The sequence below is a fragment of the Megalops cyprinoides genome, chromosome 1, assembly GCF_013368585.1.
Source record: "Megalops cyprinoides isolate fMegCyp1 chromosome 1, fMegCyp1.pri, whole genome shotgun sequence".
Lineage (NCBI taxonomy): Eukaryota > Metazoa > Chordata > Actinopteri > Elopiformes > Megalopidae > Megalops > Megalops cyprinoides.
In genome coordinates this window covers 56495999-56639285 of record NC_050583.1, presented here as the reverse complement: position 1 = coordinate 56639285, position 143287 = coordinate 56495999, and the positions used below count along the sequence as shown (strand labels likewise).

Sequence of the window (143287 nt, the reverse complement as noted above, 5' to 3'; positions counted from 1 at the left end):
TCAAAAACCTTGGAGACAAAAACAGTACTGTGCTTAAAATATGACCCAACTGTCTATTGTTTTTCATGTATAGCTTTTGATTCATGCTACTGTCAAGGTCATACGTACGTTTAGGGCGGGGGGGGAAAAGCAATCCCATTGCCTGACAAGCTCATGCATTTTCTATTCATGTTTTCTATTCATAGTGTCTCTCTCTTTGTAAAAAAAAGTGCTCTTGCTGAGAAGTTAAAAGGCTGTGGTAAGACTCCCCAGGGGAAGGTGCTGAAGAGCATCTGGGATCCTCCCTCCTCCGGCTTCGGCTGAGCGAGGGACGAGACGGACTCCTGACCCCCGGAGGGTCACTGGGTTCAGGGTCTACAGTGGGGCCCTCCGTCTCTCAGAGTCTCAGCTCGTGGGGCCCCTGGGGGCCCGCCCCGGCCGTCGTGTACATGAATAGAGGAGGGAGTTTGGGGGAATTTATACTCCGGGACAGATGGAACGATATTCAAGAGGGGGCTCAAAATCAGCGGGCCCCACTGCCCCACAGAGTTTTCCGAGAACCGAAGCGAACACCCCCTCAGCGGAGGTACAGGATCCAAGCGTGGAGCCGGTGTCTGGCTCTAGAGGGGAACAGCTGATCTGAGATCTGAGACAACGGAGAGGGAAGATGACCATTTAAAATAATCAGTATTTGAAGCCCTGGCATGATTCCTTTGGCTTAGAACCTTTAACTATAGAGGAAAGTGGCAAATTGTGGGCTTACCTGTGAAACGAATACGCTCCTCTTGCAGTGTTGCCACACATTGTGACATACGCTGTGTGCATGTAATGTCTCCAAATGAGCGCAGTCAGCGGTCAAAGTGGGGTTTTATTTACTACAGAAGCCAATCAATTCAAATCAATGACATTTTCAGTGTCCATTTAATGAAGTCCAGTGTGCAAGAGGAAGCAGCATTACACGTACAGTGTGGCCCTTTCACGGTGTGGGCTGGAACAACAGGAAAGTGAGACATTTGCCTTTGATAATGGTAGGGGATATTCTCGCGAGATGACATCAGCGATGTCCTCTCTAAAGGATGGAAGCTCAGGAAGTGCAGGGGTGTGTGTCACAAGCGTCCTTGCCTGTCACCTTTAATGAGCTCACTCCATGGAAACACAGTGTAACTGACAAGTGAGCCACACCCTTTATCAGCACAGCTCTGTACTATCACCATACCCTGCAGCATGCCATCACTACAGTCAATTAAATAATAATAGTAATAATGTAGATTCCTCTGTTTGTGTCTTCTCATATTTTCCTTAATATTACATGTACCAGCTGGCATGGCAAGTGGTAAGTATGATGCCATTGTGTGCAGTGATTACATAAGCCTACATATTTCTGCGCTCTGTGCAACAGAACGTGTGCCCTGCAGGGAAACTGGTTCCTCTTTTGTATGAAAAAGACGGCAGAATGCGTCACATGCATACCTCCCACTCGCACTCTCAGAAGTTGTTGGAACGCAGAGATGAGTGATCGTCATCGGTTCATCAAAAGGGTTCAGATCTAGTACAGACAAATTCAGCCTCCATCGCGCACCAGCACTGCTCTCTGTATAAAAATCAATGCACAGGACTTTAATAGCAGGCCCGTGTGCGTCATCAAAAAGGTTAGCAAATGGATGCAAGAATTGAACATTCAGGTGCATCCCACATGTGAAATGGCTGCCTAACACCACCACTACTGCAGCTGGTCATCGTAGCAGGTCAATGAGCACATTTCTCAGCCATCAATCTGTCGACGACTGCTGTGGTCTTGGAGCACAATGATTAGGCGAGTGGGGTCCTTAAACAGAACAAAGGGACAAGTGCGTCTATGTATCCGTCCAGCCCCCGTGTTTTGAACCTTCTCAATAAAATCGCCCCACCGCAGCTGAAACCACTGGAGGCGTCAGTAGCCAAAGTGAAATCAAAACAGTGAACCTACTCAATCCCCCCCCCCATTGTTCAGATTTCTCAGTTTCAATTTTCACTTTGCATACAGGGATTTTTTTTTTTTACAATGTGAGCGCAATGGTGGGCAGTTGTGTGCCATAGCGCAGAGGTTGCAGGTCTTGAAACCCACAGGTTGCCGGTTCAATTCCCTGGGCGGGCACTGCTGTTGTACCCTTTCATCTATCCATTGAAACGGATGCTATGTAAGTTGCCCCAGATAAGGGAGTCTGCTGAGCATATAACTAAAGACAGTAACAGCCTGTTGGTTCCCTGTGAGATCTCACAATGCTTCACTGTATGTAGGAGCAGCATATTGTTTGCGGGAGCCCTATCTGAGTGGCAGGGCAGGGCACCCGTGCGTGCACAGGGCAAGCGGCCCGGGCTCTGCTTTGTAAAGCGGGTACGCGGTGAGTGTTCCCTCCCCTCAGGCTGTTGGGGGCTGCGCCGCAAAGGCTGCCAGCCCTGCGGAGCAGGCCACTCTCCCGCGGAGAGCCCGCGCACCGCACAGCGCGGAGGACAGACTCCCGCTCTCGGGAGCGTCACAGCGCTGGCACCGGACCCGCTGATGACTCGGCAATGTCCCTGCCGTTCCGAGGGACCCGGGCCCGCCCGTCTGCGTCCTGGCCTCTTTGCCAGGACAGCGACACGCTGCGTTGTGCCTGCTCCTCGAACGACGCCGCTACGCGAGGACCGCGAGTGTGCTGCCCAAACACGCTCAGCTCACAGGTTAAAGAAAAAAATAATAAAAGATGTGTTTAAATGTGTTTATGATACTCAAAGCAGTTATTGCAAGGCTGGGGACATTAATTTCCTTTCTTTTTTTTCTCAACTGCAGAACACAGAAGCCACAGAAACAACCCTGTATGTGCAAATCTTGACAAGAAGAACGTCATACTAAATTAGACCATCCCCACTGGAATATTACAAGGCGAACGGGGTGTGTGCTTAATGTCAGCTGAGACAGAAAATAGTGGCTAAAACATCCAAGATGTTCATTCAAAATAACAACAAAACAATTCCCTCATTCTGCAGATTAAATAGTCTATAAATCTTTATTTTATATTTTATATTATTTTAAAAATCACTCCCCCTGTATTTTCAGCCAGCAATTCGGACTGAGAAATTCAGATTTATTTATAGCGACTGTGCCACACAACTGTGGCCAAGAATATGGAGCCGGTGCAGAACAAAATGTGGTGTACATTAGACACAGTCACCAGTTGCATAGAACGTTATCTGACATTATACTGAGGCATTACAAATTGAAAACAATGTATGCCTAAATGTGTTAAATCAGCAGGCACGTTTTAACTTTGACATTGAATAGGACTTACACAGCAAATCAGTAAAGGAGCATAAATAAAAAAAAGCTAAAGCCAGGGGTAGACAATGGGTAAGATGGTCAGCATAGGCACCAACCATGCTGGAGCATAGCTGTGTACCCTCCTGACACCAAACATTATAAACTGAGTACCTGACACTGCTTCATACAAGACGCACCCTTTCTATCTATTGTGAGACCCCCCTTCCTCTGGGTGTGATTTTAGGATACAGAGTTAAAATTCCAGTGAGAATCAATCACAAAAACGCTTCTTTACTGCTCTTACTGCATCTATTAGTTCAAACTATAAGGCAAAAATGGTTAATAGGGAGTGAGTTGAACTCACTGTATGAAAATAATTAGAACCTTGTCAATTGTATTCGTACACTACTGTACTGTGGTGTGAAGGCCCTTGCCCTGAATTGTGAAAATGCTGCAGGTCTGCAGTCCTTCTTAAGGAAGGATTCTGTTCTATTCTATTCTTATACTTTGGAGGTCACCTAGTGAGATGGGCACACACCTCCATAACCATTTGTTATCAGCCCACTTATCAATCTGAAATCATCACAGCTGAAGCAAAGGTTTTATAATGAATTACTCATTAGCTTCCCACTGCACATCAGTAACTCGTAACTTTTCATTCCCACTTTGCATGTATAGCTTGACCACTTAAGTCTTTTTACATTACAGTATTGCCATTTAGCAGATACTCTTATCCAGAGCAACTTACACAGGTTACAATTTTTTACATGTTACTCATTTATACAGCTGGATATTTACTCTAGATTAAGTACCTTGCCCAAGGGTACAACATCAGTGCCCCAGTGGGGAATCGAACTGGCAACCTTTCGGTTACGAGTCCTCCTCCTTACCACTATGCTATGGACACTTACAATGATTTCCAGTCAAATAACGCACCAAGCTTAGCTTTAAGAGGACTCACACCCGCTGTCTGTATCTGGGGGGCAACATTACAGGTGACTCTGCTGGACATTTGGAACCACCTCAGTGCACAGCGGACGGCTTTAACTAGACCAGAGTTTTCGGCTGTCCCATTACTAATGTGCTGACTTCAATACTTTCACATGGTCCCAGAAGCATTCTGCTTCCCCACATCAGTTACCCAGCACGAGGGAAGGGGAGGAGGGAGGGCTGCATGTGGGAGTCAGTTATGTCACATCCCTCTCTGGGAGTTTCCCTGGTTCTGCTGCATTAGGTAACACTGATGGAGCCTCAACGCAAGATCCTGTGCGAAAGCAAAGGGAACCCTGTTTCAACCCAACTAAATCTAATACCTATTGAAGTGCCGAGTCAACCTGTCAAGCGTGGACTCTCATTTTCCTCTTACGAGCTTAAATGTTCTTCTAACTTCATATTAGAGAAAATAAAGAAATCAAATCTATCCAAGGATGTTGACTGACTTTAAGCACGCCACATTTTTAGGGTGTGTTCCGCAGCTTTGAAGCCCATAGACTATGGTCTCAGCGGCTTCCTTCAGCAGATGAGATCAGACGGACAATAACGATATTCTCATCAGTCTGAGACAGATGGTTATCAAAGGACAACCAACTGGTGGTAGGCTTGTGTCATCAGACAGCAGTATGGGACACTTCACTGCTCACAAGGGGGGCTCAACTTGCATGATTTGGCCAGTGTAAGTGGCAAGGCGATTGGCTGACATCTTTGGCACGTTTTGAAGTTATAGTAAAAGGAAAGGACGGCTCATCTGAAAACTCGTGCAGATCTGCAAATACCAAACCTGCGTTGAGCTTCAGGGATCATGAAAGTAGCAGAAGAAATGACACAGCGTTGCAGCGACAGCCGATGAGATGAGTCTCCCCTGAGTTACAGAACAGCACCGCGCTGCGTAACTGCAAAGGTTTTGAAGGAAGCTTTTCTGGTCCACAAGGAGGCACGACGCCTTTGAAATAAGAGGAGGGAGAAATGACAAGCCTTCCCCTTAGTGGTTCCTTCATGAGTCATGATCCACAGCAGATATGCTGACAGAGGAAGATTACACCTTTGATGATGAGGACCACAGTTTTTGAATGGTTGTCACTGTTCCTGCTTTGCAGTTATTCCTTCCAAGTGGAGGTCTGCTGTCCCAGTGGCCTGCCACGGGCCTCTGCTCCTTTCCCATCATGCCCCTGAGCATCTGCCGCAAAGTATTTTTAATGCTAAATAGCTTGATCTAAATACTCTCGCATGCCGAATGATTTGCAGGAAATGTAACGATGCTTTGCAGAAGTCTCCTGTTTGATAATCACTCCCGTAATTGACAGATCTGTAAGGAAAAAACTCTTGGCGTTGGTAGCGAACAAGAGAGCTACAGATTTCTGTTTGACCTCAGAGGTTGCTCTCTGCGGCAAGATAAATAAAAATATTAAAACAGGTGACCTGGTGTGCCATTAATCAAGTCTTTCTGCTTTGCTTCCCATTCTTGTCACCATGCCACCAGATACAGGCGTGTCTACAGGTGTGTCGCAGATGCTGCTGGGAAGTGTGACCACGCACTCAGGATTTGCTGTTGGTGCCGGGCCAGACGGCGCTGGCAGACCACCCTCGGAGACTATTCAAATGCCAGGCTGCCAGCCAGATGAGAATGAGGCACCCAGTCTGACCTGGCCCCATCTCATCTGTCACGACATATATACCAGCAGGAAGAACCTACATATAGAAGCAAGGCAAAATAACAATCAATAAACAAAGAACACATTGAGGAAAAGGAGAAGAGGGTGAAGCCCTGATTCAGAGGCAGAGGCTGGGCCAGGGGGGACTCGTGATATTGCAGGCTGAGAGATGGTTTCACCTTGGTTAGCGAGGGGCAGACCGCAATGCTCGGTCTCACTTCCCCTTTTCGCTCTGCTCAAAAAAAACAAAAAAACAAAAGACCCAACTTCCAGTTTGGCGTGGCGTTTCACAATGGCAAACTGACTTGATTCTCAACAGTCGGCCCCAGGGCCTCCAACAGCATTCAAATAGAAATCGTTCGCTGTTAGCTGTTATTACTTCCCTTTTCATTTTCGCATCTTTATGGCTTTTCTGTGAGGAGAGCAAGCAGGGCGCAAGAAATTGTCAGCGCTAACGATTTATGCTGGTACTGTTACTTAGGCTGAGGGTAAACACACTTTCAGCCACCGGATCAGTGGAACAAGGATCTCTGGTGATACAAAAAAGACAATTCCCCATCCTTTAAACAGGCAAGACCAACAGGCATGATTGAGGGGAAAAAAGTACACCATCAAGCACTAAAACACTGAAGTGAACCAACTGTTTGTATATTTACACATACAGTATTTACAGCACGCACATATACACACATACAGGTGAGTCGAATACAGTTCTATTTGCGAACGCGTGTCATTTTTATTAGATTCCTGACTAAAATAGAACACCATCACTGTTTCACATGTAGTAGGAGGCTGATTCACCAAGGGGTGACAAATTTATCAAAGAACAAATGAGCTGGACTTTGGTAAGAAACGGAACTGGATTTCCATTAATAACCACCGTGCATGGGGGACCTTTCATCCCATGGCTATTTAAGGAAGCGCAACTCTAAACTACCAGCACCAGCTCTTATTTTACAGATCATTTATCATCTGATAAATTTATGCCGTCTTAGAGCGGCTACCCCCCCCCCCCCCCCCCCATTTTAAAAACGGATAAAACTCTTTTTTTTTTGGGATCTGACTTATTTCTCGCTGCTTGAATTCCTGTTAGGTGCAAGATTTTTCTAAGACACTCCCTTATTTCTGCTTCTGTTCATCTCTTTGCCATGACACCATTATTTACCGAAAGAGTAACACATGAACATTTCCAAAATGGGGGTGGTGGGTGGTCATCACGTTAACAGGGTTCACATGGGGCAGTGGGGTTTGCTGAGATCACTTCCTCAGGAGATAGCGGTTTAGAAGCTTCCTCGTTCTTTCAGCTGCACTAAAATGAGGCATCGACACACAAGTCCGCACGACCAACCATTTCTCTCAAGAGCGGGGAAAAAAAATAGTGTAAACCTTTTTCAAAAAATGCTCACCCAAAAGGAGGAAGGACATGCATCTTAAGAACAGTATATTTACACAATGATAAATATTTCCACATTTGAGGAAAAATGTAAATAGCAGAGGAATGTTTATGAGGAAAGCGACTCCGTGTCTGTTCTGTTGGTGGAGAGGCGAGCTCACTGCAGGCGTAGCTGAAGGAAGCCTGCCTGCCCGGTCTAGAGCAGGTAAACCCGGTCACTCAGGTGTGCACTCGCTAAAGCCATCCTCATCTGGCCAAAACGCCTGCTTGGATGGGCTTTTTTTTTTGGTTTTGGAAACTCCACATTAGAACCTGTACTATTTCACAAGATGTATGGTAAACTGCAGGTGGAGGAAAAAAAAATAAATAAAAAGACTCAATGAACCAAACCAAAAGCGTCATGTTGTGGCTTCTGAATGTAGTGGTAGTTTAATGACAATTTTTCCTTGATCTTCAAGCACCTTCATTCCAGCAAAACAGATTCATGGAATTCTTGTGAAAATTCAGAACAATTATTGAACATGAAGATTTGTGCAACTAGGCTTTTAAAAGAAAGAAAAAAAAAGATGCTTACGGAATGTCTTTGGGAACTGAAAACTGGATCCTGCCACATTTTAAGACAAAAACGTCATTTCCTCCAAATAAAAGAGCTTTTCAAGAGGTTTTCAATAACTCTCAGTCCGACAGCTTAGAGTGGTGAATGCTCTCATCTTCCAACCATCAGCTCATTGCCACACAGACCATGAGAACCCATACGTTATGTGGCTCCAACTCGGCAACCGCGACCCAACTCCACTGCCTAAATGGGTCAGCTTGAATCCTTCTGAAATTTAAGCAAGTACCCCATGCACAGAGGGGTGCTTACATCCTGAATAATACATACAAAAAGTCAAGTTCTGAATATGTAAGCATATGCTTCAGTATCATGACGAGGCTTTGGGACCTCATTTAATCTCCTCTCCTGGCAGAGTGCCTTCATTTGTGTCTACGAAATGGGAATGGCGTCCATATTTGCACGCAAAATGACACTTACAAAGAATCTTTTTTTTTTGCCTTCAGCCATCTAATGTTCTGAATTCATCTGTGTTAATTCTTGAACTGAAGGACTAAGGGCTGAATCGAAACAAATGAAAAAAATTCTCACGCACAGTGACAAGAATGAGACTTTAATTGGTTTTATGTGGAGTTTATAACACTAAGATAAAGGGTAGTTTACACATACAATAACAAACGGACATCTGATTTGTATGAGCATCATTATAACCTGTACAATTTTTCATACATTGTTGGTTGTGTATTCTCAGTGCATAGCATTACACACAGAGCAACTGTTGCACAGCACAATATCTGAACAGGCTGAAATGGAATAAGGCTATTTAAAAGACTGAAAATATACTGAGTTTACATACTCTACATAAAATTAAACCCAGAAACGGAGCAGGTGGGGCCAGGTGCAGCCCCACCCACATCTGCAGGTAAAGCCCCTTAGATTTAGTGCAGTTCCACCCCTTCCATCTGCATGCATGACATGATGTACTTTAACAGTATTTAACAAGCACTTCTTTTTTTTTTTTCAACAGTAAACAAGAGGCACTTTGTGGCAACCACAGGCATCGTTATAACATATTGCACAAATCTGCTAGAAACTAGTGACATGAAACTTGCACACTGGCACCTTTATGAAGATTTTTTTAAAGCTGAAACTTAATTTTGATGCTGCCTGTGAACTCCACACAAGTTTTAACCTGTGCCACATTAAGGACCTCAAAGGTTCCCCAAGGAGTTTTTTTTTCCCCCCCTAATATTTGTTTCTGCGTGTTAAGGTACTGTGGCAAATCTTCCAGAAGTGGGGCTACAGATGACTAGGGATGGCCTGGGGCCTAACAGTAAGCTCCTTAACAGTGATGCCCTTGAATAGATTCATACATTTAAGCTGCTGAACATCCAAAGTAGTAAGCATATGATCCAGAGAGTCAAGGGATAGAAGGAAAGAATACCTGCAGAACGTCTTTACCAGAATACTTATGAATACTGTCATAAATAGTTACTTTATTCATTTTTTCCATTTTTTTTGTTTTCTTAAAAAAAGTCAGGACATTTTCAGTCAAAGTAACACATCTGCTTCTATTGGGATGCACGGATACAAGATTAAGGTACACCAAGCCATTTTATTCCACCTCCACCTACCACATCTTTCATTGCTTGCAAGGCTTTTTTTTTTAACTGGAGGGAAAAAAAAACAATACTGTGGACCACTGAGTGAAACCCTGCAAAAATCTGTAACAGTGCAAAAGTCTAGTACAATATGCTGCTCTATTAAAAGTAGCTTTAAATAAGTACTTGAACTATCTAGTCAGTGCCTGGGCAGAAAGGTAGATTTTCAAAGAAGTAGCAGTGTAAGCATTGTCAACTTCAAGTAAGGCAAAGAATACCTCCCATAGGCCCCCCTCCCCCTCCAAAAAAATAAAAACAAAATAAAAAAAACAATTAAAAGAACAAGCTTACTTTTGGCAGGTTTTCAGTGATGTAATAAGATGTAAACAAAAAATATCCTAAAATAAGTGTTACTGGGTTGGCTAAAGTGTATTTGCTCCAATAAAACAAAAACAAAACAGAACAAAAATTACAGAACTCGATTCAACACCTAGGGAACATACTCTTTATGTAGAAAAGGCGAGCTGAACAGCATGCGTGTTGGGTTTATGAAAAGGGTGGAGCCTTAATGTCAACAGCACGATAAAGGCAGCTTACATCTCTACCCTCAGTGAAGATTCCTGCCCAAGAAACTGAGAAGGTTTTTTTTTTGGTCTGTCCTGTGCCACGTCACAGGCCAGTTGTTACAAAAAAAATTTGGCATGCTTAAAAGAAATTATATATATTTAAATATTCTCATATATAGGGCTTTTATATTTCTGAAGCAAGCATGAGACTTTCAGTAAAATCTGTAGCTGCACTATTCCCACTCCAAGTGGAATGAAACCGATTAAAAAATAAAATAAAATAAAAAAAATCCAGCCAGTCAGGGACACCTATTGCAGAGGACTACAGAAATGAGCACACTGCCGCGCATCTAACAGTTTTTTTTTTTTTTTAAACTTTACACACACAATAGTGCATGCCACTACTGCTACTTGCACCATATGTTAGGCACAGATTATTGGCTCCATGTTACTGTACATTTAAATATGCAGTTTGGCAGTTTGTAAGCACCTTTGTTGGATATACAAATGATCTAGATTTAGTTTAGACCTTGCACAATAAGGCTACAAACAAGAGCTGAGTTTGGGAGCCAAAGATCTGATGTCCCACAAAGCCTAAAGATCTTGAAGGTTAAACAGATATTTCACTTAAGTAGTCACCAATTCGTAATGTAAACCGTTTAAGAGCTTTTGTACAGTTATTCCCAAAAAAGATCTTTCCTCGAACACTGAAAACGGATCTGTTTACCATAAACTTAAGGGGGACTTCATGCCTGTCCTAGAATTAAAATTATACCTGCAGAAACCACGGAAATGATGAATGCTATCTGTGAATTATCTCCTGGCTAAATACAATCGGAGTTTAAATGACATTAGAAACCTCTTTTAGAAAAAACATTGTATACCATTTATTAAACAACATGGACACTAATTCCAATAACATGCACACTGGTTTGCCTTTTAAATGTATAGTGTTAACATTATTGCAACACTGGTTCCCTGCTGTTTTGTGTATTATATTTTTATTATCTTAACATAAAAAAAAAACATGACAAATACAGGGGATACCATTTTTCTGCATACCTTTAACAGAATACACAGTGGTAGAAGGAATGGACATTGCTTAGATGTCATATAGCCTATTCATAATAATAGTAATAATAGACTGCAGAATCCTAACATGCAGTTTCCACTGCACAAACGTCAACTGGTGTGAGACAGCCTGCAAACAGCACATGAAGCATTCACAGTAGGCAGAGAGGGCGGGGGGGGGGGGGGGGGGGGGGCGGAGAGCTGTGGAGGCAAGAGGGGGAAGGGGCGGGGGAAAGTGACTGAAGCACTGGCCTTGGTTTCAACAGGAGATGGAGCAGCAAAATTTAGATCTCAATCTAATTTCTCCCATACCTGATCTCCCATCTCCTGATTGTGGTACTTTTTTTTTCCATTGTCTTTTTTATTTTTGACACAAAAAGGTATATACATAACAGCTACTGAACCTTTTTCCACTGGGCAACAGTGTCAATACCTTGCGGATGTACGGGGCAAAAGAAAATTGGTCAGGAGTATTGTTCCGAAAACTGGTGGCATTTTACATGACACGAATGTCCTACTGCCGTCTGGAAAAAAGGTACTTGCTTTCAGTTCATATTCAAGTTTTCTCCTTTTTTTCTCTGGTTTATTTTTTTTTTCTTCCCATAAAAATATTTCAGACTTTTGTTATCTGTGTGTGTTGCTCTTCATCAAAGGGTTCGTTCTCTGGGTCAGAGTCAGTGGTGTCTGAGTATCTATAGTGATCGGGTTCATTGTCACTAACGTCCGGAGTCACCGATGTTGAAGTGCTGGCCTCCGAGTTTGACGGCTCCTCCACAGTTTTAGTAAAGTACAACTTCACCTGTGACAGAGGAGAGACTATGTTAGCAGTAAGCAGGGGTGTAGACGTCAGACCCTAAGAAGGATACTTAATACTGAACAAATGCAGTACTTTCACAGGGGGTAAAAAAAAACACCTCCTAATTCCACTAATTGTAGGTAAAAAGCAGAATCATTGCTCCTTCTAAGGAACAATCAGACATTCAAGCATGTCAAAATGTGACAAAACTGATGTTCTGATGTTAACAACACTTTCCCCCATTAAGAAGAACAGAGATTTAGTTTCTATTATTTTACATTAGTATTTCACACCTGTAATGTCAACAGTACTGAGACCTGTTACAGATGCCTTTAGCTGGGAAATCCTTCAACACTTCTGCATTTCCTTCTCTCTCAGATATTCACCAAAGCATGTCCCATCAAATACTTTCATTTTACCTCTCTGTTTTCAAAATAACCCACATGATTTTTCATCAAACACATCATCCTTTCTCCAGCACTTAACTTGCATCTCAATTTTATTTTACCACACAGTGATATGAACTCCCAGGAATTTAATTAAAGTCTAATTTTCTATTCTACATTTTGTTTAATGTTTTTACTTCTGCAGTTATCGTGGTCTGTACTACAAGTTGTCTTGACTGCTCTATTAGAACATCAAATGTCGCATTTTAAAAATAATAATCCCTTGAGCCAATGGTACCGATCAGTTTACTGGTAGATGGCACACTAGTGTGAGATTTTACTCTTCCTCCTGCATTTTTTCCACAACACTTAGCACTTACATCAAAGCCACTTGATCACGGCTTCCAAGAAAAGATTTATACTCCATTATCTGGAGTAAGTGCTCTCTGCTTCTCAAAAACCACACATCTGATTAAGGTCAGTTATTAAGTTCATCTAGTTATGAATACTTAATCCCGGAGGCCCTCAGTCACAGCACGGCAGAGCAGACCGCACACAGCACGGCCCCGCCGCACTACTGAGCCACCACGCCACGCAACCCCGCGTCCCAGTAGCCGACCCACCTTGAAGTTTGGAGAGAAGTATCTGTTGGCTTTGTCTTTATTCGCTTTGTCCAGATCGTTCTTCGTCAATGCCAGGATAAGGTAGTCCTTGTCGTTGTCTCCGCGCTCTGCGCTTTGAATCCCATCCAGCTCTTTCACCAAGCTCCCGTTTTCGACTTTCTCCGAGTTCTCCTCTGGTCCGGGTATGAAGAAGGTGTTCACCCAGAAGTGGAACATCTTGTCCTGAAAAAGGAAAACCATGCAGTTTCACAGTGTTGTAAAAACTACCACGTACAAGCTTCTCACCATATTGCTGCATCTACTTCTACAGGAAGATTACACCCATGACAGAGTGAACAGTTAAGTAATGTCCAGGTAATGTTCAATGCGTACACAAATTTTAGGTTGGAGAGCAGTGTAGCATAGTGTTAAGGAGCAGGGCTCGTAACCAAAACGTTGCTGGCTCGATTCCTCGCTAGGACACTGCTGTTGGGGCCTTAGGCAAGGTGCTTAACCCTCAACTGCCTCAGTAAATATCCATCTGTATATATGGAAAAACTTGTAACCTACTGTGTGTAAGTCACTCTGGATAAGAGTGTCTGCTAAATGACAAAAAATAATCTCCAGGTTTCACACTTCAAGTGCGCATCAGATCGCCGTTTTCAAACATCTAAAATTATGGGTTTTTTTTTCCTGTACACCTTTCATCAACAACCAAGCTCCCAAAAAAATGAACACTGAAGGAAGGGAACTAAAGTGTTTTAGTCACCGGTATCTGAGAACAGTTAAAGAGGACTTGTGTGGACAGCTGCATGACTAACCTTCTTCATCATCTTGTTCTGCTTGTGGAAGAACTCCACCTTGATGTCACCGCACACGGGCAGGGGCTGTGGGAACTCAAAGAACATGTACTTGTCTTCGCGCCTTGTGTGTGCCGGGTTGGAGGTGTGGATCTTCACCTTCAGCTGGTACACCACAAACTGCGGATCTGAGGAGTCACAAAAGACGACGCTCTCAATTCACAGGAGGAGGGCTTCTCTTTAACAACATCAACAAAAAAAAGCCTAGCATTTCCATCTGTGAGATTAACTGTAGAGAAGAGGGGAAGAGGACAGAATAAAGTACCACTGCCAGAAATATTAATATACAAAACAGTTGCATGCTAAGGGCCCTATTCTGAAGACATTTAAAGACCAAGCAAAAGTGTACGCTTGCATTGTAGCGTGTGGGGTGCATACGGCATATTTTACACACATGACTCTACACAGCAATGATTACCTCTTCTTAGAAAAACGTAAAATTAAAAATGTATGAAAAGCTGATTTTACCCCAGTGCCAATTCCCTTTTCTGAACCCATGTGGAATCTGCTCACTCTTGTTTTTAACAGCAGTATCCCCTTAGAGAAAAAGAAGGAGATTAACACACGCTCCTGCATCCTTGCTGGGGCTCTTACCGTGTTTAGGAATATGGATCTTTATGCTGATATAGATATTTATATACATTTATGACAGACACACACAGCATATTTTTGTATAAAGGAGATGTTTAGGTCCAACTACATCAACATGCAGGTTCCAACCTTTACGAAACCAATCTACCAAGCAAAGTTAAAGGACAAAGTGAACGGCAAGGGGATGGTACGACGAATCAGAGGGGTCAACTTTACATTTGGAAAAATACATTAAAAAAGGCACAAAAATGGCCACAATGCACTTCATGTGCTCCCAAATCTCTTCTGCTCCTGGGTCTATATGGAGAAACCCAACCTATTTATGTGGGTAGCCACATTGCATATACTGCTGGTAGCAAAAGCACTGGACTGGTGCACAGGCTAATTAAGAAATAAGGGCTTTCCTGGAAAAAGGGAAAGACCGCAATCCCCCCCCCCCCCCCCCCACACAATACATTGACCTTGGGGATGTGAAGGTTCTGTGGGGGAAAAAAATCAGGAGTGAATCCTTACAGTGTGGTTGTCATGTTTTCAACAGGTCAGAAATGAAACTGAAATACATGAGGACTACCGTGTGGTCCAGTGAGGTCACACTGAGGTTTAAAAAGGAAAAAAAAAAAAAAAAAAGGATGGGGGGTTGTGGAGAGCTTTAAAGAACGTCCCTAATACACTTAATTTGACCATACAGGAAGCTCGGTCTATTTATGAGAATGTGTCCCTAATTCAGAATAGGGCCCTCTGAGGGGACAGTTTGAGAACAAAAAAAAAAAAGTGTGTATAGAACACCAAAGAACTCTGAGGCCAGGCACAGACAGTGGAGACACAGAGTATTCAAATAAAAAGGCCTAGAAAACAAGGAGGTGAGCAGAATGGATCCACACACAATTCCTGGCAATCCTGACGAGCTTTTAACACTTTCAGACGACAGAGCCAATAAAACCACCAGAGAGCCAAGCAGAGAATAGGAGTACAAATTCACTCTTATGGTTAGACAGCCCAAAAAAAGGCAATACTAATTAAATACAAAAAAGTACTAGTCTTAACGTCAGCGTCACATGAAGGGGAAAAAAAAACATGCAATATTTTGCAAAGCTTTATAGAGCAGAGGAAGGGACAGAACCACCACCAGGCGAGGTTATTTCCACAGTTGAAAATGCATGTTGAAACTTCCACAAATGCAAAAAACAGTAATTAAACAGTAATTTAAAAAAAAAAAACCCTCCTGAACAGAACCCCAGCAGGACAAGGAAGAAAACACTTCATGCATCTGCTACCACCTTCCATTACCTTCTCAGGAAGTTTCATATACAAGAGTAAACCACTTACTGCACGTTCCTCCACTGAACATGGGAACCGTCTCAAACACCATCTTGTGAAACAGCAATGCCACTGGTTTGTACTCCAGCTGGTTTTTCAGCAGGTAGCTGTAGTAGTAGACATAGCGCCTCTGACTGGGAATCGTCACTCCCTATGAAGGCAAAAAAAAAATAAAAAATCTTGATTTGAACTCAAAAAATAAAATACACCCCCTAGCCTGGCAAACTTTGAAGTTAAAAGGCAACATACAACACATATGAAATTATGAAAGTATCACAATTATTCTTTGTTAACATTAAAATTCTCATAAATGTATACCCAATTATTACGGATGTGACCCTGTAATTCTAGTGACCGTTTACAAATAAAGTATCTGTTCAGCCGGGCACAAGATAATTTTGTTATATTTCTAGATGGAAGTAAAATTTCAGCACATACCACAAGCACACACCCATAAGCACACACTCACAGAAACGCGTAAGGTGACTCAACTTTGTATTACGCGAGCGGAAACGCTACGTCCCCATTTCAAGGGAGCGATTACTTAAGGTGAAGCAAGAGACAGCTTTCATGTGTGGTATTTGCAACAAAGTTCAGAGGGTGAGTGGAGGTATGGGATCAACACTAAGCCATTTCCAACCATTACAGGACTAGAGAGAAAGCCAGAGTGTGACAACTAGCTGCATCGCACAGTATAAACCATAAGTACCTTCAATGGCCAGCTAACTGCAAGCATTTAGAAAGAATGCATTCTTTTTGTTTTTGAACTTACAATGCTAAAACTGTGCAATGTTTGATTTATTGTGCAATTTTCTGAGGGGTGGGGGGGGGGGGGTGTGCAATAATGTGCATCTCCAGGAACTGCTTTACTGTGAAAATCTACCCAAGGAAAACTATGCATACAATACAGTGGAGGATGCCAAGTTCATGGCAGCAGTAAAAACAAGCCCCATCCACCTACGCACTGACCACCCACATCACTTGTGTATACGAACACTGGATAACTTTTAGTGAGAATCAAAGAGAGAGAAACTGACAAATACAAGCATGTTTCAACCAATTTCAGCTAGGAAGCAATCATGATGCCCTCTACTGAATTCTGATCAGGCTACCCCCATTTAATCAGGACAGTTTAAGCACCCCTTCTTATAACATTTGAATTCTAGACGACTGCCTTCTGATGCACCACTCTGAAAACAGGTGATGAAAAGTTGCTGGTTTCACATTGGTTAAGTACTAACCATCTGTGATGGCACACTTTTGCTACCTGCCTCACACACACACACACCCTTGCTGAAAAACGGTAATGTCAAAACCCAAACATACAGCCAAATCACGCTGTTTCTAGCTCTTCTTAATGTGTGTGGGCCAGCAGAATGCTGCTCAGTCATGTCCCAACCTCATCCAGCCAGTGCTTAACACAGGGAACTGTACGAAAGTTCAACAGGGTGCAATGAATGTCCTTGTACCTTATATAAATTACTCGGCAGCATGAAAAATCCACAATATATATGCTGGTTATAAAAATGCAAAACACTATTTTCTCTGTACCAAATCTGTACTGGGGAAAGCAGGAGTGGTTGAATATTCTGGAGCTATGGCTTATATTGTCAATGGACTTGGTGTACTTGAATTCTGATGGCAAAAAGCCCTCAAGAACCTCTGTTCCTATGAATCTATTCAACAGAATGAAATTACAAAATTCACTAATGAACTGCATTAAAAAAGGCTCCACATGTGACAAATTTATCTTGTGCTTGCTACTGCCTGGCAAACAAAACCAAAAATGTTTTCTATGGCAAAGGTCAAAAGTTCAGCTATCAGAATTATTAGTCAGCAAGAGATAAAGAGGTTACCCACCTTCTTGTCTCTGGTCCGGACTTCACCGTAAAAGTCTAGTGCTTCTTGTGCTTTTAGGAATTTACCTCGGTGTAGCAAGTAAGCACAAATCATGACACCCGTACGTCCCTTTCCAGCTTTACAGTGAATCGCCGCAACGTGATTGTCATCCTCACTCAGCCATTGGTCAAGGTCTTCACAGAAAGGTTTAATAAGTTCTAGCTGGGGGGGATTGTGGTCTTCAAAGGGGTACTGTGCAACTGCAAAACACAACTTAAAGTGAGCAACATTTCATGCAATGTAATATGTATGGTTTCTCAACTGTCTGAATGGAGGTAATGTGATTAGAATGACTTACCTCTGCAGTTAAATTTGGCAGCATCATAATGTCTTTCTGCGCATCTGGAAATGAAGTATTACACACATCTTTAAGATGGCAGAACACAGATCTGTACTGTTAAACAGATTTACACCCCCTGCTGCCTACTGTCACGGGTACTTCATGCATGACCACAGAATATGGAGGATTTTGGAAAATCATGCACTCTTTTGAACAGCTGATGTTTCTCTAATCTCAGAGCTAGCCAATGCACATTCTCAAACACATTTAATGATGCTGGATCAGGCCTAACTGCTTTGACGCTACAGTGCAAACTGAAGTGCTCCACTCTGCTTCCACAGAACTTGTTCTACAAAATCGGCTTCTACAAAACCTGCCTTTCAAACTCCTATGAAGGAAATGAAGTCAGGAAATTGTCGCTGTGGCACATTGTTGGGAGAGGCATCACTTCAACATGCCAGCATTATCGGCGATACACTGCAGAGGCAGCAGCACATTTAGGCAAAGTGGTCCCTTGTTAAGCAAGGGAAGAAGCCTTAGCTAAATGTTAGAAAGCTATCAAATTATTCATGGATATCATTACACTAGAAAGACACCAGCAAGTCAATATTTGCAGTCATACTAGCTGGGAGTTTGCTGGCTCCGTCTGGTGTAATTTCTCGTGGGGAAGGGGAGGAGCACATCTGCCACATATTAAAGGTTTGTCTTTATGACATGATGTCTGTGTGCCTGCCTTCTACAATCTATATCATTTTAAAACCAAGTAAATCACTTCAAAAGAGCAATGTAACATGTCATGAAAAGTCTGAGGTTTCATATGGGCTGTGTATAGGAATTCAATATTGAATAATGATGAGAGGGGAATCGGCACTCATGACTGTCTGCGCTTCAGAAATGGAGGGGATTTATTTTCCTGAAATTTTCTGCGCAAGGAATTCTGTACATTTTGTGACCACGGTTAACCATACATGCAGAGGAAACATTTACGATAACAGGGTTATACTCACAGATTATATATCTTGTAATGATTTTTATGTTTCGAGTCCAGAAACCTAGAGGGAGAAACAGAAATGACTTTTGCAGGAATGGCACAAAGCTGGCGCAGCGCGCGCGCTTCACACGCTGGCTTTCTGCATTTCCACGGACATTGCGTCATCGAGAAATTGGACAATACTCAAACCGACAATACATTGCAAGCTTTTTTCCCCCCAGCGTTTGCACCATTACAACATTCACGCTTGACTTACACAATAGACCCACCTCGATCACGCCTTATGGCAGAGGGTTTTCAACCACATGTAAGCGATATGCTGTACCGCAACCATACAGTCCATGAAATGCATGACAATCGGATTATAATTTGCGTTTGTTCACTCAGCGCAGACAATGTTGCTTCATGTTAATTCTAACAGCTAATTATAAATTATTTTCTGGACTGAAATCAACTGTACATGAATGGAGTGACATTTAGGCCTCAGACATTTTTTCTTGTTTGGGTCACCGTTCCTGACGTCTTATATGCAGGTCTGGTACAAAAATGGTCAACCCGTGCCATATGGCACTAAGCAATTTGATGCAACAAAAAATACCTTGAGATTTAATAGCACTGCAACACGCCTGCAATACACTAAACAGCATCTGTGTGTCACACAGATAAACCTGTACTCTTCCAGCGTGGGCATCTAAACCATTTCAATGGTTTCAATTGAAACAAGTATTCAAACTTCAGATCCTTGAGGATCCAACTGACGATAACCGAATGAAAGTTTTAGTTACACCCCTATGACTCTGTTAGAGATTAAAAACTTAAGTATTTCATCTAACAAGTTTTATCTAGCAAGCTTCAATATTTAATGCACTACTTTATGCTCGAGATTCATCAGTCCACAACTTCTAAAACACTGCGACACATGCCAGTACTATTGTGTGGGCACATCCTGTTTAAGAATTGAGGAAATTATCTGGACAATGCAGCCAAGAGTCAAGCTGAGTTATGTCACATTATTGGTCACCCATTAGCCTTACAATGTATAAAGTAACGAGAAATCATACTATTTTTACAGGTTGATCAAGGCAACAGATACAGTTATAAGGGAGACCAGAGCAAACTGATTAAGGGCAGAGCTAATTGTGCTAACGTGAACATCCCTAGCCAGCAGTGCATTTGAGATGTAGTTCCTGCAACCTCTTCCTCTTGCTGAAATGAATTCAGCCATTGCAACAGAGAAGAGAACTTACCGTACTACGTCATCTATGTTGTTTCTGTAGACACCCTCAAGTCTTTCAGCAGGAAAGCCCATAGCGATAATGTTGGGATAAATATCTGAATGCAGGAGTCAAGGAAAGTGGAGGTGGGAAGGGATCACTCGTGGAAGTTCAAACTATGTCACAGGAAAACAAACAATAATGCAAACTGTTTTACATTCAAGCAAATAAAATCCAAAGTAACACAGGCTTCTACACACAGGAGTCACCATTCCGGTACCGCCACTGGGGCCACTCATTTCCAACGAGCTGTACACTTCCCTGCTTTGTTTTATCGCCATACTCAAAAATAAGGCAACGCTTCACGCGTGTACAAGGTTCAGGTCATTACGCGGATACAAACACATGTGCATCAATAACCCGGAATACGCAGTGGCTCGGGCACAAACCTGTTTCATACATGGAACACTGTAACGTACAAAAGCGGTTTAACCTTTATGCTTGGCACAACAGAATGCGTCACTGGAACAAAAAAAAAAAATACACAGCACAGAGTCACAGAATCTTGACAGTGATAAGGCATTTCTGATCACTTACATGAAAACATCTTAAGAAAAGTCATCGCTATACACTTTAGTGCAAGGAATGCAGATATTTTACTGTAGTAAGAGCCTTTAATACCATAAATAGAAAAGGAGAACTCTAGTTCACCTCAGCCGCAGTATCTAACAGCTCTCCGTATCTAGTTTTCTATCAAGAGTCTTGCTGAATCGTGAGAAACAAAAAACACCTTTAAGAACATTACACACATTATGACAGCCTCATGTTTTAAGAGCATGGCAAAGTTTTCCGTTGCATGTTCTGAAACTACTATTTAGAGCTAAAAAATTTAATCAGCCCCTCTAATGTACCATAATTCCAACAGCGTTTTATTTCTGGAGGAAGGTGCACGTTACCCTTTCTAAAATGTGAACTGAACAAAGTACAAAAGTATCATTTATACATGCATTTTCACTGAACAGGAAGGACTAAGAAACACCCAACCCAAATATGAAAGAGCTCAGTTTCATTCGAACACTAACCATGAAACGGCTCAGTTTCATCAGAAATTGATAACAGCCTATATGCATCACTGGTCATCTAGATAGCTGTAGGTGTCTTTATACTTATCTGTAAACACACTGAACACAGACTGTAAACATAAAACCAAAATTTATATATTAGAAGAAAAAAAAACATAAAAGTGAGGCAAAAAGTCTTGATAAGGCCCTGCATATCTACAAAGGGAGAATCTGATGTACGATTAAAAAAAATAATAAAAACAATTAAAAAAAAAAAACACCAACTTTTAACAAAGCATGGTGTCAGAACAGCTACAAAGTGATGACGATCTCATTACATTAAACACATCCCTGCTTCAAACTGCAATGGGAGCATGGAGAACAGGAACCTTGTTAATGTGGAACAGATGGTCTTCTCCATAAGAGACACAGGAACAGAGCACTTCTGATCCGGCAGGCAATGCAAGGGCACAAAGTAAACCTCACAGCGCCACTACCGAACATGAAACCATTAAAATATAAAAAAAAAAAACCCGCCGTGGAAGATCAATGCACGTCTCTCCGTTTACCCTGTGAGGGTCACTCCATGCCCAGACGTACCAGTCCCGGAGCCCATTTGTTCCACATTTTGCTTAAATTCAAGCAGGGTTTGAGGGGCCTGCCAAGATCAGAAATGACAGAAACTTATTTTCTAAAAAATTTCCCCTTCAGCTGAGAACTGCCAAAGATCAATTTGAAATTGACCTTGACAAAAAAAAGGTATAGAGCTTTTAAAGTGATTCTAGTTGCTTTATGGTAATTCTGCCCTCAAAGCCATGTGAAACAAACAGGGTTTGGTCTTATCTTTGGTTTTTTTTTGCTTTCGAGTATTCAAATGTTTACTTGCTTAACGGACACCCCTTATCCCAGGTGACTTGCCAATGCTTATAGGTTTACAGATTACACATTCTGTAACCAATACAACTGGATTTCAGCTGGTGCAATTGAGGTAAAGTGCCTTGCTCAAGTGAACACAAACCCAACCCCGCCTGTAGGAGAGGACAAATCAGAATACCGCCACACTGCCCAATAACACCCAAAAGGCTAACATTAATGATACGTGAGGTTGAGTATATCACATCATACATGTTCTTACAATGTATATGGCCCCCCCAGCCTGAGTTTTCAGATTGTCCACATGCGATATCAAATTTCTCATCTCTTATACCTCCATATTGAGCACTGAGCACTACAACAATATTAAAAGTGCTGTTGCAGCTCACAATGGTATTTAAAAAAAAGGTTAAGAAACTGCTTCTAGTTTAAATTTACAAGTTATTGAGAGAAAAAATACTTAATGGAACTATAATTACACAGTGTCACAGTTCCTATTTGTGCATGACACCCAAATACACGCATGGCAAATAAAACTGTTAAAATGATTTTTTTTTTTCCTTTTATCAATTAGGACTTATATTACAATATTTCTTCTTTTTCTATGCCTCCAAGATTTACTGGAACCTTCCAAAACAAAATTTAACAGCTCATTTAAACAGATGTAAAAATTTTCATCCTTAAAATAAAGTAGTGGGAAATCCTTGAGTTCATTCAACAAAACTGGTGACAAATTTCACTTCACTGTCCCATTCATGACCAAAAATACACTGACCAGGCTGCGAGTCAGAAAGACAGGCAGGTATGATGTGGTTCCTAAGTTTTACTTGGTTGAACTAAAACAGGGTTAAAATAACGTATGCTAATGTACCAGGCCAGAGACATCTGGCTGAGCATCGCATCGCCCAAATGTTTTCAATAATGCCCTTCTTCATTCAGAGGACCTATATACATCATTATGCATATACAATCTGAGGTGTTCACCTACATTCATGATTGTTAGCAAGACAGTTTCCTCAGCCAATGACAATGAAAGAAAAGGAAGAATCAATACTGCCTAAAAGAGAGACAGAAAATGGCAATAAAAATATGAAATCCATATCATTAGGACTAAACTAATTTGGTTAAATTCATTTAAGCTCTTACTTTGACTACACCCAATGACCAGCGAAGGCCCCATACTTCATAATGACATGACTACACTCAACAAAATAACTGAGCAGTGCGTGAAAAATACATCTACCTCATCGCTAATGCATACATTTTGAGCAGAAAACATACAAAGACTTGGGACATATAGAAAAGCTCAGTGATGTTTAACTGTTGAGAGCTTTGGACATTTATCAGAAACGGCAATGTGAACCAAGTAATGTCCAAATAAAGGCCTTGATGTCTGACACTCTGCCCTGTGGCTGTTACTGCCAATCCTTAACATTTCTGTAAAGAGCCAAACACTGTCAAGGATGGTTTTTGCTTTTCACCATTTTGGCTTGATTGCAGTTTGAAAAATAGACGGTGAAAGCTGCCTGCACCACAGCTTCATGGCACCTTTCCAGAGCTGAGAAGGTTTTAACAACGATGACGAGAAACCTGTCCTGTACCAGTTAACCTTAGAAGAAGAAAAAATGACTGTATAAGCGTTTACAAAGGGCTCCAATGCTCTCTTCAGCATAAATTCTTTAATCAAGCTATCATGCTTTAGCAGACCTTGCTTAATGATCAACCAATTTATCTGGGGCTATTTATAAAAGGTGGCCACACAAGACTGCAGGGCAACAACCATGTAAACTCTTCTCAGAACACATTCTTAATAACTGGAGACCACCTTTAAGAGACACTTCCTGAAGCTCAGATTGAAAATAAAAAGGATTCCAGAGTTTCAAATGATAACAGGATACTGACCGGAACAGACTGAAGTCTCTTCCAAATTAAACATCTGATTGTAATCTATCACCCTCATGCTTCAGCCAATTCAAGGATATCACACATGAACTTATACTGAAAAAAAAAAACCCATTGTTTCAGACCAGCAGAGGTCAGTTCACCTGCAGTTACAATTACAAGCCTTCACAATTACCTGATTTTAAGGGGACTGAGACCCCCAACCCCACAACCTACAGCATCCTGGTATTTGTTAACATCAGTCTAAATCTTTGAAGCTGTATGTTGCTGGTGACAAGGGTGATCCATTTCAAAATCACATTTATGTACTCTGAAGTGACAGACTCTCAGTGACTGCAAAGCTCATGTCTTATACACCTATCAGAGTAACATCACTGTAACACCACCTTAAGAACCATAAAAGTGGCCGAGGCGATTTTAACACCCAACATACAGACCATTTAACACTCAGCTCTAGTTATCAGAGTTGCATCTTGGATGCTACTGAGTCCACTCTGCTCCACTGCTGCAAACAGATATATGAAAAGATCAACTAGCAAACCAAGCTGTTATTATTTCAGGGCTTTTATGGATTCCACAGCAGCACAGTGAGTCATTCGTCAATAGATGAAATTGATTAAGAGCCAATGCATTTTAGCGTTCACTTGCCTAGTTCTGGTAATTCTTACTGTGAATTGGTTTTTGTGTGTGTGTGTGTGTGCGTGCGCGCGAATAGGGTGGGGGTGGGGGGGTTCAAAAGTTGTGGGAGGAATTCCAGAAGTGAATACATGTAATACTGCAACTTGCAGGATGCAAAAGAAGCGCACTGAAATCATTTTCCAAGGTGCCATTGCTATCATAGTGCAAGACTATTTTAACGCCAAGGAAAGCTTGAGTGGTCTTCACGACTTTTTAAACTACAGCTCTTCAAAGTGCAGTATATTGAAGGGATGTCCTTCGTCAAAGTAATATTTCTGAATTCACATCTCATTGGTTTATGCCTTTCAAAGTATGGATGGTGGCAGTTTCACTATGATGGCAAGTTGCTGGATCTATCAAGATTAAGTAGGTTGTTCTGTGAGGATAGCTCAGTAATGACCAGCTAGTTAGCCATCTGACAAATGTCAAAAGCTATCAGCCAAGCGATAACCTTTTCATAATAAATCCATACCAGGACAAGCACAGTATGTAAACCGGCATAATTAAATATTCAGAAACAAAAAACTAAAACGAATATTTCCAATATTGGCACAGTTGCCCAAAATCCTGAAAACATGCTTTTGTTCTGAGCTGCTATGAATTACTTTGGTTTTATAAGCAACTTAGCAGCTGAATGAGCAAAAAAGCTTACAACATACTTTTTCACAACATTGCTTCTGTTCGCCACCCTGCTGCTTAAGAGAGATTTATTTCAATTTCACCCATTTCTGAAACATTAAAGGTTAAGCAAGTGAGGGAAAAAGGTACAACTGCTGAAAAGGCTCACAAAGAGCAGAGTATCTCTGAAAACTACAAAACTAAAGTAACATTAATTACTGCTAGCATGATGCGTGACGATCAAGTGACAAACTAACTGTACACTTCAATGTAGATATATTAAAATGGACCTTGCCATATTGTGTCACTATATTAATCAGCACACATACAAATACACAAAATCTGGTTTAGGTCTTAGTGAATGTCAAAGATGGATAGTCAAGCAAGATAAAAGCTTCTAACATCATAATGTATACTTTATACATAAATGTAAGATAGGGGGCCTTTATATGGTACAGGAGCGAGAGTGCTCTCCCTCCTGTCAATCTAAGTTATGTGTATTGCGATACAGTACTTTGAATTTTGGTATACTAGAAATTTAATCTGTTGATGTGTTATCAGTTTACCTTTGCCACACAAGTTTTTTTTTTTTTTTTTACAATAATCTGCTTTGAGCTGAAGCTTGAGCATGAAAAACTTTCCATGTTGCGTGTAAGGGCTTATGCACACAGCAACAAAGAGGAATTGCCGTTTCACCACACCAAATGAGAACAAATGTCTTCACAGAGAAACGTCCGTTGAAATATCACATTAACTGATTCAGTGAAGTCCCGCACAGCAGCAAGATGGGACAATTTGCTGAAAGGGGTTTCGAGCGCAGCTAATTTTTAAACTCATGCAGTTGCTTTGCCACTGCCGAGTACAGAGGCGCCATAGCTGATGCAAGATCACTACACTATTTTAAGCCGATTCCTAGAACTCAGAACATTACATAACTGGGAAAGCCATGTTGTTTTAAAACCCCAAGTGAAGGGGGCATTCACCTGCTGGTGAAATGCAACAATTAAAACAATATCTGCCAAGTCCATGTTCGCATCGTTTTGGGAGAGGGGGTTCGTTCTCATCACTCTTTCACTTCATCATCATCCTCCCCACCAGGATGATACTAAAACTGCTCTGCAGATCTAATCATAAAACACTGCCCATGGCATCAAAATAGCAGGAGTCTGCCACTTTACTTATACTGCTTGTTCAATGAATGGAATTTGTCTAATTTAACATTCACTAAACTCAGGCTACAAAGAATATGACACTGGTCAACATTAGTCCTGCCAATTGTGAACACCATGCATAATTCTGAATTCTTGAAATGCAATTACAAAACCTTTTAAGGGCTCAATGCAGCTTGTTCTGAGAGACATCATTCTTTGGATTTAGGCCTTTAAATCATATACATCATTAGACTAGAACCAGGTTAGAAGTTAATCAGTTTAAGACTGGTTAAAATAGTCAAGTCATGGAATTGCAATTGCCCTCAGGCTAAAGTACTCTAAAATCAGACAGCAGTAGGAAGTAACATCGAACATAATTAAACTTTATCTTCTGTGTTCATGTGCACATCTCTGGATAACACTTCACAGTACCTTATTAACAAAAAGGCAAATCCAGGGGGGAAATCAAATTTCTCAAAATCAAGCCAGCACAACTTTCTACTTTGTACTCTGTAAATACACTCACTGTCAAAACTAAAAGAACTTGCATCCAGTACAGCATGCTTACACTTTCACACGAGGTTGCGTTCAAAGCTAAAAATATTAATCACTAGGATTTTCACACCAGTAGAAATTACTAGTATCAAGGCCAAGATCTCACTTTAGGCACACATTGGGAGTGATCGCTGACATAAAACAATGGATGTGCAGCATGTTGTTTTAGTGACCAAATTAAGGGTTACATTATTACTTGAAAATGTCACGGCTCACGATATTACAATATCCTACTCACTAAACAGTTTCCAGATGTAACATAGTATCTGTAGTTATGTATGCATGCATTCAACGAACATATGAGGTTACATGACATCCCCCTAAAATGCTACCAACGCATTTACAGAATGGTGCACTGAGTTGGTGGTTATAGACATTTTTCCACAAATGTATTGGAAGTAAACTGACATGAACACATTTCTTCTCGGTGCAGGTGTCAAGTCCCGCAAGTCACCTGTACGCCAGAACAGCAATTGAAGCCAACAAATACTGACTGACAGCCCACTTGCAGCTTTCTTACAAACAAATATCATGTCCACAAATTTGACTGTGTGTTCAACCAGCTAGAGTTAAATAATCTGCAGTAGAGGGATCTACCTAACTAACCATCCAACTAGATCGCAGAGAGTTTAAAACTAACCGGAATGGGTAGCTAACTAACCGTGCCAGTGCCACCTACCACCCCATTTGAGCTGATCTTTTTTTCTTAGCCTAAATAGCCATACGTTTTCTAATAGTGGATACAGCCAACTAGCCAGCTACAATTTTTCAGACCTGGCTCTAGTTAGGTAGCTCACTACCTATGTGTCTAACATTAGATACATTATTAACGAACACAGCCAACTAATGAGACAAATTACCTAGCCAAATACGTAGTTGAAGACACAGAATACTGTTAATGTTAGCTTGCTAAGCATCACGAATGGCATCACAACCGCTTAATACAACATGAAAATGTCTTAGCTAATTTTCTGCAAGCTGCTGATGCAATGGTTCTTTGTGTAGTACTGATACTGAATTGAATCTAATCCACTGCTTTATCTAGGCCAAGAACATTTCACGCTGTTGGATAGTCCTTTTGTACTTCCCTCTACGATATTTCATGCGAAATAAGATATCTGTTATGAAATTACATTCTAGTTAACTACATATAGCCAACTAACGTTAGCTGACTAGATACAGTACAATAAATTTAGACTAGGGTGCTAGCCAGCTAGGAATACCCTAATAATTGGCGAATGTTAGCTACACGGATAGCTAGCCACCTACAGCTAGTTAGCATTATCCTTCTGGCAAGTCGAATGATTCCATTGCTGGCTGAATTAACCAGCTACTAGACTACTTAGCGATGGAAGCTGTGAGGCTAACAGGTATGGCCAATGTAGGATCAAACGCGTTATCGAGTGTTAAATCAGCCACCGAGATGGATAGTGTGGCTAGCAACTGTCAAATCCAGCTAACGTTACCTAGCTAGCAAGCAACCTGGCTAGTCAGCCCGGACGGAAAGCTAGACCTACCTAGCTCGCTAGCTAGCTTCTCATGGATGTCGACATAGCTAGCTAGCCATTTACAAAAAAACTTGTCTTAAGATGACGTTACCTCTCACCTGTCATAAAAAAATAGAAAATCGCAAATTACCTTATCAAGAACACCCAAGACAAGAGAAATGTTTGAATAAAGAGGATACAGGTCAAGTCCAAGTCAAACCCATCTTCCTGGTATCTCCTTTTGTTTCGGCTGACAATTTCCTTTATGATTGCAGCCATCGCTGTGACAGGAGTCTTTAGGGTTTTTAAATTAAAAGAAAGTATTGTTGCCTTGATTTGAAATGCCTTTGTCGGTCGATCTCCCTTTTGCTCTCTCGCTTTGCAGTCCCCTTGCCGTCACTAGTTGTCGTTGTGGACTATTAGAATGGCTTCTGCTGCTGGATCATAAAGGAGGGCCTCACTCGGCTCCTCCACAGGCCCGGCTTCCACGATCCTGCAATCCGTCCAGAAATGCCCCAAGTGAAAAGGTACACAATTCTCCAGCTTCCGAACTGTAACGGTTTAAAAACGGCCCAAGTCTCTGAATCTGCCGCAGCCGCCGTGGTTGAGTCGAAAAAGTGGAGAGAAACCCTCTCCAGCGATTCCTAACCCAGAATACTGTGACAGACACACACACTCTCTCTCAGCACACACACGTAGCTAGCTAGCTAGCTACATAGCTAGCTATATTTTTAAAATCCAAAGCCCTCCAACCGAGCAATCCTCGTCGTTCAAATGCCAGTCAGTACAGAAAAAATTGACAGCCTCCACCTTTAAAAATAAAATATGCTATATATGTAGGTTTAAAAGAATCTTAAAACGAATTTTCAGGGATTTTTCCTGACAAAATCCTTTTCCTTTTCTCGTTTCTCTCCTGCTAAACTCTCAAACTTCCATCATGGCTTCCGACAGCGAAAAAAAAGACTAGGTATACATCACATATCCTACCGCGTTGCAAATAGTTCTACAATAGCATCTTTTCAAGATGCCGCAGTCGAGATAATTTGTCGTGCAATACACACCCACACAACAAAATGTATCTAATGGATAAACAGATATCGTATTTAAGATAGGTACGCGTAAAATGCTTTGTTTGCGTGCGCTTTGCTCCTTCATTGAGAGCGGAAGGACACAGGCACACCACAGGGAACTCTTTTCTCTGCCAAAGGAAGGTCACGTGTTTCTGTAATTGGGGAAGTTTCCAATATTTTATGTGTCGTTTCGCGCTAATAACAGAGGTTTTTGTCTTGGGGGCTACGTATTAGGTTATCCACGATTTTACTATACATTTCTTAATGTTAAATCGTGCCACACAGCTAGTAACGATCTATCCTGTACTGTGAGCTGTAAAAAGAATAGCTAGGTAGTTAGCAAGAGGAAAATGAAGAAAAAAATCAGACAGCTAGCTGGCCAGCCAGCCAGCTAGCTAACCAGTCTAACAATGGAAGCCTGCAAACTTGTGAAGTGCTTACGCAAGCAGAAAAGTAAAAGTTGCCAGCTTGAGTACGGGCAAGTAAAACGTAACATGTAACAGCCCATAGGAGTATTTTCTTTTCATATAACTAGAATATCACATCGTGCTCTGCAAAATATATATCACTGATAAGATTTACCCCCAGAACTCGCTAGCTAGGTGTTAAAGAAACGGTTTCCTCGCGTTCCTTTTTTTTTTGGGGGGGGGGGGGGGGTGGAATGTTCTAGTCAACGACGTGGAATTAAATACTTATTCCATAGCGCCACCTGCCAGGTTTCTGGGGAACACCACAAAATATAAGCGTTTTAAGTGCGGCTGTGTAAAAATGACCGCTTCGATGTGCCCAAATTATATTTTAGTTGTAGAGTTTGGCCGTATCTATTTCAATATGATGGATAGATGATGGACAGTGAGCAGCTGTGTAGAGAATAATGAGCATATTCATATTTATTGACCGTTCGTGTTCATATTACTGACCTTACCGGAAAGGCTTTTAGCAATAGTGTGCATATTGATGTAATGTAATGTACTGCAACGTAGCAAGTTAATTCTGCGAGACTTTGGCCTTAGCAGTCAGTGCAAATGTAAGGGTTGCTGACCAATAAGCAGAGGGCAACGCCACACAGAAAACGCCAGGAAAATTGTTTGTAGATAAACTGGATAGCACTTGGGCTGAGGATTTATTTGAGGTCAGCAAACGTTTTCATGGGAAAGACTGTTTTCAGGATTTAATTTTTTAATGCACTTATGGGTCTGCTTCTGAACAGAGTGCTGTTCTAGACATGCAATCACTATTCCTTACACTGGCAGTTAAATTTGGTTTTTCTGTGAATATTTAAACAGTAGGTAAGACACAATTATATTCATAAGGTAATACGAAAATCAAGACGCAATTATGCAGTCCGTTAAAACTCACACTTTCTGAGATTCAGGTGTACAATAAAGAAATAAAAATTGGCTTCCAGAAGACATCTATTTCATAATAGAAATACAATTGCGTGTTGATAACGTCACCCATTTTTGTTCCAACCCATCTCATGCTGTGTTCATTACACTTCTCCCCAGCAGAACTAACTCTGCAGTAAATTAAGAATCTGATTCAGAATCACCTTTACAGTACATTAGATACACAAGGAATTTGCCTTGGTGGAGTGGTGCCAGCAGTCACAATATCACAAAATACCCAGTAATTCCTGACACACTGGTATGAGGACCCACATAGATGACGCATAGTGCAATAGACATTGACCAGGTTAAAAATTAAAACAAATGTTGTTCAATTGCATTTAACTTTATTATTGCATCACTGTGAGTAAAGTAAGGCAATACTTCTTTGTTACATTATTGGATTAAGCAGAAATTGTGAATCAAACATAACTGATGAAGTCTGTCATAATGTACATCCCTCAGTAATTTACAAGTACCCAACCTTGTTGCCCTTACAAAAAAGGTCTGTTAAAGACCCTATAGTAAACCGGCCAATCCTGCATTAAACTGAATTGTCCTTGAGGCTATTATTTTATGGATGTGATGAAATTAAACCACATTCAAATGATAACGCTGATGCATTTTTTGCATACCCAGTATAATGTCTGAGGCAGTCATGTGTGACTCAGATAATTCTACAGCTGACCTATTAAGATCTAGACATGTCTAGACCCCCCCCCCCCACCCCCACCCCACCCCACCCCTATTGTTTTCATAGCTACTGCAATCCAATCACTGTATGGCTACAGAATTATAATATGTAGGAGGTTGCCATTAAGGTACTAGTAGTTGTATGGAAGAGGCCTACAGAACCATGGTGTATAATTTAACTTAATTCATACTGACAGATTTAAGGTAGATTTACTGACTTTGCCAGTGCATGCAATACATGGTCTAATTCATATGTTAAATTAAAGAACACTAATATAAACTGAATCATAAAGAAAAAATCATAGAGAAAAAAAAAACTGAAAAACTGTGCATTTTTTTCAAAATGATACATCATGGTAATGAGTACAGGAGTCTTTAGTTTCATTTACATTTTTTTTATTTTGTTTTCAACTGTGTGTGTTTGTATGTGTGTATCTGCATGCATGCATACAAGTGGAGGAGAGGTGGGACCGACACTAATTTAATATTTAATTATTTAATATTTGTCGGTGAGAATGTAGAGAACATGCAGTATAATTTTTATTTTTGTAATTACGCTGAATATGTGTTTTTCAGCACCCAAGAGAGTGCATTTGGCATATTTGAGATGGGATTACCTGGAACATCGCAGGTCAAATAATTTGCTTCTCAAGAAAAATAACTAGAAAGCCTTCTATGACATGGGACCTTCTGCATGGATGAACAATGTTCATATTATTGTTTTGTCAGCCTCTTCATAAATGTACCTTTTCAGCTATTAGCAGTTTCCCTGAAATGCTGAATTGCTTTTCATAATTTATGCGCTAATATTAGCACAGCCACTTTCAGTATACGTGTACTTAGATGAATCATTCAGATAAGTGAAAGTGCACACTGTTGTGTACACTGAAGCAGTAGTTCTGTTTCTGTTTAGGTAACATTAGTTTTGATTGTTCTATTTCATTTTATTAATGCATGCGCTGGGAAAGGTAATATTAGTATTGCATGATGTCACTGATACAGACTGCGTTATTAAATAAAGAGGCGTGTGAAAGTAAGTGTTGCTGAAGACAAGAGAAGAGGCATATCACAATACCATAAGGCTTTTTGAGCAGACAGCACGGGGGACGAGTAAAATCTGTGCGTGTTGCCTACATATTTCTATTTTTGTGTTCTGTGTGAATCTCTGCAGCAACGTGGTGGTCACGCTTATTTGATGTATCTCAGCAAGTGATGTCACTGTACTGCTATTCTTCCTAAACATGGCATAACTGGAGCAGTTGATTAACCATTAACCAATTTGACTGATTGTTCAAAAACAAAGATTTATAAAAACGCGAAGATCGGAAGGGAATCTTGCCTAAATTCAGTATGTTAAATGACAGCATAACGTTCGCAAATAATAAGATCACGATGGAATAAGCTTTACACGCCAGAATTGCCCTGATATTCACATGCAAAATGCCGACCATCAAGAAGAAATTCAATCGGTAAAAATATGCACCACTCTTGTTCAGTACAAGATAAATGTGTGCCACACGCGAGGATCTTTTGTTCGCGAGCGTTTACGTCATCCTACTGCCACTCAGCGGCATTGGAGGGCGTTTGGTTTGTCCGAAGCACGCTGTTTGTTCGCGAGCATCAGCTTCACAACAGGCACAGCGCAGAACCACTAATCTTTATATTTCACGAACGTTGATCCAGTCATTCATATACATTAGCCTATTTACATGACATACAGATCTGTGGATTCACGCAGTGTTACCGTAAACTGATGTTTGTGATGGACAGCGTGCTAAGAAATCTTGTCTGCTGTCGTGCATTTGACGTTGGCAGAGGGGGGGATGTGGTCAAATGACTTTACTGTCATCATATTACTTTAATACTCTTGAGATTGGGCGCACTACTATACCTGCAACCTGCCTCCATGGTGGAACTATTTATGAATAATCGGTGTTTCCACCAGGGCAACTGAAGAAGTGAGACAACCTAGAATATTTTCTTTTAGCGACTTTCACTTCCTGGATCTTGGCTCGAATAGGCATTTAGCAAGCGTGGAGGTGAGTGTCACACATCTGAAGTTAATGTTGAATGCCATGTTTAATACTTAACATGTTTTGTTCATATGACTATAAAATAATGAATGTGTCTAATCTCTTTTCTAGATAGCTAGCTACTGTATTTATTTTCGAACGCTTGCTACCAAGGTAACGTTAGCCGACTACTTTGAAGAAGGCCAGCCAGCACCTAGCTAACAAACTAGCCAGAAGGTCACAGATACGCTTTCGGTTTTGTAACCGGAACACCTGCGGCATAACGCAGTGAAACAAAAGAGGCCATTCTCGTTGTCTTGCTGGTCCGATAATATTAGCTAACGAATGAACTGACCAACCGGGTCTATTATATGATTCCCAACAAATAGCTATATTAGCTTGGTTGCTACAACTTGCCTATGTGGTTAGCTAACTGGCTAGTTAACGCTGTCATCCTTCCGTTTGAATACAGTAGCTGGCGGATTAACTGACAGAGTCCTTGCTAGCTACTTTGACACTGTGGCACGACGTTCGCTTTAGATCACACTTCTCGTGTCGGTGCTAATAATGACTAATGTTTCAGGGTACCTTTCCAACTAGCTCACGTTAGCTAGTCCGGTAATGACATTCAAAATGTCCTTCTAACGTTGGCGAACCAGGTCGCAAACAGCCTGAGAGTGGTTGTCTGGTTAGGTCTGTATAGTTCTTAAAACAAGGCTTGCTAGGTAACTAGCTACGTTGGTTAGTTGAGGTAAGGATGATGATTCGTGTCAGTGCCTGCCACCTTCAAGAATATTGTATAGCTGGTTAGCCACTTTACTTAGGTACCAGCTAACAGTGAAAGCTGATGGCTGAAGTCGTTGACGTTTATAAACCTCCCAACTAAAACGAATTCGTAAACATATTAGGAATGTTAGTTTGATGCTTTGAAAATAAAACAGCGGGGAATAACTCCTTTTATCCTACCTGCCCCTGAATTAGCATTGGTCAGTTATGTAGATAAAGAAAGGGTATAGTTGTGTGTGCACGTGTAAGCACAATACTGAAACTGAAAACGTTGCAGAACTACAGGACTTGGCCGAAAGTTTCGGTTTTGCCTGTGGTCCATAAAAATGAATACACGTGACAGCACAGAGCATCTTAATTAAGTTATGGCAAATATACGAGCCTACGTGTTCAATTTGAATAGCGCGAGTTGTTGAAATTAAACCATTCTTTTCTTTTTATCTATCAGATCCCGGTGAAGACCATGGTGCTGAAAGAGATTCCTGCCGATAATTTTACTCGGCCCCTGGGGCGCAACGAAGTGATAGGCTTACTTTTCCGTCTCACAATATTTGGCGCAGTGACTTATTTTACCATTAGTTGGATGGTAGATGCTATCGATCCAACAAGGAAACAAAAAGTTGAGGCACAGAAACAGGTGAGATGCAAACTATGTCCAAGTTTGCCAGTCAGCAAGAGCAAAAACAATATTCAGGTTTTTCTCTTTAGTACTCATTCTCAGTATACTTTTTGTCCATCCATTATTTGAATTCTGAAACTTCTTAAAGTGTTGCCTGTAGTGACTTTTGCCTTGGTGTTGTGCGGCAGGCAGAGAAGCTCATGAGGCAGATTGGTGTGAAGAATGTCAAGCTGTCTGAGTATGAGATGAGCATCGCTGCTCATTTGGTTGACCCTTTAAGTATGCAGGTAAGTGAGTTTAATTCAAGTTGCGTTTGAATTCTCCTGTTCTGAGAGCTTGTCACTGTTAGTTCATAATATGCCCCACATAGAATTCAACATTTTTTCAAATAATTACTAATAAGCGTAACAAAGTTTTTGGAATTATGCTACATCTTAAGGTAGTTTGGGCAAGTGGTTTTACTAAAATTAATCCTTTGCCTAATCATTGCCTAATGTGCAATGTGCAGTTAAAGTAAAGTCACAAACAGCAAAATGAAATTACTTTCCACTAATACATTTTTTTTTCCTGGGAAAAAAAACAAACCTTCAAAAACTCACGCTGAGCTCTTTGTTATGAATAATACCCATAAATAATAACCAGAGATCCATCCATTTGAGTGCTAAGTGTATTCATGATGCCGATTGTACATGCTGAGAAGGTGAGCTAGTGTTTGCTATCTGCTCCTGAATAAAGATAACGAGACAATTCCCGAAGCAGAGGCTGACACAAATTGACACAAGCTTTACTGCTGAGGGACGGAAATGGTGACCTCAACAAGTTCACTCCAGTCCTGTTGTATCAAGTCACAACATACTTTCTGTTTTGCAAATAGTTATTGTTGATATACAAAATCAGAGATTAGTGTTCTTAAATGAAGCATAACACAACGTCTTGTAATATATTTGTCATGTTGTGACAAAAACTGATGTAAGTGTCTTGTAATGATTTGACAGTGTGTTGCAAGTGATCATTATACAGTTTGTTACTTAGTAGTATTTTAAAATGTTTTTTTTTAAATAAACCCAAAGGAACTAGACCTTTTTTGGGCTGTCCTCTCTAAGCCTGCATTACTAGTTCAGTTCTATAGATGTCATTGTGTTTAGGTTTATCTTTTGCTGTTAATGCCCACGGTCTACATGGAAGGTCATGGTAGACTGAAAAGAGGAGCCCTTTACTGCAGATTATGTAGAAGGTAATATGCTTAGTGCCTTCAAGGAGAGGATTCTTGATGTTTTGAGAGGGATGACCGCTGCACTGTTTGAACTCTATGTGAACACTGTGTGGCACTGCAGAGCACAGAAACATGAGGTGAAAGCATGGCTGAACTTGTGAAGGATGATCAAATTTTGCTTTTTCATTGCTGCTGTGCACACTATGCAATTATTTTTTAAAAAGAGGGGTCAGCTTTCAGTGTGGGTTTACCAGTAGTTTTCCTCCTAGAAATTGGGGAAAAAAAGAAAGGAATTAGTCCTTGTGTGACATTCTAATCCAGCTCATATGGTCATGTGCTTGCAGGTCGCGTGGAGTGACATTGCTGGCTTGGACGAAGTAATCACAGAGCTAAAAGACACGGTCATACTTCCCATTCAGAAGAGACACCTGTTTAAGGGATCCCGGCTACTCCAGCCTCCAAAAGGTGGGATTTCAGATCTCTTCCTCAGTGACTGGAAGTGTTTGGCAGGCATGCAGTATCTGAATCTTTTGAGAAGAGGCTTCTTTGTAGGTTAAGCTGCAAGATGTAGCTTTCTGAACTGTGTTCTTGCCTTACGCTTGATTTAACAGGTGTGCTGTTGTATGGGCCTCCTGGCTGCGGCAAGACCCTGATCGCCAAAGCCACTGCCAAAGAAGCCGGTTTTCGCTTCATCAACCTACAGCCCTCCACCCTCACAGACAAGTGGTACGGAGAGTCGCAGAAACTCGCGGCTGCCGTCTTCTCCCTGGCCGTCAAGCTGCAGCCCTCCATCATCTTCATTGACGAGATCGGTACCCGACCCTCTTTCCTTGCCACAACAAATTTAGGGCGTCAAGTGCAGTAGAACCCCTTTGGGTGTATAAACGTGTCAGGCTGACAGGAATACATTGAGAGCAGTACACCTTTTGTAATGAAGGGGATTTTTATATTTTTTTATATTTTTGAAAAAGTGGATTCACGGCTTGTAAGGACTTGATCAGATTTCAATGCAGGTTCGTCTTACTTGGCCTACAATGGTGTTCCACAATAGTGAAGAAAATGTAACTAGAAGGGACAGTTTGAGGATGAACTGTAAGTCACCTTGAAAAAGCCTAGTATGGTAGTGGCTAGCAGTTTCAAGCTTTGCTGGAGATAGGGATGAAACGGTTCCCGGTTTCACGGTAAACCATGATAAAATTCCCAATGGTTAGTATTACCGTTTCAAATTTTAATTATCATTAAAACATTTCCATGCTTTGGAAAAACTTTGAAAAAATACTGTTTTCTTATCTGCAACATGCAGAAAATGCAGTTTTCCATGGCCACATGGTGCCACTTTTAATGTTAATGCACAGCAATGTAATTTTACACTCGCTGAAGGTATTGACCAAGTTTCATAAGTGCATCTGAAAAGCTGTAGTAGGAGGTGCGTACAGAAAATTGGACAGAAGAAGAAGCATGAAGAACAGTATGTTAGCTTTTCAAACCAACTTGGGTTAAAACCGTCAACAGTTATGTCCTGTACAACACTCAGGCTAGAGAAGCAACATTTAAGCCCTAACATGAGATTACATCCAGGTGCCTCTTAGTGAAAAGTCAGAGTTAACTACAAGGGGCTTCAGTACTCATATGTTCTTAAGGCTACTTCTCCTTTTCAGACAAGATCCTCGGTGTAGCTAATTAAGCATGTGATAATGGTCCCTATTGTTGTGCCGCTAAAACTGTTCCTCTCCCCTGTGCTGCAGACTCTTTCCTGAGGAACCGTTCCAGCTCTGACCATGAGGCCACAGCTATGATGAAGGCCCAGTTCATGAGCTTGTGGGATGGCATGGACACGGACTTCAACTGCCAGGCAAGTCCCTCACACGCGAGCCTAGGAAGTAGAACATGCGCTACCACCGTTGTCATCAGAGCAACCCCCAAAGAGAGGGCCATTAAATTGCATAACAACTGAAATGAAGAAAGATGCTATAATTATCGCTGGATGTGACACAATTATGTAACGCTACTTCCTTGTCATCTTCTCTCATGTAGGTTATTATAATGGGCGCCACCAACCGTCCACAGGATCTGGACTCTGCTATTCTCAGGAGGATGCCCACCAGGTTTCACATCAACCAGCCTGTGAGTTCAAAGCTGCCACATGCTTACACTCTCCTCTGCTTCTTATCTCACAGTGCAGAGAATTACCCATGGGCAGCAACTGGAATTTGAATGATCTTAAAATGTCACCTTACATGTGGACTCCCAATAGTAATTATTATTTCCTTCAAATTTTCAAATCGATCAAGACTGCTAATATGCTGGTTAGTCCTAGCTGCATTAGTTAGTTTGCCCCTAACTGTGGCATGTTAGCATTGTTTTAGGCATTTTTATCCTGTTCAGACAACTTGCCAAAGTGTGTTTTCAGTGTCTGTTCCTAGCTAGGTATTGTTAGCATATCATTGGTAGTGAACACAGGAAACTATTACTTCCAATACACCGGATTTGTATATAACCCACATCATACACTATAGGTTTTCCAGTGCTAAATCCAGAATTCCTGAATGCTTTGTCTAACCAAATGCTTCTACCAGGGATTATTTGCTCATAGAACACATGGGGGTCAATTTGAAATAAAATCTGATTTAGAATTTGATTCGGAGACTTGTAGGTTCTGTATCCATGTTCATTATATTCTATGTTGTATCTTATTTTACATTTGAGTTAAGAACCATGCAAAATTGTACAGAGATGTCAATTATTTCCATACCATATTGACTAACCCAGCTAGTTTCCTTTTGATTAAATAGATTTTTAATTCACTTAAGTTAAAATGTATTTCTGTTCTTTGGTTATATTTTTACTGGCAGTAGTGTTACATTTGATTGGATTTTTTTTAATGCATACAAGAGTACACAGTAATATGTACCATTTTCCCCTTCCTTGTTGCAGAATCTGAAACAGAGGGAAGAAATCTTGAAACTAATACTGGAAAATGAAAATGTAAGTGTTTCTATCCAAGTCTAAAATCTAGTTATTTTAGTAATGCATTGATACATTATTACATGACATTATAGCAGACATTCTTATCCAGAGCGACTTAGAGCAGTTAGTTTTTTTTTGTTATCCAAACAGCTGGATATTTACTGAGGCAATTGCAGGTTAACTACCTTGCCCAAGGGTACAGCAGCAGTGCCCCAGCAGGGACTTGAACCGACAACCTTTCAGTTACGAGTCCTGCTCCTTAACCACTGTGCTACACAGCATAGCGGTTAAGGAGCTTTTACAAGCTCCTTAAGATATTTTCAAACAGTCACTTTTAAGATATTTTACAAGCTGTGTGTTGTTTAGGGACTTTTCTGAGTTCAAATAGGTTCTGTAATTCTGGTGTCTGCTGTGGAAGACCACCGCAAGCACCGAAATTCCATATAGCGGGAGCATGCGTTACTTGCTTTTGCATTCAGTGACACTTGAGTGCATTTGCCGCAGGTGGATTCCGCCATCGACCTGCGTGAAGTGGCGAGGGAGACGGAGGGCTTCTCTGGAAGCGACCTCAGGGAGATGTGCCGGGACGCCGCGCTGCTCTGTGTGCGGGACATCGTTCACAGCAGCCACCCTGACATCAGGTACTCCTCAGAGCAGGAGAAGCGCATTATTGGTTCGGTCTGGAAAAAGCGATGCTCCACACGGTTGTGGTGATGGAGAGTGAGTTTACCTGGCCAGATGAGCAACCAAGCAGCCATCTTCATGAAGGTTTTAAAAGATCTCTAAAGTCAGCCATGATTCTCGTCAGTAGAATGATACTTGGGGATGAACATACCAAGCATTTATAAATAAATTAATTTCGGTCAAACTTGATATACACGTTGAGAGGCAGTTGTAAGGTGAACAGCTAAGGACGTGGGTGGGGGGCGCTTTGATGCGTGTTTGGGGATCGTTAACATGGAGCCTTGTGTTGCACCTTTGTCTCCCCAGCCCAGAGGAGGACAACATCCGGCCAATCCAGCAGCAGGACCTGCAGCGGGCCATCCAGAAGATTAAGAAATCCAAGTGTGCTGGAGCACAGAACGTTCTGGTGCACGCTGCCTTGGACTGAGTCCTCCTCCAGGGAAGAGGGTTGAGGGATATCTGTTTTTTGTTCTTTCCTTTTTCTGTTTCGTTTACAATTTCATTTAAAAAAAAAAAAAACAAAGCAAAGCAAAACAAAAACTCGGTTTCGAGGTGTGCAGCAGGAACACAGACTTGCAGTTTCTGATCTGAAGAGGAGAAAAAGCAGGTGCTCCTTTTGAACTCACCAGATGCACGAGGATCATTGTGGTCCAGAGGTTCCACCATGCAGCTGCTGTGGTTGAGCCATTCATATGAAATTGTACAAGAATGCTGGATATCATGAAATATCTGTGCAAAAAAGGGGTACACATGGTGCCTCTCTCACTGTTGGAAGTAATCTCCTTGCAGAAGTAAAGAGCAATACAGTGGGGGGGCTCTTACCCATACTCTTTTTTTTTTTTTTTTGCAGGTTGTAAATTTAATGAGAAGTTCAAGGAGGCTGCTGAAAGCACTGAGTAGGCTTGTGTAGTGACTCTGGCACAAGATGAGGAAGTACAGTTGTAGTTAACACTGACACAATATGAATTAATTTTTTGCCAAGGGGGGAGGTGTGGAAAGGGGACTGATGCAAAAGTTGAAGGAGTATCAGGAAATTCTGCTCGGACATTGCCTTTTAGTTTATAATAATGCAGATAAGCAGAGCCATTATTTATTGATGCTGTTTAACCTAGCGATGCCATTAGCTGTTCTTTGCTGCCTGATTGTTCATGATGTTGTCTGTAAGAGAAAAAGCAGATGTTGTTACACGCAGGATACCCTCTGACTTGGTACCTCATTACCTCTGGTCTGAAAACTGGAGTCTATACCTCTCCATTCCCCTTGTGAACGACAGATCAACAGAAACAGTGCTTGGCTACAGGGCTGCTGTAAAATGCTTCTAGTGCTAATATTCATTGCTTTTATGGTTTCTGTTCCATTAACCTGCTACTCTACAAGCAGGGCATGCGAGGAGAACCAGTCTGCTTATAATCAATTTCTTCCTGTTTAAAACGATGGTATCAGAACATGTAAATAAATGTGTGGAAATGATGAAATTGCCAATTAAGAGTTAATGTTACAACTTTTCAGTGGGATATAGCTGGATGTCAGAATGGTTAATATTTTAGTTTTTGTCTGGATTGAACTGTTGTTCTAATAAAACATCAGTCAAAACATCCCTTTTTAAATCCCTTTTAATATAGAAGGAAAGGAGCATTCTGCTTAACCTGAAATGTTTTAATTACACTGACATCTCAATACTTTCTTAATGAATGGTGCTGTATAATGTGTTTTATGCACTTTGTGGTACTCCAGATAAGGGTGTCTTCTAAAATGTCTCAATGATAACACCAAGAAATCAAAGGTAAAGGTTTATTTGAAAGATTTAATATTTCTACTAAAATTACAGTTTAAAAAGTTAAGATAAATATAAAAAGAATCAGTTAAGGCACAAAGACTGAATTCAATAAATATGTTTTTTTCCTGTCACACATGGGGGGCTATCCCATTGGTACCTGCAAAACCAACATAAGGGTTTCTTATCCCTAATTGCCACCTAATTAGATTCAGATATGAAGATATGCTAATGCAAGATAACATCATTCATTTAGGCATCCAATCACAGCTTTAAAAATAGAAATGTTACATACTTGTACAGTAGTACATTCATATTGACATTCAACAGAAAAAGGCACTTGTGCTGTGTAGAGGAAAATGCATAGGTAGCCCTTTTCAATGTTAGGTGATACCAGGAAATGATGTTCCCCAATCCCGTATCAACAGTGGATGCTGCACGAAAGCATTCAAGAATAATAACTTAATACTTACAAAAATGCCACAAATTTCCATACATGAAATACATGATTGCTCATGAATGTAACTTCAGTAATCTCACTTGGCTCATAACTGAATGTGAAAGGTAATGATTAGTCTAAATTGTTACCATTTCAAACTCTGCACAGGGTCATTCAGAGTGTAAATGTAGGGTCAACCCTAAAATGGTGAGAAATAATTGTGTTGCACACCATTTCACCATGTCTTTTGTGGGGGTTTACCACATGCACTCACATTTACCAGTACTGTGTGCAATGTAACGACAGCTCTCTTCAGCTGTCAACTGGCAAGTGCTGAAATTTTGTGGTTTAACCAGCAGAGACTTGCTTTTATCAGCTTCTCTACATCTGTCTCAGACTGCTGGAGTAATCAGAGAATCAGATGGTAAAAATACAATCATACTGCTAATACAAGACAATTTTACAGTTATAAAATATGTGTGACTACAGACCTTCATATATGAAGATTAAACATGAAGAATTAAAGAAGAATATAAAATAGGAATGTTTCCGTTTCTGTGCTGAAGGGAGACCTCAGGTCTTTTTTTCCAGGGAGTGAGATGTGTGTTCACTGGTCCTTCTGCAGAGAGGTGTAGTACTCGGTGAGGACCTTCCAGGCTTTGGGGGCCATGAAGCCATCGGGTGGGTTCTCGCCGCTCCTTGCCAGCTTTCTCATTCGGGTGCCGGAGATGAACTCAAACTCACTGTGCCTGAAAAAGCAAGGCAGCATGGCAGTGAGCAGGGGACCCGGGATTCTGTGTCCTTGGAACAACCTGGACGTAAAGAACTGATGATGTAAGGGACTGTTGTGCGCCTCACCTCTCCTTGTCGTAGAAATCCATGGCTCTCTTGGTTTTGTTGTAAGCAGCGACTCGGAAGGGGATGATCTCCACAGAGGTGAGGCCGGGGGCCATGGTCAGCACCTTGCCCCCGTGTGTGGGCTCGTACAGGTCCTGCTTGGTCTCCGGGTGGGGCATGCCTGCAGGGTCTCGGCCGACGATGTAGAAGTTGGACCCGGCTATCATCCGTGCCCGGCAGTGCCACTGCACCTGAGGTAACGCAAACACAAACAGGAGTTCACCCTAGTGCAGGGTTCTGGGCCAAACACAAACATTAAGGGAACTATTTATTTTGAATGTCCTCAGAAACCCTATAGTAACGTCTGTGGCTGTAGCGGAGCGAGTAGGGGGGGGCAGAGGGTGTGGCTGCCCTGGGCCTACGGTTCTTCCAGTAACAAAGGGGTCCACCTTGGGCCCAATCTGCCTGACTGAACATGCATTTTTGTTTGTTGAGTATTTTGAATAAAGTTTGTTTGTGTGTTTTGATTGCAAGAGAAAAATTTAAAAGTCAGACTGAGGGCGTAATGGTTTCGACCGACCCCTAGCTAATTTTCTCGCCGCAATATTTATTTTGAATGAGCAGAGACACAATAGAGTTACAGAAAACTTTATTCGCTGTCCAGTATCCTTGTGTAAGTGTACAAACAGGAAAATTACGCCCTCTGTTCGAGTCCCTAAGTAGGAACTCGGCGATCACCGGCTGTCTTGTTTTATTTCCCATCGCCATCACTGCTGACAGACCCGCGGTATTTAAAAATGGTCTCACGCAATGAGGTGTGCTGAAATAGCACACCTCATTGTAATCTGCATTTTTCTCCGTTCCGCCCTACTGTCTCCGTAACTTTCCCCTTGGATCTGTCTTGCATCTCCATACAGCCTGTAATAGGCTGTGTAAGGGCCCACCACAGGTCCTCGCCCCCTCTGCAATGAGCCATCGGCTCCACCCCTGGTCTGTGGGGTAAAGTTTGTGGCATTGTAGTTCACTGTGTACTTTCAGCAGTAAATTACTTTTCCACAGCAGTTAATGAATGCCTGTTTGTCCTGTCCTGGGTGCAAGCTTTTACTGGAAGGGAAGCTACCAGTACTCATGTTTGCCCAACCTCTATTTCTCACCACAGGTTAGTCAAGTTAGTCAGCCGTTAACAAACTTAAACTGGAGGCCGTCTTTGCGTTTGCCTGTTCGAAAGGCACACTAACCACCTCAGTCCTGAGAGGGCTAGTGTGCAAAGCGGAGGAACAGTGCGAGTAGCCAGCGGTACCTCCGTCGGCCCGGCGTACATCATGGGAGAGGGGAATATGGCCACGATGGTGGAGTCCGGGTCCAGTACTCCCTCCTCCAGCACGGCGGCATGCTGCTTCATGCGCCAGTCCAGGGGCACGTCGTCGTCCTTGGTCCACCCGCCCAGCGGGTGGAGCAGCAGCACCGGGCGCTGGTAACCGCGCTCCAGCAGCCGCCGCTTGGTGTCCTGCATCAGCAGGGCGTGCCCGTTGTGGACAGGGTTGCGGAGCTGGAACGCGAAAACGGCGTCTGGTGGACACGTGCACACACACACACACACACACAACAGAGTTTCATGAGTCACAGAACTCCCAGGGCTCACACTGAGGTATGCAAGCACTTTTAAATGCCTTTTTCATGCTCAGAACATTGTTTACATAAATTTTCACATAAAATGAATTGGCCATATTTTTTCAGGAACATATTGTCATTTAGATGCTCTAATCCAGAGGGATTTACATAGGTTACAATTTTTACATGTTAGCCACATGGCTGGATATTTACTGAGGCAATTCTGGTTTAATTACCTTGCCCAAAGGTACAGCACCACTGCCCCAACAATCAATCAAACCAGCAACTTTCTGTTTACAAGCCCTCAGCCTAACCACTATGCTACACAACAATTTTGATGCAAAATTTAATAGGACGCCGTGTGGCAAATGGACCCTACATTTTAAAACCCTCAGGGTACCAGCTGATTTCTAAGTTGGATCAGGTGTATATTACTTGATGATTTTTCCTGTAGACATAGAAAATAGTGGAGACTGCTCCAGAGGGATGATACTCATCCTTCTCATATTTCCCATCACTCAAACACAGTAATGGCTTGTGATGCAGCTTTGTCCTTCTCCAGGAGGTTACAGGTAATGGAACTGCCAAGGGATGAGGAAGTGTGCTCTGTAACTACTGCTTTCTTTAGCCCTCCGCACCCTTGGCAAGTGCTGAAGCACAATGCACCATTTCCCTCAGCGGGTGAGGCAGTGATTTGTGACACATATCCTGATTGTGATCTTTTACCTGCTTTCATCCCCTTGAATTTCTGCTTCAGTTCCCGGGGAGTCAGACGGTACTGATCCAGGCCGTCATTCCACTTGATTCGTTCGAGGACTTCCAGGTCACCGCCGACCAGCCAATCGCCACTCTCCATTACCATCTATTAAAGACGACATATGGCAGGTGTTTACAGTCACTCAGGCGCACCCATCTTATTTACAGATGCAGCCAGTGCGATATTGATTCTGTCTCAGTGCCGTCCGTTAATATCTTAACAGAGACATCCCTTATTATCTCCGCAAATGTATTTCTAAAAAAAGAGCGCCCACATTATCGTCTGCAAACACATAAAGGGGGAGGGTGAAAACGGAAAATGATTTATGGCGGCGGTTGCCACGGTAATGTGAAAGGCGAGTCTGACCTTAATGTAAGGGTGCTGCGGGCAGGAGGTTCCCCACTGCCTGGAGCAGCGCTCCTCCTTGCGGTGTTCGTAAAACTCCGGGTTGCGGAGGATGGCCACTCTCCGGCCTTTGTACTCCAGGGCAAAGGCAGCGCAGCCGTCAAGGCTCTCCTTCTTCTCGGTTGAAACGGGCAGGACGATCGGCACAGACAGGTTGATGGTGCCGCCTGCCAACATCACAGCGAGCAGATCACTTAGTACGCTATTCAGAAGCTGCCATTTTCAGACAAGACACGTGAGCTCCATAATTACTAATTGGTTTTCCCTGAGACACCGGTGAACCTCTACAATCCCACCACCAAGGAAAACAAAATCTTGATCTATGTGTAGGTAATATCACAATAACCTACAATCAATGCCAAAAAAATCTAAATATGGAAGGGAAACATATTGGTCTTCTGACCTTTAAACAGGGGCTTTTCCCACCCTGAATAGTATCACAGATTATCAATACAGATCTCAATACAGTGTGTGTCAATTGATTTTTTCATTTTGTTCTGAATGTGGAAAACCCCTAACATCACTCAAGCATAACAAACAATATACTTTATACAGGAAAATGGGTTTGGGTGTTCAGAATTCAAGATGTCCAGCTACCATCCAGTAGTGTGCTGAAATGCAGGACTTGTAGAAACTCCCTCTCTCTCATGAAGCCCTTAAGAGGACTGGCCCAGCCTTCAGCTAGCACTTGTACCCACTGCAGATCCAGCTGGAGAAAAGCAAGGAAATATGACCATTAGGAGAGCAAGAACCAGCATCCACTCTGTTAGCAGGATGTTGAGCTGCAGTACAAATCCCTTGTGCACTGTTTAAGTAACACCATTACGTGCACGTTACACTAAATAGTGATGGAGCTGAAGGGAATATTTCACACAAGTCAATGTTTGTTATACATATAATTTGTTATATTACACAAAGAGCATCAAAACCTGTATATTGTAACATTTCGGCAATGTGCAATTGTTATGGTCACATTTTTAATTTTAATGTTTCAAGCCCCTGATTTAACTTGGTTTTTCAACAAAGTTCATATTGTGGCATTCCTGGACAGTTGAAACAAGTTAAAACGGATTACACTGAGATTTTTACCAAAAGACGGCTGCGAAATGGAGCCCTCATGCCTCTCCTTACCAGGGTTCTATTATTTTCCTCTACCTGAGCTCTGTTGTTTTGAACTCTCATACTGAGTCTTGCTTAATGACGAGGTAAACGTCCAAAAGATTGCTGTCCCTAAACGGACAAGCACGCTTCAGCACATGAATAATGATGCCAAAGTTGCCTGTTAATCTAAAAGCAAAGTAAACAACACAAAATAAATAATTACTCTCGAAAGTTATCTATTTGTACACTAGAACACACTGAAAAATTGTCCTTGCTGAGACAATTTCAAATGCCATGACAAAAAAAATGTGGAAAAACTTTTTTTTTAGTTTGTTATACAACGTTACCTTGGTGATGCTAAGGGTGGGTAGAGTGTTGGCATCGGCAATTGCAAGATTCAGCTTGTTCTCGGAAACGAAGAGCTCGTTCACCTCCTCCATGACGCCAGTGGGTACGATGTTCTGGAGAAATAGACCCACGGTGTTATCCGGCTCACTTCATGTTAACTCCAGAATCATTCCCTCCACTCTAGCACAGAACACCCCTCTGCTGTCTTCTCGTGTGTACGGTCACACTGGTGTAATCAGCACACTTGATTAGAAAAATTCTAGCTAACGTTAGCTTTGAGGAAACAGTGATTTAACATTACGAAGTATAGCAAATACGGTGGTGAAAACTATGAGAACCTTAATAACGCTAAACAAAATGTAACAAACCACGTACATAAACATACTGTAGCATAAAATAAGTCACATACGAAAGGGTTAAGCAGCTGCCAGAAAGGGGGGGGTGGGGGGTAATGGGGAAGGGGAGTTGGAGGGGACGAGCACAAATCTAAAGGCTGCAGGCTCACCTGCTCCTTCAGAAGCTCCACCACATGCTGGATGCACTCATTCACAGTGATCTCTCCGGTCTTCAGGACCAGCTCAGGGGCGTCAGGCTTCTCGTAGTCCGAGTCGATTCCAGTGAAGCCTGGGGCGACAGGGCCGAGTGTTCAGTCTACCAAAGGAGGCAAATTCTCTCTGCTAAGGTTTGCACTGCTGTAGATGGGTGGTACTGTCAGAAGAGAAGTGAGGTTAACTGACGCAACAAAAAAAGGTTCCTTTGAGCCAAGCCTGTCGTACAATCAAAGCCGCATCTCAGATTGCACCCAAGCTCTTTTGAACATTCTGAAATTCCTTGATGAAATCTGTAACTTGGACTGGCATGTCCAGGCAGCCCCAGCTTTCGAGAAACATTCCTGGGAAGCAGGTTGGATAACTGATAAGTTGACCATTCACTGAATCCCTTGTTTGGATAGAACACAGTGTTTTAAGTTGAGGTTACGCTCCTGATTACAGAACATTGGATGACTGCAGATTTGTTCCCTTAAAGATATTAACCTTAAAGATGTGTCGTGAATCAGGATTTTCTGTTGTAATGGCGCTAATTTGACAAATGTACATGTGGATTGTCATGAACCAGTTCCGCACAAAACCCAGACTGCCTGTATTTGTGAGGCTAATGCTGGGGTAGATGCTCCATCCCTCAAAAGCAAGTTTTTGCTATTTGTCCCACCTCACAAAGTATTAAATGCAATACTAAAAACCTCCAGAAACGTGCCCCTCAAGCAACTGCATGTACCTGCTTGATACAGATTATGATATACATGATTATGATGATTATGACTGATATATATATATGATTATCATTATCATAACACTTGCTAAGGCTACAGAGGTGTTTTGTTTCTGTAACTGAAACTGCCACTGCAGCAAGTAATTACATTTTTCACTGTCTCTACTACCATTCCTTATCCCTCACAATGAGTGTCTTGTATGTTCTATAGAATTAACAGCACTGTATCATCCAGATAATGACATCTGCTAAATTGAGAAGTGGATGAAAGGCACTTTGTGGTCTTTGTCTCATCCCGTCCTCAGCTCTTCGTTCGCACAGTCAGTGTGGTACCTTTAATCTCTCCGGCGCGGGCCCTCTTGTACAGTCCTTTGACGTCCCGTTGCTCACACACCTCCAGGGGCGCGTTGACGAACACCTCGAAGAAGGGCAGCCCGGCACTCTCGTGGATCTTCCTGGCCTCGGCTCGGTCCTGCGCACAGACCAAAAGTGTGTCACAGGTATTGGCATGGTGTAACGGTAAGGAACAGGCCTCATAATCCGCAGGTTTGCACTTGGCTTCCCAGGCGTGGCACTGTGCTTAGCCATAATTGCGAAACATCGTTTATAAGCTATATAAACTGATAACATGCGAGCATGGTAAGTCATCCTGAGTAAAGGCGTATCTTAGGCAAACATTTAATGTGATTTACTGGTGAATGAAGAGCAACGTAGCGTGACACAGTATCATAGACTTCACCTGGTCCTCAGACAGTTGCATCAACCTGTGTATTCAGTATTCAGTATGAATCCTTGGATTCATGCCATCACCCTTACAGTAAACCTTCCTGGTTAGCCTCTAATCATTGTAGCTTTATTGCAGTCATTTGTGTGTCCAATTTTGGTTTAATTACTGAAGTGGGGTGAAAATTCTCTTGTTTAGGGTGATGGAAACACGCAAAAGGGTGTAGCTCACCTTGGTGAAGGGGGAAATGAAGCTGGTGATGCACACGAGGCCGGCGTCAGCGAACAGCTTCGCCACCTCGGCGATGCGGCGGATGTTCTCCTCCCTGTCCGCGGAAGTGAAGCCCAGGTTTTTGTTGAGCCCATGCCGGATGTTGTCCCCGTCCAGCGAGTAGCAGGGGATGGCGTGAGACACCAGGTACTCCTCCAGAGCAAAGCCAACCGTGGTCTTCCCAGCACCAGACAGGCCTGCGTGATTGATGACAAAAAAAAAAGTTAAGCCATGACATGGGTGAATTCCAACCAAGGCATCGTTTGATGTGTGCAGTACAGCTGCTGTTTGGATCTGGGTAAATGTGGCAGCACGAAAGAGGAACCAAAGTGGAAACACACGGGCTGCACATGCCCGCATGGAATTCCACAGAGGGACACAGGAAGTTATGCGGCGGCAAAGGCCTGGAGGGCTGCACTGCAGCCTCGGTGCAAAGCATCATAATTTGTACGGTAGTATACTTGGCTTCCACTGCTTCGTCAGATTGTGCATGTTTACTTGTGGTAGGGCTTGAATGGTGTTATGTTCACACTCAATGGTCTGACACCATTGCTCATTTAACTTGAATGGATACACTTATGTTCTATTGTGCTGGAAGTTGCTCTGGATAAGAACGTCTGTTAAATGAATGTAATGTAATGTAATCTCGAGCGGAACTCTGATTTTACTGGTCTGCCCAGTACCGTGATGTCTCCTGCCCACCACGCCACTGGTGGCACTTGGCTTACCAGTCAGCCAGACAGTGCAGCCTCGGAAGCCTCCTCTGGTGCCCACCACTTGGCCTCTCTTGCTCCTGCTCACATGGTGAGCCTGGTACACCACGTTGGTCGATCTCTGGAGATCCTGAAAAACGCAGCAAGCTGTGCGTCAGACACCGGTGCTTCAGACACCGGCGAAGGCGGACAACACGTGAGAGCAAAAGGCACAACAGCAACCGAATATCGAACAGCATTATGGGTTTGCAGTCAACCATGAAATATTAATGTCAGCTGCAACTTCACATGACCCCCCCAAGGGTTTTTAGACCACTGCACATGAGGGGAGCAAAAAACTGAGCTTTGTAATTCATTTGTACCCCACAGGCCTAAAAAAACCACCTAAAGACAATATGTCAAAATATTTCCCCCATCCTGGCAGTATTTTTTCCTCATAAGTCAGATATAAAAACAATGTCTGTACACCAGCTGAAATAACAGGACGCTCAGAGGCCTGGACCCATGCGAAATTTATAAGGTTCTACAGAATTCTGGGGGAAAAACTGTTTAAGAATCCGTTGTTTCCAGAGTCACTGACATCATCCTACATACACCTTTACACACTGAGATAATATGAGCCTCAAATATTTCATATCTTTGGCACACACTGAAAACAATTATTTTATACAAAACAAAAGAAAGTCATTTCAATGTGACATTACTGTATTACTCAGTGACGTAGGTAAGGGCGAGCAAAACCAAATAAATGCATTTGTTCTTGAGAAAACAATGCTACAATATCAAAAAATGACGGCTAGAAATGAATGCCTTCATTATAGGAAAGTGAATTATGATACGAAACATGATATCATACGCACAGTAAACATACTATTAGTTTATTATTCTCTGAATGCCAAAACATAATGGCAGCTTCACTTCTCATAGACTTCCTCTCAAACAATAAAGTGTGCCTTTGGTAGTACATTCTTTGTGTTTTTTACAAGCAATCCACTCCCTGCTGATTTCCAGGTTTACACTCATGAACCTTGGTAGGACTTAGGCTGAGGTGGGGCAAAGGTACTCGATGGATATATAATATCAGACGACTGCGATGGCCAAATTATAACCTCAGTTTCCCTCATCTCAAACCAGACCTTCACACTGCATAGTAATAAATGCGATCATCTTGCTTCTCTGTGCAGCAAACTTTTCCTGTCAACGCTAATCTCAGGGAAGGCTTCAGACCAATTATGCAGTTCAGAAGCAAAGCACTGCTCAAAAAGCATTGCTCAGTACAGGTGTGCGTTTTATATGAGGTAAATAATTAAATTACAAAAACCACTGACAAGCTTTAATAAGCATGTCAGTATCAATCCAAGTAATTGATCCTAGTAATTGATGATCTAATGTAATGATCTAATATTTGGCCTCATCCATTATAGTTTTCCGTTTTGCCCAACGGAAAAACCTGTCCTGTGTTTCTTTGCAAGCTCAGGGGTACGCATGAGAGAGCTTTTTAAATAACTGACACAGCCAGCACTTCGTTAGCCATGTTAAATAATCTCAGGGGGAGAGCTGTGAGAGTGGCAAACTGAGAAGACAAAAGCTGGGCTGTGTAGTGTGCAGCCCCGCTGCGGGCCCCTGCCCTGTACTGTACGCTGCACTGCTGCTCGCAGAGGGAGCGTCACACAGCCACGCACTCACAACTTCCAGCTGAACTCCGGCATTGTCTTACATAAGCGGCGCACAGGAGGGCCAGGGCCAGCCCTCCACGGGGCCGTCCGGCCGGGGCGGCGAATGGACCAACTGGCGGTCGGCCCACCGCAGCACGCCCCAGCTTCCTGTCAGGGCCTCTGGGGTTTCGGCCGTAAAGCGCCCCTCGCTCAGCTGCCACACAGGTGGTGCCGGCACGTCAGTTAACCTATGCGCGTTGCCAGGCTGCCCCCACAGGCCTGCCCTTCACAGAGGCATTCATCCACGCAGGTCAGAGAGTCACTCAGCTTGGGTGGGTGAATATTTAAAAAGAGCCACTCAGCCAGAGAGGTGAATATTTAAAAAGCAGCTCTGTGCCTGATGAGGGCACACGGAATGAGGAAATGCGTCCGGCACCATTGTGCCGCTCACTGCAGGGTAACAGGAGGAGGGCTCACTGATGGGGACTGCTGGGCAAAATCAAAAGCTTTTCTTTCTCATACTTGTATGAGACAGTAATACTTGTGTAAAAATGCACAGTTTAAGGGAATCTCACAGAGCAACTGCCTACTACCTTCAGCAAGGGGCTGGATAACAGCGGAGCATGCTCCGCTCGCAGAGCGGGGGTAGCTCGGACAATGTAACCACTGTGCTGCAGTTAAATGGTGATGTGGCAAATTTTGTCCCACCCCCCTTCCTCCCTCACCCCTCTCCACTGCCTCGCTCTCACACATACGCGCACGCACACACCACCCTGGTGCCACTCTTCTGCCAGTAAAGAAACAAGCAATTATTCAGCACGGCCCCGGTGCCAGCTCTTCTCAGACAGTCGACTCACTCTCTCTCCCCAGCAGCCAAAACCTCTGCACTGCAAATAGGCCCTGCAAGTCAGGAGTATAAAAAAAGGATTCAGTGTAAAGACTGTGGTTCTGTTTTGGAGTACAGGGATCTCCGGCCAAACATGACGGCAACATAAAGTGCTGAAGTGTACTCCCAAAATGACACACCCGAACAGGCAGCAAGGATTTTAAATGAACAAACTGGAGTGAGAACACAGCTCACCAAAGTCTGTTTGTTTAAAGTGGGCCCTGACCTGAGCTTACCTCAAAATGAAGCTTCATTTCAGAATTGCCTTAACACCCAAGTCTCTATGCTACCAGTAATACTGACTTTTTAAACGGTGTGTGCCTTCTTTTAAAGGCAAAAACAGTTGACCAAAAACCACCAAGGCAAGTTAAAGTGAAATAACATAACCTGTGTCTAAAATAACCATTCCTCAGCCAAACAGCAACCCTGTAAGACTGAGTACAGTAAAAGTTCATTTAGAGGGTTGCATTCTTTCGGCTACTTAGGCAGAGAGAGGGTCTGTTTTGTTTGGCTGAACCTGATTTCCCTTGTTGCTTACACTGTTGCTTTAACTTCATTGTTTCCAGAGTGCAACTGGGAAAGGATCATTTATTGACATTTATTGCAATGCAAAAACAGCAATGATTATTGGCTGTCAAATATTAATCCTTAGATAACTAGACACAAATGAAAGTTACACACAGGAAAACCGTACGACAGAGAGGTTGGGACCGACAAAAGCCAAGGTGACAGCAACTGATAGCTATGTGGGGGTGTAAAAAAATGTTCCCTACGCCCTGTCAAAACAAATCATTCTTTGTTATTTTTATTCTTTGTTGCATATAAATGTAACTTCTCACTTTCCCCATTTTTCACACAATTTTTTTTTTTTTTGGAGTAGGCAATTGCACATCATTCTCATCCCATTGCAGCAACATCTAAATGCATGAAGAATAACAGGGTGAGGTGAATGCAATTCTCCAACACACACACACACACACACACATACTACCACAACTACTTTCCACAGCTAAGCCCCACAGCTCACAAAGAGGCAGGTGCCGAACAGAGGATAGGTGTATCCAACGAGTGCACCCAAATCAGTTGGAGGAGGTGGAGAGTGGTGTGACAGGGGGACCCTGGCTGACCTACTCACCCCTATCCCTGGCAAAATGAAGCCTATTTGTTTTCCTGATGTGGACTCCCAGCCATTATCAGCAGATGACACAGCCAAGCTCCTAGCTGGACAGTAAGACTCAAACTGAAAGGAAGCATTCTTACAGTACAGGCAATGTTTAAATTGGCAGTTTAATTAACCATGCATTGAAAGACAGTCAAATACTATATTGTCATACAAGTCATTATCCAATCGACTTAATATGACAATAGCAGGCAGATAATATTTAGTTCAGACAATTACAGTGGGGTTGTTTCCACCCAGAAACAATCTATCCCTTCTGACTATCTGTTCATTTGAAAACTGAATTTATGGGACTTATTTTAAACAGATGAGAACACTGTAAATAATACATAATGGTATGTTGGATACCCTAAACTTTCAGTGGAGCGCTCTCCCTCCAATATTAGAAGAAAGAACAAACCTGAGCTTTAAATTTACAGTTCAACATGCTACTTAAGAGAAACTACAAAAAGTATGGTGTCCCCACACAAGCGGTGTGCACAGTGGCCAGGAGAAGGGGACAAATTGGTTTTCCTCTCTCTCTCTCCTTCTCTCTCATCACTGGCTCTACAGTGGACCAGAGGAAACAAACAGAGCCATTCATTGAATCCCACAGCGTGGCCCACAGCCCCCATGGCCTGCTTATACCACTCACACCACCTCTCACCGAGCTGCCCTGTGCCACGTGATATCTGAGCTTCATTCATGCAGACCAATGGCTCAATAACTCATATACTGTAGGTGCACAGTGTCTCCACTGTCAGACAGAGCTGTTCAATGACTGCCTGTTCCTCTGGTGGGGTTCTCTAGTGTTACAACTAGCCTGACTGGTTCCTCTGTGTGCCAACACTCCTTGCTACCTCTAAGCCCTATCAAAAGAAATACAGAATCACTGTGCCTTTGATATGAAAAGTTCAGGCATCTTTTTTTTAATCATAAATCTGCCACTCTGAAAAAGTCATTTCTTAGTACCCTTTCGGCAAATGTTTTTATAGTGTACACCTCCAGCATAAACAAAAGAAAACAAGTCATATTCAAGAGAAAAGGGTATTTCATAGCCTTTAAAAATGGCACATTGACCTGGCATGTTAAACAATGAATGATGACATTGCTTAAATGTGTCACCTTTGTGCTAGTTATCTGGCAGTGAGAGCATTTAGCACACAGATTAACAAAAGGTTTGCTACACCTAACTGACAAAGCATTTGTTATTCAAATAGTTTAAGTTCCCTACCATATGACATAATCACAAAATAGTGCACTTTGGATTGCTTTTTTGATGTAATGACCTGTGCAGCTTAACCCGTTAAACTATGTAGGTCAAACTGAATGAGCTCAATGGTTCCATCTACAAAATGAATTTACAAGTGATGAGAATGCTGACTAGCAAGATTAGAAATGGAAGTGGCAGGATAGCCTGTCACGCTTCATGCATTGCTTATGTAAAATGTGACAAAACTGGCTGGCCTGACTTTCTACACACATCTTCTGTATCCTTCGACACACACCTACCAGGAAATAAAAAGCAGTAGTATATTTACTTTGGAGCCTGCAGTAAACTAGTAAAATTACAGAGTTGTTGAATTTGTGCATTTGTTTGTGAACAAATGTCATGTGCTCTTAAGCCTGCTGCATACAGAAATTGAGGATGCTTTACCTGGCAGTTAAAAATGTCCTGTTTACCAATCAAGTGGCAGCTCCTCCTTTTAACCAATCGACTGGCAGCATAACTGGACAGAAGAAGAATGTGAGATTCTATACTTGGCATGAGTCTTGGCTTGAGAACAAAATCAATAATAATAATAATGATAAAAATAAAAAGTACCATTACGGAAGTTACTGATACTCTCTCAAACTGCTGCACAGGGGAATTTAAAATTTTAAAAACCTGATCTTTCACTGTGTTTGGCTCAACAGTGGTTTAATATTTACCCACATAATCATACAGGGACAACCATCTGTGGTTAAGCTATTAAGTCATAGCTCTTAGGCATGCTTTCTGTACCTACACATCTTTGATTGTTACTTTTCTCCCTTTAAACTGAACTGAAAACAGAAAAAATAAGGATATTAAGGAAAAACAACCTCAAGGAATAAGGAGAGAAGAACAACGTTTCTTCAAATCTGTGGCAGTAATATGATACAGATGAAAGCAAATGATGCAAAATAATATGAAGAAGCAAATGCCATCTAAGATCGAAGTACCCAAGGGATACAATTCAGTGACGTCCTTAAACCACTACTGTACTACACAACCTAAATATGTGCACAAAGAGCACTAGGCTATTGTTAACAGAAAAAGCAGGTGTTTTAAGAGGCCCTGCTGCCAGTAAATGTCAAGACCTGCATGAAATGCTTTTTGAAGGCACGATTTATGATGAAGTTATTATTTTGTGACACTCTAAAAGTCATTCGAGAGGTGGCACAGGGTGAGCCCCACAGCTGGTCTGTGGGCTTTACAAGTTTTCTCTACTAAGCACATGGAACTGTGGAGAGAGCAAAAACGTTCATTTATTAAACCTGTAATATCATCATAGTTTCTCAAAATAATTTATTTATGGATTAAGTAACTACATTAAATACATAAGCACTTTAAAGATATTAGAATAAAACACACATAAAAATATTTATATTACAATGTAATAGACTTGTGTGTACATAACCATACAATATTAAGTATAGCCTACAACAATTAATCCTCAAGTGTACAATACCAGTAAATACTAATATTTCTTCTGTTTCATTAGGCCATACATGCAGCTTCCATCTTCACGTAAATAATGTCCTATAGCCGTTTAGATACGTTAGAAAACTGGAACATCGGGGAAAACGTATTACAAAAGTCATCCCTCCCACTCACAAATCATTTAACCCTTTACTAGCTCCTAATCTGACAATAATAGGGGAAATTAATGTCAAGACCATTTGAGAAGCACGCGCGTTATTTGCGAGTTTCACTTCCACCCTGGGGAAAAATACGATGTGCACTGTCACGTAATGTCATTCTGATTTTCAGCTGCAGATAGCTAAAATGGAATACTAACGCGGAGGAGACTGTTAGTGTAGACGTGTGCAGTAGAGGAGACTATTAGTAGATATGCATAGTGGGTAACATAGGGGTAGCTACACTGGGTATGTGTACTACCTAGGCTACCTGTGTGTCACCATAACACTTGAAATTCCTCGCGCTTTGGTTTGGTGTGTAGTGAACTACTGACAAAATATTTCTCGAAGTGAGAGGATACGCGGCGTGGCAGAGAAATTTAGAATATTAACCCCAAACTTCTACACATTTAGTTTATGTGGCATTGAGCTCGCCTGTTTCTGGGCAGCCCAAGGTACAGTCCCTACGATGCTAGCTCTGTCGCCGTCACTTAAGCACTATAAATGGGTATTGCAAGTCGGTATCTTCCCAGATATAAAACACAAATACTTCTAGATGCTTCTAGTAAAAGTGTTTTGACAGGTTGAGAGAAATACATCTGTGCTTACATACAGTCCATAGTCTGTTTCAGAATATCACGAACAATTAATCCTCTGAACGTTCTGAACGGTCAAGAATGTGAGCTTTAAACGGCAATGTAGAAGTGTAGTCTCATATCTGCGATGCAGCCAGCAATATAGCAAAGCAGACAGCACTCTGTGGTAGAGCTACATCACTGAGTGTAACTGACTATACACTAACTCAGTGTAACTTTGTTATTTGCGGTGGAAGGAACCGTAATCTCACCCGGTTGTCAATGGCAGCATGTATCAATTTCAACTAGTGTGACAAAAAACAGTAACATAGCAAGGACAACAAATCTGGACAGTTTATTGATACATGACCAACATAGCCTATAAAATGCGACTACCCACTACATACCACAGATTACAATCACATCCAAAATAATGTTACTATTTGTAACTGTTGCATATAGCTAACATCAATGTGTCATTCCAGAAACTTCACAGTTAGCTACCTTCTTATTAGCTAATGTACGTACAACTGTGCTAAGTAACGTTAGTCAGGATAGGTTAGAAAATGTTCTAAAGCTTGCCTCGTAGAATGACAATTTTCTTACCGTTCGTTGCTTTTTGTTTCCAGACATAGTACACACTAATGTTCTGATGGACTCTGAACTTATGGACTTCCGACGGCTGACCGGCCTGTGTTGCCTGTTTGAGGTGAACTAGCGAACTGGCTTGCTAGTTTATTCGCTGGCAATAATCGGGAAGAAGAGGAGTTTGAAACTGCAAGACACGTAGCATTTCAGTGAGCCTGCCTTCATCCCTCCTCCCAGATCTACAGATCTGCATAATGCCTACCAGCCAACACGTCAGCCTCACGACACTCTGCAATCCGAGAGCTTCTCAGAAGAAACGTACGATTGTCCGTGAAAAGTTGCGAAAGACAACACCGATCGTTAGAGTGAAAAAATCTGTAAGGCTGTAAATATTAGGAATTCACTTTTCCAAGTTATGGTATTTCAGAGGCTGAGTTGCTGAACACCCGATGCAACGACCGTTTCCTTCTCTAACCAGAGTAACTGAAACCCCCGCAGGATTGCTTCACACAAATTTGGGAATTTGCTTGGTTTACATCGTCGTACTATCGGTATTTAATCCGAGATGGTTCCACTGAAAAAATGCTCACGTTCAATCAGAAAGCAAATCATGGACTTAGAGTTTAAACTCGAGTCGAAATGTGTTTCACATTTTCATAGAACGATTGAGCTATTCACTTTCTATGGATTCTCTTATCAGATATTTTATCAGTCTTTGTGAGTTTGAATAAATCAGACACAGCCTGTAAGAGAGTAAAAAACTAAAGCAATTTGATGTTAAGTGGAAAGCCTCAGTAAAGTCTCATTGGGCATACTGTCAAATACATTTAGATTATACATTTCTGCTTTTCTGTGCTGGAAGTTGCTCTGGGTAAGAGTGTCTGCTAAATGAATGTAAAGTAATGTATGTAATTTTACCTATTATAAAGCACTGAGCCAACATATATTTTAATAGCCAATTTTATTGTTGGTGGAACAAAAAGCACAAAATCTATGGCACACTAGCAAAATAATGATAATAATAATAATAATAATAATAATAATAATTCATATGACTACAGCTAAACATTCCAACAACCAAATAAGGCATGAGGCTTTTTTCCAAGCAAAACCACACATTTTCATAAAAATTAAACAAATGAAAAGAAAGAAAGATGCAAACTGTTAACTGCCCTGTGCATCCTCAGAGGTACAATGCGAGTGTCAAAAATGGTTTACAGCCTACTGAGGCCTAGTTAAAGAGCACCAAGGGCTGGTCTCTATCTGAATCAGACCCCAGGAGTTTTTCTGGAGGTACTCAGTATCTGTCAAACTGCACTGTTAAGGGCCATAAAATTTTTTCAACCCAACATTTTCCCTGAGTTTACTTTTTGAATGTTTTTTTCCCCCCAGAGAACTCACATATTTGTTATCTCCATTAAGGTCAAGTATTGGTCATTTTGTCAAAGATTGACCCTTGGTCCCCCTTAAAATCATCGCTTGATTAAATCTATGATAGGCAAATAAACATGCAACCAAGGTAATTAATGATAGAATTCTTAACCACAGAGGTCTGACAAACATTTGTAGTGAAAAGTTGTTTGGTCCTTTTTACTACCTCAGGAGTAAAGGTGTCTCAGTAGAAGGTTCAAGTCTGCCAAATAATATCAAGGAGTGCAGTTTGTGAGTTTTAACATTTGTTGTGTCATGAAATGTGAAAGAGTGACTAAGGCTTTTTTAAAAGATACTTGCCGATAAAGCGTTGAATGTGTGTCTGAATTATAACAACATTTTTAACCTAACCAGAGTTTCATTTTACTTCATTTTCTTCCATGAATAATGGGTTGTATCAGTATATTGACTGAAATTTAACTGAAAATACTACTACTAATACATATTATTATGCAAGGCAATCTGGCAATGCCCATGGCCAACATTTTTTTCTAGATCTTCTGGATACTATGAAATCATGAAGTCATTTCTGAAGATTTTGAACTTATTGATGAAAAATGAACATTGGAATAGGTCCCTTTTCTGTATGCATGTATACTGAGATCCTTAAAAACACGTACAACTTTTTGGAGGTTTACATTTCTCAGCAGTTTTTTCCTAATGTACACCCAGTATGCGTACAAATTTAAAATAAAATAAATAAAAGTAACCTTTTTAGTCAGTTTAATTTCAGTGCATTAGGCAGATAAACCACTACAATTTTAAATAAGAGAATCTGAGAATCTTGTCAGAGAATCTGTGAATTACTTGCACAAAGTAGAATTGGCTGTGAACAGACAGCATTCTGAAATCAAATATGCATTTATATATACAGACACCTTGTTTATCAGCAGAAAGCAGAATTCTCCTCCTGAAGCCATATTAAAGCCTTCAAACTTTGGAAACTATTTGGTACTGTAAGGGTTAGAATGGAGAAGAGCAGAAGGGCAAAACTCATATCTGACCCCAGCTGCCTGCACTGTTTCCACCAGTGGGGAACAGTACTGAAATACAAACTCTGTAAACTGTCTTAAAGCTGTAACTTGAAGTCTGCACTGGAGATAAACCTATACGGTGAAGCACTTTTTTGTTGCTTCTTTGTGAATGTGATCTGCATGGCCGTGGGTTGTGGTATTGACTCTTGGCTGTGACGACACACCTCCAAACCCAGCTCTTCCACACACTCCATTCATCAAACTTTGGGCCCGGTGGATCACAGCTCTGAGCATTTACTGCAACTTGATCTGGGCACCTCGCACTCCTCGTCAAAGTTGCAACCCTCCAGCAAGTCTTTGTAACGCTCTCTAACAGTCTCGTACAGAGGGACGGGATGGCTAATGTTGGGAAAAGTCAGGGGCTTCTCATTGAGCCGGAACTGCAGTCTGAGGCCTTCTTTGCAGTCGTAAAGAACAAAGACCAGGTTGGCGGCGTAGGGCACGATGCGGCTGGTTCGGAAGGAGCGGTTCTGCTGCTCGGCGTAGTTCTCCGAGGTCAGGGGCGTCTCGTCCTTAAAGAAGCCCATGAGAGACAGCAGAGGCAGGATCGTCTCTGCATGGCCTACCTGGACCGCAACAGCCTCTGTCACATGACCAAATCTGAGCAGCAAACAAAGAGACATTCTTTTATACAGGTCACTTGAGAACACCTGCAGAACTACTGCATCATCATTGTGCTGAAAGAGGCATTTTAATTACCAATCTCATCTTTCTAACTTGTGAGTACTAATTTGTTCATATCAAAGAACACTGCTGGTTTTGACGATACTGCAAAACTGGACATTACACTGGTTATGAGTTCTAAATGAATATTCAAATGAAATTAAAAAAATGTCTTTTCATTATATATGTATTGTGTATCATGTTGATTACATCACCATGTACATATGTAAAAACCACACCTCAGATGTAGTCTTTATCCCAGCTAGATTTGAAACATGTCACTTTAATGTCCCTCGACTGTTGTAAATTTCATTCAAAACAAGATATTTTGTTTTTCTCTGACAGTAATCTATTACCAGTTAGGCCAAAACCCTAGGGTAAAAAATAAATTTTGACCCTTCCCCATACACAAATATTTCATAATATAACCCATATGTCACAGATATTACCAGTCTAACTTTTTCCCCCACTCAGAATCCAGGTTAACACAACATGTCTCACCGCATTTGTAATGTTACCCATTTCTGACGAGTACATTTCTCTACCTTACCCAGCATTACAACATTAATGTCTAGTAATAAGTCTCTACTCTACAAAACTGAACTAAAATAAAAAGTATGTCTTCCAGGCTCATTCACATAATAAAAATGCATCCATCATACAGCTTTTCTTACACATTGCCCTGAACATCTTCATGCACAAGTTCTGAAAATGTAATAATGCAATTCATATTCTTATGGTTATTTGCCTGAATTCATTTGTAAGGATCCATAAATATCATGTGGATAATTTGATGGCTGGAGTTTTCTTATAAAAACAATATTACAACATTACTTTCACATTGATCAGATGATTATGGGTACAAAGAAAAAATTACACAAAACTGCCTCAAGTGAACGCAGTCACAAAAACAACATTTCTGGAGTCCCTCCTTAGCTGTAGTGCTGCCAGTATGTTTTTGTGATAAAGTTCCGGAAGAGGGGCTCTTGCCAGAAACACCCTTTCCTCCCTTACCAATCACAACAGTGTGACAGACAGCTAGACAATGTGACATCTCAGACAATTTCTCGCTTCAGTGCAGGAATCCGATATTGCGACAAACACTATTGTTAACAGAGCTGATTATCTGATTAATTAATAGCAGCAGTGTGCATTTGCTTTGATTAAAGTAATTGAATTATAACAAATTATGAGATACACATTATCTCCAATCAATTCTAATTTTATCTGATCAGGATATCAATGGCAGTTTTTTTTTAATGTTTTTGAAACTACCACTGTAAGAAAACTATACAGCAACTATGCCACAGTTAATGTGTGGGAAATGTTCACTAAAATGTAGTTATTAGCCATGGTCCAACAAAAACATGGGTCTAGAAGTAAACATAGAATGTTTACATTCTCCTGTTCAAATATGTGCATTCCGATTAGCTTAAGAGATATCCATATAAAATCATCTGCATCAAGCAGTTATAGCTGAATACATTTACACATATTGCACATAAGCTATGTGAATTTTAGATTTAAACCACTACTCTGATATCTAATCTAATCTTTAATATCTAATACTCTAATCAACTGATTAAAAGAGAACCAAATAAGGGTCTGAAGAAAATGTCTAAGTCTTTAAGACTTACATAACTTGCAGACATTTTTAACGCAGCTGTATTTTTGGAATCACCAAATGGATACGTTATGTTTGTCTCACTGTGATAACCAATGTACTCAAACAGGAGAGCTGGGGCATAGCCAATCCTCCAATACACTCTCACACCAACCATGACTATTTCTCACAATGCAAGCCACCCAGCACACTACACTGCAACCAAGTAACCTCAGTCACAGGGTGCCTGAGAGTGGCGAGACAAGCAACCCAAACTTACATACCCACCCCTACCACCGATAAAACAAAGCCAATTTGTTCCACTGCCATGGGCTTTTGGACATTGTCGGCTGATGGCACAACTGGAATTGAACCTGGGCTGTGGAGCTCAGCGGGCTCCCAAAGCAACCCTCTAAACCACCGAGCTACTTGGGAACCCATACCAAGTTAAATTATTTTGCTCATAATTCATGTCACTTTCATCAAACTGTTGTTATGGCACAGAGAACGTCTGCTGAAACCACCTGGGCAGCAACAGAGGAAGCCTTCATACTTACTTGCCACGTAACAAGGATTTTTGACCCAAGACTTCTTTTTTTCCCAACAACCAGTATTCTGTTGCAGTGGCCTGACACTATTTGAATAGCTGCCATACACTCCATGGGGGAGGGGTGCTAGATATGTCATTCTACCTACTACTCTACTGGCCTCCTTTGACAAACAAGGGAACCAGGATAAAGCAAGCAGAAAACAAGAAAAGGCTCATGTTTACGTGATGAAACAATAGGCCATCAGTATGAAAAGCAAATCTTGCCTCTTTGGCTGTACGTCACAAAGGCGGAAAACTCTGGTACACAGGCATTGTGCTACATGAATAGAGCCCTCCTGAAATTCCTGGCTTGATTTTCTTCACCTGTATCCAGTTTCTCCATCTTCACGATAGTGATCAAGTCATTATTCAAATACAAACACAGAACATTTAAAACGGGACAGTTGACACACAAGTGTCATAAGTGCCAACCCTGGTAGAAGTAGCTAAAACATGTATAATACAAGTTAATTAAAAGGGAGAAAAGCATCCATGTAACTGCCATTATCATTCATTCAACAAACTGTATGCAGGTATTCAGTTTAGAGTGGATTGGTATGAGTATTTTTCCCTTTTCCCTATTCATGATGCTGACTTTTGTTCCTACAAGTATGTAACACATAGGACTAAACTGAGATCAGCATTACAAAACCAAGCTTGGAGCCCAAACATATCGCTAAGGATTACACATGGTATTCTAGCAACCTTTTGCTAACCCCTAATGTAATTCTTCTGAAGGTGAATTTTGTGATTACATAACCAAGCATGTTCAATTAACATACTTTAAATACTACAACCGAACACCGAAGCAATACAGACCAAACTCAAACCGCTTAACTCGCCTTTCTTCTAGAAAAAGCATTAATTCTCCACATGTCTATGTCCCAGACCTGCTCACCTGATCTCATTAGCAGCCCGGTCAAGCCGACTGAACACATCGTGAAAGAGAGTGCAGCTGGACTTGCGGTTGATGTCATGACCATGGCCTCTCTTCCAGTACTGTTTCAGGTCATTCGCATATTCTAAGACCTAGAAAAAAGAAATGTTATGGAGTGTACACTATACACAGTTTAAGTACTCAACATTCTAAAGATGAACACTTTTGACCAGAGTGATAAAAGTCTCAGATCAGATGCAGCGCCAGGTGAAGCTTGATGCAAAAATAACTGGTAGTTACATACTTTCGCATCCATTTCATCGAAAAGATTGCACCATGGAGAGCTGACGTTTTTAATGGCAAACTCATAGGAGCACAAGTAGAATGCAGCCTCGACCAGATCTGTAAAAGACAAGAAAATTTAATCTATGGGTTTGGTTTCACTAAATTCATCAACAGACCATTCACTCATCTGCAATGCATGGCAATTAATAGAGTTTAATGGTCACTATGTTTTAGGTCACACTAGGTGAAAAAAGTGAAATCCAAAAAATGGAAGCCTTGCGTGACCAGTTTTAACATTGTTAGGGCTCAGAGAATAATTTTACAAAATGTCAAAAAGATGGTAGAGTTAAACAAGCTTTCTGTGCACCCAGATAAATAGGTATGCCATTATTCACTGGCCACAATCAAAATTGTGGCCAATGAATAATTCACTCTTCTTCACTCGAAAGTCCCTTTGGATAAAAGCAACTGCCAAATGAATAAAAGTAAATATAAACATTTTAGTGAGGGGAGTACATGAAGTATCTCATGTAATTACACTGGTTTCAAGTTATTTAAGTAGAAGTCAACATCATGCTTAGATCCCACATAGGACATATGCACTTTTTACTTACTTAAGACAGACTGTTCGACTTTAGGGACTGCAGGAAGCTCTTTTGTCTTTCAAAAGATAGTGGATTCATGAGGCAAGATGCTGGATGTTTTGATAAACCAGTAGAAGAAAGCAATACCAAGAAAGAAATATTGCACAACATCTGAAAAAGGATACGTTTTTATGATGCCCTATGTAAAAGGAACTGAGCTTGAGAGCAGAGTTCAACAGATGCGTGAGAGTGGGATTCAGGTCAAATGCCTGATATGTGACTTGGCAGGTAGTAGTACAAGATCACACCCACTGATTTCTGACAGTGAGATTTGCTTACTCATGCTGATCACTCATACTTCAAGAATCTTATCCTATCCTTAGTTTTTTATATTGTGCATAAAATTGTCCACAGCCTTTGGTAATGTTTTTAAAAATGTCACAGAAACATGAGATGTGTCAGAAATATCAAAATATATAGCTATAGAACATTTTGATTTACAAAATGTACTTACTATGAGCACAGCTAAACATACATAGGGAATTGCAAAAACAAAGACACTTTTTATGAGGAAGCACTGCGGAACGATTGATGACTTTCCACTAGGCTCAATCTAAAAGATACACATTTATTCCTAAAACAAATGTCTAACTAGAAAAGAAAGTTTGAGGACAAAGTTGGCTTGAGAATGCCTAACATGGTAGTTACTAGTAGTTACAAGCTTTGCTCAAGAGATGGTCTGTATCTGTAGGTGCTGTAATAGGCCCATTGTGATGTCAGCTGCGCGTGTTAGAATGTTCAGATTCAGAGCATTCTATCCATGTTAGTCAATGGGAAAATACTCAGTGTAAAATCTTAAATATCTCAAAAAAATATTTTAAGTACTGACAAAAAAGCACAAACACCACAATCACATACAGTATTGACCAGGCTTTTTTCTAACCAATCATTCTGAGGGACAACATGATTATAACTGGGTTGTAAGATAACAGTTTAAGTAATTAAATGAGGTGAGTACAGTTGAATTTCCAAGTGAGGCAGTTTTTTTCTTATTATTTGAATATAGATGTCACCAAATGTTCAGGAGTTAATCTCAATTCAGGATTTGTATATTCAAACCATGAGCAATGCTGGAAATTTAGTTGACAGGTCTACTTGTCAGCTGAGGACAAAAAGCGTAAACACATACTACCTTTGATATCTATTGTCTTTGAGATCTACACACTGTGACAACTTCCAAAGAGAATATCCTGTAAAAATTCTCAATGTTTATGCACTTTATCATAGCTGAGCCAGAGTTAGAGTGTTGCAAAGTTTTACTCCATTTGACAAACAATTGCCAAGATGAAGAGGAGGAAGGTCAAATACTTTTTCAGCATTTCATATATTTGTGAGGAATTGTGATATACTTAAGTAAAAGAGATGGTGCATGTCATCAGGAAGGTGTGTCAGTTATGAAGCCAGTTTGGTCTATATGGATTGTGATGTAAAGATGATGGCGTTTTGCTAACTATCTTTACGTTTTTTACTAAGACGGCAGAGGGGACAGCTCACGGTGGAAAGAGTGGGGTCTTTCTTTTTATGAGTTGCTGTGCTCATGTGTGATGGTACACTGCCAAGCCAAAAAAAAATCTTCCATGATGGCATGGAAAAATAGTTATGAGATTCAGTGTAAAAAAAAAAAAAAAAAAAAAAGATAGATCCAGAGGATTTGTTGGCGTGAACATGGAGTTGAGAACCTTTTCAAGTCTTTTATTTTATTGAGAGCTGAGTTTATGGGCTGTGTCTCCTCCCTGCATCATTTAGAAAATTCAGTGCAATACTAGAATTCAATATCAGTGAAGTGCATGTTGTTCTGACATATGTATGGGTACTATAAAAGCTACTGGATACTTAAATGACTTTGTGGCCTTCAGTTGCCTTTATCTTTACTGAAAGAATCTGTGACTGCTTTGTTTATTTGTTTTAAGCTGGTTTGTAAATAATTTACCCAAATTACCTCTGAACTAAATGTTTCTTTGTCTTGGCCACACAAAGGTGAATTTGGTTGTTCAATGTTTTACATTATTAAACTGAGATTTGGTTTTTAGTAACTTAAATGTTTCCTTTAGATTATATTTTGTTGAATAAGCAATCAGACATTTTTCTTCTTGTTCACCTTCTTTTTGCCAGCTATTTAATTTTTTGTGTTTCTATTCAACCTCTTAGAGAAGCCACTGCTTTTTTCTAAAGTAAGATTGGAAACATTTCTACAGACTTTGTCCTCATGTCCTCTTCAGAACAAAATCACTACACTGTATATCTTCTCTAACAGATATGCTAAAGCAACACTTGAAAGAAGACCTTGTGATTGTACTGGTTCTGAAACTTACTGGAGCTGATTTCATAATCTGTGTGACAGTATCAGCAATTCCTCAGGACAGAATCGTTTGTCAGAGGGAAATCAATATGGGATAGAGATTGATGGCATGGGGAAATACTGGAAAATGCCTCACATGATGGATTCTTGAAACGCCATGTCACTAGGGCACATGCACACCGTACTTCAACTGACCAATTTGAATAGAAGTGTTTCTTAATTTGCATGGACCTGTATTTGAAAGCTCTGACAGTGACAGAACTGCAACAACCAAATTTTAGAAAAACAAACCAAGAAGGGGCTAAAATAATTCTGGAATGAAAAGGCAATGGCTCTGGCAACATAATTTGTATACAGATTGATATGAAAAATACATAAAAAGTCAATACTGAGAGCTATAAGGTGAGCTTAGTCCTTCTGACTGGAAAGCCCATTCCATGAGACATGAGAAGGTAAGCATAAGACATATCTAATGGATGCAGAGCTCAAAAGTGACAATGGCCTAGGAAGGAATATTATTCTAGACTGGAAACACTTACCAGAAGTCATAATTACGCTTATTAAACTTTAGGAAATCTTTTGAGGTTGGAATAAAAACCAGCATGTACAGGTGCTCCCCAAGAGTTTCAGACCATAGAAGAATTCTGTATCATAGTAACTCCACTGAACAACAGCCTAAAACTAGAAGAAAAATATAGCAATTTTGTGCTTGCCTGCTTTATAACGAAGAGGTATCCCCATCTAGTGGTGCGCAAATACAGGTTACACACCAACATTCTCAACTACTGGAAGTAATGATGACAATCAATGCTGGAGAGACTGGAAAATAGAAATAGACTGAAATAACAGATTAATAACGTAGGGTCAATGACCTGGTGTAACTTGACTGTAGGGTAGCTGCAGACGATCGGCCATCTTTATCTGGACTCTCTTCATTTCTGCGGTGGTCTCGAACAAATCCACCTCTTTGAGGGCCGTCTTGTTGTTTTCCACATCTTCGATGAACCTTCTGCACTTGTCAAAGAACCTCATCAGCATATCGTTTACTTCATGTGTAAACTCCACATCTGCATTGGTAAACGGGCAAAGGTTAGTCGATTTCGTTGACGGCTTAACGAAGATAAAACCGACAAACATAAAATTCAAGTTATTTATAGAGACAGGCTAACCAATTGTGTCAGTGAATTATTTCACATTTTGTGGTCGCACTGTATTCTCGTTTCTCTCGTTTGTAAAAGAAACATTAGCCCCACAACAACTTGGTTTTTGTATTATTTAGAACTCTTCAACAGAGGGCGACAAAACAATGAATGAGACTTCCAGAGGCGTTATATCGTGCGTAATCTCAGCCCAATGACTATGTTTACATTGAACGTGACATACGTTCGCAGACATTTTTTCCGAAGTTGCTTGAAGCCATTATTAGCTAAACCAGATAAATGCTGTATACTGTTTTGTTACAATAAGAACTTTATGGACTATAGTAAACTCATTGCACAGTAATTTAGCTAGGTAGCTAGATAAAGACAGCCGTACAAACTGGCTAATTTACCTTTGCATCCCCAAAGGTTCAGCAACCCTTCTTTAAAAGCAATGACACTATCCACACACCGGTGTTTTGAGCTAGTGATGAACTTAATGCGGTTTCTTTGAAGGTTTTCTTCAGAGATCAAGGATGGGAAGGATGTGGCCAATCGGACAGCCAAATGCCTGTGGTCGTCTCGGCCCTTCTCCACAATCTGTCCGTCCATGTCCTCGGTATACCACATCCTCCACTGAGTTTTAATTTCATGCAGCCATTTCTTATTGTTCATTGCCTCGTTTGTTACGAGGTCATACAGACGCCGTATCTTTTTCACATTTTTTGTTGTTGGGTATCTTGTGCCATGTCTAATAATTGCGGTCAGATGAATTGGGCTGCATCCGACAGACGGTGGTTTCAAAAGAGTTTTGTTTACAGCAAGTACGTCGTCTATCAGATGTGGATTCACTTCTTCATATCTGCCTTTCGTGCCAAAATATTCAGCAATGGCCGGTATTTTCGGATAAACAACCTGGATATTTTCTGCTGAGCAGTATGAAACACGAACTAGAGCAAAACTAAAAGCTGTCAGAACAAAACCTCTGTTTGATACCAGTCGTCTCATTTTTCGCAGCTTCCGCGTTGAGCCTTGGTAATTATTATCAGCAGTGCACAACCGCTGCCTTTCAGCACAGCGACATTTTGTTGTGGGTTTGTCGGCGAACTTTGAACTTCAGCTACTTTGGCTGGCCAACCAAAAGCTATTCCCTGTGCTCGTAACCGAGCTCGTAACTGCAACCACGTTTGTAAGAGCTGTCCCTGCAACAATTGCGGCTTTATTGGAAGATGAACAAAATCTCTGAGAACTGTACTGTACTACCCACGATTAACATAGTTTAAATACAATTGGTCCGGCTACAATTAGCTACATGAGCCGGCTTTTTCGTTTTTTTTGTCTATAGCCTACTTCCAATCCGGTGCGACCTTCTAGGTGGAAATCTGGAGATTGCCGTCAATATATAAATAAAAGTTAAATCATGAGATCAAAACCAGAGATTAGCGAGGCCACGTTAAAATGCTAAAAAGCTCTGTCTGAAGAGCATCCAAAACAACGGAACAGACCACACGTAAATTCTGTATATCAGTTAGCTAAAACCTTGTGCTCCCATTTCACATTATTGATATTCCTGTAGCTGAAAGCATCAGGCAGACCTACAAATTGAGCCCAATAAAATGTCACTCAGGGGGGAAAAAACAGCAAGAAAGGGGAACTCCTGTTCCAAACTTCAAATTGATGGCACAAATCTGTAGATTCAAAGAATGGTGAATACACTACAAGAGACTCTCGTGAATATTTCCCCAAACATCGGGAGGATGCTACACGGCCAGTCGTTATTTTCGAATCGTAAATCAGTTTTAAATGAATGCTCTAAATGACAAATCATTACTTGTACAGAGGGAAAGATAAGTAGAGAAGGATAAGAGAAGAAGATGGAGCGAGAGAAGGGAGAAAAGGAGAAGGTAATTCTCATATTTTTAAAAAATTTCATGCAGTCATTATCACAATTTAGCTGTAGACAGGTGGTAGATTCTGGAATATGGACACCCAAATTCCCATTCATGTTTAGCCATTTGGCAGACACTCTTATCCAAAGTAACTTAAAAGCAAGGAGTCTTTTAATAAAGCCTCAGGAATGGTACTTATAGACAAACTGCAACTAAACAATGCGGAAATAAATTGTGTCATCATAAATACAGAAGTGCTACAATTAATTTCCCCTACAAGTGGAGAAATACCCCACAATAATATATGATTATGATAATACATAATAATACATGGTTATGATTGTGTGTGGGGGCCAAGATGCATACTGAAGAGGTGTGTCTCCAAATTGCTTTAGACGTTGGCCAGAAATTCTGCTGTCCCGACCACTAATCAGCCGCTGTCCTCTGCCACCACATTTACCCTTGCTCACCAGGATGGTGATGGGTATGTCAATCAAAGTTACCTCTCTGAAAGGACTGCTCAATAACAGTTCTGCAATGTATATTTATTGATCAAACACAACAAATTAGATGAAATGTTATTCATATTATGTGCCTTAACCATAGAAACAGCATTAGTGTATTTTCGATGCATGTAAAGGGGAGTGTAGAGTGAGCAAAACATTTGGAGAGGTTTTAGCCACTTGGAGATGCCCATACCAGCACTCACAGAGAGACGTGTCTTTTCAGTTTTTCTCTCAAACAATTGTGTTGTAGACATCCCACAAGAAAATTAAGTGTTTCAAAACTTTGTTCTCAACTCCTGAAAAAGATCTGTGATGTTAAACAAGAATTTTAAAACAACGGGAAAAACTCATACTGTTGCCATCATTTCTGAGTTATTATTGAGTTATTAATTATTGGGAGTAATTATTTGGTTGAGAATGAAAATGAAAATGTTATTTATGGTACATTTTTATCACTGTTTTAGTAGGTGCCCCCGTTTAATGTGATAGCAGGATCATGCATGCACCTAATACTTACATACTCATTAGCTTTTAAATTTGGGCATGGGCAACTGGGCAGAAATAGCCCCTTAGTAAAATCACTTTGAACCTGTTTTTGACTGTTTTTTACTACCGATTAGCATGCCAACATTAAGAGGCATCATTAGCAGCGGATTTATTTTTACTTAACTGTGGTAGCCACACTCTATCTGCGCACATCAGATTAAATAATTTCATCTAAACAGCACAAGCAATGGGTTTTAGGACAGAAACTGATCTGTAAACTCAGTGTTACCATCAAAATAATTGGATGTAGCATGCACAGTCCACTTACAATAAGTCTCAACATCTAACATGTTTCATCGTAATGTGTTTTATTTACTTTGCAGATGCCTCAATGCAACTCAAGTTATTATGCTTAGCAACAATATGTCTTATGCTCTATAGGCCAGTGAAATATATTGATTATGGGTATTTCAGAACCATTTGTTTAGAGCATGTTGATAGTAGATGTAACTGCAGTTTTCTTGCTTGGCATTAAAGCTAGAGTGCCTGAGCAGTCCTCAAGGTGGGGCTCTAACCTTTAAATCACACACTGGTAAGAGTATAACATCTCCAGAAGGCAGTGAAAGTGATTATAATTATTATGATGCATTCCAGTTCAAACTAGATTTTTTTTGTCTGATGATAGGTTATTTGTTTCCATAAATCTACACAGCCTTTGTTTCCTGTTCATGAATAGAGTTACTGTGAGCACAGCGTGGAATCTATAATGAACTCAAAAGACTTCATACATACAATTAAGATGTTCTATGAGTATGCCTGCTCTGTTATAACTTAATAATAATAATAATAATAATCATGAGTGTAGGCATTAGCAGAAACAAATACCAGTTATGATCATACTGTTGTTAATTTAATATATAAAAGCCATGGATTTTTCCAATAAAAATCTACAGTTTGATTTTCTTTCCCCCATGCAAACTCCCAAAATGTTTCCGTCATGATTCAGTTCCAATCCGAATTATGGGTTTCAGCCCAAACTGTTGCAATTACTTCTGAACACTCCTTGTTAGGCCTTCCCGAGTCTTCCTAGAAATCACATTGAAAAATATAGAGGAACATGACAGAATTGGGGAACCCAGCATCGACCACAACCTATTCAGAATGCTGATATCATGCATGCCTTACTTGAGGATCTTAGAACCATCTAAATATGTAAGATTTTATTGGTTCTCAGACCATCCATCCTTGTTTTGACTGTTGCTTTTTCTATTGGTCTTTGCTCACCAATTATTGGATTTCATTGGCCCTCAGAAGGATAAGGTGGGACATGGACATTTAGGGAGACTAACAGCTACTTACAACATGAGAAATAAACAACTAACTTGTGTATGTACTCCCTGTGTGTATTAATCGAAATTTTTTGATTGATGAGAGGACTTTGCTGCCTTTTTGGACACTTGTCAATCCTCACCTGTAACTGCACCTAACCTCTCAGTTTTCCCACTTATACTAGAATTACTTTTCTTCAGGTAAATTGTTCTGATTAATGTTGTCATGCTGATTGCGTAGCCTAAGTAGACTTCAGTGAAGTGCTCCTTCTTCCATTCTTGACTGAAATGCCATGTGGCTGCTCCAGCTAGCACCAGACTCCCATAGATGGTGGATCTGATGAAAGTGCTCCAAAGACACACTTGTTTCTTGGTGGATGGGGAGTGATCTGAAAGGAATGCTGAAAGTGGCGTGAAACAGCACTGCTTCATCTCTCAAGGTCTGTTCCTTGACCCTGTCACAATCTGATCCCACTGCAGTCAGTTCACTCAAGTGGTTTTGGATACACCCCCATAAGAATGATCTTCAGCTTGCCTACTGAGGCAACAACTTCAACCTGCATTTAAATGTAGTTAAACAATTTGTTGACTGAATGTCAGCTTCACTTATTTGTGATTTGTGATTAAAAAAAAAAAAGTGATCCTTATAAAAGTTACATTTTGGCATGTAGTTTTTTGAAAATTACACTCTATGTATGGTCATGAAGATGATCCCCTTCCTTTAAATAAAGGTGATCTTTCTTTGTGAGGTACAGTAGCAATGTGCAGTTCATTTGAGTTATCAAAAAGACAATTGCTGTAAATCACTGGCTTCAATGGTTACACTATATAAATATTTTTTATTCAGTACTTTCAATCAAGAAAATACAAGGTATTTTATATGTTCAACATAGCTAGCATTGGGAAAGGTTTAGTGATATAAATAATCACACTGAGATAATAATGACACTGTAAATAACCAACGACAAATGCATAGGTCTTGTAATGCAACGCGCACTGAGAAGTACGTGAGCTTTCGTTGGGGTTCTTCTTTGCTGTAGTATTACATATATTAAAAGTTAAACATTTCAAGGGCATACATATGGAATAGAGCATCATGGTGAATTGTCCTCTCCATGGACTGAGCAGCAGAACAAACATCTAATGTGATACAACGCAAAGAAAATTAAACGCTCAATTCACATTCAGGATAAATCGATTAATGATTCATGCTCTCGGGGGCCTTTGTTGAGCCTGATAACGAGTAACACTAGTCTGTGTTAATGTAATGGATATGAATAACGTAGCCTAATAACGTATTCCTCCAGCGGAGGAATAATTGTTGAACTTTTAGAACAGTCCAGGACAGAGTAGACTGTTGTCGCCCAAGCTATGGAAATAGTTCATTAACAAAATAAGCCTTGTACACGAAACCAAAAATACATCGTCTCAGAAAACGTCCTGTTGCATAAAAATGCTTTTATACGACTCGGCTAGTCAAAGAAGGTAATACTCACTGTCTTAAGCACGAACATAAACGCGTGGTTCGGTCTACGAGTCTTTATTATTTATGAAAGACACGCCTCGTTCATCCGACACCAATGAAAACGCGCGCATTTGTGCGGAGGATCAATAAAAACATGAGTTGTACGCGTTTCATGGATACACAGGGACCGAACCCCCTACTGAATGAATCCGCCCACCACAACGATGTCAGCTAACGAACATATGGTTGAAATAACGGTTACCGCGGACAAGGCAGTTTGGTAACCAAACATTATGGAACAAAAACGATGCATTTGACTACTTTACGTGGCATTTTAAAACCAATAAATCGGAAAATGCAAAGATTCCCGGATTTCGCCATTTAGTTTGCCACCTATGAATGACATGTTGCTGGTTTGCCTGCAAATGCTGTTTGGACTATGCACGGTGAGTTGGTTGCCAAATGCGTAATCTTCCACAGTAACAGTAACGTTAGCTAACTTTGACTATTTTTGTAGTCAGCTGGTTTGCTCGTTAGCTAGTGTTTTATAGGTTTCCAGATTCCCAGGCAGACCAACACTTGGCTAGATCTTGTTAACGATGGCCTGAATTTGTGTTAACTCACGTCAGTTAGCTAGCAACGTAGGCGGTCGTACAGAAACAGATAAGAAGGCATTTACATCGGTATTGCTCAGTCAGGACAAAAACATCCAGTGTTGCTGCCTGACATGGTAAAGGTAGCCAGTGTATGATAGCCTGCTGCGTACTTGATCTTGACTTCACTCAAATGTCTAGCTCATAAAGCAAGTACTCTGTAGACCACCAAGTAGCTCGACGACTCGCTAGCTATACCTTGCTTGGCTGGTAGCTAACTGGCTGTCGGAGATGTATTTCTCCAATAAATCATTGTCATGTTAAGCCAGATAACATTATAGCTACCTAGCTAACGTTACGGATTACAGGCTAATCGTCTTGTTTACGCGTGACTTGCTAATTTTCAAGCAAACATTAGCTAGCTGGCTACATTTTGTCACCAAACCATTAGTAACTGGTTGTGAAGAGTCTGATTGCTCCTTAAATTGTGATGCACTGAAATTCTCTTTCATTGTTAGCCAGGTATCAACAAGAATCGTTGTGTACTCGCTGCTAGTTACCTAGTTGAGGGTGGTAATCACGTTTATTTTTGAAGCGTAGTAGTTATTAGGTAGTGTATCAGGCTCGAGTTGCATACAGTTGCACACCTGTGGATAAAGTAAGTACACGGCTAGCAAACGCTAGGTAGTCAACTCGTACATAGAAACGAGAACGTTAGCCATTTTTGCTTGCATTTTGCCTTCGCTTCAGTTTCGGCTAACGTTGTCTGGTTGTGCATTTTCACTTTCACATTTTTTTCTGAGATGTTGATTTGTTAATGTCGGTACATTCTTAAAAAAGCCTAGCTATAAAAAGTAAACATGTTAAATGGCTGTGTGTGTGGCCTTGTCCCTATTTTCAGACTTGCATTTCAGGTAGTCTAAATGTGGTGGGTCTTTGATTCCCTGTTTCGCCTCTTACCTCTTGCCTGTCTGTAAGTGGGTCAGTTGCCATGTATCAACAACTGTCTGGAAGATAATCCAGGCCAGTGCAGAAGGGCGTAATAGTGGAATTTTAATGGATAACAGGGAAGTCGACAGTAGCACAGTGGGTTATTTTATTTGTTTTATAGTATTGCAGGGTTTTGTTTTATGTCGGAGGATATGGAAGAAACGATCGAGATGGGGTTGTGCACGTCTCTTAAGTGGTAACAAAATATTGCTTGGAGAAGTAGTGATGAAATATTATCTTTACATTGACCAGGCCTACAACATAAATCTGAAGACTAGGTGTATAATACCAAGTGCTGATCACTTCATTCTGTTTAATCACTTTCTCTCATGTGCATTCTCTTGGTAATGTGGCCTAAATCATCAGGTTTCGCGATTAAAAGGATGAGTTTATCGAAACGTATACGTCTGCTTGCTGTGATGTTTGTGTGCTTATTGAACCAGCAATCTCTCTTAAACAGCAGAGCTTGCAGCAACATGCATATGGTGAGTTATGTAGAATTATGTCAATCTGGAATGACTTCCTTTCCCTCCATGGTTAGGTTACACAAGATCATTTTTACTATGTGTGGTCTGAGTCAGTGTGTACTAGTTGAGTCTAGTTTTCAAGCAAATATCATAGTTCACTTGATTCCAACACCTTTTCTTGTACGGCTTTTAAATGAGTGCTGTTTCATCTTTGGAAACAAAAATCTACCTAATTTACTGTTCTTCACCATAATGGCAGAAGGATTACAGCAGGCTCTGTGATAAATGTTAGCAGAAGTGGAAATATCCAACCTGTGTTTCTCTCTGGATGGAACATGAGAGATCTGCTGTTTTCTGTAATTTGTTCTCAGTGACTCCATTCTATCCTCTGGTGCCCCTACAACTGCCAGGCAACCGCCACACACACACACACACACACACATAATATATATATATATATATATATATATATATATTACACATGCCCACACCCTTAAGTATCTTTAAAACAAAACCAGACAAATCAATCTACCCCAGCATTCTGCTTAGTGGAAGATCAGTGAAAGCTTCTGGAACTATGTAGAGGTATCCAAAGGCTTCCTTTTGCCCTTGGTATGAAAGGAGGTAATATGCAGCATAGATTCATCAGTTGCATGCATTATCATGGTTACGGTTAGCTCTCTGAAGGCTGCAGTTATATTATTGACATGTTGGAAGATGGCTATATAGGAATTCACGAATAACAATCTACCACTTTCCACTGTTTTGTCTATAATAATAATATGTGAAGACTACTGATACATTGGCAACCCTGCCAGGAAGAAAAAGCATTTATCAGCATGGCTTTTTTGAGAGTAGTGGTTCAGGAGGCAACCGTAAATCCAAAGGCAACAGTTGGATATCTCCTAAAGGCAACTTCGTATTATAAAGCGTTAAAAATAATCAGCGTTCCATGCACTGTTACATTCATGGCTGGGTTGCAAGGAAGAAACGTATGGATGAAATTATGTCATAAAAAGAGGCAATTATATATGAATTGGCTAAGTATATGAATGAAAATTTATGGTTAGATACAATGAAAAGTTAGCTTTTTGGACATGCTCATCAGTTTTGTTTGGCATAAAAAGATGAAGCTTATGTGGAGAAAGAACCCATACCCAGTGTAAAATACAGTGGGAGGTTTCTTATGTATTGGGGTTGTCTTGCATCTTTGGGTCCTGGACCCCTTGCTGAGAGAGGCAGTTATGAACTCCAGTACATACCAGGATGTTATGGCCAAAAACCTGACTCTCACTGCCAGAATGCTCAGCCTTTGGCTGAGCCTTGACATTCCAGTATTACAGTGACCCAAAATACTCATCCAAATCTACAACAAAATGGTTAACTAAGCACAAAATGTCCTGATCAGAGGTCTCCAGGTCACAACCCATTCAGCCATTTGTGGTTTGTAGTTAAGAAAGCCATTCACAAACAAAAACAAGAAGGTATGAAGGAACTATAGAAAGTCTGCCACGGGGAATGGTCAGAAATTACCAACAGAAGTGACAGAACCTCATGAAACACAACAGCAATCATTCTGTCAGTGTAATCCATTCCAGATGACGATTTACAAAATATTAATAACAAGGATATGAATAAATGTGACTTGTGTTTTCTGAAATGAAGTCAGTTATTTGCACACAGGATAACTTTGGTCTACGCAGTGCTATCAAAAATTAAGAATAAAATAGTAAAAAATAAGCAGGAGAAACAATCCAATATGTACATTTTTTAAATGCTTAATCTTTATTAACCAATTCTTAGGTCTGTCCATAAATATTCCACAATATTTAGAAAGTATAAAACTGTAAAATGTATAAAATGTATAAAAATAAAAATGTATGTACATCTGTACAATATTAGTTGTAAACTTGAACTGAAATGCTAATGTGGTCTAATTAGCTAACTGTATGTTGTCCCCTGCCAGCCTGACTACAGCCATCTCCCTTATTTTATAATATCTGAATATATTTTTCTCCTTGAGGACCTAATTAAATGATAAGAGCCTGTCCCCCTTCATTTTCTCCTGACTGGCCCCCCACTGCAACCACTCGCGCCCATTCCAGTTGTTTTTGTTTCATTGGTTAACTCACCAAAGAGGTCTTATTTACTCTTGGGGAGGTTTTTGTCTTGACTTTTTTTTCTTGATGCTTTGTGACTTCTGCAGTGAGCTTGTCCAAGGATTGAAATCAGGCACATACACTCATGTGTTATAAGTGTCACCCATTTTGGAGTTCATGAAACCTTACTCTTCTACCGCTAATGCTGTATGCGCCAGTGGCTAGCATGAGATCTGTGTTAGATGGAAATGGCAGATAAGTTTACTGCATCCACACAGCATGATATTAAGTCACGCGATATTAGGATTAGCCACGCTAGCTTGTATCATAATTTTGTTATCTGTTTAATTCAATTCCTAGGAATTAGTGGCTAATTAGGTTTGCATTACTATTTTCCAAGCACTCTGTTACACTAACGTCATTATTTGTTCCATGTTGCTTTATTTTACAAATGTAATGATGTTAAGATATGTATTTAAAGTGTTTCTTTGCATCAATTTCGTAGCTTTTCTGTGAACATTGTAAATGTTTTCATAGCACTCGTAAGATATGTCAGTGTTTTCAACTTTCAACTCCTGTGGCACCAGGTGCTGTTTCCAGTCAGTGGCAAGCAGGGGAGCCGTGGAGACCTGAGGCTCATTAGGAACCTCTCAGGTGTGTTTATGCATAAGTGCCTCATATTAACCACCGCTTACCTTTGTTATTCAGGGCACTGATTGATGTGCAGCTGGGTTTATTCTCTTGGGAGAACCCTTGCATAGAAACAAGCAAGAGGTCTGCATTTCTGTTAGGGATGGACATTTATCTCTCAAGAAAGTACAGAATATCAGAACATCCTGTGCTTTTTAAAGGTGTTAATGATATATACGTGTACAACATGTGGTAAGCTTTTAGAGGTCACACCAGTTGGTTAATGAGTGGCTTAAAACCAAAGGAAAATCATGTTTAAAATCAACAAGGGAAATGTTGATGAGAAATATAGAAATGTAAACATTCATCTCAAATGTTCAGAACTTGCTAGTTTCACATTTTTTAATCCTCTTGTCTGATGCCCTGATGAAGGGCAGTTTGGAAGACTTGTGAGACTTTTATGTTTATGCACAAACAAACCATGCACTTGCAAAGAGAACTTAAGAGGATAGGTGATTATGCTTTAAAATATGTGCTAACACAGCTAAAGAGTTCTGTAGCTAATTGATGGAATCTGTATGAAAGCAAGAAACCACGGGTTACCGTATAGCCCGTAGTTTATGGTGAACACAGAAATGATGTATTTGGATAAGAGCTGCAATGCCTTTAAATAAGAACTGCCATTTTCATCTTGCCTGAAATATAGTGAACCCTGCAGGGCCAGGTTTTTGAGTGTTTTGAGGTTTGATTATTTTGTTGCCAATGCATGTGAGTAGCAGTTGCGGTGGGGGTGGGGGTGGGGGTGGGGGCAATTCTGAACATCCAAATTGTCAGAAGGCATGTTTTAAATCCTTTCTACATGTGAAACTTAGTCCTGTGTTTTGCTTCATTGACAGTTCTTGTAGTTTTGCGAGGTTTTTCGTAAGTGGCTTGGAAGGTTTTGATAAGCCACCTGACCTGTAAGTCCCTCTTTGTTACTGCTGATCCCAGCACAGCTTTATTACAGTTGAAGAGGAGGTCAAAGATGAAGAACTAAAATATGTTCTTGTAGTATCTCTTTGTAGGCCCTCATCCTCTAACACAGGGTAGGAGAGTAGTGTTAACCATTTTTAATGTTTATTTGAGCGTTAAATAATTCCCTAATTTGAATTGAATTTGAACATTCAAATTAAATTTCTCAGTTGGAATTTGATTTGCAAAAGAGTCTTGATAAAGGATTCAAGTTGAGTTTGAATAAAGGAAGTAGGCTATTCTGTCTGATATTCCCCTTATTTAAAAAAAAAATATTATGGCAATATTATGCCATAAGATGTCAAAACGCAACAAAACTGTAAGCTTTTTTATTATTCCTGAAAACCTTTTGTTTTCGTGGTTATACCTGATAATCATGAGCCCTGCATTTTTCTTACTTGACTTGGTTTATGTCTCTCTGACCTAAATACCTCACTAGCAGCACTCCACAAGGACAGAAGAGGCAGGTATCGCAAGACATTTACGTGCAAGTCATGCCAAGAAGTGGCTGTACCTAGTAGCATGCCTTCCGGACGCTAGTTGATCTGGTCTACCGATGGGCATGGAAGGCTTAGGTAACAGACTACGCATCTATGAAGCGGCAGTAGTATCTATTGTGTGGGCTTGTGGACAGGCTGTCCATAAATGCAGTGTTATCTGTTTTGAGGGCTTGGGGACGGAGCAGATGAATTCTTCGCTTTTGCTGCTGTTTTTGGGGAGACAAAACTGACCTTGTCAGTCAGCCTTTCCTTTGTGGCATCTCTTTCTTCATCCTTGCACCAGTTTGAAATGTGGATCAAGGACTATAGCCACCTGGAAAAATTCCATGTTCTCAAAGTTGTTTCACTGTTGAAAATTTGTTATGTGAGCTTGCTGATAAGGTTATTTGGTAGGTCTGCTCATTACTTCTGACTTCCTTCAGGTGTGCTTGACTGTGTCAGTGCAGGCATTCTGGGTAGTGTAGTGTTGGGACTCTGCCCCCCCCCCCCCCCCATGTAACAGAGTGAATAACTGAAATTGAACAACCATTAACTACAGAGACAGAAGTAGTAAAATCATGCTAGCTGGAACATTTTATTCTCTATCTCTTCTATCTCAATAAAAGTATTCATGAGTTCATCAAAAGTATTCGCGAGTTGAAGTATTTTCAAGTATTTTTCTCTTCAATGTCTTACCTTTCGGTGGTACAGGCACATAATGTGGCACGGAGGAGGAGAAGGCGAACAAAGCTATTGTACTTTTGGGTAGCCTATAAAAAAATATCACACATAGCCATCCAAATGGTGCTACCAGTACACATAATTTAGTAGCCTACTAATAATACATTTATTATAACAGGAAGGTAAGCTTTTGTTGTTCGCCATGTAATGTTAGGTCACCAGTTCACCCATCTCACTATACCTATCACTGTTACTTAGCTACAGCTTAGCTAGCTACTAACCAGATAATAAATTACTAACCAACATTATTAATCATCGTAAGAGACAAGTTTTGGCAGTATAGCTATAGCTAACTATCTCTTTAATGATCGTTGGACTCAAAATAACATGCATTTGGATGTATCCACAATATCAGTGAAAAAGTGGAAAGCAATATACAGGCAAGCAGAAAAGAGTACAAAGCAGATTTTTGTATTCTTCCGGTTCTGCGCCAGTCGAATTCAGAAATCATGAAAATGAGAGTCATGAAAATGCCCACTTGCTCGCTGTGAATTCTCTGGACAATGACCTGCTCTATTCACACATGGACTCAATCGGACATTACAGACTTTGTACTAGGGAGCTGGCAGGGCAAAGTCCGTTTAATGTCCAGTCCAACTGATTCGGACATTTGTGTTCTCACATACAGCTCCTCTGGGCAATGTCTAGATAAGTTCAGGGTTGCAGTGCATGTCTGAAAGGGGCTTTTGTTTGTGCACACCACCTCCACCTCTCACAGGCACTTTGTTTACAATTCTGTTGAAACCTGCCCAAACCGGTCCTGCTGCTCCCCTTATCAGAAGGACCCCAGCAGGTAACCCGAGGCACAGGCACACCCCGAAGGACGGCCCCCAGGTCACCATTTTCCCTCTGACCTGTCCGTATCGTTTGGCCACCAGTAAGAACCCCAACAGGGCCAAGGATAGGGACAATATAAAAGTAGTGGTGACCTCCCCTGCCTCAGTACTGCACCAATACCTGTGGGGTGAAGAGGTGGGGAGACCAAACCCTTGGGGACAGAGTATTGTGTTGTTGTTGTGCGCGTCTGTGCCTAAGTAAGTACTATGCCTGAGTTCAACTGGTTGTATTACAATTGTCTGTAGAGAGAATGGTGATATGCCTTCTTATCCAATTATGTGTGCACATTAATTAAGATCATATTCGTCTGTTATTTGTACTGAGACAAAGTGTTGGTGGAAGGCAACACGTTAGCATAGCGCATTGTTTGTACAGTAGACTACACTGTTGAAGGGCAAATAGCAGATGAAATTCCTCCCATAAATCCAGCTAGCTAGCATCATCAGTTCTTCTGCATGCATGGGGTACAGTGTAATCAGAACGGTACACACATAGGACCTCCTGCGGTCACGGACAGAACCACGTCCTATTGTTTGCCTGGTTGCACATGCGCAGTAGTGTAAGGGACGGCTTCCTAAGCAGTAGGCAACGTAGCCGCTATTAGCTCACATCCGGATTGCATGTATCACGGCTGTGAGAGAAGCGCTGCGCCGATTAACCACAAATAGTGTACCAATTAAACGTAGAGGAAATTCATGAATGCATAGCTGCACCAAGTCTGTAGGTTTAGTTAGGTCATGTTTGTGGTCATGTAGAGGGCTCCCATTCCATTGAGCTATCCATGTACTTGCGGTGTTTAATGCTGTGGGAATTGCTCACTTTCGTGACTCTAAAGGCCTCGTTCTGTATTCCTGCTCCTTCCCTTGCAGGAAACCACACACATGAACAGCAGACACACACACCTTCCACAACCACCCAGCAAATCCTCAATAAAATTCTGAACCTGGAACCTGACTCCTGTGTCCTGACCCAAACCCCGTTGTGACGACAACATTAGCCTGAGCCTAGTTTACGGGTGAAACTGCCCCCTCAGTTTCAAACACACACTGGAGGATACTTTTAAAAGGAGAGAGAAATTTCCTCAAGACAATTGTTCATTTTTAGTATACTAGTTTCACTATAATGCTGCACTAAGCGGAATTGTAAGTTTTTTATTTGTTGTGACTGTGAATGTTAAAGTTAAACTATTACACAGTGGAATTGTGAATATATTACTCATTTTGGGTGTTAGTGCAGCATTGTAGTAGTAAAACTAAGTGGAATTGATAAGAGCTATTTATAAAGACATCTTTTAGGTTGTTTACTTGGTTATTTTGTAAAAAAAAAAAAAAAACATTAAGGAACAGTTTGTGCAGGCAGTTTTTTTCTTAATGCATTGCAGAGCTATTCAATTGTCAAGCATATACATTGGATTGATTTTAATAACTTTAATGTACTTGAAGTGTGCACTGTGCAACTGTATTATCTAGGAAAATGCAAGTATCGGATCGGGACTCTGTATCGGCAGATACTGAATATTAAATGACTCGGATCGGGATCGGGGGCAAAAAACTTGATCGTGACATCCCTGAAGGAAAGTATTGTAATCAAGCTAAGAAATGACCAAAGCTGGCATATTCAGTTTTTGGGAATGCTTTGCTACACAGTGAAAAATCTCATCAATGTAAAAGTACATACCATATATTGATACACCATATCAAATAAATATTTTGGTGGTTGCTGTCTGTTTCAGAGAGGGATTGAGTATTGATTCACTGCTTGGTGTGGAGTTCTTTAAATGACAAACAAGATGTTAGTGGTCATGAGTTTCTGAACTAGTTAGTTGAAGTTCTCATGGATGTCATTTTTTTTCATTTGATTTCAGGAGTGAAATGAATTAGTCTGACTTGCATTAAGTGCATGAGATCTCTTAATATCTCCAAATGTAACTAATGGTTTGCAGTTGCCTTTGCAATACTGAAGAATCTGCCTGTAGTGTCCGTCTGTTGTAATGCTGTTTTGCATGTTCGTGTTGGCCAAAGTGTCAGCCGTCTGTGTCACAGTGTGAGGTAGATCTGCCAAGTGGGTGGGGTGTAAACCAGACCTTTTCTGAGTGCCAACCACAGTTAAGTGAGTGGATATTATACTGCAAAAATTACATACATACTCAAGTCTTTTTCTTTCTTTTTTTTTTGGTCCAGTGATGCATTGCCAGAAGATTCTGAATATTTCCATTATTTGAATTTGAGTAAAGATTCAAGTCACGTTCTTGGACCAGTGAGAGACAATGGCCTTTCAAAAGTGGTTGACTCTGATCAATTACCACATAAGCTATGGTGCAGTGGCGCAATTTAAATGATGTTTAAATGGAAAAACCAGTTTAACCTTTGGCCAACCTGTTGGTCTCACTACAATTTTTGTTGAAAGGAATTTTGTGGGAGAGGGTTAAGGTCCACTCTTGTTCAAATTTCTGTGAAATGACCCCATATGTGTGTGTGCAACATACATTCACACGCCTTCCCTCTAAAGGCTGACTTAAGCCTAGCGTGCACACTTGAAGGCCACTCTGTGTACCGACATCTTGCTTATTGGCGTCTCATGACACATAGATAAGCCTGGGCTGTTCACTCACACATATAAGTTATCTAAGCCTAGTCCATGCAGGGAATTCATCAGAGGCCACTAGGTGGCATGGAAGCTGCATTACACATGCTAGGAAAAACAAGGAAACATGGAATCTTGTATATTTAAAACAAAACATAAGCATAAAACTGAGGGACCTTAAGTTAAACATTTTATAGTTGCACTTACATAGCAACAGGTGAGATACAGTTGAGTGTTTGGTGATTTGGTATTTAGCATTTAGTGTGGCTGCTAACACATTTATGTGTTCTTTCCTCTTCTAGCAACTGCTGTTGCAAGACATTGTGTTGTTTTTAAGAAGGATGTTTCTCTTGGGATAAGCTACATTTCAACAACTTCTGTCCAATGAATACATAAAGCTGCAGCTACTGTATCGTTTGCATGTAGTCACAAAATCTGCTCTGCTCCTTGCATCTCACAGTGATGTCCCCTAATCATTTGTTGCAGAACGCGCAGATTTTAAACAATCAGTTATACTGCCTTACTGCTGGGAAGTAGCTGTGGAGCAGCTGTGGATTTCTGTGTCTTTCCTGTGCTCTCCTGGAAATGCAGAGGATATGACAACTAAGCGAGCATAAGGTGAAAGGTCACTGTAAAGTTTCCTGCATGTGGACGCGTGGGCAGCCGGATTCCCGTGTTTGCCCCCTCTTGGCCACCCTTGCTGCAGGGGGGGTGTATTCACTCCCATTATGTCCCACAGCATCTCGCGCTCGGCATTTGGTGCTGTGTCGATGGGTCTTATTGCACCCGTGGATTTATGCTTGGAAAATGTAAGCCATCTGCTCTGTGTGTATGGAAGAAGCGTGCTCCCAATTTGGAAACAGTCTGCGGTTAATGGAATATCTGAGCATTCCGCATTCCTCCAGGAAAGTTTCGGAGATAATGCGAGTAGCAGTTGGACAGTGAGGGGTCTGGGATATACCAAAGCTATGTTTGTGTGTGATCAGGTCACGTAGAGGAATGCAACCTTGGGCTTATGACTGTTTAAACAAAGTTAGCTGTCAACAGATTTGCTAAACTTGCATTATGAAGAAGTCTACCATTTTAGTATTTGTTTCTATATATTTTGTCCTTTGGTTCAAAACTGTTGAGATTAGGATAGCATTTTTAATCCTGTAGACTGTGTTAAATCTAATTAAGCGGGAAGCCGCGTGGTGAAGGTGGAGACCTCTGGAGCCTCAGCGGTGTGTGAAGAATGGAAGAATGTGATATCCCCCTCATTCAGAATGACATGGCAGTACGAAGTAAACGGATATGATGAGGACTTTTGTGAAAGAGGCAGGTTGTCTGCTGTGATTTTTTTTTTTTTTTTCCCCTCTGGGGGGAAAAATTGAATGCAGTAGGCTACATATTGGCTGGATGTGTTCCAGGACCTAACAGTGTCTGAAATATTATGAGAATATTGTTGGTTTTAGAAAGCAATAAAATGGTAATTTAGCAGTGTACAGACTCCCCCACCCCCTCCTTCAGACTTAAGATTCTGAGATGAAAAAGGAGTGATACAGTGGTCTTTCATTTAGACTTCACCTTGCTAAAAGGTTGACTTTATAGTGCACTTCTTTATAACTCATGTGAAATGATCTATGTCGATGTTGTGTTGTAGCCTGCTAGACGAACTAAAACCTTTTTCAGAACTGCAGTCAAAGCAAGGTGAATATGTACAATAACATGTACTTGTACTCAGTTTAGATACTATTTCCAAACATTTTAGCAAGATATTGTGTGTGTATATATGTGTTTATAAAGGGCTCAAATCTTCAAATCACAGTGCGCTTTGTCCTTTACTCTGAGTAAGCGATTTTGTCAAGTGTTAGATTATTTCAAGTCTTGCACAACGTCGAGTTTAGATGAAATCTAGGTCAAAGGCTATGGAGACGGTGCCGTGCGTGTGTGTGCACGTGGGTGTGCAGACACACACACGTGTGTGCGTGTAACATTGTTTAGACTGCCAATCACTGCCATGCTTTGTGTTTTCAACAACAAATTGTGTGACATCTTGGCAAGTAGGATAATGTCACACCGCTGATGGCCCTCAAGTACAAAGAGTTCACAGCTTCTGAAGGACCCACCTCTTAACGCAATTCACAGGTACAGCCACTGGATTGACTCTGTCAGTTGTGTCATTTTACAGATCCATGCGCTCTGTTGATCGTAGGTGTGGTACAGCTCCTGGTTTTGCAGTTGGGACGTGTCGCCCAACAACTAGCTGCAAAAGATTTGCAGGTCAACTTGTTAACAGAGCTACATAGTAGGGTTTCCACAGGGTTTTGAGAAGGACTAGGTAGTTAGGTTTCTGTGGGGCATGTGGTCTGATTATTATTACCTTTATTTTAATAACAGTGAACTGAATATGTGTAGCTAATGAAAAGGCCTCACAAACTTTCATGAAGGCAGCTCTAAAGGCAATATCACCATAATTTAATGTATAAATTGTAAATTCAACTTCATTAACGCTGTTTTTTGGAAATGAGTACCTTTTAATGGACTTTTAACTCTGGCATCTCTTTGGATTTTTTCTGTTTGATGAAAAAGCTGGCGATTCTACCTGCCCTCTCACATATCCACTTTGAAAGCTGTACATTTCACTGTTTGTTACTGTTTATGTGGTGTCCCTTCACAAGAATTCAGAGCACATTAGATTCACATGAGATCTGTGATTTTTTTTTTTTTTTTTTTTAGGCAAGATGTGGAGAGAGGCAGAGGAAGCTGTGTGTGTACTGTATGCTACCTTTTAACTACGCAGGTTGCTGAAACACCCCCCCCCCACCCCCACCGTTTCTTTCACACATTGAAAAAGGGATTGGCTACACTGTAAGGACTTGCCAGTATTGAATGGAACCCACAAATAATGTATTGCATAGTTGGTGTATTATAAAGCCATATGACATTTGTGGCAAGCATATTTTCAAAATCTAAGTTTGACTATTGAAATTACAACCTGTTTTCCTGGCCAGATAGCCTGACCTCTGATCCCTTATGTCCATTGCATAATCGAGAAATGTGTGACTCCATTTCTCCAAATTCCTTTTCCACTACCGTTTGTGGCATGACCCATTACATCAGTGTGGTTTCATTCCCCAGCCCCCCCAAACATCGAATGCATGTTTAGCGGCCCTTAAAAAAGCAATTCACAGACCTACCGTGTGTGTAATGCGGTTTTTTTACAGTTTGACAACTGTGACTCCAAAAATGGTTCAGAATGGATCCATGTGACTCTTTCAGCAGAAATGGTAGGGTGTAAGATTCCTTATCAACTAAACAAGCATAAATTGCCCATGGTTTCCGGATCTTTCCAGCCTAGATATTATGTCAGATGTGACATGTGTTTACCTGTGCTTTAGACCTCGAAAACAGCTGGCAGTGACAGGTTTAGCTTGGGGGAATAAATGTTTGATGTCTCACTGACATAAGTTGACTGGCTTATTTTACTTGCAAAGGACCTGCCTTCAGCTACTAAAATGTTTTGGAAGAATAAACAATGCGCTCTCCTTTGAAAAGACTGACACACACCAGTGATATGCCTGAAAAATAAATGCTCTGTCACATTGGTTTGAAAATAAGCCTGCTTTTTATTGTGCTCAAGGATAACAATGCAGCTTTTGAAGAATTACCTCCACCTCTTTTCTCTTTCACTGGTGCTGCAGTTTACACTAGAATCGCGGTTGCTTTTTTTGGAGTTATGGTTATGGTTACTACAGAAGCTCACACGTCACTGCAGTACCATGTGTAAATGGGACCGTTGAAGTCATTTTGTTAACACTTTCACAGTCACACACGAAAGGCCTTGATTGAATTAGGCTTGCCTTTCCTGTCACAAGCAGGAAGTAACCTATCTGATTTTCACGTCTCGCTGTGACTGGATGGGCCCCCTCTTCCCCCGTATTTCCTGTCACATGAGCTTCACATGTAGCCATCTGCTGAGCCTTAAAGCTGAGCAAGTGGCGTTTGTCTTCTCAAACGCATATGAAATGCCAGGCATACGTGTACATTGGCCAGCATCTGCACACAACCTGTTACAGCTGCAGGTTTGGGATGGACAACTAATGGAATTATCGCAGACACCCTTGCCCTCATAACGATGATATCTTGATTAGTTATTACCTTGATATAATTGATATCCCAATCCAGAAGGTCTGTTTTAGATTAATGAGATGGAAATTCCCGATTATGATGATTATCTTCTTAATTTATAATTTCACTTGAAAAAGAGGTAATACATTGGAGGACAAATAATTATCTCTGTTAAGTAGGAGAAAATCAAAGGCAAAATGGAGTTTTCATATGAGTGTTGCTTCTTCTTTGTGGATATCTTAATGAGTGCTTCAGAAGACTCTGGTGTTCCTGTGGCATTGCTCTATACTGGAGATTTCAGTGTCTGCTTCTGAGATCTGTCACAGTGCAATCAGTTTACACCCTGCTTCATCTCAGAGGAAACCCACAAGTTGCTGGTAAGACTTTCTTTCTTTTTATGGAGGTGGACAGTTATTTAAAAGCTGATCTTGTTGAAGAAATGGGATAAGATGGAAAAATGTGATTTTTTTTTTAAAGTTGTTTGCTTTTGTTATCAAAGCTATTGGCTGTGCTTAGAATTTATCAAACAATACTTTCACAGTTTTTAATTTCATCGACTTTGAGCCCTGGATTGAACCCAGATTGAATTATTAAACCCTAATAGATGCTGATTTTTTGCTTACGGTTTTGCCCTTTCTGCAGATTTGTCTGAATACAAGGTCAGCAAACTGCTTGCATACTGTCAGCATGATCAAGGGAAGTTGTGTGTCTCCAGGAGATGTTTCTCCTTTGACCTACATGCATTGTGCATTGAATTCCCACTATGACGACCTGGACATTTGCATCATTAGCGTCAGTTAATTGAATTCATTTGTCTGCAGTACACGTGGAGATGCAGTTAAAGATTTGTGTAAATGAACATGACAGGGGGGTTGTGGAAAGTGGAGACACTAGAAATTTAACAACATCCGTAGATCAGTCGCTAAAGTCTTGAATGTGCTATTGTGAAAATGGCAAGCATAACCGGCAGTATGCTTGCTATGTGGAAGCTTCATTTACGGTAAATTGGTACCATGCCCAATGGTGGATTTCCAAGGAAGGGTTAAGGGGGTAAGGAATGTTGAGTTCCATATAATATAAATGTTTACACTCTGAAAATGAACTCTGAACTTTCAGCTCAAACATTTCTACAAATGTCTGTCCTATAGGATGTGTTTTTGTAATAAGCCTTAGTGATAAGACAATAGAATGAACACAGTAGATAGGTTTTCCAAATCCCCCGTGTTTGCATATAGTCATAGTCAGTCCTTGTGTGTTGCCTTGGTGTCAATTAACGAGCTTTATATACAAGACATAGCTGTAGTCTGCTAGAGCCATGTCTCATATACATCAGTAAGTCTTTAAATTGTAATGACTCACTTAAGCCAAGTAAAAAAAAAAAAAAAAAAAAGTATATAATAATTATCCTTATAATTTGGAACCCTGTGACTTCATAAAGCTGTGGCTGAGCAGTTGTGGCACATGGTAATTAACCTTCCTGATAATTGCTCTGTCTGATGGAGCTGTGATGACCGCAAATCTGTTTTTTTCTTTTTTTTTTAAGTTGGTATGCATGGAACCAACTTTATTTCATAAGTGGTGGTCCAGGGAAGGGGAGGATCTTGTTTCTGCATTGCCATTCAGAGTGGCTTGAGTGAGTGCTGGGCTGTGCAGTTCATGGGGAGGAGCTGCAGCGGTAACTCCTGAAATTGTCCCTTCACTTGAGCTTTAATTAAATCAGTTCTGGAGCTCTCGTCTTTGGCTGTCAGGGCTGATGGTTTTTCTTCTTTCCTTCTTCTTTAAGGATTAATTAGAATTGCACAAAGAAGCAATACTGTGGCCCTGAGCCCCTGGGCACAGGAAGCTAGGGGAGATTTGTTTCATACTATGAGATAACTAGTGCGGTGCATTTGGAGCTCAGTGTTATACCCTGTGGATCTCAAGCAGAGGGCTTCGCTGCTTCAGCTTTTTCTTAATTAACTCTGGAATCCAGTGGGGGGATTGGTGTCATTGACTCTCCTCTAGCACAGGAACTGTTTTGGCTAATGAGGCCTTGCCAAAAAACTTGTGACGTAATCCTGTTGTGCCCTGCACTCAGATTTACCTTAGTTTTTCTGTGTATGAAGTAGGGTTGGGCGATATGGACCAAAAATCATATCTGTATTTTTAGGGTATCATTGTATTCAGAACATGAACGGCAAAAAAACGGGAGGTAATTAAATTGGTGGAGAGCATACACAACGCAATGTCTATGCCATTTCATCACAGTTGACTGGTTGACTTCACAAGCTAGCTGAATTGCTTGCTACAATAGCTAGCTAGCTGGCTAGCTAGCTTGCCAGCTGGCTACGTCACCGCACCACAACTATACTTGCTACTAACAGGATAGCCAAATTTGCTTGCTGTTTTCGTGACCACGCCCCTGGAGCGAAAAGTCATAGGGCAAAATTTGCGAGGTGTTTCGCTGTGTGGAAGCCTAGCGTGAGAGAGGAGTGATGCAAACTGGCATGGCTTTACGGAAGAAACAGGTTATGTAACGCAACATCAAACCACATCGATATAAACGGTATTGTCTCATCCTATATCTTGTTTGAAAATATATTGATATACGTTAAGTTGCCCAGCCCTGGTATGAAGTCCTGCAGGCGTGTACGAAGTTGCCACTGTTGAATTGATTCTTCACTGTGAGTCAAATGGTGTAATGACCGTAGATGACCGTAAATGCAATGTAGTTAGTGTTACATTGATGTAGGCATTGTAGGGTTGCATACACAGACTGCATGGAGCGCAGCTTTATGGAATGCATCCTGGATGCAGAAATTACAGATCTGTCATCATGGGAAAACTGTATGTGAAATGACCAAAATGTATTGTTCTGCACAGCAAGACAGGCAAATTAGTCATCATGGCCCCCACAAAACATGAAAATGGCCCGAATTTGGAAAAAGTATCAAATTGTTAAGGTGCGGTGCTATTGAGAGCTTTCCTTTATAGAACATGAACATTTGGTTGCATTTTGGGTTGAGTTGGAGTTTAGTTATGAAGTATGCCTGCATTCTTTTTCATCTTACAGAAAAGGCCAATCAATGAAGAGGTAAGCCACAAAAACTTCTTTAGTCATTATTTTTGGCTGTAAGTACACATGCAGTCCAATCAGGATGGTTATGGCAAAGTGGATCTGAATGTTTCAGAAAGGCTTTTGACGTGAAAAAGCAACCCAGATCAAGAGCAATCAATGAAAAGGGTAATTACTGTCTGTAAAGGCTAATTGCAGCCTAATTGAGGTCTGCCTGTGATGCGTCTTCTCTTGAAAGGTCATGTTTAGATGGGTTCACAGGAACAACTTCAGAAACATTCAAACATTCTTCTTCAGGAAAATTCTGGAACACTTCAACCTCATCTGAAGGAATGATTTGCTTTGCTTGCTACCCTTTTTAGGTTACCAAAATGAATTTGATTATGGAGAAGAACTTTATTTCCAGAAAAGTTTATGAAGGTCCTCAATTTAGCTGTTCAGCCTTTCATTTTGTATAAGATCTTGTTTTGTACTTAAAGAAGAACTCATCTGAATAATTGGTATAACAGCACAGCTGCTACATAGTCTGTACATCTCAAACACATCCTTGTTGTTTTTATGAAGGCAGCTACATACTAAAGCTAAATAAACTTAAAAACTGATATTTGTGCATTGGGGAATATATTCCGAAGAAATTCAGTGGAGGCCAGGATCATGACAAAAAAAATCCCTCCTAGTAACAAAATATAAAACTCGGCCAGCGAAGACCTACATTTCAGTGATTGTCTGGAGATTCTACCTCTCAGTTTGACCAAAAAAGGACTCCCTCTGGACACAAACAGAAACGGCACTTTCTTGTGTGCTCTCTTTGAGAACGGGGTAGCGTTTCATGTATTATTTGATCTTGAAACAATCAAGGTCTAGCTTGAGACTGCAGGAAGCGATCCTTATCGGACCCTGTAGGCTAATTTCCATAGCATTTGATACTATAGCATGACTTGGCGTGGGCTTGAAATCTTTGTGCCATGGACACTGGTGTGTCAGTAAGCTCCCACAAGAGAAGTGTTACAGTCGGAGCTCTGTTTTTGTAATTTATCAGTGGTTTTTGTTGTGATTGTGTTTAAAGTCACTTGTCACAGAATGTGTCGATAAGACTTTATAAAGGGTGTACCATCTTGTATCGAATGTTTTCAGTGTTCAAATATTGAACATATGTTTTTGAACACACATTTCAAGAAGTATGATAAACTCAAATAACAGCCTTTTTGCTACCTTTATAATGTAGGATATAAGATTTCAATTTTGAGTATGTGCTGCTACTTGTCAACTGACTGCTGCAGACTGTTGATGTATATGAAGTTTCCTCCCTGTCTGATTATCAGTAAGTGAACGACTTTGCTTCCAATTGAACTAGATCCCTGTCGACCCATGGAAATGCGTTATTCTCCAAGTGGGAGCAAGCTGCATACAATGCAAGATCGTTTCTCTCCGTTACCATAAAGCTGACGTCTCCTGCAACACAGGGAGCCATTGTGAGCCGTGTGGTATAGGGAGTGATGTATTGACTGCCGCGTGCAGGGAAGGGCGTTGCAGAACCGCTGGTCCCACTTGTATTGTTCTCCCACCTCCAATGGTGCGACTGTTAAAGCGCACAGTGCAGATCTGTCAGCGCACTTCCACAAGCAACAAAGGACTACATTGAATCGAACAAACAAAAACTGCCCTCACCCTGGCAGTAGGATTGGGAAAACAGCTGTGTAATGTCTTCTGGGTTGGGTAATGAAAATTCTTCCTCATGTTGGGTAGAGAAACGCTAACAGCAAATTCCTTCCTTGTTAGTGTCTGCTGGAGACAGATACGGCAGCGGCCTCTGATAACCGAGCAGGTGGACGCTAAGTGTAAATTATACTAGAAAGGTGTGGGCCCAGCTGTATTACTCTTTCAAGCTCTCAACTTCAGTTACAATATACCCTCAAATTACAAGTATAGAGAAACCAATAAGAATGGATAATATCTTGATTAGCTTGTTGGAAAATGTAAACAAAAGTTACCATTTTTATTACAGAACTGTTTAGTATTACATTTTGGCTGTTGTAACTGTTACTCGTGAGAGATGGTGGGGTGGGGGGGGGGGGCATTTAGTTGCAGAGCCATGACAGGGTGGTGCTTTACTGTTAAACAGTACTGTTAAAAAAAAAAATGACAAAGCCAGTGCATCCCTTTTACATTGTGCGCAGAAAAGCAAACCAAATACATTCTGCAAAATGCAGTATTGCAACAAATCGCCTACCTTTCTTCGGTTCGGCTTTTTTGGCAATAGGAGACGTGTCACAAGAGGACACATCCTGTTTCTGCCACACACTCACACTGAATGCATCTGCTTCCGCTCGGCCCCACCAAAACCAGGGCCAGGAGAGACCCGAGGCCTCCTGTGTCAAATGTGCGACTGTGCAAATGTGTGTTTACTGTGCGTGGGCGCACACTTATGCAGGAAAGTGTGAAATTTATCAATATAGAAGTGTATAGAAGAATGTGCATAGATGTACGCATACAGTGCTGGCCAAAAGTATTGGCACCCCTGCAATTCTGTCAGATAATGCTCAATTTCTCCCAGAAAATGATTGCAATTACAAATGTTTTGGTAGTAATATCTTCATTTATTTTGCTTGCAATGAAAAAACACAAAAGACAATGAAAAAACAACCGCTTCCGGTATCCATCAATGAGTTTCTTACAATGCTCTGCTGGAATTTTAGACCATTCTTCTTTGGCAAACTGCTCCAGCTCCCTGAGATTTGAAGGGTGCCTTCTCCAAACTGCCATTTTCAGATCTCTCCACAAGTGTTCTATGGGATTCAGGTCTGGACTCATTGCTGGCCACTTTAGAAGTCTCCAGTGCTTTCCCTCAAACCATTTTCTAGTGCTTTTTGAAGTGTGCTTTGGGTCATTGTCCTGCTGGAAGACCCATGACCTCTGAGGGAGACCCAGCTTTCTCACACTGGGCCCTACATTACGCTGCAAAATTTGTTGGTAGTCTTCAGACTTCATAATGCCATGCACACGGTCAAGCAGTCCAGTGCCAGAGGCAGCAAAGCAACCCCAAAACATCAGGGAACCTCCGCCATGTTTGACTGTGGGGACCGTGTTCTTTTCTTTGAAGGCCTCGTTTTTTTTCCTGTAAACTCTATGTTGATGCCTTTTCCCAAAAAGCTCTACTTTTGTCTCATCTGACCAGAGAACATTCTTCCAAAATGTTTTTGGCTTTCTCAGGTAAGTTTTAGCAAACTCCAGCCTGGCTTTTTTATGTCTCTGGGTCAGAAGTGGAGTCTTCCTGGGTATCCTACCATAGAGTCCCTTTTCATTCAGACACCGACGGATAGTACGGGTTGACACTGTTGTACCCTCGGACTGCAGGACAGCTTGAACTTGTCTGGATGTTAGTCGAGGTTCTTTATCCACCATCCGCACAATCTTTCGTTGAAATCTCTCGTCAATTTTTCTTTTCCGTCCACATCTAGGGAGGTTAGCCACAGTGCCATGGGCTTTAAACCTATTGATGACACTGCGCACGGTAGACACAGGAACATTCAGGTCTTTGGAGATGGACTTGTAGCCTTGAGATTGCCCATGCTTCCTCACAATTTTGCTTCTCAAGTCCTCAGACAGTTCTTTGAGTATGGAGAAAAGAAAGAAGACCAATGTGGTACACACAAGGACACAGGACAGAGGTTGAGTCAACTTTAATCCATTTTAACTGGCTGCAAGTGTGATTTAGTGATTGCCACCACCTGTTATGTGTCACAGGTAAGTAACAGGTGCTGTTAATTACACAAATTAGAGAAGCATCACATGATTTTTCAAAGGGTGCCAATACTTTTGTCCGGCCCATTTTTGGAGTTTTGTGTAAATTGATACTTGATTTGACTTTTTTTTCTTTCTCTTTTGTGTTTTTTTATTGCAAGCAAAATAAATGAAGATATTACTACCAAAACATTTGTAATTGCAATCATTTTCTGGGAGAAATTGAGCATTATCTGACAGAATTGCAGGGGTGCCAATACTTTTGGCCAGCACTGTACCCGTGACCATGAATGTGCACATTACTCATGGCTAGAGTAATAGGAAGGCTAAGCAACTTGTGTACAGCGTGCCGAAAAGGCATGTACTTAAAAGCGGTTGTATGTTGGTTTTGTGATGGTTTCATAAATCACACCTCTGTTGTGTGTACAATCATTCTAAATTGCACTTGTAAGTATCAAAATGGAAACAATTTTACATGCGTTTGATAATTGAGGGCCCTAGTCCTGGCCTGGGCTGAGGTTTTGGTTGAAATTGCTACAGCAACCCCTAGCCACACTGATGTATAGCTGAATGTGTGCTCTAGAAACACACATGAGTGGTTTCAGCAGTGCATTTTATAAAATTTCTTTTGTTACCATGGTGCTGTTTTAAATTTCCCAGATTTCCAGCCTATAGTGCTGAGAATAGACTCTAAACCAGTTAGACCGCTGAGGTTGAGTTGAATGATCCTGACTGACACAACTGATCTGTCAATACATGCTGTGTGTATGGCGGGTTTAGTAGCTAGAGTGTTGTAGCTATAAATAATTAAGCAGAGCTCATTAGTGAGGCCATTTTGGTGCTTGCTGAAACAAAGTGGTGTGTTGAATGAGGAAATTGATCCCATGTCAGTGTAAATAGACGACGCCCATAAGTACAAGGAGTCTCATTACCCGAGGCCTCAGCACTCTTCCAGAAGGCCGTAAATGAGAGGACCCTGACAGGAAACATTCGAGCAGTCTGGCACTTGCTTCAAGCTCCCCCTGAACGCGCTTGTTTCTCAGAGTTAACGGCCCTTCCCTGCGGACTGCAGGATTGATTTCGGTGTCCGAAGAAGCTGTGCTTGTGTATGGGACATATAAAATTGCTTGTCGCTCTTTTGGCCCACGTGTGCCCTGACCTCTCTCTGCTGGGATGTCTCAGCAAATGAGCTCAACATGTTTTGTATCTTCACCCCACCCCCCTACCTCCAGCAAGTGCAGTGTGGGGGGGGAAGTCTCAACAAGCAGTGAATTGAGCCACAACTGCATGTGCACATGAGGGCCACAGTCAGATGTGAACCCCTCCCCCCTTTTCCCCGTTCAATTTTCTCTGTGTTCTTTTGAGCATTTCGTAACCTATAGTGTTTGAAGTAGGTGGGGTTCACTTCCCCTTGCTGTCACTGATTTTTGCTCCAGAACAGGGTTGGTGGGTGGGGCAGTGCCAGGGCCAGGAAGGGGGCACTGTCAGTGGAATCCCCCAGTGAGTCATGTCTCATCCCCCTGCATGAGCTGTCTTCCAGCCATGCATGGCTGGCGTGTGTGCCTCTGCCTACTGGAGAATGCTGGAAAGACCTGGAGAATGCGCATGCCATGAATAACTGTAGGCCTACATAGACATACACTGCTAGCTTTATTCAACCTTTTACAATGCCGTGAGCCGCACATTTTTAAACACACTGTCACAAGAACTAATTTATTCCCCGGCAGTCCAACAATAAACAAGGGTCCATAAAAAATACAAATAAAAAAATCCCAAAAAGCACATTCTGGGACTACAATTGCTATTTTGTGTCGGAATGCCTAGCATTCTAGAAATTCCAGTTTAATTAGAAATCTGTGTCTGCTTTAGAACGGTCACCGCGTGATAAATGAGAATGCTGAATGCATCATATTAACCTGCAGGGTGAGGGCTTGGCATTGTTAGTCCTGTTGAAACCCAGGATTTTCAGTATGACTGGAGCTTGCAGCACATTCAGTCTTATCAAGCTCATAGAGATGCCTGGATCGAGTATATGGGAGCCTGCCCATGCCGCCCATTAACTCTGCAATGGTCCTTCACCAGTCAGTTGGAAAGGTCATGGCCGAGAGGGGCCAAAGAGCTGGCAAAGTTACAGAGGCGTTCTATTTGTGCAGCCTTGTCTCTTGCCCCTGTCAAATTGTGACACAAAATCTGCATATCAACAGTTTCAGATACAAGGCTGTAGTGAGGCTTTATTTTGTGGTATGATCTATGTCTAAAAAAAGCCCAAAACAACTGATTGTAACAGAAATGGAGGTGCTGTGTTTTTAGATACATTGCACTGTGTGTAGTGAAAGAGGTGAAATACAAGTATGTCTCAAAAAGGTACGTTTCTTTAAAATAGTCTAGTTAGAGCTCCCCTGAAATAATTTGACTGTTATCTGTAGAGACACAGAGTGTGGCGTATGCTAAGGCAGTGATCAGGGCTGAGAGGGTTGGCCTTTATTTGTTCCTCTGACAGAAGGCAATGATGACCGGCGGGACAGTCACTTCCTGGGGGACAGGAGTGAGGGCTGTAACCCACAAGCCTCGCTGACAAACGGCTGCCTGGTGTGTTGATGTGGCCTGCCGGCTTAGCGAAGCATAGTGATCTTGTTTTTTGAAGCAGCGTATTATTCGTCATTTATTTTCGGCAAACAGTCTGTGAAGTAGCAGGTCCCCACCCCCCCGTCTGGGGCAAAGTGCTAATGAAGTGTGCGCTCTTAATTGTCATGTGGTGGAGTGAGGAGTATCTGCTCATGTCTCAAGGTAGTGGGGGCGCGGGGGCCCACGCCAGAAAAGGGAAGCAAACAACTCCGTCATCCTATTCGCAGCCATGAGCGCCGGGAATGAAATTATCAGCACGCGCAGAAAAAGGAGGCCAGCTGGTCACGTGGCCGGTCTCACCCGTGCTAATCCCTTCCTGTCCACCCCTTTGACGTGGCTTTAGCAAAGCCTAATCGTGTGGCAATCTGACAGCAATGAGATGACACTGGTGCCAGATTTAGGGGATCGCACACAAGTGGCCCGCACTGAGTTTATTGTTGGGAGGGAAAACGGGGTCATCGTTTTCCAGCTCGTGGGCACGAGCAATCCTCAGATCACTGTACACCCTTGTGCATGGCTGTGTGTATTTCATTAATGATAGCCAGGAGCTCAAATGCTTGGAAATCTTATCATGTTATTACATCACAAATTGTTAACTTCTGTCTAGTAACATGCATTTTAGTTTTGGTTCTGACTCAGTGGCATTTGTATCCAGTGGTGCTGTAACCTTTTGGTGGTTAAGGAGGTGGGTTTCCAGTTGAATTCCCAGGTTGGACAGTACTGTTACACCTCTTGAGCAAAATGCTTAACCTCAATGGCTGCAGTAAATGTCTGTGTAAATGGATGATATAAGGAATATAAGCCTCTCAGGAAAATGGTATCTGTTAAGAATATATGTAATGTAGTAATATAACTTTCCCACCTCCCGAGTGCCCTGAACCCCAGTGTTTCAAACTGGAAAAATTTAAGTGTGTGAATTAGATTGCCAAGTGAATTGTCACTGCTGCCAAGCGTCCTTTAGCTCTTGCTTGAATGGCCAGATTAATGTCTAATGGCTATTGGAATGGCCTTAAGCACCAGGGGCTGCCGTGAAATTAAATGTGCAGCCTCAGTAGACACTGGAGTGAGGAGTTTTTTTTATAATAGTGGAGGGGACTCTCTTTCTAACTGTCCCAATCACGCAATATACCTTGTTTTTTCTTCTGAAGACACTGTAAAGGCTAACAATGTACGTCGGCACAGCGGTATTAATAAATTTATTTTGGCTGATTAGTGTTGAAACCTTAATGTTGTCACCCCCCCCCATCCTATACTTTCAGTCTAAAGTTTCAGATTACAGTGGAGAACACACTGAAAGGACACATTCTACTACATTTTTGAATTTTTCAAAAGTTGAATTGTTCCTTTCAAAAATATTATTTTCGTTTCATTTGTGGTACTCTACCTACGTCGTCTCAGTTGCTAAACACCCGGAATTTTCCACTGATAACTGTCTTCCCCTGGCTGACACATCCACCTAGACTGGCACCGGTTAAAGAGTAAATATCATTAGCATGGGTTGGTCCGTTTTGAAATACTATCCAGGTGAGAGCAGAATGTATTTGCATTGGACTGAGTCCCCATCACATTTGTGTTTGTTTTCAGTGGGGCTGTAAAGTCCCTGTAACTGGAAACTGCTTTTTGAGAAGTATTGTTCAGGGGCTAGGAGAGCAAAAGAGTGAGAAGAAAGTGATTTTGAAATTGGTGTCAGCTGCAGATATTTAACACCACTACTGCTCATAAATAGCCTAATCCTTGCACTGTGTACTTCTGTTTCACTGAAAGCATGAGACTACTGCCACATCACAATGCTTTGACTTTTTTTGAGCCGTGCAACATGAACCAGAGCTTTTTTTATTATTCTTTTTAATTTAGGTCCTCATGTCTAAAAGTGACCTTCATGTCTAACACGAGGAAATTATCAAATTTCAGCTGCTCTATCTATGAATACAGAATACTTTAATCGGGTGTCAGGAGGATTCTGTCTGCAAACATCAGCTGCAGTAGCAGGAGCCTTTGTGAAAGTGCATGACTTCCAAACAGTTAAACACAGAATGAAATCTTAATATTAACTAAGTGGTTGCTGATTGCCTGTTTGTGAGCCGTAACCAGGCAACATTTCCAAAGCAACACTCCCTCCCCTGAATGTTTCAGTGGCTGACAAGTTAATAGGAAACTAGTCATGGTGACAGCGTGTCAGCTGGGAAGAGTTGGATGAACAGGGCCTTTTTTTTTTTTTTTTAACCCACCGTCAAGTGCTCAGCGGATGGGCGGGGCTGACTCCAGAAGCGCTGTGCCCAGCCGCGGAGCCCGACAGAAGCGAGGGTGAGTTAACATATTCCGTTTGAGGGGAGCGGCGACAGAGCTGCTCTCTCTGGCCGGCTCGGCCACGAATTCCTCTAACGGCGGACGAGCCAAGCGACAGCGCTGTGCTGGCCGAGGCGAGGCAGATCGAGCTCCGGATACCAGGTGCCTCGTGTTTGCTTTGCCTAACGTTAATCTCAGTTTGTTTGTGTATGTGTGCGGTGAGTGTGTGTGGGTGTGTGTGTGTATGTTTAACACTATGCTTACTAAAACATGTACAGGCTTTCGTTCTGGCTTTTTTTAAAGGGACATTTAACTTCAAATTCTTAATGAGATTTCAGCCTAGTTACAAATGAATACTGTGCCTTCCTAGATGGTGACAGCTGAACTGTGTACAACCTTTTATAGTTTTGTTTCTCCTCTCAGTAGAGGCAGAACTCAATATTCATACCCTCCCTGAGTTTTTAGTACAGTGTCACAATGTTTGTTTCAGGAGATTGTGGCATTTAATTATATAGCCTGGTTTGGAAAGGTCACGCTGCAAACACCACAATATGATGTGAACAGGCAGGCATCTATTTTCTGTTTTCTAAGTTCTGCGCCAGAGTAAACCGTTGGGGAGGACATGCAGGTTTTTTTGGGTAGCAGGAACGCATGATGCGTATCCTTGTGTTTTCTCAGTGGGGTCTTTGATTACTGGTGAATGAATGATTGATTCTTGATGAATCACAAGTGCAAGCTATTGATGTCAGCAGCTTGGAATGAAAGTACATTATTGCACTAGGGAGTGTAGCCGTATGACTTCAGCAAATACGTTTAACTAGGAACAGTGTGAGCAGCATTGTGGCTTGGTGGCAATGAACGGGCGTCATAACCCAGATGTTGTCAGTTTGCTCCCAAGTTTTTAACTGGAATTACCTGAGTAAATGTCCAGCTATATAAATGGATAACACGTTAAAATAGAATGCTATGGAAGTTAATCTGGGTAAGAGCATCTGCTAAACAAACATACTGTAAATGTGAAGAAACAACTTAGTTAACTATAGGTGTGACAACTTTTTATCAGTGCAGGAGAAAAGGTGTGTGTGTATAGCAAGAAGAAAAATAACATACATGTTCATTCAAAGGCATAGGCCTGTATGTGTTGGCAAAATGACTTGCTGTCAGCGTGATATTAAATATCAAATGTATTTAAATATGCAAAGGTATTTATTTACTTCCCCCTTTTCTCTTTCACTTTCTCTTTCTTTGGGTAAAACCTCATTTCAATGACCTGAGAGCTGAGGGGGACTCTGAGCAGAATTATAAAACAAAGACAGGAAAGGACAGGAAAGTAGAATAGTGCACTGGTGATCACTGGCCTGATGTGTACACTTTTTAACCAGACATTTTGAACTGGGGCATTGTGGGTGTTTTACAATGGCTTGCTCTACATGGCTCTTAATGTTGCGAATAACCAGCACAGGCGGTATTGAAGAATAAAGCAAAGCTGAATGTGCCAATTTTGATAATCTGAAAATGAGCCACCATGTAAGAGTCAGGAATCAAGCATTTCTAAAATCCCCCTCCTCTGCTGTGGAAAATGTTCAAAAATATTAAAATATGTAAGGAGGTTTATTTTACATATATGTCAATCTACTGTACACAAAGTAAACTTGAACTCCTCCTGTAATGCTGAATCTTCACACACAAAACCATGGCAAGTTGTAGTTCTATAACTTTCCATAGTTTGGAGTGCCATTTATCAATTTGATGAAAGTCTTTGGGCTTTTTTTTTAATTTAGGCCTATATGCTTCAGAAAACTGTTGTGCCATTTTTTTCCCAAAGTGATTGAAGTGAGAGAATGTCATTTCTAGCCAAACAGTAAAATTTGATTTTTTTTTTTTTTTTTTTTTTGAAAGGTGCTGTGGAAAATTACCTTAAGTTATGATGGACAACACCTTATGAATATGGCTAGCTAGCCTCCTACAATATTTCTTTCAATAACACGAATGTAACTTTTTTCCTTTTTTTAAAATTCAGCCATATAATATTTGTTTAAAGAGTTTATTGGTATAAAATCTGTCCTTTGCTGTGTTGGCTTTCCAAAACCTTGAAATTACATTTCATATTGTACCTAGCTTCTTGCATTTTAGAAACTGTGGCATGGGACTGCCCAGGTATACATTCTTGTGTTGCATGCCAAATAAATGATATAGATGAAAGGTGAATACAGACTTCTTGATTTAATTTAAACTTGATTTAAAGTAAACATTGCGACGAAACTGAATAGTACATCACCAGCAAAAGCAGAAAGAGTGAATGCAGAATGTGATCCTTCCTAGTTCCTCGAAGTGTATCCATATTGTGCCTTTAGAATTAACTGTAATTCAACATGTACATTAGACACACTGCAGAAACAGGAAGTTTTTTTTGAAAGTGCTTGTTGGTGATAACCACTCGTGCTCATTTGTCACGTCCTCGCTTGTGTCTCCCCCACCCCCAACCTGGTGAGAGGAAAGAGGTGTTGTGTGGGGGGGGGGGGGGGGTGGTTCACTGCAGTTTCGTTAGATCCAATAGCACCCCACCCAGGTACTGAAGTTGAGTGTGTCTGATTGGTCATGGACACAGTGAGAGAGGCCTGACTTGGCATCAGCCTCCCTTTCCCACGCTCCACACTCCGTGCCTTCGCAAGCAGTAACCCAAGCTACAGGGCTGTCAGTGATTGAATCCGCTGTGCAACTTGAGAGCAGCATTGTCATTTTCTGGCTCTTTCTGTCCTCGAGTGAGCAGTGTTACTGTTGTTTCAGGGTTTTTTTTTTTTTGTTTGTTTGTTTTTTGAAAAGTTGAAGGAATTTAAAGCGACCATTCGGAGCAGGAGAGGCCGTTTTCGCTAATGAGACTGTGGGGAAAGTGTGAAGAGTGCAAGGTTATCATTAAGAGAGTAATGCACTGGTTGTTCTCTGTGAGATGTGTTTACAGAACTTGAGTGCCAGTTTTGGCACACTGAAATCTGAGGGCATTGCCACTCATGGACTAGGTGTACCAAAAAGGCTGACGGTAAACACTCCCGAAGAATATTCCGAATAGCTGATTCACATTTTTTCATTTGCTAAACACACAGTGTTCTGTCTTGTTAAAATACATTTAGGAACATGCGTGAGATGTATGCTTAACTGATCTTAGTTTTTCAACAGGAAAGTAAAATATAATATGAAATGTTTTTTAAGCACAAAGGTAAAGAATATGTACAGATTTTTATCATCTACTGAATAAAATACTTTGCCTACAGGATACTCTGCCTTAGTCAGAGCTAGAATTTGAGACATCTGTCTCCATGATGACCTCCATATGAACAGATGAATATCTTGAGCTTAAGTTAACTAGACTTGCAGGAATTGCATTTAAAAAGTTCCATCCAAGTGGAAGTAACAGTGATGGTTGTGACCTTGGTGGTTTACTTTTCTGTTTTCAACATTTCAGATGCCTTTCCAAAATGTTTGCTGTGTGTGCTACACAAGGCTATGTGCTGCAAACAGATATATGATACATCTGGTGTGTGAGGCTCAGTTAGAGCTGTAGTGTAGGGTCATTGCTGACACATTTGTTTTCATTGATTACTTTGATCACTTTTCTACAGACACATATGGCTCTAAGCTACATTCTTCTGCTCTCTTAAAGTAGAGACAGGACATGTCACTCCACTGTATGATTTGGAAATTTTACGATTAGGTTGTATAGTGAGTTGGCTTATCCTGCTTGACAGTTTAGAATGACCATGTGAGAAACGTCAAGCTGAACTTCCTGTACCCCCTGCCTCATAATCTCTCTCGTCTTCATAACTTGGGTCCACTGTTGCACGTAGCTTAGCATCTGGTTCTTCTCTTCTCTCGTTTCAGTGTATGGAGAGTGAATTTAAACATCAGTAAATCCTGTACAGATGCCATTTTAGCACTTTGAGTTGTAAGGCCACCCAGTAAGCAGAGAATAGAGTAAATAAGACTGCTAAACTGCCATGCAAAACCTTAAAATTGTGCAAATGCTGCACTTGATTTCCAATCAGCCAGAAACTCTTCAGGAGATATGGCGAGTCATATGGTGTTTGAGGATTTGAAGCTACCTTTTTTAATTACAATATAATATAACATTACTTAGCACCTGATACTTGAGTAACACCTGAACTCTAGTGAAAATTGTGTGATCTACAAGGTGTAACGATCACTGATGACTTTTTGACTGGGTGAAAAAAGTCAGTACGTTGTCAGAAAGTTAGGTCCACGGTTCATGGCTTCTACTCAGCATAAAGTATCACTGTAGAACACAATCTGCAAGATTCTGGACCTGAAAACGGCTAATAAGTAGAAAAAGTAGAAATTGATAGCATGATTTGATTTTGAAATGACATAATTTTTCATTTGGCAGTACATTGTAACGCTTGCGTAACACCTCCCAAATACATTCTATTATAAAGTTAATCATGTTCTTCTAAATACAGACGCCCAGTAGTCAAAACGAAGAGGTGATGAAACATTTGTTAATATGTTGACGGCCAAAGGTCAACTATGTGTTGAAACAGGTAGAAGTCTCCTAATGTTTTAAGTGCTATGTATACTGCAAATGTCATGACTTGGTGTTGAATGTTTACAAAATATCCTCTAAAATACTGCTTACATTTTTACTGCCTGTGTCAATTATTTCTTCATGAAGTAGGTACAAGATGAGGAGATGAGGCAGCACAGTATACTTTTAGCCCCTGATTTAGCTCCTTTAGTGACACAGTACAATGCCAGAACACATAAACCGCACAGGTTTTCAGCTCTGGCTTCTGTGATTCTGAAGTAGGCCAGCCATAACGTGTGTCAGGTTTACTTGCACTAGACATGCTAGTGATTTTCAAGTATGACGATAAGTTTACTAGCTTTCAGAGTTGATTTAACCAATCAACAATGCTGCGTCTGTGAGATTTAAAACAATGCTGTGAACCAGCGCACTTGAGAGACATAATTCATACTTGAGAAAATGGGTCTTTCTAGAAGGCAATATCAGGCACTGGTGTAATAACTTTTTTTGACAATTTAAAAGGAAATTTGGGAGACACAGAGAACAGTTTCTCATGGTATCTTGCTTGCAGTGTAACTACTTTGATTTTCAGTTACTATACCAGTGACATTTATTCTGAAATTAATAATTTGTATAGAGTGAAATGACCAAAAAATTGTTAGTCTATAGTGTTTCTCTGCCCTCTATACTCCTGATAAACACTAGTCGGCATAGTGATTCTGTCCAATCAGTCAGTATGCGTCACTGCATGGATACAGCAATGCCTTTTTTGCATTCAGATTGAGCCCAAACAGGGACTAGTCATACTTTCCGATGCTCAGAGTGATCAGTGCTGGCTGAGCAGAAGAGTGGTGTGCTGTCAGGACTAAGCAGATGCAGAAGATGATAGTTGAGACTGTTTGAACAACCATTTTATGTGTTTGATCATCCTGACCAGTTGCTATAACAGAACAAAAAAAAAAAAACACACAAAACAAAACAGGAAACCACAAAACCCATCCTCAGATGATGAATTGCATTTCCTTTTTAAAGTACGTGTGTGTACATAATACAACATGAGGAAAATTTGTAATTATTCAGAATGCCCTTATTCAGTGTGACTTAAAACAGCGCACAGGAATTCTGTTACTATATTTTTGCAGTACATTCATGCAACAGAACAAACAAATTCAAACACAGAGTATTTTAAAATAGTATGACTGTAGTAGAGAGACAGTGCAGGAAATGTATTTGCATGTGTAGTGTATTAGTAACAAACTTGAAGTGTCATAACAGGCTGTAGCTAAATTATTTAAGATTAAAATAATATGGTATTTGAGGTATTTCTGTATTGATTAGAGCGAGAGCACCCCCCACCCCCAAGAGGTTCTGTAGCACTTCAGACTTCAATGATGTCATTATATGTGTCATAAATAGGAATTAATCATAAAAGGTAATTTATATTTCTGAAACAGTTTTTTTTCCAAAAAAGGATATACATGATGTTACACAATAAATGCTCTGCGTTAGCATTTCAAAGCTGTTCATGTATAATTCATGTATTCATGTATTCCATAGCAGTGTGGATTAGCAGTCCATAAGGAACATACAGGGAACACATAACTGTTGTGTCAGTATAATTTGAATTGAATGTCGGTAATATTGTTAACCTTACATGTGTTCATTCTTTGAAATGTTCACAGCTTCATCCTGAAAAATGAAATGCTTACTGGTATGCAACTGTATGCGGATTATGAAGGTGATTGTTTGTGCCCCATAGCTGCTAATAAGATGGGAAACCATTCTTAACAGTGTTGTAATATAGCTCTGCATTATGTGGGTTTTTCCACTTGAGGAAATCATCTGTACAACTTTTTCAGCATCCACTATATAGCTGTGGATCCCTCCAGAGAACTAGTCCAGTAATCACTCACACATTGCTCTGGTTTATATAATATTTAAAGCACATCATCTAACTGCTTAAAGAGTCTCAGTTCACACACTAAAGAATACATTAGCTAATGTTCACATTGCATTCATCAAACATGACACATCCTCAGAAACATTTTCTCAAGTACTGACCAGCTATAAACTATCTTTAATGGATCCATCCAGTCAGAATTTCACTTTCTGCCCTAGTGTCTTTTTTGTGAGAAGTGGGCAACCACAGAACTGCCAACTATGATAAAGAACTCACACTCTTAATCGCAGTTACAGTGATTAAATAAAAGACAGACACACACATGTTGTTTCTGTAGTACAAAATGGCACTCCCATCTCCAGGGATGGGAGAAGGCAGTGGTTACATGCACTGGTGTGGTAGACAGCTTCATTTGGAATCTTGACTGTTCTACTTTTCGCAGTACAATGATAAATTCCAACACACAAACTTATGCATGGTTTCATGCAGTTGGAGAACAAACTGCATAAAAAAACACAGTTGGAGAACAAAATCTGGGGTTTTTTGAGCAGGATCTACTGACAGTACAGTTCATACTCACAGTAATCACATTGATTGATTCTGTGGCGTATTTAATCAGCATATCTACTATGGCGATTCTAAGTGTTTTTGGTATGCTGTTGATTCTTACACCAGTCTTATGAATGGACCGAATGGAGTGCATCGATATGAGTGTCATACTCAATCATATCACAGTGATGAAAACATACTAGGAATGGATATTGTTGCTGTGAGATGAGTCAACAAGTCTGCCTCTTAGCTAAGGCCATTTATACTTTAACCGAAGCAGCAGTTAATAGGGCGATCGTGATTGCTAGCAAAGCATGATTTCTTAGTGATGCTCTAGATACTAGTACTAGCCATACTACTGCACATACAGCGTGGTGACTGAACTAGTTGGCTGCCTAAGAAATTTTCAACACTGATAGTCAACGCTTAACATTGCATTTAATAGTGAAATACACTCTGTCACCATCGAGAACGCTGTCCGTTGTCTTAATAGGCTGTGGATCCTTTTACAACGTAAACCAATCTACTAGACACCCCTCCCCCCACCTTGAAGAGAAGATTTGTAAACAGATTTGCCACACCCTTGCTAACATGCACTCACGAGTTCTTGGTCCGCCTTCGAGTGCTTCAGTTTACGGTCCGTGGTGCAAGCAGATGAACCGTAGAAGTTATGCGTAGATGGTTGCTGGTAGCATGCTAGGTTGCTAACTTAACTGTTCCGTCGGTTCAACGCGAACGGCAGCTTGAGTAGTTCTTGGAAAACGGTAGCAAATCTGTGTTATCAATCGATAAATCTGACCACGTTAAGCCACGGATCACCTGTTGGATTTGAAGACGGCATTTTTTGTTATGCTGGGCACGATGGACGGAAGGGACGCGGTATGTTTTATTTCTAGGATTTTCTCGAATCTGTGCCACATATGTTGCGCCAGTTTGGTAAGCTTGACCGGGTTTTAATTTTCTTGCTTGGCCAGTCGCATAGTCCAGTGGACGGCTAGTTAGCTATGTAGCTAACGCTCTATCAAGCAAGCTCGATAGTTACTGTCGTGCCGTTTTCACTTTAAAAAAATGAATTGAAGCCACGTCCCTTATTAGCTTCGAACGGTGTCCCCTTCATCATAAGACCATGACAGAAAAGAAGCTTTGCCATTGAACCATGTGTAAAGTCCAGTATGACTAACGTTAGCTAACTCAATTGCCACCTTCAGCCCTCGGTTTCTGTTCCTTAAAAACACACCAGGATCACAAGGATTCACTTTTAACACCTTTTAACCAGTTAACTTCAGTTTTTTTTTCTAAATGATGTAGTTACTGTTGAATCTATAGTCAGCAGTGACACTTATTGGTAAAAAGCTGTTGGTTAATGTTCTGTAGTATAAAGTTAGCTAGGTAGCATTATGTTTGTTTTATTGTATCATTATTGTATGTATGTATGTATGTATTTTAAAAACATAATCTGCATATTCACACAGTAACAAGTTTGGCGCTTGTATGTGTTGGCAGGACCCCTCCTGTATGGTGAATGTTTATGCTAGAACCGGAGCACATTAGTAACGTGTTAATTTATGGCTAATTCTTTCACGTTATATTACCGCTAGCAAAGATATGACCACAAAACTCGCGGTCATCAGTTCTCAGTATAAATAATGCATATCTCTGTAAAGCGGCTTTCTAGGACTCACGACCTCTGTAGACAAAAAGAACACAACGTAATGAAGAATTATGAGGTGGGCATGACTGTGATTAAAAACTAAGCGATACAAGATAAAACAAGACGCATATATAAAGGAAGAAGGTAGACGGTTAAACTTTAATGTAGCCCATGGTAAAAAGTGAGTTTTTACATTTTTGATATAAAAGTGTTGGTGTTAAATGTTTTAAGGATAATTTTTAGACACTATATTTCTTTTTTTAGTTATTTTACCACATTTTTTCACCATGATGCCCATTGGAAATAATTCTTGCTGCTCTGTACCAAAGTTGTTTTATTAGGAATTATTGTCATTTGTATATTACATATTCATATGTATACTCTGTGTTGTGAACTTTATTATTCCTGTATGAGGTTGTAATATAATTACCATTAGTGTTATTATATAGTTATCATTTTTTTTTTTTTTTTTGACAAGATCTGATAAATGTGAGTAGTGTGTTCCAGACATTGAAGCCACTACCCTGAATGCTCTATCCCCAATAACACAAAGTCTGTTAAAGTCTTGGGGGAATGGTAGTAGGCAGGGATGGGAAATGCACAGCATTTCCAGATTTTTCTAGAAGCAGGTTAATGTACCAGGTGGAATCAACGTGTTGAAGGCCTCTTCCCAGTACACTGCCCTGCTTCTGGTAAGATCTTGAATGGCTCAAAGTGCTATGCACTGAGTGCCATTTTTATTCCTGCTAGGCTAGAGTCAGTAGAGCATAGTTTGTGTGAGGGGATGTAAGGCTGTGATAAGCTACTGATGCATCTCACGGCAAAGCCATTTAGTGATTTCAAAATTAGAAGTGAGCTCAAGAGATCTTGAATTGTATGCAGGACCTAACAGGATGTGGTGTGTAAAGTGACCACAACGCCAGAACAGTCTCTGTACGACAGTTAGAGAACCACAAGATGGTATCACCTGGGACTTTATCCTTTTTTCCCCAGCAGTGGTAATTCATATTACAACAAGTTCATGGGTTTGTCCTTATTTAAATATTCTATGGAAAGGTTTGGAATGCTGAAGTTGAAGGTTACATCTTATATCTTTGCCTTTTGTTTTCGAAGGGAAGAAGCATTTGGAAATGAAGTATTCCGTGTGAGAGGGACCATAACACAACACTTGGGTGGATATACCTTTGGAAGATCTGTGGTTTTGTCCTGACCTGAGCATGACAGACCGGACCCTCCAGGTGTCTGTACCCAATGTCTTTGACACGAGACAAGCATGACCTGGGGAGGTGTTTGTTTTCCATAGACCAATCAGATTGCACCTGCACTCCATTGGACTCCCTTTCGCCCCCTTTCTGAGCCCGTCCCCCCCAAGACTGAGATGAAGAAAGTGGCCCAGTGGTCCACAGAGGAAGTATCCCAGTGGCTGACGGAGGAGGGCATGCCGGAGTACTCAGAGTCTTTTCAGCACCTGAATGGCCAGGACCTCCTGAAACTCACCAAGGCGGACTTCCAGAGCCCCCCGCTGTCCCTCGTCACCTCAGACGGCGGACGGCAGCTGCTGGACAAGATTGAAACCCTGAGGATCGAGCACCACATCGAGGCGCACAAGAACGGGCACGCCAACGGACACGCGATCGTGGCGGCCGACGGGGACGGCGGCGGCAAGGCCAAGAGGAACGGCGTGCTCAACGGCTTCCGCAAGGACGCCGTCCAGATCCCCATCCCCGAGCCAGAGCGCTCGCCCTACCCGGTAGAGTGGGGGAAGACCGCAATTGCCTTCCTCTACGCAGTGTGCTGCTTTGTCTTCACCACCGTCATGATCTCCGTGGTCCATGAGCGCGTGCCCTCCATGGAGACCGACCCGCCACTGCCCGACAAGTTCTTTGACATTTTCGACAGGGTCGAGTGGGCGTTCTCCATATGTGAGATCAACGGCATGTTGTTGGTGGCACTGTGGCTGCTGCAGTGGACACTCCTAAAGTACAAGTAGGTTACTGACTAAAGCTGGAATGGTTTGATATATATGTGTGTGTGTATATATATTTATATTTTATTTTATTTTTTTTTCCCCCTCTGTGTCAAATATATGAAACTTCCATTGAATACTAGCAAGTGAAAATACCCTACAGCCACATAAATACGTTTGTTTTAAGATGACCCACTGTGACTTTCCCTTTAGGTCCATCGTTGGTCGGCGGTTCTTCTTCATTGTTGGTACACTCTACCTGTACAGGTGTATCACCATGTACATCACTACTCTCCCAGTACCAGGGAGGCACTTCAAGTGTGCTCCCAAGGTAAGGCCTTCATCATAATTTTCATCTTAATTTTTAATGTTTTACGTTTCTTCAAGAAAACAAGGGAAAGAAAAATGTTAACTGGTTTGCATTTACAGAAACACAAAGAATGACTACAGACAGTCCAACAGTAATATTGCCTTCTATGGTTGCACAAGGGCCACACTTTGTACTTCTTCAGATGAACCTGAAACATGAACAGTTTTAAAGTTGCAAGTCGAAATATTTTTAAATCAGCAGAATTTTCATGCCAGTATTTCCCAGCATGCAAGAGGCCCTAGAGATTGTAAACAAGTGTGGTGGACAGTTGACCGACACTTGAAAGTCAAACTCTTGTTGGACATGGTGGTTTTTATTTCCTTACTGTGATTGGCTGAGAAGATGCAACTTGATCACTTTGTGTCATCCCATATACCATATCAGAGTGACCAGACCTGACAGCTGGCAAGAATGATTTATCATGTTGAATCGTGTCGACTCTCTTTCATGTGACCAAACGCCATCTGACACGTGTGCCACCAAACTGTTGTTTGAAAATGTTTCTCGCCTGCTAGGATGCGAGGAGTAGGCTTCTTGTGAATGAATGAGTGACAATTATTTGTATATTCAAATAATTTTTTTTGTCCAAATCTAACATATACAATGTAGTAAATTCATTTACTACACTCCATATACATATATATACTCTGTATATTTTTACATGTGTGAATGTATTACACCGGACAGCTTGAATAGACAAAATCCGTAAGCTAACGGATCTGACGCGTGCATCATTTACAAAGTGGGAAGTGGTTGTGTGGGTGTTGTCATTGAAGAAGCGAGAGCCCCGCGTCCCCCCAGCGCATTCCAGCCCCAGCAGCTGTGAGTCACAGGGACACGTGGGGTGAGGGTGCGGACCTGCACATGCCAGGAAATCCTCTCAGAGTCCCTTTACGAAATGCTTGCTATATGCGAAGACTGATTTCAGCGGTTTGCGGGGTTGGTTTCCTGATCGGTGCAGGATACCGTCTCCAGCGGTCTCTGTTCGTTTGGCAGTTTCTGTCCAATTGCGGCAGCTGATTCTTTAGAATTCCACAACAGTGGCTGTGACTCTAGAGTTGGGGTCGCAGCCCAAAGCAGCCTGGCCTAACTTGAAACAGACCACGGCTCAAGTTTACGAAGCATCTAGCATCTGTACAAAATATACATACTGCCTTTTTTTTTGCCTGTCACTGTGTTCAGTCCTCAGACAGTTGGAAGTTTGATACTGCAGAGAGGCGTTACGCGTGTTGTGGTCAGTGTGTTTGAATCTGTAGCAGAAAAGCTGTTCCCATGGTGTGGCGAGTTTTTGAAACCGTAGTGGAAGGGCTTTTCCCATGTTGTGATCTGTTTGTTTTTTTTTTTTTTGTTTTGTTTTTTTTGTGCAGTTGTTTGGAGACTGGGAGGCCCAGATGCGCAGAGTGCTGAAAATGATCGCGGGAGGTGGCCTGTCCATCACAGGCTCTCACCACATGTGCGGGGACTACCTGTACAGCGGCCACACCGTCATGCTGACACTCACCTATCTGTTTATCAAAGAGTGTAAGTGTCCCTCCATTCCAAAGTCGATAAATTACATCTACTTTGAGTAAGACCTTATCCAGTCTAGCCTGAAGACCCATGGTTCAGAGTCCCCTGCATCGCATTGATATAACAGTGACATCTGGTGGACAGTTTGAGATTGCATTGTCAAGGAAACTAATGGGTAGTTGTGTCCAGTGTGGATTTATCATAATATAACAGAAGTACAGAAGGAGACCTATATTGGAAATCATTTTAAGGTTTTTTTTATCATTTATCACATATTCTGGCTGACATAAAATATGTATTGTGTGTCTGGAGATCAGTGAAATCTAACAATACAAAGCTGCATTTGAATCCAGTTCAAGGAATAAAGTGATTGTTAATATGAAATCAGGGTTCCATCACCCACTGCATTTCAGTCTGTATCTAACAGGAAAAAACACTATGAATAGAAAATCATGCATTATTGGGAAGATACAAGAACCAGGTCAATTGACTACATACAAAGTGTGAGTTGTTTAAGAAGAGTCTGGGAAGTTCTTCATTAGAGTTGGAAAAGTGTCATATTCTAAGAACACAGTAAGTTGTTCTGTAAAACTACGTAGGCAGTTCTTGCTGTAGTGGTTCATTGACTCTGGGATTGTCCATGTTACTTTTAAAGAGTTTAATATTACAGTATCCATTTGAGGTGAAAGCTTAGGAGGGAGCAAAGAGGAGATTGTGCAGTTCTGACGTTAGCAGGCAGTGCTTACTGCCGCTGAGGAGGAATGAAAGTAGAAGAATTGAATGATGAAAAGTGTGTGAATATATGCATGTGCTTGTCTCCCAGATTCTCCAAAGAGGTTCTGGTGTTACCACTGGTTCTGCTGGATCCTCAGCGCTGTAGGAATCGTCTGCATTCTGCTGGCACATGACCACTACACTGTGGATGTAGTTGTTGCATACTATATCACTACACGCCTGTTCTGGTGGTACCACACCATGGCCAACCAGCAGGTAGGTCTAAGGAACTTCTCACTTACCTACAGGCAGTCTGATCTCACCCGTAAGGGTGATGGATACTGGGCCCTCAGGCATTGTCTTGGAAACTGGATTGCTACCTTACATAGTTTTTAGAATATCATGAAGTGTGATATCAAAGGGCATATGTAATTATTTTCATGAAATATCAGTTATTACATTTAAAAGGCAGAGTGTCTTATGCAGCTTATGTTTTCCTCATGCCAGTTCATCTTTCAGCAAATCAGGTACTAACATAATTATGTTAAATATTGAGATATCAACACATTGATGGTAATTAATGGCTGGAATATGATTGATCTGTCAGATTTTGAATGGCCATAATAATGGCTATAGAATGTATTTCTGAATGTACCAGTGAAAGTGAGGAAATTGGCAGTAGGTATTTGGCATATTTCAGTAAATATTTACAGTAGTGCTTCAGGCAATCTGAATGTTTGCTGGAAACCCCAATGTCTTTAGTTGGGTCTAATTACAACAACACATTCTGGCATTGAATTGCACTTTAAAGAAGAAAACATGTTTTTTTTCTGCGTCTTTGTCATAGCTAAAGGAGTTGATGTAGGCTGTAGTTGCATTTGCCCTTTCCTGTACATCTTGCTCGCATTGTTTGCACTTTGGTCTATATATTAGACTTCACCGTCTGTGATGTAGTATTGCTTTGAAATATTGTACAAAAAAATAACCTGATAATTACACTTTTGTCATTTCCTCTTTTTTCCTTTTTCCTTTCTTCCAGGCGCTTAAAGAAACATCTCAAAGTAACTTTTTCTCAAGGGTGTGGTGGTACCGATTTTTCCAGTACTTTGAACAGAACGTGCAAGGCATCGTCCCGCGCAACTACGAGCTGCCGTTCTCCTGGAGGCCGCCGCGGTGGAGCCAGACGAAATACACCCGGATAGACACATAGCGACCAGGGACGCCGCGACCGGGAGAGGGGACCCACAAAGACTGCCCAAAGTGCTACAAACCTATCACAAGAAGATGCCCTAAAGAACTCCTCGCTGTTCCTCCTTTAGCGGTCGTTTTTTTTGACGGGTCCCAGTCGGAAGGTGTCAGCACTGTGACTTGTGTTCTCCAAAGCATTTCATTTTGGAGCAGATGAGAGCACATGTTGTAAGCACTACTTTTACTGATAGAGATTTTGTATTTTGCGATTAGCAAGTGCTTCATTGTAGATCCGTCAAGCATTTCAACTATTTCCATGTAACTAAAGCATAGTTCTCTTTTTAAATTGTAAGGATCGTGTCGGTCTCAGCAGTGAGGCTCTAAGCCATTTTCCCAGTGTAAAAGGTCTATGTTCAAAGTAAGTTTGCATCTAAGAGAAAAGTTAAATGATCTGGAGGAGTTTGACGCAGAATTAATTTAAATTTTTTTTAAAAGACTAACATTTTTGTAAATGTCCTCGCTAAACATGGCAAAGGTGCAAAAAGATTTTTCTAAGTATTTCACAGGTTTATTTTTCAAACTAATGCTAAAAAAGAAACATTTAGATTTTTACATTTGAAAGCAAAGCAGACAGAGACAAATCTAAAGTGTATTTCATGTTTTCTAGTGCCTTTCTCATCTTGATTGTACAGCCCTATGGTGTGTTCATGTATGTATTTGTTTATTTTGACGACAGTGTAGTGTGCTATATGATTATTTTGGTTTGAACCACAGAGAGGGGGCATCCTGTTGTGGAAGTGGTGACCAAAAGCCCATATATTGATGTATGTATGAAGGACGACAACCTCAATGTTTTATCCATTTCCTGAATGTAAGAATTATTTTAGTTTTAGAAATGTCTTTCCAGGCCAAGTAAGCTTGAAAAAGTAAGTGAGATGAATCATTATTATATATGACATACAGCCATTATTTTATTGTACAATCATTTCAATGTGTTTTTTCCGTTTGTTTTAAATCGCCATAGCACTCCCCTTATCCTTGTATTTGTCTATGCCAAACAGCTGTATGGCTTGGGACTCACACCCGTAGGAATCCCAGGTCAGTACAATGGAAAGAGAATTAGGGCGAATTGCAGAGGTCCGGATGGTGACAAAAAGAATGTTCCCCCAACTCCCCCACTCCACCACTCCTCCGTTCTATACCTCATAGCTAACCTACAAGCCACCCAATGGGAGAAGCTGCTGTCAGTGATGTAACGGTTGGGAAAATGAATCCAAGTGAAAATAAATGAAAACCTTCCGGACACCTTTCGACCCTTGATTGAAGTCATGTTTATTTCAATGTCAGAGTCATTTACTTGCAGAAAAATGAAAGTTTGCAGATTTTCCTCTTTAAACTCTTTCATGGCTACCTCTTGGGAGAACTGAGTCTTTGCTTTCCTCCTGTTTTTTTTTTTCTTTTTTGATGGAGCTTGTGCAAACAAGTGGTAACGGAAATTAAATAAGATAAGTAAATCATTTTTCCTTACCGCTAAACTTGCAGGCAAGCAGTGCTTGTGTAGACATGAGGGCAGGCAAGGACATCTTATGTTTTGTTGCTGGTCTGGTTTTCCAAGCAAACTATACCAGTAAAATGTCTCCATACCAGTTATAACGGGCAAATTCAGGTTACTGCATGGCCGCCAAGTGGTTTGTGAGATACCATCTCATCTTGTGAGATACCATCTCATCTTGTGAGATGCCATCTCATCTTGTGAGATACCATCGCTCCACTTCTAGGCTTTTGTTTTCATTTAACAGCTTAAAAGTCTGCACAGTAAATTAAGTGTCTGCCAGTACCTGTTTTTTTTTTTTTTTTTTATAAAAAGGACTTTCCAATTCCCAGTCTTTGTTACAGTTAGAAAAATTTGCATTACCCACCAGTTTTTGAATATGTATGTAAATTTCCAAGTAACAGTCAAAGTGTTGGTTAGGTTGTTGGGATGAAGAGCTGAGTCAATGCTCATAGCCCTCCTCTAGGCGTCATTGTGTAGGGACAGAATGACCCCATTTCCAGGGCAATGACCCCGTAATCATGCTGCACTTGAACATTTGGTGTGTAGTAATTCAGAGACAACAGCTGCAATAGCAAGTACACACACAAAATGTAAAATAAGTTTGAGTAATATTTCCAGTATAGGTGTTGTTAAAATTGAGTCGTAATTAGTATTTATTCAAATGAAAACAGGTCATCATGTAAACTGGCCATTAAATGACTGCTTAAAGGTGAGTAAAATAATATGATGTTGGAAAGATACGTGACTGAAGTAAATTGGAGGCATAAGATGCAAGTGGTAGAAACATCCAGTTCAAGTGGTAGAAACATCCAGAAGTGGGAAGTGCATAAGAAAGGTACAAAGATGCTATTCCTGCCTGGAAGACAATAATGTTCCACGGTTTCAAAGGTTCACTGACAATTCATTTTACCACATAGTACTGTAATGTCTGTGTATGCATGCACTGCGCATACTCTGTCTTTTCCCCTCCAAATAATATGCGTAAGTATGCACCAGTAGTGACACTCCCAATAAGACATGATGCTGTGACTACATATAAATCAATAGTCCATTCAGAAACTGAGAAGTCAGAGAACTCAGAAATGAAGTCCCTGATCATTTAATGTTTGTAATTTTCATTCAAATTAGTCTCTGATTGTCAGTGTATTTATCAGTCAGCTCTGTTAATGATTTTCGAATTGAGAGTTGGTCCTATATGAACTTTGACATGAATGACTTAGGGAAAAAATATCTCTTTATCTTTATCTTTTTTCGAGGTTGCATAAGGAAACCTCCATTTCTCAAACATGGTCATCAAAATGTCAACAACTATTTGAGATTGTTTCCACACATAAATAAAGGTCTACTTAAAGATTCACATTTGGAACAGTTTGTTTGCCTACCATTCCAATTCTGTGCCTTGATTTTTCTGTGTGAACTGCAAGCAAGCTCATTTAAACAATGATCCTTGAACAGAGATAAGACGAGAATATGGGCAATAAAGTTCTTTTGCTGCCTTTGTCCCGGGATGTTATAACTGCACCAGTCATACGGGAAAGGTTTCACTTGTGTGAGTTACTCATTTTCTACCTGAGAAGCTTGTTAACATCTCGTAAGTAAAAGACAAATTTTACAAAGTTAGTTTACCTGCTGCCTTTATTTACACTCCAGGCAGGATATTCCTGCACTTTGCTTAATTATTAACTTGATTTCTAAAATTGCCGCAAGCACAACAGCAGTGCATGCTAAAGTTTAATGCATCACTGGTAAGCAGTTCATGTATTTGGGTGTGAAATGCAATATACATTGAGATGTGTACATATGCAGCATGTCTTGCAGGAGATTGAGCACTAGATCATAAAGAGTCGTGGCTTCAAATCCTATTTGTGGCACTGCCGTGTCTTTTTTTTTTCTTCAGCATAGTTACTACACTGCAATTTCTCCTTTGAAAACCCAGCTTCAGACATGAGTTACAACATATGTTAATTTTTAAGACCGCATATTATATAGTACATAACCATAATTGTTGCACCTGTTGTGGAGTGGGTGAAGGTGAAGGCAGGGCAGCCACTAAAGGTGATCTCTGCGTGTTTTGGGGACCGTGCAGTGGTGGGATCATGGCCCGTAAGTCCGTGTGCTGTGGCCTCAGCACCCTGGAGATGCTCCTCATCGTGCTGTTTGTACTTATGACTGGAGTGTCCGTGGGCCTCATCTCTGTCATGGCTACCAAGTGGAACGCGGACAGCTGTAAGTGAGGGCTTAGCCTTTCTCTTCTTGGCTTTCCAGTCATTCGTGCTGAGGTATTGATACAAAGGAAAACTAGTTTATACAGCCAAAAGGAGCTTACCAGAAGTCTTGCATTGAAGTAAAGTAGTTTTGTTTTTGAACTAAGGTTTCCTTTTTGAATATCATAATAGAGATCCACATGCCTGTGAATTCATCTATAAATAAGTGTATCCAACATGACTAATTAGAAAAGTTCATTACTATTCATAGCTTGCAACAGGACAGCACAGGTTTCAAATGAATGCATGTAGTTTTGGGAATACTGGTGCAGACAGTTCTGTTTAGACAACAACAAAGTGATTGTATGGAAGCAAGAATGCAGCACCCCTCTGGGGCAAGAATCGGGGTCCTTTGGGTAGGCCCTCTGTTATGTCTGTGTGTGAACGAAACCTCGTTTTAGCTCCAGAGGAACCGAGCCCCACCGCGAGGCCACCTGAGACCCTGTTCCTGGTTGGGGTTGGCAGAGCGGACTGCACAGGACCCGTCGGGGACGTACCCCTGGTGAGACCCCGGAGCCAACCCCAAACATCCACCCAATGCAGCATGACCTATTGCAGAGAATGATTCTAGACTTGCAATGCAACTGGGGCTGGCATTAGATTTGTGTGTGTTTGCGTCTATGTAGGGTGCTTTGTAGCTATGGGTTTTCTCATTCCTCCTACCATTCCTTACTAAAACTATAATCATGATATTAAGACATTTGTGGCTGTGAATTGTACTTCATGTTGGCATGGCATAACAGGTGCATGAGAGGGCAGAATCAGCTGATGGTTAACTGATGGTTATCTCTGCTAGGGATGATGATTAAGATATACACTTTACAACATACCGCCAGGATATGATAAAGTATATGCAGTTAACTGCATACAGTAATCTTGCAGTAAACCATGATCTGCTTTCAGATGGGATACGCCAACCTGGATCAGACCGCGAGGGGCATTCACACCCGCCTGTACAGCCGGGCCTTCATCGTGGATGACGGGAGCAAGCGGGTGGTGTTCGTGAGCGCAGACATAGGCATGGTCTCTCAGAGGCTGAGGCTGGAGGTAACTAAAGCTACAACAGGGGCCATTTTGAGTATCTGAGGCCGACACCTTCACTAGGTTACAGTACAATGCTGGTGGACTCTCATAATTACTAACATAAGAATGCCATCTCAGAATCAGAGTCAGAATCAGACTTCATTGGCCAAGCATGCTTTTATGCATGCAAGGAATTTTGACTCCCGGTCCAGTGTCTCTCACACAATGAGCACTGAACTGAAGCGGCCGATCGTGGCACCATCTCGACACGTGTCTCTACCACTGTACTGGATTGTCTGCAACACTTTGCCTCAATGGCATATTTCTTTTTCCCCCTCAGAGTCAGTCTGAGGCATTGGGCTAATCCTGGTACTCCCTTTGAAATAATGTCATAGGTGATGAGGGAGCTCCAGGCCAACTACGGGAACCTTTATGGACAAGACAATGTGGTGCTGAGTGGCACTCACACTCACTCTGGCCTGGCTGGCTACTTCCAGTACACCCTCTTCATGATCACCAGCAAAGGCTACATCAAGCCATCCATCCAGGCCATTGTCAAAGGCATCGTGCAGGTACCCCTCTCCTCTCTCTGCCTCCTGTCTCCGTAACCATGTGATTGACAGCAAAGCCGTTGGGTGGTGTGAAGCGAAAAAGTTGGACACACCCTGCGATGTGGTCTGTCTTGGCTCTTCTGAGAGTACAAAGCTTTGTCTCCAAACAGCAGCAGTGAAGTGACATCATAGGAGCAGTGTTCCATGTCGGGTCAGGAACTGTGCTTGTAAGCTAGGGTTGCAGGTTTGATTCCAGGCACTGCTGTTGTGTCCTTGAGCACAGTACTTAGCCCTAAGTAAGTAGATTCATGCCATCCTGCCATCCTATCTAAATGGGTAAGGTGCAAATATGGACAATGTCAGTCACCCTGGATGAATGCATTTGCTCAGTGAAGGAATAGGTGATGTTCCAAGGAGAGCTGTGTTACATTCATTCTGTGCAAAATATCCTGTGGCACTTTACCAGTTGAACACAGTTAAGATTCCAGCTACCATTTCTATGCAAGATATATTCTCCTGATTGAGATTTTGGGGCTTTAAATAAATGTGCTTGCTCCCGCACAGAGCATAGATACGGCTCATAAGAACTTGAAGCCTGGGAGGATCTTCCTGAATAAAGGGGAACTTGAAGACAGCAACCTAAACAGAAGTCCACACTCTTACCTCAACAATCCAGCTGAGGAGCGGAACAGGTTGTGAAATTATGACACATGCACACTTTTGCTGAAAAACAAATACATAACTTCACAAGATGCCATCTAACATGAGGTGTGTGTTACTAATTGGAAGGTGATCCAAACTGGATACTCAGGTATAAAGAACAGGCACCCAATGAAACAAGTGACAAATTACTTTTTTTGCATGAAAACTAGTGGTCTGTGAATAAAGATGAACTGTTTTCACGCAGAAAAAGATTAAATCCCACTTCCACACGGTATGCTGCTTTAGCTCATTATTACCTGAGTGTGTTTTCTTACCTGGCATCATATATTTGATTTGGTTTGATCTGAAGCTGAATTTCAATTTAGGTTTAGGTTTAGGGTTAGGGTTAGACTTAGGGTTAAGTTAGGAAAAATCTTTCTCTCCTAAATTGTCCGCTGTGAGGGCCCCTTAGGAAAGAAAAGTTTGCACTGGCCATTCGGTGTACTGAAGCCCTTGGGTAGACAGCTTTTTTGTAACCCTAGTGTTGGATTTTTTTTTTTGATGGTGTGTGTGGGGTTGAGGTTAGGGTTAAGTTTAGGTTTAGGTTTAGGGTTAGGGGTTAGGGTTTAGGGTTTAGGGTTTAGGGTTTAGGGTTTAGGGTTAGGGTTAGGGTTTAGGGCTAGTGCTTAGGTTGTTGCAGAGCATTGCAGCATGTTGCAGGTGTTGCAGGGTGTTCCAAAACATTGTAGGGTGTTGCAGGGTGTTGTAGGATTTTAGGGTTAGGGTGTTTTATGGTGTTTGAGGGTTTTAGGGTCTTTAGTGTGTTGTAATTTTTGGGGTGTTTTAGGGTTAGCGTTTTAGGGTGTTGTAGGGTTAGGTTTTACAGTGTTTTAGGGTGTTGTAGGGTTTTAGGGTGTTTAAGGTGTTTTAGGTTTTTGGGGTGTTTTAGGGTTAAGGTTTTAGGGTGTTTTAGGGTTTTAGGGTGTTTTATGGTGTTTTAAGGTTTTAGGGTGTTTACGGTGTTGTAGGGCTTCAGGGTGTTGAAGGGTTTTAGAGTGTTTTAGGATGTTGTAGGGTTTTTGGGTGTTTTAGGATTAGGTTTTAGGGTGTTGTAGGGTTAGGTTTTACAGTGTTTTAGGGTTAGGGTGCTTTAGGGTGTTTTAGGTTTAGGGTGTTTTAGGGCTAGGTTGATTTAGGGTGTTTAGGGTGTTGCAGGTTTTTTGGGTGTTTTATGGTTAGGGTTTTAGGGTGTTTTAGGGTGTTTTAGAGTGTTGCAGGGTGTTTCAGGGTGTTGTAGTGTGTTGTGGGGTTTTAGGGTGTTTTAGGCTTATGGGTTTTAGGATTTAGGTTTTAGGATTTAGGATGTGCAGTAAGTTAAGAGTTAACTGTCTGTCCTTACCTTCCTTCCAGATATAAATCTAACACAGACAAGCAGGTGGTGATTCTGAAGTTCACAAACCTGCATGGGGATGGCCTGGGAATGATCAGGTACAGGGACTCAGTCTCTTCTTTGGAACGTCAGATCTTGGCTTTGTCAATGCAACTGGCTGACAGCTGAAAGCTGTGATTGATACCTTTCACAATGAGACACATGGAGATGTTTGTGTGCACTGTCAGAAGCTGTGCGTGATTTAGTCCGTCTGTCACTCTTGGCAGCTGGTTTGCTGTCCACCCTGTCAGTATGAACTACACCAATCGCATGGTGAGCGGGGACAACCTGGGCTATGCCTCCTACCTCTTTGAGCAAGAGAAGAATATTGGGTCTTTACCTGGAGAGGTGAGAGCCCCTTTTCCAAGTCAAACTTTCATCATTCTTCTAAAACACACCGGAAATATTTGTCTTGCTCTTCTTTCTTTGGTGTTTACAAAATATATCCAATTACACTGATAATAATCTAGAAGTTTTACTTTCATTTTTATATGCAATGGTTCAAAATTAAATAAGAACACTTTATTTTCTTACCTTAAGGAAACTATGAAATGTAAGTGCTGTGTAGCTAATCTAAATGGATTTTACTCCAGCTGCCTTAATACATGATAACTTTAATGGAGGTGGAGTTACATTAATGCAATTTTCTGTCGTGTAAGTTAATTAAAAATTTTCTTTTGCTGAAATTACTTGAGCTCAGCATTAAGTTGTTTTTATTACTATTGCAAGGGAAAGTGCTGATGCATGCAAAAATATCTGACTCTCTTTTAAAATATTAATTTAAATATAGATGTAGATATTGGACCGTACATGCATTCACTACAGTGTGAAAGAGGTAGCTCCCACACCATGTTGTAGAAATCTCTGAGAAATGTGAAGAGGTTGTTACTAATGTGAGTGAATCCCAGGCAGATGGGGGAAATGGCTGTCCCCCTCCTCTAAACGGTTTGACCTCTGGGATGTCTACCTTTCCAGGGGCCGTTTGTGGCTGCGTTTGCCTCCAGTAACCTAGGAGACGTCTCCCCAAACACCAGAGGGCCATACTGTGTCAACACGGGGGAGGCGTGCGACTATGTCAACAGCTCCTGCCCCATCGGAGGGGTGCGTGAGGCCTTGCCACAGAGCCAGGCTTGTGCCTGCTCAACATTAAATTTTCATTATGTTTTTCTGTGTAATTCAGTTCATCATACTGTGCCTTATGTTTAGCATACATTGGGACGGTTCTAGGAAGAAAAAAATCCAGCAGTATATACATAGACTTCCCCATTGTCAATTGAAACAGTTTGATTGTGTAATCATGGCTGACCTTATGATTTCCCACAGACAAAAATGTGTGTTGCCATGGGACCAGGAAAGGACATGTTTGAAAGCACCAGGATCATCGGACAGAACATTTACCAGAAGGCAAAGGTGAGACCATACAGAGGCTGGCATGCCTGCAGGCAGTGGGTGTTTTCTAGAGACCCCATGCTGTCTTTGCCATGCCCGAGATGTGACTGCTGGCTCTACGGACATAACACAAATGCTTGTGTCCCTTTTTTCGGACATCCCCCATCTCCGCCCTGACAGGAGCTGTACGGAGGGGCACAGCAGGAAGTGCGTGGGGTCCTTCACGCGGCCCATCAGTGGGTGAACATGACAGATGTGACGGTCCAGCTCAACTCCACACACACAGTGAGTGCTGACCCCAGATCAGCTGGCCAACAGCTGGATGGCCTGGTCTGAAGTTTCCTCCTTCATACTTCACCACATGCCATTTGACATTTCATCTCCACTTAAGGGAGAATGCCTTTGGTCCTGCCTGCTTGCTGCTGACAGTGTCTTGTTGAATTAATAAAAAAAATTCAGCTAAATCACAGTTTTAGCTTCTTTTTCAGTAGACAGGCACAGAATTTAACTGGTGGCAAACTTTAAAATGCATTAACCACACAGCAAGGGCCACTGTGTTAAAACACCAGAGACCTCTTTCACTTTTATTGCTGGATTTTATTGCTCTTCTGCCACAAGCAAATTTAAAGTGATGATGAATAGAGACAAGTTATTTATTACACAAAAACTGGAAATAAATCTAGCAGAATGGGAACATTTCACGTTGCTTGTTGCTTACAAAGCAACAACTGGTTAAACGCCTACCTTGTCTGATATCTTTTTTTGCATTGTTTTGTAATGAATAATTTGCATATATTCACTCTGCATGTGCGCACATGTTTTAGATTTACGTAGAGATCACCATACATATAGAACACTTCTTCTTGAGGTGTGTTGCTTGCTGGGTGTGGGGTTTTGTTTGCAACATTGTTGGATTGCGTAGGATCATGAAATGGTTGCCTGTAACACACGCGTGTGGTTATTGCACTTAGGTCAAGACCTGTAAGCCAGCACTTGGTCACAGCTTTGCAGCAGGAACGATAGATGGTGGGGGTGACCTCAATTTCACACAGGGTAAGTTAACCCAGAGGTATCCCATATTTTAAAAAAAATGTATTGAAAATACATAAATATATATAAATATAATTTTATGAATAAAAAATATAGTTTACAGAATATATTCTTAGCTAAAGAAATATATTTAATATATGTAAATTATGGCCATTTGGTATATTGCAATATCTTTCTGATTTGCCTTAATATATTTTAATTCATAATATTCTTCAATATTCTATATTTTGTTCAAAATATATTCTTTTGCCGAACAGTATATTTCTCAATACATTGCAATATATTTAATTTTCATATGGGGTGGTTCTTTGTATCTGTGGTTTGTTGCTTTTTTGTTTCTGTGGTGTACCTGCGTGTTTAAATAATACCCCTATGACTGTAAATGAATGTGCGTGCATATTTTAGGGGCAGTGGAGGGGGATCCTTTCTGGGACGGTGTCCGGGACACCCTGCTGGGACCTCCCTCAAACGAGACCCAGGACTGCCACCAGCCCAAACCCATCCTGTTCAGCACCGGCGAGGTGAGCTCTGGGCTCTCTGGGTTTCAGTGACCCTCCGGGACTGGGAGTGAATGATATGTGTGATGGTGACGACGCTGCACTCTGTGCACTAGATGAAGAAGCCCCTCCCGTGGCACCCCGACATCGTGGACGTGCAGATGATCACCATCGGCTCCGTGGCCATTGTTGCCATCCCGGGAGAAGTGACGTGAGTCTTGTCAAGTGTCCCTAATGCCTGTTCTTCATCATGTCAAGTGTCCCTAATGCCTGTGCTTCATCGTGTCGAGTGTTTTTAGCTCAGCTTAGTTTAGCTGTTTTTAGTTCAGTGCTTCTTCATATCACTGAGCCATTGGTGGCACAATATCATTACAGCTCTAACCATTTCAGGGGTTCAAGAGGACACGCTCCCCCACCTGTAGGGAAAGAATGTAGAGTGTCGACCAGAGTTTCAAGACGACAGTCAAATGAGATTTTAAACTGTGACGATACCCACCCTCGAAGTTACACATTGAACTGGAGATGCAAATATATACTGTATGTAGGGCTTTGTGAGTTGTTTCTTAGAAAAGCTCATTGTTTTGCATGTGTGCCTACTAGAGTTGAAATGTTGATTTATTTCATTGCAAATATTTTACGGTGTCCACCATTGTGCCTTATTAATGTATTCCAGCACCATGTCAGGAAGAAGGATAAGGGAGGCGGTAAAACAGGTGAGAATTACTGGAGAATATTATCTGAATGTCAGTCTGACCCCTTTTCTCATATTGATTCATGTTGTGTTTGAACCCATAAGAGCAGGAAATGTTTCTGTTTGACGCTTCTGTACAGTGTTTCTCATCAGACCTTTATTTTTTTGACTTTTCACTGGTTGAGTGTTTAGGCGGTAAAACATCAGTACTTAACAAACCTTACGCTCTCCCAAATTTGAATTGATTCAGTAGCAATTCCCCTGATTGGTGTACTATGAATACGGGCTGTTTCAAAAAGCTGCCTGCAGATGAGAGCACCCCGTCACTTCGATTTAGACTCAGGCTCGTCATATTTTTTGCGCATACAGCTCCCGCTCAGGGTCGTGCACAGACCTTTTGGAGGGCAGGGGCTCAAATTTTTAAAAAGGGCATGGTTTGGCAATGGTTGATCTGGCAGGGAAGGGCACTTTTGAGTTCAGTACCAAAAAGACAGGGGCTCAAGTCTCATCCCCAGTATGCACATCCGTGCTCCTTCCCCAGCCTTGCTGGATGTCCGTCTGCGCATTGATCTGCTTCACATGTGTTTTCGTCTGCCTCACTTGCGTTTTCCCAGGAACTGGAGACCCAGGCAGCCTTCGCCAATACGGAGGTGGTGATAGCAGGACTGTGTAACATTTACACCCACTACATCACTACCTATGAGGAGTATCAGGTACTGCAGGCAGAACTGGAGGAAGAGCTTATAGTCGTGGCATGCGATCTGCAAAGGCTGTAATTAAGGAAAGAAGGTGAACTTACAAACAGTTCTTTAGTCTACAGTAAAAGTAGCATTGCATAGTGGTAAGGAGGAGGGATTGTACCCCAAATGTTGCTGGTTTCATTCCCCACTGGGGCACTACAGCTGTACCCTTGGTCAAAGTATTTATCCCAGAATTGCCTTAGCAAATAATCATTTGTATAAATGGATAACATGTAATAAATGTAATGTAATGTAAGTTGCTCTGGATAAGAGCATCTGTGAAATGACAGTAATGTGAACAGTGACACTGAAAACGTTTATATAATGTTCATTTTGAAACATTCGATCTGCTGCATGTCATTGCACTTCCCATCCTTGAGTTAGATGTGATCAGTTGTTTTTTGTGTACTTGCTGAAATTCCCAGCAGAATTGAACTAAATGTTTTCCTGGCCCTAGGGGGTTGTGCACAGTGCAGGAATAGCTGTTGTGATGGCCATGGGAAAGGATGTAGGGGCTGAGGTCAAGTCTCATCAGCGAGTGACATAATGATATAAATGATCCTCTTTTTGCCACAGGTCCAGCGCTACGAGGCAGCTTCCACCATCTATGGCCCCCACACGCTCTCTGCTTACATGCAGCTCTTCAGAGGCCTGGCTAGAGCCATCGCAGAGGTGAGGGGCACTCATGAACCCCCCCCCCCCCCCCCCCCAAAGCATGGGCCTTGGACAATGACATAGGTCACTCTGGCAGACCTAAATCGAATGAACACAGATGATTTTCTGTTTTTATTATCTCTTTTTTAAAAAAAAAACATTTCCTATGGTCTCCTCACCAGGGCACAGTGGGTAAGCTGCCAAAGGGTCCAGAACCCCCCTTCTTCAACGACAGCCAGCTCTCCTCCTTGCTGCCTGCGGTTCCAGTGGACAGGAAGCCAGAAAACACCTCCTTCGGCCAAGTGCTGGAGCAAGTCCTGCCCACATACAAGCGGGTGAGCGCAGCATGCTCTGCATATTGCATGTCGCTTCCATCATGTCCGGACCGCTAAAGCGAAGCAGGCAGGACATTCAATTTTTTTGGTTGCTGTGTCACATTTTGTTAAGATTTGCTGGTTATGTAAACCCGAGCGTCAGTACACGCACGAATAACGTTTGACGCTTTTCGCAGGGAGAAGTCGCCTCTGTTACGTTTGTCAGTGGGAATCCCAGAAACTCGGGGGACATGGTGAGACCTGACAGCTGCCCTTCCTGGCATTTCTTTTGGGTGTGGGTCCTCAGAGTGCTTTGAAAGGCTGTGGCTTTACATATTATAACTAACACTTACTATTTATTTGGTATCTGATGTTATCCAGAGTGCCTTAGAAGGATAATATGGAATCAATCATTGTATACATACCACATCAGAAACAAAAACAGAAATAACAAACACAGAACAGCCAAAATTTAAATTTAACTAAAGAAGGCATCAGGCTGAAAATGGTGATGTCTAGAATAAATTTTAGAGAAACATACTTGTACTTAAACAAAATTCAGTCTAACAATAATCTGTAAAAATGTTAAGCCATAGTGTTTATATTGGTACCAGACATCAATCCAAATACTAAGTACTACCAAGGATCACACCACCTTACTCATGGCAATTAACAATTTCTATAAAAGGTTACGGTACACTGTATCAAAATTCACTTAAAGATAGGTGCCAGGCTTTGCATGAAACATAACACTGAAGCTTTGGATACTGTACTTTCAGAGGGAGAAGACCTTCATCACAGTAGAACAGTACCATAACCAAACACAGCAATGGGATATAGTCTACACAGATGCATCTTGGGAAACAAGGTAACTTGTTAAAACTTGTGTTCCACCCTCAATTTCTTTGTTGCATGTAACTGATGAATTCAGGGGAAATTCATTCATTCATCTGGCTCTGAAATATGTTTTGATATTAAACCAGAATAACATATAATTAAATACTATAACATTTAAAATCTTGCCTACAGTACTGTTGTAAAAGATAAGTGATAGATAAAATGTCCTTGTCAATGTGAAATGATACCTACTTCCTGCATGAAGAAAGCCTCTCTCAGTGACCCACTGGTGTAGGCGAAAAAACATAGCAAGCATGCCTGTCCAGCATTATATGTTGTGAGCCTACAGCACTCATTAGATATTATCTACTCCAACTGCCATCTTTCAAAGACCTTGTGATGATAACAAGTACTGCAGAGCCAACACTTATTGGCTCATTATCATCTCCTGTAACGCAATGAAAGGCCCAAGAAGAAATCCAGGACCATACACTGTCCCGACACATGACGCAATCTGGAGGTTTCAGATTACAAGATCATAAAAGCTGATAAGGGGCACATAAGGTTGCCTTTAACTTCGTTTTCTGTTGACATTGGCCAGTGTTTTCGATGTGCGCTGCAGGCTGCGGCAACCTTTTGTACTGTGTATATTCCCCAACCTGGTCAATAAAAAAAAGTTGTTTTTTTTTTTGCAAGAGCATGATTGAGGATAAGAATCGGGGCACGTTTGAAGTGAGGCTGGGGTCGTTTAAGAAGGAAGGGTTGATATGGGGCCTGCAACTTTGGACTGTGTCCCTGTTTGAGAGAGAGGGGGAGAGAGTGTGAGTCAGAGAGAGCGTAGACAGCCCAGCTTCCTCCCTCCACAGCCTACCGAATCCGAATTCCTCCCAGCAGTCTGATTATGTAAAGCTTGTCCCACCACGTCTGTCTGATGATCCGTTTCCCGGGACAGACACTGCCCATCAGTAAACAGGAAAAATCTTGCTTTGACACGCGCTTTGATCCTCCCCGTTGACACGCGCTCCCGCGTTAATGCGTGGAAGGAGGGGGCGGAGCTTCGATAAGCTCCCCGTTGGGCTCTGACGTGCGCTTTCAATCCAAACAGGTTCCACTGGGTGAAGGGCAGCGGGGCCCAGAGCAACGCCACAGTGGAGTGGCACATCCCCCCCTCCGCCCAGCTGGGCAGCTACAGAATCCGCCACTTCGGACACTACAAAGAGCTGAAGGGCCTCAGGCCTGTCATCACGGCCTACGAGGGGACCTCGGACGTGTTCAGAGTCTCCTAAAGCGTGCCTCTGCTGTGAGAGAGGCGCCGGGGCCGCGTCACGCTCTTTCTGAGCTCTGCTGGCCCGCGGTGACGCAGTGGCCTCTTTTGTTTAGAAACTTAGTCTCTGTCATGATTCAGTGAGGTCTAATGCTAGCACTTTGATACCTTTTATTTCTGTCTGCTTTGGTGAATACAGTGATATTTTGCAAAGTCATTAACTTGAGGGGTATGTTGCATTATTTATTTTGATGGCACTCATTTTGGAATGTGACCTGCAAAATTTTTTTGATGAAAATATGTAAAATAATCAAATTCTTTCAAATTATATTTTTAGTTGTGATTCCAATTAAAGATGGAACAGGATTTTGAATATTTACTTTGTGTGTTCAATCCATCTTTCTCCTCCACCTCTTTAAAATATGTAAATGTACGCATAATGCTACTACTCTGTGTCTCATTCTTACCCTTCTGCATGCAAAATTCTCCTTTACAAACTCAGAGAGAAACAAACCACATTATTGCATATTATACATTTATTGATAATTCAGAGAGCAATTAACCGACACATTACAATTACCCAAGCAGTACTACACAATATGCAGCACAATGATGTCATTTCTGTCTATTATATTACCACATTTCCAAATTGATCCCTTAATGGTGATTTTGCTATTGTTTTTTTTCCAACCAATAATTGAGATATGTTGAATTTGAAATATTCAAATATCCAAACAAAAGAACTCTATACAAATAGTGTTGCATTTCTGGTATAAAAATAAGTTCTAAGTGCTACACACACTTTAATACTGTCACTGTCACTGCTCAGGCATTGTTTCATATTTCGGTTTTACAGAGAGTGAATTCTTTATGCCTTTACTTGCGTCACATGTTCAACTGTGCATGTTCAGACTTGAAGTTCTGTCTGAGAGGAAGTCACAAAAGCAATCCTTCTTCTGAACATGCACACTAAAGGAATATCATTATGCTGAAAACCATCATTTTAAAAAGGAAAAAAAAGCACGGATATTTAATGACCCCGGTAGGAAAGCTTACTGTTATGTTTAACGATTCTGTGTCTCCATAGCAATTGGGAAATTAGCCTTTAGGTTTGGGTTGTTGCTTTTCCCATGCATCAAAAACACAGTAAAAGGGAAGGAAACCATTTTGCGTTTGGAATTATTGAGCAAGAAGATGACTAAAAATTAACCTTGTGTGCAAGTCTGCCACCACTGAAGGTGACTCAGTCATTCCAGTCTGCGTTTTCCTCGCTCTGCAGACAACCAATGCTAATGTCCTGCAGCACGTGAGGGCAAAAAAAGGAAAGCAAAAGGCACTATAAAACAGGGAATGGAAATGGTATCCTTAACATCATGCCATCTCTCTTTATATTCCCTCTATATTAGAAATGCAAGGCAGTGTTAATAAAGAGACATTTAAGGGAAAATCCAACATGACTGAAACATCTTAGCTCTCTGTGGATGGAATACTAATGATTCTCTTACAACCTCTCATGTCTGAAGATCTGTTAGAGGTTGGACCGTCCTCTTAAATTTTTAATGCATTTTAAAATGAGCTGTAATAGGTTTGGTTTTCACATTTAGGTCACATTTTCGGATTCACTATTAATTCAGGTCAACAGGAAAGGAAGGTCAGAGTTTTAACAAGCCCTAAGGAGAGTGTCAAATTGTAAGTCCAAGTCCTTTTTTTTGAAGGGGGGGGGGGGGGGGGGGGGAGTACACTCTCCTGTCATATTCAATATGCTCACCATTAAGACTAAAGAAAGAGAAGAAGAACAAGGGATGGATTTCTAAACTAAAAAGGACAGGAGATTTCATTCTGTAAACATCTGGCACAGGCTAGCCCACTCACAAGAGAAGTCAAAGGCTGGCTGACACACTCAGACATAACACAAATTACAATTTCATTTCAGATGATTAGGAAGGCATCGCTTAACAGGGAGAGTAAGCACTACAAAACTACTGAACAAGAATCAAGGGAAATCTACAGCAGATAATGGAAAAAATCGACACCCTTCAGAAGGCAGATGGCTAAAGTGTGGCGCCGCCGGAGTCCCTAGCGTGCTCCTCAGAAGACCCCGTATCCATCCCCGCGCGTCGCCACGGCGAATGCCGGGTAGCCCTCATAGGCCGCGTACGCAGCCAGGTCCTGGCCAAGTGACACGGCCTGTTTCAGCTGGGAGGCCACCGTGGCGGTGGTGTTGGCTATTGTGTAACCTGCGGCGAAGGGCAAAGAGCACAGGGTGAAAAGCGCCTCCCGGTTACTGCTCTCTGCCATTGTACATACAAAATCTTTCCCTTTATCATAAATTTAAGAGGAAAGTGGGGGACACGCGCATTTCCATAATCTGCCTCAGCCTTGCAGCTGCTGCCAGGTTAATAACATCGTGCCAGTGCTCGTAACATTTTCGTCCGAGGGATCCTTTTCTTTTTAACATTTGTTTTCCCAGCGGTTTCTTATTCACTGGTCTGTTGTGTACGGTATACTGTTCATGCCAGAGAGGAAGAGAGCAAATTAGTCTTACAGACCTTCACATACCTGGGAATGCAGCAGCAACGGCGGCAGCAGCAGCAGATGCTTCGGCGCCCTCTGTCTGTAGACCCAGGATCTGCAGGGCGTGCTCCGCGGCATGAACTTTGGCTTCATCCATGGCTGCGCACAGCTTTGCTGGTGTAAATGGATGCCTGGGGGCCGGAGCAGAGGACAGTAACCCATTAAATAGCTAAAAAGCATCATTTTAAAACTCAACTGAGTGACACAATGTTGAGCAAACCAGAAACGACAAACCCTGGGTGGCATTGTGATATGAGCTGTTTTGGCTTACACATTGGGGTACTGGGTGGCCAGTGCGGGGATGGTGACTTTGTACAAAAAGAGTTGCCTCTGATCCGGGCCGATTGCAGAGTGAAGCTGGTAAACTGGTTGTCCCCAGTTATTCTTCTGGCAGATATCTTCCAAGATCTGTATAGTTTTACACAGCACCAAATTAACTTACAGGTCCATACGGTCATCTGAGCTTTGTTCTTCTCTACTCTCATTGTTTTCTCTGAAATTCTGCCATGTGTAGTAGTAGCATTTTATCTAAATGTTAAAGATATCATGAACAAATCACCCTGTTGGGAAGACTAAGAACTGGGTCAGTTAACAGAGCCACACGTGCAAATGCATGAAGAGTGTGTATTGATTTGTATGTGTATGTGTGCGCTTGTGCTCTCCCAGTGCCACTGTACCCAGGTGTGTACCTGGGGGGCATGTTTGATGCCCTGGGGCTTCAGGGTCACTGGGTTCATGGGCGTGAGCTCCATGCCGGGCAGGAGGTCGTAGAGCTTGTCCTCGGGGCGCTTGTCTGTCTTTAACTGGTAGGCGGTGCAGCCACGCCCCATACCTGCATAGGCAAGGTATCCCCGTCCACCCAGCCCTCGCACTCCCGCCGCCCCTACAGGTACATTCATGTAAATTTCTAGGAATGCAAGAAGGCATTAAATCAAATCAAATCACCAGAAATCACCTGGGTTTCAATCAAGACTTTCAGCAGCAATCATACAGTTGGCTTCCAGTCCTGCTCAGTACAGCCATTAACCACAGATTTGATCAATCAAACACCAGGCTGACTTTTGGCCTGAGCGTGATATCCAGTGCTATGATCATTATTCTTATTCACACTTATTCACACAAGATTCTGCTGATTTAACCCCACCCTCCCTGCAAATGCATCTTTGATTGATGTCTCCCATTTGGTGTACTAAGCAGGTATGGAGGACAGATTAGTATCAAATGACACACATTTTAAACTTCACATAATAATAGTCATTTTTTCTCTCTTTTTAATGGTATACATGCAAATCTGATTCAGGGATGCAAAATATATGAGTGCATGGAAATGCTGAATCTCTTATATGCTTCATTGTAGATTTCCTAATGAAAAGGAGGCTCAACTCTTAAAGATGACTGCTTACAACTTTAACAGTAAACACACATACCTTCTTCAGGATAAAACATATGTATAATTTTTCATATATTTCAGAACTTTTCAAGACTACATGAAATCCCATACAGAAATGAAACATATTGTAATACACTGAAAAACATGTTGTGAAGTCCAAGAAAATATTACAGATACAAATGTATTAATGCAAATAGACATGCATTGCAATACACTAAAACCGCAATAATTTACACATTTTAAATATATTGTTTGAGCTAAAAATGTTTGTTGTATATATTCTCAATATTTTTGTATGGGATGCAAATGATAACATCATTTATGACGAATGCAGGAATCAGTGAATACAGTGGACACACATTACATTACATTACATTATGTACTCAACAGAGAAAATTTTCCCCATTGGTTACCAGTAGCAGTATTTTGGAGTTGAATGGGAGGGAGCATACTCAAAACACAGTTCTCTATCCCATATACCATAGATTATAATGCTGCTGTGATATATTCATTCATTAAAAAACAACAAGGGAACAGCCATACTGTGTTAATGAGGAAAAAAACCTTTCTGCTGAGTACATATTCAAGGTCAAAGTAACATTTGCAGAAGCTTATTTGGGGCAAATTTTTTCACTTAAGGTTGAGGGTCATGAGTGAATTCATTTCAGATTAAAATGGAGATTTCAATTTTTGGACGGGTGAGTGAGAGGTTACGAATTTGAACAGAATGGAATGTCAGCACAGATTGTTGATTAGGGACTGCTTAGAATATTGTCCCTCGATTCGTAGAACTTAAGAACTTTTACAACTTAACTTGCATTCTGCATTGCATCTTATTTATTGTTTTAGTTATCTCACTGCATGCTGCATGCTACCTGCTACATGCTACATTCTGCATGCTGCATGCTGTTACTTGGCTGGTTGGGCATGTGGATGTTCAGTGACACATGGGAGGTGTGGATTGATAAGACTGATCGCTGTCCTTCACAGTAGGGGCAGGGGAGGAAGGTGAGAGGACGCCTACCTCTGACAGACGGCGTGCGGACCAGCCCCCGTGTGCCCACGTGGCCCTTTGCGCTGGGGAAGCGGAACTGGTTGGGAATGGTAGCGTACGCCTGGGGGGCGTAGAAGACGGGCGCACCCAGGTAGGCAGCGGAGGGGTCGTACACCTGCCCCAGTGTGTACGCGTACTCCCCCTGCAGCAGGGCCGCACCCCGCCCGCCGGTCCCCCGGGTGTAGCGCACGTAGCTGTCCTTATCCACGGGCTTGGCCAGAGTCACCTCAATCGGCGACCCATCCACCACCTTGAGACAGACAGAACCCACAGTGTGAGACTCTCTGTCCTGTGTCCCACAGGTCTGTCCTCATCTTTTGATGCAGAAAGCTTGGGGACAAGAGTTTGCACTGCAGTCTTGTTTATCCTAACATGTGTGCACTGTACACAACAACCCTCTTAATATACCCATTCCTGCACAAACACAGATGGGGATATTAAGCAGGGTATTACATTTTCACAGGATAAGGGCTAGTGGTTTCTGAAAGTGTTATAATGTGGGAAAGGCAAATATCAAGGGATATTAATTAGGTTCATTCACTGTGAATGAATATTACATAATTTCTTAATCGGGTATGAAATATAAAAGTTTTATCATGGAAGGACATACAATGGCTGACTCATTCAAACACAGAATTTAAACTAACATTTTAAAGATTAACATTTCAGATTAAAAATTTACTCATTATATGATACCACTAAGAATGAAAATCATAAACTATACAGACCATTTTTAGCTCACTCTATTGCTCACATTGTTTGATTAACCCCAGATAGGTTGAGTGATGTACTACTGGGTCTGACACGCAATCAGTCCTGAGAAGATGCATTAGCATTCTTTGCCCCAGCTGGGTGGCAGCCTAAAACGAAGGTGTGTGTGTGTGTGTGTGTGTGTGTGTTACCTTCCCGTTTAGAGCGTTCATGGCGTTTATGGCGTCCTCTCTCTGGGTGAAATGGACGAAGGCGTAGTCCCTTATCTTCTTCACTCGCTCCACAGCCCCTGCGGACAGTCAGTCAGTCAGTCAGTCAGTCAGCGCTCAGTGCTTGGCGATCAGTCTTGCTCAGCTGTCACACATGCCGCCAGGAGGAGGAGAGGAGAGAAATCACAGAGCCTCCCTCTCCCAGTTTACAAATGACACCTGCTATAGATCTTAATCAGCCACTGGTGGCCTCAGACAGTCTGCGGGGAACGGGACGAGCCATCCTTAACTCGCTTCAATTACTCCTGCGGAGGAGTCGAGAGGTGACTTCGGTCCAGTGATGTTTCAGTTCAAACAGTACTCTTTAAGCGCTGGGACATTAATCATCAAGGTATTATGGAGGCAACGGACTTCATAAATTAAGTCTCTGCTCTGTCTCCACGCTATTCTCATAATCAGTCTGTGGGCATCACGCGGTCAAATTCGCTTTTCAACACTCTCTCCATCACAGTGGGGAAAAACCACAGTGTAAATGAAAGTAAATGAAGTTTTCAACTGTTAGTTTTGATTTGTTGTTTTAGGTGAAAGTGTTGTGAATTACTTCTATGTGAATATATACATTCAGAAAGGTATGCGAGGTACCTTGGATGAGCAAATAAATAGTGGAAGGTGCACTAATCTCGTTTATTACCGTTTCTAGATTATTCAGCAAAAAGAATATTTCCAGTCACTGAATTCAACAAACAGACCCGATTTAGTCATAAATGCCATACGTGACAAGACCCCTGATGAACACACTGGAGGGAGAAAGTAGTGAGTATTCCATCGCACCTGGCTTGATGCTGTTGAACTCCTTCTCAATGGTCTCCTCTGTGGTGGCTAACATAAGGTTCCTCACATAAAGAATTTTCACGGTAGCCATGGTGTCCTCATCCACCTCCACTTCCGGCTCGGCCCAGTCCACAGCGATTGCATGTCCCCACAGCTGAATCCTCCCTGAGGACAGACAACATTGCTGTCACCCTGTGTGCACACCCATATCTCAAGTCATTTCATTCAGACCTCCCTCTCCAATGTCCCACACTAACTACCTGAAGGATTTTTTTTTGTACTGGAGGCGGTATAAGCATCCAAAAGTCAACAACATCACTGTTTATTTGCAGCATGGAACTGTAAGAAGCAGGTTTCTGATCGGTTCTGGAGGAAGCTGAAATTTGATCGCGCTGTAAGGATCTGAATTTTGATTGGTTCTGTAAGTGGATGGGTTCTGATTGGTTCTGAAAGGAGCTGAGTTTGAATGGCCCTCCGCCCTTGGATCTAACCTGGCAGCAGCTTTCTCCTTGCCATGGCAGCAGCACGATGGCTCTCGTACTCCACAAAGGCAAAGCCCCTGTTCTTGTTCTTGTCTGCTGCACTGGGGTAGACGATAACCTCCACCACTCCATCCGTTACTTTCTTCATCTCTGCCAAAATCTCCTCCCGCTTCTTTGTCTTTGGGATGCCCCCGACAAACAGCCGACAGTTGTCCACACTTGCACACACTCCCAAGAGTCTCCCATTCCTGCAGAGAAAAACATGTTCACTCTGGTCAACACTCAAAGCATCAACTATCACTAACCCAATAAGTCTACAATGGAACCAGGCTTCATGCTTTAGATCTACTGTTTCTACCATGGGTACTTCTGCACTAAAGAGACATTCATCATTTTCTGCCTGCATGTATGTATTGATTCCTAGTTGCAGTTCTTGTATAATGAACAAAACAGAGACCTCATTCAACTGCTTTAATTGCGGCAATCATCATTACTTCTTTGAATTACTCTTGATGCATTTTGTTGTGACTCACCTTATTTCATAATTATTGAGCTGTTTCATGGCATTCCTGGCTTCTTGTTTGGTGGTGAAAGTCACAAATGCATAACCGCGATTATTTCCATTGAAGTCCATCATCATCCGCACCTCGTAGATTTTTCCGAACTGAAAAACAAATGCTAAGTTTCAGCAAGCTGTTCGCCCAGCACTGCATCGACACCCGCATAATGTGAGATGTCCGAACGACCTCAGACAAAGCCCTTACTTTCTCGCAGAGTGGCACCAGCTCGTCTTCGAAGAGGTCCCGGGGAAGCTTCCCCACAAAGATCTCGCTGCCTCTCTCTGGGGGAGGGCCTTCCCAGCCCGGGGGCGGTCCCCCGTACCTCCTCTGTCCATTCTCCTGTAAACACACCAAGAGCAGCAGGCCTTGAGCTTTAGCGGCCCCGGATTCAGGCCCAAGAGATGTCAGACTCCATTATGACCACATGAGCACGTTCGCCCAGTGACATTCCATCGGCTCTGTTGGGTCAGCTCTTTGTACCCGACTAATTTGGGACTCACAGACGGGCACCTTGTTTGACACACTACAAACATGCCAACTGGGACAGGGGACCTTCATGCGAATGGTTAAAAACAGAGAGTGATGTGCGTCACGCACAAAAGGGATACCTCACAGATATCAACACAGAGCCGCCGTGGCAAGAAGGAGCAGAAGAATTTGAATACTGCCTGCCAGACTAATCATAAACTAACTTTCACTTTACGCAGGCTCGCACAACAAGAGCTTGCAGTGTTAGATATAGGCTCTTCTGCCACTGGCTTGCACCGGGCGAGAGCTTGGGATCTCTTGTTTTTCACGCTCAGTGGCACTGGCCCGCCTGAACAAAAAGCGAAAGAGCTGTCAGTTCTGTGAGATGTGAGGTCCCCGGGATTCACCCCGCAGCCATCAGCCAGAATCGCTTTTTAATGCTTCGCCAGCCTTTCTCGAAGAATCTAACTGGATCATTACGGTGACCTCATTCAGCGATGTAGAGTCAGCGCTCGGTGTGTATATGGTGGGGGTATTGCCCTATGATGTAGTGCTTGTCATTACTCAAGCTCACCACCAGGAGTGATGGAGAAAAATGTTCTGGAATCTCCTCATGATCCCTCATGCAATCATACAGCACTTCACAGTCAGACAGAAGGAATCATAGAGCCAATGAAAATGGGACCTGAATAGCAATCATAGCTTATGAAAAAGAGATTGGGGGACGTTTTTCACCTTATAAGCAGGAAATACATTTCTCACAAATCAAGAAAGAATCATAACGCATCACATTTTTTAACATTGTCTCCTTTAGATATGAAGGTGAATATAGGATTAAATTCTATAAGGTTCCCATATTTAGCACAGTCACATAATCAGTCATGGGGAAAACAGAGCCTATAGTTCTTAGATTAGAATAATACAGATAAATCACAGAAATTCTTCTTTGTAATACTGTTACATTATCCTGGAGAAGCAGGATTGCTGCCTTATTGCTTCCCAATAAAGGGAAAGGCTCAGCGGATGTCAGGTTAAAGCATGGTTCACAAAGACTCCACCAAAACCTATCCATGGAAAGATTATATATATAAAAAAAACCCTTTTCTCACCTTTTATTTTCAGAATTCCTCATATTGTCACATCTACTTTCACATTACCTTTCAATTATACACTGTACTGTTCAAATGATTTCAGTACTATTATTATCATCATACTCATCATTATTACAAGCAGCAGTAGTAGCAGCAGCAAAATAAACGGTCAGAACAGGACAGAATAAATTTATTTCGGACGGTTTAACTAAATGCATCACCCAGAACTGTCACCAGATGGCGCCACATACACATGTGTTTGAATGAGCTCACGATGTAATTCATAAAACATATGTGCATGTATTTTCATCTGCACACACATACATACATAATCATATATTACGCATCTCATAATAATTTTAACTCATCTGTATCTATGATAAATGAGAAGAATGAAGGAATGGAATAAACACAAAATCCCAGGTAAGACTCTTGGCAGAGAGTGCAAGAACATTCCATCTGATTTGTATGATACCTTATACGTTGGGACCCCCCCCCCCCCCCCTTACTAAAATGATATACCAGGTGATGGTGTTTGGCCGCTGAGGTCAGGTGGTTTCCTACCTGAAGCAAATGATATCCTGTGCGCTGGATGAGAGTGCGCAGCGCTGCCTCTTTCTGCATGCCCGTCAGTCCATCCCCGCATTTTTGATTGGTATCCATTGTGAGTGATTATCAGCAATAAATCAGCGTAATTAGGGGTGCTCACTGAAATTAAACCAAAGTTCAGAACACGTAAATGACAGCGCACAAATCACGCAAATTCCTAATCAAACATGTTGTCACGACTAGACTCGCCGGTCGTGAGCCTAACATGTAACATGATGTCATGTTCCTCTGGAAATTCGTGTCATTTGTGTCACTATTTTTCGTTGACAAAGGGGTAAAGAAACAAAGACCAACATACCAGCCCCACTAATACAGCTTTATTATTCGGGTCAATACCTTCATTTAAGGATATTTTAGCATAAGGTGTACATTAGTGGTCGTTCTTTTCGGGCCATGTGTGTTTTGGCTTTGATGGACTTTTGGAAACAGACTGGATGTACTCAACGTGTTGCTCTCTCAAGACAATAACAACAGTTGTCAGCACTTTCCTGAAATAGACTTCCTTCTGTTCTCTCCACCTGCACGCAAGGCCCATAGTTTACTACACTGATCTACAGTGTGCGGTTCCCTTTCCGGAATACAGTACATGATTATTTCTGACATTCTTTAAAAGAATCTCCTACTGAAAAAAACACATGTTTTTAGTGGTGAAATACGTCTGGTGCTAATGAACAGTATTGTCAGCGTGAAAACAGAATGAGCTCAGCCAGTTTCAGGTCAAGGATTACTGCCTAATTATTAACTGGACTGTACTGAAGCAGCGGGTTGTCAGGAATTACTTCTCGAGTTTCTAAAGGATTTGCTGCACGTCATACATAGCTCTCCCATTCTCAACTGTAAAACTCAACTTGTAGACGTCAGCGGTGACGCCGAAATACATTTGGAAGATGAAAACTATATCAAGGCGAACCATTTAGCATCTCGTATGTTCCTACATCAAAGGCACGGCTCCCCTTTCTCCATCACGTTATATTCTTATGTAAATCTTGAGAACAGTGAAGAACTAATTGATTCAGGCAGACAATGGATAGCCGGCGCCAAAACACGCGAGTCTGAAGATCCTGATTGAATTACTTTCCATTGTGAGGTATACCTGCGTGGATCAAAGGGAAATGATGTCGACGACCTAGTAAACCTCCTTCCAAATCGAATGGAGACAGGAGGTCAGATGGGTCGATTTTTTTTGGGTCATCCTCCGACTTTCACGTGCGTAAATCTTTAAAAGGCGTGACGATAGCAACAGAAACACTACATACATGACGCCTGCAGGGCCGGTGAGCAAATCCTTAAAGAGGAACTGCCAAGAAACTTAGATGTTAGATCTGCCAAGAAACACATTTCCCCAGATGGCTTTGTATTCATGATTCAGTAGTTCTCGTGACAGTCCGTAGTGCTGGCACTTAGATGCAAAAGAGCACAAAAATGCTATTTTAATTTTTTTCCACATTTCTCAGGATGTGTGAATACGTGAAACAAAATAGTGCTGTTTTAGACTGATCGCCAATTGGTTAGGAACGCTGATAAGAACCGTACCACGTAATCGTAAGTGTTTGGTTTTGGCGAAAAGCTTTTGATTTAGCCCAGACCTTTTTTCCAAGATGATGAATTCTCTCTGAACGCTGCTCTTTCAAGACAAGCTAAAAAAAAAAAACACCAAAGCAGACATGCAGAGGTACTACCAGTACCTCAGTTCTTGCCTAAGAAAACACACAATGCATTTCTCTTGTCTCTAGAGAGGTGCTGAGCTACCCTGCCGCACACAGAATCAGTTGCTACCTGGAGGAAAAGCGTAATATGTTCTATTTTAGGTGAGCGAGAAGGCCGGTATCGCTGAAGAGTAAGGCTTTCAGGGGTTACACCGTCACAGGGCTGCATTAGTTACTCTGTCTCTGTCTCTGACACTCTCCTGGACAGCCTGGTTACCGTTTGCATAAACAAGATAACTAGATGGGCCCTTATCTTGCCGAGATCAATACCTGCCTTTCTGCGTTTTGTTGACTGAAGCTAAATACACAGTGGATTGAAGGCCACAAGTAAGGCCTGTCCTACTGAAATGCAAAGCTAAAAGAGATGCGGCACATGTATCTAAAATGGTGCACCTAAGTTCTAAATTATTCTTGTAATACATTGTTATATTTAAGTAGTGATTTTTTTTTTACCTAGCAGCAACTATTTTCAAATTCTCTGACAAAGCATCCCATAAAGAACATGCACCTGCCCTGTTTTTATTTAGTCAATACTACTTTGTATTTTCTTTTACAGTAGTTCTTTAGACAACCTGCAATGTTTAAAAAAATACATTTTACAAGGAATGGCTATTATATCATGCAAATTTACACATCTACAAACCCCACTTCACTGTTCTATAACAGGCCACAGGGTCTCTGTGTTGAGAAATACACATATAGCAGAAACTTAATGTTTGCCAGAGATCCATATAGTTGACTGAATGTTTAGCTTTCATTGAAAGTCCTTGAAGACTTAGGAATAAAACATCTAAATAACTGTGGTCACTGTTGGATTGTGAAACCATGCAAGCTGCTGTGAAAATACATTGTCATAAATGACCAGACAGTCAGATTTCATTTCCTGTAACACTGTCTCATTTTCATGTCATGAGCCTTATATAAATATACATTTTATGAATTAATTACATCCACACACAATGTAGAAAAACTGGAACGACTTGAATGCATCTAACCCACTTGAATTTTACCTTAACTGTGCCCTCAACACAGAACCGTAACGAGCATGAATGACAGCATTCACTTACAGGTGATCAGTTGAGTTCCATGCAAAACATCAGCCTAGCGCTGAAGATCCACCGCGGTTAACAAATGAATTCAGTTCCCTGTGCCCAGTCCCCCGGTGGAATCTCTAAAAGCTTTCTTGCAGCTGAACAGAAGAAGAGAAGTGAAGTTTACCTGAGCAATTTCAGAGATCACCTCCCGGAAGACTCAGACCTTCATTCTGGTGAATTTGGCAACGTGTCACTGGGGTGATTCTGTAATCACATCATATCAAACTCCAAAGGTTTGCTGTCCTGGAGCTGCTTTACAAGCCCAACAGGTTAATCTTTAACCAGCTCTATCTCTCTCCCTCTGCCTCTGCTGGGGCCCTTTGACCAGGAACAAGATCATGGTGCTTTTAGCCGGCCTGTAACACAGAATGACACACACACACACACACACATAATATAGAGAAACACTCCATTCATGGTTTACTTCTACATTAGCATTCATGGTGAATGAACACCAGCCAGCATATTTGTCACATTAACAAAGAAATATTTCTCAGTGATTCACAGTACTCATTCATGGCACCCACAAACAGCTATGAAGATTGAACCTTATGAGTCTCACTTTAGCATCCAGTAATTTGTTGGTCGATGGCATGGGCTGTTATACCAAAATGTTAGATCTTGGTGTCATGCTTGTAATCAAGGAATAGGGGAATCATATTTAGGCATGATAAACCTGCCTACACGCAAACCCTTCTTACTTAAAGAAATCATTGAGAGGGCAACAAACCACACTGTCTGACTAAAAACGACAGCACTGTGATTGTGACGTTGACAGCACTGTCCCCATATCACTATCAATAATTGTGGCGAATTCCTCTTTGTGGTTGCAATGAGTCACATATTTCCCTCTGTTCTGGATGAGAGCTAGAGAAATGATTGACCAGATAAACATGCTACTGCAGATGTCTTGTTGTCAGTGGTCCTGTGTTTGCTGTCTGGCCTTGTTTGTTTGAGTTAGATA

The 143287-nt window shown here is 41.4% G+C and overlaps 7 protein-coding genes across 14 annotated transcripts; 3 read left to right on the top strand and 4 right to left on the bottom strand.

The window, feature by feature from the left end:
• Positions 1-11278: 11278 nt before the first annotated feature.
• ptenb (phosphatase and tensin homolog B) lies at positions 11279-29480 on the bottom strand. 2 transcript variants are annotated; one of them, XM_036531158.1, is made up of 10 exons: positions 28550-29480; positions 20058-20142; positions 18827-18871; positions 17838-17881; positions 17501-17739; positions 15650-15791; positions 14201-14269; positions 13694-13860; positions 12894-13115; positions 11279-11887 (listed from the first exon to the last, which is right to left on the bottom strand). In XM_036531158.1, exons 1-10 carry the CDS (start codon positions 28626-28628, stop codon positions 11702-11704), a joined length of 1278 nt encoding a protein of 425 aa, XP_036387051.1. In that variant the 5' UTR covers positions 28629-29480; the 3' UTR covers positions 11279-11701. The 2 variants fall into 2 exon arrangements, with proteins under 2 accessions (XP_036387051.1, XP_036387059.1); XM_036531166.1 differs by lacking the exon at positions 14201-14269.
• A 3682-nt stretch (positions 29481-33162) lies between these two features.
• Positions 33163-41312, top strand: atad1b (ATPase family AAA domain containing 1b). The gene is made up of 10 exons (XM_036532418.1): positions 33163-33539; positions 34747-34935; positions 35106-35204; positions 36475-36595; positions 36742-36942; positions 37876-37982; positions 38165-38254; positions 39065-39115; positions 39602-39738; positions 40088-41312. Exons 2-10 carry the CDS (start codon positions 34762-34764, stop codon positions 40206-40208), a joined length of 1101 nt encoding a protein of 366 aa, XP_036388311.1. The 5' UTR covers positions 33163-33539; positions 34747-34761; the 3' UTR covers positions 40209-41312.
• Positions 41313-41565: 253 nt separating this feature from the next.
• On the bottom strand, positions 41566-58019 carry papss2b (3'-phosphoadenosine 5'-phosphosulfate synthase 2b). The gene is made up of 12 exons (XM_036545093.1): positions 57794-58019; positions 50045-50159; positions 49278-49513; positions 48656-48794; positions 47559-47677; positions 47053-47166; positions 46202-46313; positions 45566-45771; positions 45169-45304; positions 44132-44400; positions 42853-43082; positions 41566-42743 (listed from the first exon to the last, which is right to left on the bottom strand). The coding sequence occupies exons 1-12, from the start codon at positions 57818-57820 to the stop codon at positions 42602-42604; spliced, it is 1845 nt and encodes a 614-aa protein (XP_036400986.1). The 5' UTR covers positions 57821-58019; the 3' UTR covers positions 41566-42601.
• An 863-nt stretch (positions 58020-58882) lies between these two features.
• minpp1b (multiple inositol-polyphosphate phosphatase 1b) lies at positions 58883-69434 on the bottom strand. The gene is made up of 5 exons (XM_036536859.1): positions 68753-69434; positions 68073-68267; positions 64277-64374; positions 63994-64124; positions 58883-60840 (listed from the first exon to the last, which is right to left on the bottom strand). Exons 1-5 carry the CDS (start codon positions 69345-69347, stop codon positions 60459-60461), a joined length of 1401 nt encoding a protein of 466 aa, XP_036392752.1. The 5' UTR covers positions 69348-69434; the 3' UTR covers positions 58883-60458.
• A 4820-nt stretch (positions 69435-74254) lies between these two features.
• sgms1 (sphingomyelin synthase 1) lies at positions 74255-115943 on the top strand. Of its 4 annotated transcripts, none has more exons than XM_036547586.1 (6): positions 74255-74459; positions 110011-110883; positions 111077-111194; positions 112601-112754; positions 113566-113732; positions 114496-115943. In XM_036547586.1, the coding sequence occupies exons 2-6, from the start codon at positions 110276-110278 to the stop codon at positions 114664-114666; spliced, it is 1218 nt and encodes a 405-aa protein (XP_036403479.1). In that variant the 5' UTR covers positions 74255-74459; positions 110011-110275; the 3' UTR covers positions 114667-115943. The 4 variants fall into 4 exon arrangements, with proteins under 4 accessions (XP_036403479.1, XP_036403486.1, XP_036403464.1 ...); XM_036547593.1 differs by lacking the exon at positions 74255-74459 and adding an exon at positions 100212-100278; XM_036547571.1 differs by lacking the exon at positions 74255-74459 and adding an exon at positions 100288-100422.
• Positions 115944-117718: 1775 nt separating this feature from the next.
• asah2 (N-acylsphingosine amidohydrolase 2) lies at positions 117719-129566 on the top strand. The gene is made up of 21 exons (XM_036549828.1): positions 117719-117790; positions 118286-118425; positions 118865-118965; positions 119367-119510; positions 119882-120058; positions 120602-120729; positions 122090-122167; positions 122336-122456; positions 123084-123209; positions 123432-123518; positions 123678-123782; positions 124469-124550; positions 124953-125068; positions 125161-125255; positions 125718-125757; positions 126350-126448; positions 127052-127147; positions 127312-127464; positions 127641-127697; positions 128223-128311; positions 129386-129566. The coding sequence occupies exons 2-21, from the start codon at positions 118296-118298 to the stop codon at positions 129564-129566; spliced, it is 2205 nt and encodes a 734-aa protein (XP_036405721.1). The 5' UTR covers positions 117719-117790; positions 118286-118295.
• A 1692-nt stretch (positions 129567-131258) lies between these two features.
• a1cf (apobec1 complementation factor) lies at positions 131259-142535 on the bottom strand. 4 transcript variants are annotated; one of them, XM_036532723.1, is made up of 12 exons: positions 142448-142535; positions 139479-139622; positions 137560-137694; positions 137329-137459; positions 136805-137043; positions 136314-136478; positions 135465-135562; positions 134533-134812; positions 132808-133025; positions 132390-132526; positions 132104-132249; positions 131259-131781 (listed from the first exon to the last, which is right to left on the bottom strand). In XM_036532723.1, the coding sequence occupies exons 2-12, from the start codon at positions 139575-139577 to the stop codon at positions 131633-131635; spliced, it is 1797 nt and encodes a 598-aa protein (XP_036388616.1). In that variant the 5' UTR covers positions 139578-139622; positions 142448-142535; the 3' UTR covers positions 131259-131632. The 4 variants fall into 4 exon arrangements, with proteins under 4 accessions (XP_036388616.1, XP_036388632.1, XP_036388624.1 ...); XM_036532739.1 differs by having other exon boundaries at positions 132808-133001; XM_036532731.1 differs by lacking the exon at positions 142448-142535 and adding an exon at positions 142297-142441.
• Positions 142536-143287: the final 752 nt, after the last annotated feature.

Excerpts from the sequence above, each read along its gene's own strand:
- papss2b (XM_036545093.1), bottom strand. The coding sequence starts at position 57,820 with ATGTCTGGAAACAAAAAGCAACGAACG. Across the intron at positions 45,772-46,201 it reads TTTCAGCACACTACTGGATG|GCGGCACCATCAACCTGTCT; the intron begins GTAGCTGGACAT and ends TGATGTTGGCAG. Across the intron at positions 42,744-42,852 it reads GATTTCTACGACAAGGAGAG|GCACAGTGAGTTTGAGTTCA; the intron begins GTGAGGCGCACA and ends TTGCTTTTTCAG.
- a1cf (XM_036532723.1), bottom strand. The coding sequence starts at position 139,577 with ATGGATACCAATCAAAAATGCGGGGATGGACTGACGGGCATGCAGAAA. Across the intron at positions 133,026-134,532 it reads CCGCACGCCGTCTGTCAGAG|AAATTTACATGAATGTACCT; the intron begins GTAGGCGTCCTC and ends TTGCATTCCTAG. Across the intron at positions 132,527-132,807 it reads GCATCAAACATGCCCCCCAG|ATCTTGGAAGATATCTGCCA; the intron begins GTACACACCTGG and ends AAAACTATACAG.
- ptenb (XM_036531158.1), bottom strand. The coding sequence starts at position 28,628 with ATGGCTGCAATCATAAAGGAAATTGTCAGCCGAAACAAAAGGAGATAC. Across the intron at positions 20,143-28,549 it reads GTTTGACTTGGACTTGACCT|ATATTTATCCCAACATTATC; the intron begins GTATCCTCTTTA and ends TCCTGCATTCAG. Across the intron at positions 11,888-12,893 it reads ACTTCTCTCCAAACTTCAAG|GTGAAGTTGTACTTTACTAA; the intron begins GTGGGTCGGCTA and ends CCTCTGTCACAG.
- atad1b (XM_036532418.1), top strand. The coding sequence starts at position 34,762 with ATGGTGCTGAAAGAGATTCCTGCCGATAATTTTACTCGGCCCCTGGGG. Across the intron at positions 36,596-36,741 it reads GCTACTCCAGCCTCCAAAAG|GTGTGCTGTTGTATGGGCCT; the intron begins GTGGGATTTCAG and ends TTGATTTAACAG. Across the intron at positions 36,943-37,875 it reads CATCTTCATTGACGAGATCG|ACTCTTTCCTGAGGAACCGT; the intron begins GTACCCGACCCT and ends CCTGTGCTGCAG.
- sgms1 (XM_036547586.1), top strand. The coding sequence starts at position 110,276 with ATGAAGAAAGTGGCCCAGTGGTCCACAGAGGAAGTATCCCAGTGGCTG. Across the intron at positions 112,755-113,565 it reads CTATCTGTTTATCAAAGAGT|ATTCTCCAAAGAGGTTCTGG; the intron begins GTAAGTGTCCCT and ends CTTGTCTCCCAG. Across the intron at positions 113,733-114,495 it reads ACACCATGGCCAACCAGCAG|GCGCTTAAAGAAACATCTCA; the intron begins GTAGGTCTAAGG and ends CCTTTCTTCCAG.
- minpp1b (XM_036536859.1), bottom strand. The coding sequence starts at position 69,347 with ATGAGACGACTGGTATCAAACAGAGGTTTTGTTCTGACAGCTTTTAGT. Across the intron at positions 68,268-68,752 it reads GAACCTTTGGGGATGCAAAG|ATGTGGAGTTTACACATGAA; the intron begins GTAAATTAGCCA and ends TTACCAATGCAG. Across the intron at positions 60,841-63,993 it reads CGGGCTGCTAATGAGATCAG|ATTTGGTCATGTGACAGAGG; the intron begins GTGAGCAGGTCT and ends TTTGCTGCTCAG.
- asah2 (XM_036549828.1), top strand. The coding sequence starts at position 118,296 with ATGGCCCGTAAGTCCGTGTGCTGTGGCCTCAGCACCCTGGAGATGCTC. Across the intron at positions 123,210-123,431 it reads GCTCCTGCCCCATCGGAGGG|ACAAAAATGTGTGTTGCCAT; the intron begins GTGCGTGAGGCC and ends GATTTCCCACAG. Across the intron at positions 127,465-127,640 it reads TCCTGCCCACATACAAGCGG|GGAGAAGTCGCCTCTGTTAC; the intron begins GTGAGCGCAGCA and ends CGCTTTTCGCAG.